Genomic DNA, 136,095 nt, shown 5'->3' with positions numbered 1-136,095 from the left:
AGATCATAAGAAACTACTGCAAACAACTATTAAAGTGGACATTAAAATGGACAATCTAGAAGAAGTATGCAAATTCTTAGGAATGTACAGTCTCCCAAGACTGAACCAGGAAGAAATTATCAGTAGTGAAATTGAATCAGTAATTTTAAAACTCCCAACAAACAAAAGTCCAGGAACAGATTGCTTCACAGGTGATTCTACCAAACATTTAGAGAAGACTTAACACTCATCCTTCTCAAACTATTCCAAAACCTGCAGAGGAAAGAAGACTTCCTAACTCATTTTATGAGGCCACCATCACCCTGATGCCAAAACCAGACTAAGATATCACAAGAAAATTACAGGCAAATATCACTGATGAACATAGACGCAAAAATCCTTAATAAAATATTAGCAAACTGAATCCAACAATACATTAAAGGGTTCACACACCATGATCAAGTGGGATTTATTCCAGGGATGCAAGGATTTTTCAATATCCACAAATCAATCAATGTGATACACCATATTAACAAATAGAAGATTAAAAAAACATATGGTCCTCTCAATTAATGCAGAAAAAGCTTTTGACAAAATTCAACATCCATTTATGATAAAAACTCTCCAGAAAGTGAACTTAGAGGGAACATACCTCAACATAATAAAGGCCATATATGACAAACCCACAGCTAACGTCATACTCAATGGTGAAAAGCTGAAGACATTTCCTCTAAGATCAGGAACAAGACAAAACCACCCACTCTCACCACTTTTATTTAACATAGTATTGGAAGTCATTCTGGTTTTGATTACATTTCTCTAAAGGTTAGTGATTTTGAGTATCTTTTCATGTACCTATTGGCCATGTGTATTTCTTCTTTGGAAAAATGTCTATTGAGGTCTTTGGCCCATTTTTTAATCAGATTGTTTGTTTTTTTAGTATTGTACAAGCTGTTTATATATTATGGATATTAACTGCTTATCAGTCATATCATTTGCAAATATTTTCTCCCATTCAGTATGTTATATTTTTGTTTTTTTGTCATTTTGCTTTGTCGATGATTTCCTTTGCTGTGCAAATGCTTTTAAGTTTAATTAGGTCCAATTTGTTTATTTTTGCTTTTACTTCCATTGCCTTAGGAGACATATGCAAAAAATTATTGCTACTATTTATGTCAAAGAGTGTTCTGCCTATGTTTTGTTCTAGGATTTTTATGGTCTGTAGTCTTATGTTTAATTATTTAATTTGTTTTGGATTTATTGTATATGGTGTGAGAAAAAGTTCTGATTTCATTCTTTTATATGTAGATGTCTAGTTTTACAAGCGCCACTTATTGAAGAGACTGTCTCTTCTCCATTAAATATTCTTGCCTCCTCTATCATTGATTAATTGACCACAAGTATGTGGATTTATTTCTGGGCTTCCTATTCTGTTCCATTGATCTCTGTGACTGTTTTTGTGCCAGTACCATGCTCTTTTGATTACTGTAGCTTTATAGCATATTCAGAAGTCAGGGAGTGTGATAACTCCAGCTGTGTTCTTCTTTCTCAAGATTGTTTTGGCTATTTAGAGGTCTGTTGTGTTTTCATACAAATTTTTAAATTATTTGTTCTAGTTTTGTGAAAAATTTCATTGTTACTTTGATAGGGATTGCATTGAATCTGTAGATTGCCTTGGATAGTATGGTCATTGTCACAATATTAATTTTTCCAATCCATGAACATGATATATCTTTCCATTTGTTTGTGTCATCTTCTATTTCTTTCATTAGTATCTCATAGTTTTCCAAGCACAGGTCTTTTACATACTTAGGTAGTTTTATTTCTAGGTACTTTTTTGTTTTTGATGTGATTGTAAATGGGATTGTTTCCTTAATTTCCCTTTCTGATATCAACAGATATCAACAGATTTCTGTATATTAATTTTGTATTCTGCAACTTTACTGAATTCATTGATGAGCTCTAGTAGTTTTTTCATGATGCCTTTAGGATTTTCTATGTATATTATCATGTTATCTGCAAACAGTGACAGGTTTACTTCTTCTTTTCCAATTTGGATTCCTTTTATTTCTTTCTTTTTTCTGATTGCTGTGGCTAGATCTTCTAATACTATGTTGAATAAAAGTGGCAAGAGTGGGCGTTTTTGTCTTGTTCCTGATCTTAGAGGAAAAGCTTTCAGGTTTTCACCATTGAGTATGACGTTAGCTGTGGGTTTGTCATATATGACCTGTATTATGTTGAGGTGTGTTCCCTCTAAGTTCACTTTCTGAAGTTTTAATCATAAATGGATGCTGAATTTTGTCAAAAGCTTTTTCTGCATTAACTGAGATAACCATATGTTTTTTACTATTCAATTTTTTAATATGGTGCATCATATTGATTTATTTTCAGATATTGAACCATCCTTGTATCCCTGGGATAAATTCCACTTGGCCATGGTGTATTATCCTTTTAATGTATCATTGGATTTGGTTTGCTAAAATTTTATTAAGGATCTTTGCATCTATGTTCATCAGTGATATTGGCCTGTAATTTTCTTTTTTTGTGATATCTTTCTCCGGTTTTGTTATCAGGGTGATGCTGGCTTCCTAACATGAGTTTGGAAGCCTTTCTTCCTCCTCAGGTTTTGGAATAGTTTGAGAAAAGTAAGTGTTAACTCTTCTCTAAATGTTTGGTAGAATTTGCCTGTGAGCCATCTGTTCCTGGACTTTTGTTTGTGGGAGTTTTAAAATTACTGATTCAATTTCATTACTGGTAATTTGTCTGTTTATGTTTTCAAGGAGATTACACATTTCTAGGAATTTGTCTATTTCTTCTAGGTTGTCCATTTTATTGGACAAATACATATTTGTAGTAATTGCTTAAGATTCTTTTTATTTCTGTGGTGTTGGTTATAACTTCTTTTTCATTTCTAATTTTATTGATTTGTGCCCTCTCTTTTTCTTGATGAGTTTGAGTAAAGGTTTATCAATTTTGTTTATGTTTTCAAAGAACCGGTTCTTAGTTTCATTGTTTCATTTTCTGTTTTATTAGTTTCATTTTCTGTTTCATTTTCTGTTTTATTAGTTTCATTGTTTCATTTTATTAGTTTTCTGTTTTCTTAGTTTCTTTGTTTCATTTTCTGTTTTATTAGTTTCATTTTCTGTTTCATTTTCCGTTTTATTAGTTTCATTGTTTCATTATATTAGTTTTCTGTTTTATTAGTTTCATTGTTTCATTTTATTAGTTTTCTGTTTTATTAATTTCATTGTTTTATTTTCAGTTTCATTTTCTGTTTCATTAGTTTCTATACCACTTATTTCTGCCTTGATCTTCTACTACATTTGGGTTTTGTTTGTTCTTCTTGTCCTGGTTCCTTTAGGTGTAAGGTTAGGTTGTTTATTTGAGATTTTTCTTGTTTCCCAAGGTAAGCTTGTGTCATTCTAAACTTCCCTCTTAGAAGTGCTTTTGCTGTGTCCCATTGATTTTGGATCGTTGTGTTTTTGTTTTCATTTGTCTCCAGGTGTTTTTAAAACTTTCTTCTTTGATTTGTTCAGTGATCCATTGGTTGTTTAGTAGCATATCATTTAGCCTTCACATGTTTGCATTTTTTGCAGTTCTTTTCTTATAGTTGATTTTTAGTGCCATAGCCTTATGGTGTGAAAAGATGCTTGATATGATTTCAATTTTCTTAAATGTACCAAGACTTGTTTTGTGGTCCAGCATGTGATCTACCCTGAAGAATGTTCCATGTGCACTTGAAAAGGATGTGTATCCTGATGCTTTGGGTTGGAATGTTCTGTATATATCCATTAAATCTATCTAGTCTAATGTGTCATATAAGGCCTGGAGGCCTGGTTTTTCATACTGATTTTCTGTCTGGATGATCTGTTGATGTAAGTGAGGAGTTAATGTCCCCTAATATTATTGCGTTACTGTCAATTTCTCCTTTTATATCTGTTAATACTTGCTTTAGTTAATTAGATTGTCTCATATTGGGTGCATATATATTTACAATTGTTATTCTTTTTGGATTGCTCCCTTGATCGTTATGAAATGTCCTTTTTTGTCTCTTGTAACAATCTTTGATTTAAAGTCTATTTTGTCTGATATAAGTATTGCTACCCCATCTTTCTTTAGGTTTCCATTGGCCTGGAATACTTTTTTACATCCTTTCATTTTCAGTCTGTGTGTCTTTAAATCTGAAGTGAGTTTCTTGTAGGTAGCATGTACGTGGGTATTGTTTTTATATCCATTCAGTTACTCTATATATTTTGATTAAAGCATTTAGTCCATTTATGTTTAAAGTAATTATTGATATGTATGCACTTATGGCCATTTTGTTAATTGTTTTGGGTTGTTTTGTGGTTCTTTTTTGTTTTTTTTTCTTATTTTCTCTCTGCTCATGTTATCTGATGACTGTCTTTAGTGTTCTATTTTGATTCCTTTCCTTTTTCTGGGCATGTGTCAATTATAGAATTTTGTTTTATGGTTACCACAAGTTTTGTATATAGAACTCTATATGTATAAATGATTTTTAAAATTTGTTGATCTCTTAATTTCAAACACTTTTAAATTACTCTGCATTTTTACCCTCTTCTCACGATAACTGTTTTTGACATCATATTTTACATCTAATTTTTTGTGTATCCCTTAAGTTCTTATTGTTGGTCTAGCCTTTCATAATTTCATGTTTCTAGTGTCGCCTTTTCTTTTTTGTTTAGAGAAATCCTTTAAACATTTCTTGTAAAGCTGGTTTAGTGGTGCTGAACTCTTAGGTTTTGCTTGTCTGTAAAACTTTTTCAATCTCTCCATCAAATCTGAATGAGAGTCTTGCTGGGTAGAGTATTCTTGGTTGTAGGTTTTTCCCTTCATCACTTTAAATATATCATGTCACTCCCCTTGAGGTCTGCAGAGTTTCTGCTGAAGTCAGCTGATAGCTTTATGAATGTTTCCTTGTATGTAACTCGTTGCTTTTCCCTTGCTGCTTTTAATATTCTCTCTTTATCTTTACTTTTTTGCCATTTTAGTTACAATTTGTCTTGGTGTGGTCCTCTTTGGGTTGATCCTGTTTGGGACTCTGATTCCTGGACTTGAAAGTCTGTTTCCTTTCCCAGGTTAGAGAAGTTTTCAGCAGTTATGTCTTCAAATACATTCTCTGCCGCTTTCTCTCTTCTCCATCTGGGACCTCTATAATGTGAATGCTGGTACATTTGATGTTGTTCTAGAGGTCTCTTAGACCATCTAATTTTTTTTTCTCCTTTTTCGTTTCTCTGTTCAGCATCAGTGATTTCCACTACTCTGTCTTCCAGCTCACTGATCCATTCCTCTGTATCATTTATTCTACTGCTGATTCCTTCTAGGGTATTTATCATTTTAGTTACTGTATTCTTCATCTCTCTTTGATTGTTATGTTTTCTCTTTGTTAAAAATGTCTATTTCTTCTCACTCTGTTCATCCGTTTTTCTCTTCTCTTCTTCGATCATCTTTACGATTGTTACCTTGAACTCTTTCTTGGGTAGATTACTTTTCTCCACTTGGTTTTTCTTCTGGGTTTTTAATCTTGTGCCTTCATTTGGAATATGTTCCTCTGTCACCTCATTTTGCCTAACTTCCTGTTTTTATTTCTGTTTATCTGTTAAGTTGGTTACATTTCCCAACTTTGGAGAAGTGGCCTTTTGTAGGAGACATGCTATGCATCCCAGCGGTGTGCTCCCCTCTGGTCACCAAAGCTATATGCTCTAGGGCTGCTGCCTATGTGGGCTGCATAGGTCCTTCTGTTGTGTTGGGCTGACTACTAATGGGCAGTCTAGTAGGCTTGGCTGGCCCCCGGTATGGTTGGTTGCCAAGCCCTACCTTGTGTGGAGGCTGCCAGCTTCTGGTTGGCAGGGCCAGGTCATGAGGCAGCTAGTTGCTGAACCCTGGGGGATTCTAGGGCTAGTGCTGGCTTCCTGGCGGGTGGAGTCAGTGTCCAGGTGATCCTGAGCCTGTGCTTACCCTCTGATGGATGAAGCCAGGTCCTAGGGTTAATGCTGGGACATGGAGTTTGGCTGCAGGGCCCAGGGTTCCCAGAGCTGGTGTTGGACTGCTGGTGGGTTGAGCTGGTTCCTGACACAGCTGATTTCAGGGTTTGGGGTGTCCTGAAGCTTGTGGTGGCTGGAAGCTGGATGCAGCTGGGGCCCAGCCAGTCTGAGGGCCGGTGCAGGCCTGCTGGTATGTGAGCTGGGTCCATAGGCTGCAGGAGTACAGTTGCCGTGGGGTCAGTGTCCACCTGCTGGTGGGTGAGGTTGGTCCCAAAGCTAAAGCAGGCTTGCTGACGGCCAGGGCTGTAGATTCTCTGGCTGGTGCCTGCATTCTGGTGCACACAGCTCGGTCCCAGGGTCTCTGACTGCAGGGCATTGGGGGTCCTAGGTTTAGTGTCTGTGCACTTGTGTGGGAAGCCAGGTTCTGGGCCCTCTGGAGGGTGGGTCCATGTCCAGGGGTAGCTATGGGCTATGGGGTTCTTAAAGCAGCCTGTCTGCTGGTGGGTGGGGCTGTGTCCTGCCCAGTTAATACTTTGCCTGAGGCATCCCAGTGCTGGTGCCTACAGGCTGTTAGATGGGCAGGGGGTGGAGTTGGAGGTTGGTTCTTGAGGCTAATAAGCTAGAGGGAGTATTCCATAATGGTGCTTATCAGTACTGGTGTCCATGTAGTAGAATGAGCTCTCAAAAGTAGTTTCTGTCAATGTTTGTATTCCCAGGGTGAGTTCCACTTGCCTCCTGCCTCTCTAGGAGACTCTCCAAGATCAGCAGGTAGGTCTGACCCAGGCTCCTTTCAAATTACTGCTTCTGCCTTGGATCTTGTAGCATGTGATTTTGTGTGTGCCCTTTAGTAATGGAGTCTCTATTTCCCACAGCCCTCTGGGTCTCCCAAAGTTAAGTCCTGCTGGCCTTCAAAGCCAAATGTTCTGGGACCCCCGGGTGGAGGAGTCTGATGTGGGGCTCAGACCACTCACTCTTTGGAGATAACCTCTTCAATTATAATTATGCTCCAGTTTGTGGGTCACCCACCCATGGGTATGGGTCTTGACTATACCACCACTTAACCCCTTCTACCCACCTAGTTGTGGTTCCTTCTTCATATCTTTCTTTGTAGAAGCTCTTTTCTGGTAGGTTCTGGTCTTTTTGATAGGTGTTCTGTAAATAATTTAAATTTTGGTGTGCCTTTGAGAATGGGTGAACTCAGAGTCTTTATACTCTACCATCATGGCTGATCCTTTTCAGATTGTTCTTTTTGTGTGTGATGTAGTCTTGGTAGGTTTTGTTTTTCTAGGGATTTGTCCATTTTATGTGTGTTATCCAATTGGTTCACATAAAATTGTTCATAGTTCTCTCTTGTAATCCTTTTTATTTCTGTAGATTTAGGAGTATTGTCCCCACTTTCAGTTTTGATTTTAGCAATCTGAGTCTTCTATTTTTTAGTCCATCTAGCTAAAGATTTGTCAATTTTGTTGACGTTTTGCAAAGAATCAACTTTTGGTTTCATTGATTATCTCCATTTTTCTATTCTCTATTTCATTTACCTATGCTCTAATCTTTAGTATTTCCTTCCTTCTGCTAGGTTTGGATTTAATTCATTCTTTTTATAGTTCCTTAAAGTTGTAAAGTTAGATTGTTGATTCAAGAAATTTCTTTTTTAATTTAACAAATTTCCCTCTTACCACCACTTTTGCTGCATCCATAGGTTTTGGTATGTTGTGTTTTGTTTTCATTTATCTCTAAGTATTTTCTAATTTCCTTGTGATTTCTTCTTTGATTCACTGATTACTTAAAAGTGTATTATTTAATGTCCACAGTTTTGTGAATTTTCCAGTGTTCTTTATGTTATTGATTTCTAACTTCATTCCATTGTGGTCAGAGAAGATATTTTGTACGATACTTATCTTTTTAAAATCTTGAGAATTGATTTGTTGCCTGTCATATGGTCTACCCTGGCATATGTCCTATGTGCACTTGAGAAAAACGTGTGTGCAGTTGTTGTTGGAAGGAGTGTTCTGTATATGTCTATTAGATATAAATGGTTTATTGTGTTAAGTTCTCTATTTCCTTACTTGTCTTCTGTCTGGCTGTTCTATCCTTTATTTAAGAGCAGGATTAATATTGCCAACTATTACAGCAGAATTGTCTATTTCTCCCTTCTATTCAGTCAGTTTTTGCTTCATGTATTTCAATGGTCTGTCATTAGGTGCATAATTGTTTATAATTGTTACATCTTGCTGCATTGGGCCTTTATTAATATATAGTAGCCTTCATTATTTCTTGTAAACTTTTTTGATTAAAGTATATTTAGTTTGATATAAGTATAGCCACTCCTGCATTCTTTTAGTTACTGTTTGCATGGAATATCATTTTCCATCCTTTTATTTTCAAACTGTTTGTGTTTTTGGATATCAAGTGAGTCTTTTGTAGACAGCATATAGGTGGGTAATGTATTTTTATCTCTTCTGCCAATCTCTATCTTTTGATTGGAGAATTTAATCCATTTACCTTTAAAGTAATTACTGGTAAGCAGGGACTTACTTCTGTAATTGTACTAATGTTTTCTATATGCCCTACAGCTTTTTCATTCCTCATTGACTACATTCCTGACTTCTTTTGCGTTTAGTTGGGTTTTCTCACAGTGAGATGTTTAAATTCCTTGTAAATTTTCTTTTGTTTATAATCTGTAGTTATTTTCTTTGTGGTTGCCATGGGGATTACATTTAATCATAAAGTTATAACATGCAAATTTGAATTTATAGCAGCTGAACTTCAATAACATATAAAAACTCTGCTCCTTTACAACTCCATTCCCATCCCTTTTGGTTGTAGATATCACAAAATTACATCTTTATACATTGTGTGCTCCCAAACAAATGATTTAAATGCATTAGTCTCCTGAGTTATATAGAAAATAAGGTACAGTAATAATAGCTTTTATGTTAATTTTTTTAAACATATTAATTTTTGTTTTTTGGGGTTTTTTTTAGCAAACAAAAAATACAGTTATAGACCATTGTTAAAAGACTACTGGCTCTTGGGACCTCCCTGGAAGTCCAGTGGTTAATACTCTATGCTTCCACTGCAGGGGCCATAGGTTCAAACCCTGGTCAGGGAACTAAGATCCCGCATACTGCGTGACACAGCCAAGAAATTTTTAAAAAGTATACTACTGGCTCTTATAATTGCCCATGTATTTACCTTTATAGATATCTTTATTTCTGTATATGGTTTCAAATTATTGTCCAATGTCCTTTTGTTTCACCTTGCAGACTCCCTTGAGCATTTTTTTCAGGCAGATCTAATGGTCACAGACTCACTCAGCTTTTGTTTATCTGGGAAAATCTTGATTTATCCCTCACTATTCAAAGACAGTTTTGCCTAAATTGGATTCTGCCTGAATTTAGGATTCTGAATTGACAGGTTTTTTTTTTCTTTTAGCACTTTAAATACAAGCCCACTGTCTTCTGGACTCCAAAGTTTCTGATGAGAAATTTGCCACTAATCTTGTTGAGGATCCCTAGTATGTGATCCCTAGTATTCACTTCTCTCTTGCTCCCCTCATGATTTGCTCTTTGTGTTTGTCTTCCAAATATTTGATTATAATGTGTCTCGATGGGGGTCTTATTTTATTTCATTGTGGGTCTCTTGGAGTTCATTGAATTTCTTGACTGTTTATATTCATGACTTTCATCAAATTAGGAAGTTTTCAGCCACTATTTCGTCACATATTCTCTCTGCCCCTTTTTCTCTCTTCTCCTTCTGGGGCTTGCATGATGTGTATGTTGGTCTTTCTGTTGGTGTCCCATAGTTCTCTTAGGGTTCTCTTAGGGTCTCCTAGGTTATTCCTAGGGTCTGTTTGCTTTTTAAAATCTTTTTTCTTTCTGTTCCTCAACCTCAATAATTTCCATTGTCTTATATTCAATTTCACTGATTTTTTCTTCTGCCTACTCAAATCTGCCTTTGAATCCCTCTAGTGAATTTTTCATCTAATTTATTGTACTTTTCAGCTCCAGAATTTAGTGTTTGGTCTCTTTTTAGGTTTCATTTCTCTATATTTATGTTTCCATTTTGTTAACACATTATTTTCTTGACTTTCCCCATGTCTTCCTTTAGTTCTTTGAACACCTTTAAGACAGTTTTTTAAAAGTCTTAGTCTAGTAGGTCTGCCATCAGGTCATTTTCAGGGACAGTTTCTGTTAACGTATTTTTTCCTTTGAATTAGCCATACTTTCCTGTCTCTTTGTATGCTCTTTGATTTTTTATTGAATACTGGCTATTTGAATCTAATGAGGTTGTAACTCAGAATATCAGATTCTCTCCCTCCCCCATGGTTTGCTTTTTTGTTATTGTCTTGTTTGTTTATTTTATTGTTGTAGACTGTCTCTGTGGCAAGGATCAGCCTGAGGTGTAAACTTTAGTTCTTCTCAGGCCTTTTCTTAGTCTGCAACTTTTCCTGGGCATTTCTAGTTTTCCCCATATTTGAAGTTGTTTTTGAGTGTCTTAATGTCTCCTAAAAGGGGAAAAGTAGAAAAATGAAGAGGGGGAAAGAAAAGGTACTGGCCCTTTATATCCCATGGAAGTTACTTTAGCTGGAGGGGGAGGGGTTTGTAACAGTTACGGTAGGTACAACAAAAATGGCCACTGACTTCTTTGACTGCACCTCTGTGATCAGAAGCAGCAATCAGAAATCAGAGCATAGGTCCCTAATATTTGGAGCATAGGATCCTTTTTTCCCACCCTGACTCCCACAAGCTGTGTACAAGCTGCTTCAGGAGATGTGCACAGTTGCCTGCCATGTGGCTGGGGGTGGGGGATGGATAATTGCTACTATGCTAAGAGCTGAAATTGACTGAAGTTAAGCACAATTTCCCATCCAAGCCTTCCCAGAATTCTTCATCACCAGATCTTGATAAAGTTTATTCCTGGGTCCACCTTCATAATTCTCAATTAGCACTTCTGGGGTGGGGCCTTAAAATGTGCACTTCTTTTTAGCTCTTTGCTGATGCTTATGTTGCTGTGATTTGCCCAAACTTTGAGAGGCACTGTTCTAGAACACTTCATTCTCTCTTTGGTGGTATCTAATCTGAAGTGAAACTCAGTTAATGAGTTTGTAATTTAAGTTATATTTTTCAAGCCTGGGAATTCTGCTGGATTCTCTGCCCTAGATTATAATCTTACTTTTTTTTTTTTACTTTTTCATGTAAATTTTATTTTATTGATTTTTTAAAACTTTTTATTTTATATAGGAGTATAGCCAATTAACAATGTTGTGATAGTTTCAGATGCACAGCAAAGCGACTCAGCCATACATATACATGTATCCATTCTCCTCCAAACTCCCCTCCCATCCAGGCTGCTACATAACATTGAGCAGAGTTCCCTGTGCTATACAGTATGTCCCTGTTGGTTATCTGTTTTAAATATAGCAGTGTGTACATGTCAATCCCAAACTACCTAATTATCCCTTTCCCCCACCCTTCCACCCTGGTAACCATAAGTTCGTTCTCTAAGTTAGTGAGTCTGTTTCTGTTTTGTAAGTAAGTTCATCTGTATCGTTTCTTTTTAGATTCCGCATATAAGGGATATCATACGATATTTCTCTTTCTCTATCTGACTTACTTCACTCAATATGACAATCTCTAGGTCCTTCCATGTTGCTGCAAATGACATTATTTCATTCTTTTTAATGACTGAGTAATATTCCATTGTATATATATCCAGAGAAAAATATGGTCCAAAAGGATATGTGCACCCAAATGTTCACTGAAGCACTGTTTACAATAACCAAGACATGGAATCAACCTAAATGTCCATAGACAGAGGAATGGGTAAAAGAAGATGTGGTACATATATACAATGGAATATTACAATCTTATGTTTTAATTATTCAAATAATATTAAGGACATTTACTTTATATACATGCATAGTTATTTCATTATCTGTATCTCTGATTTTGTTTCAAAGGTCTTTTTGTTTGTTTTGGGTTATTTGGATATTGTCTTTTCTTATATCTGGTTATTTTTGTTTGAATACTAGAAATTGGTTTTGGAAAGTTGAATAGGGAATTTGGATTTATAGTTGATTCTGGAAGGATACTCAGGCACTAGTAACCTCCAATCTTCTTAGTCCAATAAGAGATTGAGATGATTAAAAGCTGGGTTTTAATCTCTGTGTAAGCTGGGTTGTTTTCCACTTATCCTAACCCATGGTGTATAGCCATTCCATGGTTTACAAGGGCCTTCTCCTTTGTGAGGATTTTAACATCAGTTTTTATATGTTAGTTCCATTAATATATCAGTTCCTCAGGTTTCTCCTCAGGTTTTTTTGCTGCCATTTATAGAATTGGTAAATTCTTTTTTTTCTACAGGTAAAAAAAAAAGTTAGGCTCTTGGAATATACCTCTAGAACATTCTTTTCCTTCACAACAGATTTTAAAATATTCTGAAAAAAAAATATTCTGTATCATTTTGTAGTCATTTTCAGTGTGTTTATTGTTTAAAATTACCTGTTACTTCACCATTCTTAGAAGTTGAACCCTTGGCCTCTGTGTTCACTTTTGAAAATCGTCTCTTTGGCTGAATAACTGCATTAAATTTTTCATATAACATAAACCTTCAGTCTTTTCCCTATTTCAAGGTCTGTGATTTTGAGCTGAGGCCCGGAAATTATTTTATAAACTCCCCAGTTGAATTAAATGCATAGCCAGTGTTTAAAACCCCTAACATATCCATTCTTTTTTTTTTTTTCCTTAGAAAATTATAGTGGTTTATTAGAAAAAGTAATCTCCAGTTAAGGAGTATTATAAAAAAAAACAGATATAATTCAAATGAGAAAAGGATCAATACAGGGAATTCCCTGGTGGAGCAGTGGTTAAGAATCCACCAGCCAGTGCAGGGGACATGGGATTGAGCCCTGGTCTGGGAAGATCCCACATGCCGTGCAGCAACTATGCCTGTGTGCTGCAATTACTGAGCCTGCGCTCTAGAGCCCACGAGCCACAACTGCTGAGCCTGTGTGCCAAAACAACTGAAGCCCACGTGCCTAGAGCCAGTGCTCCGCAATAAGAGAAGCCACCACAATGAGAAGCCTGTGCCCCACAACAAAGAGTAGCCCCCACTCACCACAACTAGAGAAGGCCCACACACATCAACGAAGACCCAACACAGCCAAAAATTTTAAAAAATAATAATAATAAATTTATTTTAAAAAAACCTTATTAAACAAAAAAGGATCAATTCATCAGGAAGACATAATTCCAAATATAGCATATCCATTCTTTTTTTTTTTAAACTTTTTATTGGAGTATAATTACTTTACAGTGTTGTGTTAATTTCTGCTGTGTAACAAAGTGAATCAGCTATATGCATACGCATATCCCCATGTCCCCTCCCTCTTACGACTCCCTCCCACCCTCCTTATCCCACCACTCTAGGTGGTCGCAAAGAACCAAGCTGATCTCCCTGTGCCATGCAGCTGCTTCCCACTAGCTATCTATTTTACATTTGGTAGTGTATATATGTCAATGCTACTCTCTAACTTTGTCCCAGCTTAACCTTCCCCCTCCCCATGTCCTCAAGTCCATTTTCTATGTCTGTGTCTTTATTCCGGTCCTGCCCCTAGGTTCATCAGAACCATATTTTTTTTTTTTAGATTCCATATATATGTGTTACCATACAGTATTTGTTTTTCTTTTTCAGACTTACTCCACTCTGTATGACAGACTCTAGGTCCATCCACCTCACTATAACTCAATTTCGTTTCTTTTTATGGCTGAGCAATATTCCATTGTGTATATGTGTCACATCTTCTTTATCCATTCATCTGTCGATGGACACTTAGGTTGCTTCCATGTCCTGGCTATTGTAAATAGTGCTGCAGTGAACATTGTGGTACATGACTCTTTTTGAATTATGGTTTTCACATGGTATATGCCCAGTAGTGGGATTGCTGGGTCATATGGTAGTTCTATTTTTAGTTTTTTTTTTTTTTAAAGGATATAAGGGTAAATTTTTGTTTTAATTTTTTTTAAATTTTTAAAAAATTTTATTTTTTATTTATTATTTTTTTTTGGCTGTGTTGGGTCTTCGTTTCTATGCAAGGGCTTTCTCTAGTTGCGGCAAGTGGGGGCCACTTTTCAGCGCGATGCACGGGCCTCTCACTGTCGTGGCCTCTCTTGTTGTGGAGCACAGGCTCCAGACGCGCAAGCTCAGTAGTTGTGGCTTACGGGCCTAGTTGCTCCGCGGCATGTGGGATCTTCCCAGACCAGGGCTCGAACCCGTGTCCCCTGCATTGGCAGGCAGATTCTCGACCACTGCGCCACCAGGGAAGCCCCTATTTTTAGTTTTTAAAGAAACGTCCATACTGTTCTCTATAGTGGCTGTACCAATTTACATTCCCACCAACAGTGCAAAAGGGTTCCCTTTTCTCCACACCCTCTCCATCATTTATTGTTTGTAGATATTTTGATGATGGCCATTCTAACCTGTGTGAGGTGATACCTCATTGTAGTTTTGATTTGCATTTCTCTAATGATTAGTGATGTTGAGCATCTTTTCATGTGTTTGTTGCCAATCTGTATATCTTCTTTGGAGAAATGTCTATTTAGGTCCTCACCCCATTTTTACATTGGGTTGTTTGTTTTTTTTTGATATTGAGCTGCATGAGCTGCTTGTATATTTTGGAGATTAATCCTTTGTCAGTTGCTTCATTTGCAAATATCTTGTCCCATTCCGAGGGTTACCTTTTCATCTTATTTATGCTTTCCTTTGCTGTGCAAAAGCTTTTAAGTTTCATTAGGTCTCATTTGTTTATTTTTGTTTTCATTTCCATTCCTTTTGCTGTGATATATGTCATAGAGTGTTCTGCCTATGTTTTCCTCTAAGAGTTTGATGGTGTCTGGCCTTACATTTAGGTCTTTAATCCATCTTGAGTTTATTTTTGTGTATGGTGTTAGGAAGTGTTCCAATTTCATTCTTTTACATCTAGCTGTCCAGTTTTCCCAGCAACACTTATTAAAGAGGCTGTCTTTTCTCCATTGTATAATCTTGCCTCCTTTATCAAAGATAAGGTGACCGTATGTGCGTGGGTTTATCTCTGGGCTTTCTATCCTGTTCCATTGATCTTTATTTCTGTTTCTGTGCCAGTTGCATACTGTCTTGATTACTGTAGCTTTGTAGTATAGTCTGAGGTCTGGGAGCCTGATTCCTCCAGCTCCGTTTTTCTTTCTGAAGATTGTTTTGGCTCTTTGGGGTCTTTTCTGTTTCCATAGAAATTGTGGAATTTTTTGTTCTAGTTCTGTGAAAAATGCCATTGGTTGTTTAATAGGGACTGCATTGAACCTGTAGATTGCTTGGGGTAGTAGAGTCATTTTCACAATGTTGAATCTTCCAATCCAAGAACATGGTATATCTCTCCATCTGTTTGTATCATCTTTAATTTCTTTCATCGGTGTCTTATAGTTTTCTGCGTACAGGTCTTTTGTCTCCTTAGGTAGTTTTATTCCTAGGTATTTTATTCTTTTTGTTACAATGGTAAATGGGAGTGTTTCCTTAATTTCTCTTTCAGATTTTTCATTATTAGTGTATAGGAATGCAGAAAATTTCTGTGCATTAATTTTGTATCCTGCTACTTTACCAAATTCATTGATTAGCTCTGGTAGTTTTCTGGTGGCATCTTTAGGATTCTCTATGTATAGTATCATGTTATCTGCAAACAGTGACAGTTTTACTTCTTTTTCCGATTTGGATTCCTTTTATTTCTTTTTCTTCTCTCATTGCTGTCGCTTAAAGTTCCAAAACTATGTTGAATAATAGTGGTGAGAGGGGACAACCTTGTCTTGTTCCTGATCTTAGAGGAAATGGTTTCAGTTTTTCACCATTGAGGACAATGTTGGCTGTGGGTTTGTCATATATGGCCTTTATTATGTTGAGGTAAGTTCCCTCTAGGCCTACTTTCTGAAGGGTTTTTAATCATAAATGGGTGTTGAATTTTGTCAAAAGATTTTTCTGCATCTACTTAGATTATCATATGGATTTTCTCCTTCAATTTGTTAATATGGTGCATCACATTAATTGATTTGCGTATATTGAAGAATCCTTCCATTCCTGGGATAAACCCTACTTGATCATGGTGTATGATCCTTTTAATGTGCTCTTGGCTTCTCTTTGCTAGTATTTTGTTGAGGATTTTTGCATCTATGTTCATCAGAGATATTGGCCTGTAGTTTTCTTTTTTTGTGGCATCTTTGTTTGGTTTTGGTATCAGGGTGATAGTGGCCTCGTAGAATGAGTTTGGGAGTGTTCCTCCCTCTGCTATATTTTGGAAGAGTTTGAGAAGGATAGGTGTTAGCTCTTCTCTAAATGTTTGATAGAATTCGCCTGTGAAGCCATCTGGTCCTGGGCTTTTGTTTGTTGGAAGATTTTTAATCACAGTTTCAATTTCAGTGCTTGGTCTGTTCATATTTTCTATTTCTTCCTGGTTCAGTCTCGGAAGGTTGTGCATTTCTAAGAATTTGTCCATTTCTTCCAGGTTGTCCATTTTATTGGCATAGAGTTGCTTGTAGTAATCTCTCATGATCCTTTGTATTTCTGCAGTGTCAGTTGTTACTTCTCCTTTTTCATTTCTAATTCTATTGATTTGAGTCTTCTCCCTTTTTTTTCGTGATGAGTCTGGCTAATGGTTTATCAACTTTTTTTATCTTCTCAAAGATCCAGCTTTTAGTTTTATTGATCTTTGCTATCGTTTCCTTCATTTCTTTTTCATTTATTTCTGATTTGATCTCTATGATTTCTTTCCTTCTGCTAACTTTGGGGTTTTCTTGTTCTTCTTTCTCTAATTGCTTTAGTTGTAAGGTTTCATTGTTTATTTGAGATGTTTCTTGTTTCTTGAGGTAGGATTGTATTGCTATAAACTTCCCTCTTAGATCGGCTTTTGCTGCATCCCATAGGTTTTGGCCCGTCGTGTTTTCATTGTCATTTGTTTCTAGGTATTTTTTGATTTCCTCTTTGACTTCTTCGGTGATCTCTTGGTTATTAAGTAGTGTATTGTTTAGCTTCCTTGTGTTTGTATTTTTTATAATTTTTTCCCTGTAATTGGTGTCTAGTCTCATGGCATTGTGATCAGAAAAGATACTTGATAAGATTTCAATTTTCTCAAATTTACCAAGGCTTGATATGTCACCCAAATATGGTCTATCCTGGAGAATGTTCCATGAGCACTTGAGAAGTGTATTTGCTTGGTTTTGGATGGAATGCCCTATAAATATCTATTAAGTCCATCTTGTTTAATGTATCCTTTAAAGCTTGTATTTCCTTATTTATTTTAATTTTGGATGACCTGTCCTTTTGTGAAAGTGGGGTGTTAAAGTTCCCTACTATGATTGTGTTCCTGATGTTTTCCACTTTTATGGCTGTTACCATTTGCCTTATGTATTGAGGTGCTCTTATATTGGGTGCATAAATATTTACAATTGTTATATCTTCTTCTTGGATTGATCCGTTGATCATTATGTAGTGTCCTTCTTTGTCTCATGTAATAGTCTTTATTTTAAAGTCTATTTTGTGTGATATGAGAATTGCTACTCTAGCTTGCTTTTTAAAAAAATATTATATTTTTAAATTAATTAATTTATTTTCCTATTTTTGGCTGAGTTGGGTCTCTGTTGCTGTGCGTGGGCTTTCTCTAGTTGTGGCGAGCGGGGGCTACTCTTCATTGCAGTGCTCGGACTTCTCATTGCGGTGGCTTCTCTTGTTGTAGAGCACAGGCTCTAGGCACGTGGGCTTCAGTAGATGTGGCTCACGGGCTCTAGCGTGCAGGCTAAGTAGTTGTGGCACACAGCCTTAGTTGCTCCGTGGCATGTGAGATCTTCCCAGCCCAGGGCTTGAACCTGTTTTCCCTGCATTGCCAGGTGGATTCTTAGCCACTGTGCCACCAGGGAAGCCCTAAATATTTTAAATGTTACAATGTCAAATACTCTTTTTTTAAAAAATTAGTTTATTTATTTTTGGCTGCTTTAGGTCTTCCTTGCTGTGCAGAGGCTTTTTCTATTTGCAGCGAGCATGGGCTACTCTTCCTTGTGGTGCACAGGCTTCTCATTGCAGTGGCTTCTCTTGTTGCGGAGCACGGCCTCTAGGTGTGTGGGCTTCAGTAGTTGTAGCACGTGAGCTCAGTGGTTGTGACTCATGGGCTCTAGAGCGCAGGCTCAGTAGTTGTGGCGCACAGGCTTAGTTGCTCTGTGGCATGTGGGATCTTCCCGGACTAGGGATCGAATCTGTGTCCCCTGCGTTGGCAGGTGGATTCTTAACTGCTGACCCACCAGGGAAGCCCCCAGCTTTCTTATGATTTCCATTTGCATGGAATATCTTTTTCCATCCCCTCACTTTCAGTCTGTATGTGTTCCTAGGTCTGAAGTGGGTCTCTTGTAGACAGCATATGTACAGGTCTTGTTTTTGTATCCATTCAGCCAGTCTGTGTCTTTTGGTTGGAGCATTGAATCCATTTACATTTGAAGTAATTATCGATATGTATGTTCCTATGACCATTTTCTTAATTGTTTCGGGTTTTTTTTTGTAGGTCTTTTCCTTCTCTTGTGTTTTTCTTGCCTAGAGAAGTTCCTTTAGCATTTGTTGTAAAGCTGGTTTGGTGATGCTGAATTCTCTTAACTTTTGCTTATCTGTAAAGGTTTTAATTTCTCTATCAAATTGAAATGAGATCCTCGCTAGGTAGAGTAATCTTGGTTGTAGGTTTTTCCCTTTCATCACTTTAAATATGTCCTGCCACTCCCTTCTGGCTTGCAGAGTTTTTGCTGGAAGATCAGCTGTTAACCTTATGGGGATTCCCTTGTATATTATTTGTTGCTTTTCCCTTGCTGCTTTTAATATTTCTTCTTTGAAAATAATTTTTGATAATTTGACTAATATGTGTCTTGGTGGGTTTCTCTTTGGGTTTATCCTGTATGGTACTCTCTGTGCTTCCTGGACTTGATTGACTATTTCCTTTCCCATGTTAGGGAAGTTTTCTATAACTATAATCTCTTCAAATATTTTCTCAGACCGTTTATTTTTCTCTTCTTCTTCTGGGACCCCTATCATTCGAATGTTGGTGCATTTATTGTTGTCCCAGAGGTCTCTGAGACTCTCCTCAATTCTTTTCATTCTGTTTTCTTTATTCTGCTCCCTGGCAGTTATTTCCACCATTTTATCTTCCAGCTCACTTATCCGTTCTTCTGCCTCAGTTATTCTGTTATTGATTCCTACTAGAGTATTTTTAATTTCAGTGATTGTGTTGGTCATCACTATTTGTTTGCTCTTTAGTTCTTCTAGATCCTTGTTAAATGTTTCTTTTATTTTCTCCATTCTTTTTCTGAGATTTTGGATCATGTTTACTGTCATTACTCTGAATTCTTTTTCAGGTAGGTTGCCTACTTCGTCTTCACTTATTTGGTCTTGTAAGTTTTTACCTTGCTCCTTTGTCTGTAAGAAATTTTTTTGTCATTTCTTTTTTTGGGGGGGGTGATGCTGTATTCCTGTCTTACTGGTTGTTTGGCCTGAGCTGTCCAGCACTAGAGTTTACAGACAGTTGGATAGAGCTGTGTCTTGGTCCTGAGATGAGGACCTCTGGGAGGCCTCACCCCATTTGATATTCTCTGGGGTCTGAGGTTCTCTGTTAGTCCAGCAGTTTGGACTCAGAGCTCCCACCTCAGGAGCTTGAGCCTCACCTCCAGCCTGGAAATCAAGATTCTGCAACCTTCATGGTGAGGGGAAAAAAAAAAAAGAAGAAAAAAAGAATAAAAAGAGCAGTACAATATCAAAGAATAAAAAACAAAATAAAATTAGAAAGATAAAAAATATATTAGGAAAAATAAAACTACATTTGAAACAACTGCAACAAGGTAAAATAAAACCACAACAGAAAAAAGAAAAAAAAAGGGGGGGGTGGCAAGCCAAAAGGAGAGAACACTAACAAAGTATAAAGAATAAAATAAAATTAGAAAAATAAAAGATGTATTAGGAAAAATAAAAATATAAAAGAATCAACAATGAATCAACAAGGTAAAATAGGACCCCAATCTAAAAGAGGGGGGAAAAAAAAAAAGCCTTGGCTATGGGGGCGGAGTTTAAGCAGGGGTGGAAGTTAGGCAGGGGCGTGGTTTTTGGTGGGGCAGGACCTAGGCAGGTGGGGGGGTTACGTTTGAGCATTGGATGGGGCCTAGGTGGGGCGACCTTCAAGCATGGGGCCGGGCCTCTGCTTAGGACCTGCACAGAAGGTGAGAGGGCCTCTGGAGTGTGGTGTTCTGGAGTTTGGAGGTAGGTCCCTGAGTGAGAGTGTGTGTGTGGGGTTTAGGCCCAGCTCGTTGGAGGGGTTCTCCAAGTGTAGAAGTAGGGCCCTGGGTGGGGATGTAGGGGTGGGGCTTGTGCTCTGCGTGGCAGGAGGGAGGCTCTGAGGGTATAGCATTAGGCCTGGGAACCCAACAGGGTTCCTGGTGCCTAAGTGGACAGGGAAAGCACTGGCTGCATTCCCTTCCGTTCCTTTGTGCCCCTCCCCTACGGTCTCCCCTGTCACCGCTGGACCCCTAAGTGTAGGTGAGTCCCGCTGGGTGTAGAAACTACAGCCACCACTCAGAGTGCCAGTCCTGGAGCTCCAGCCTTTACTTTTTCTCCCCCTTCCCTCCCTCCCACTCCCTCAGGGCCTGCGTGGCTGGAGGGGGTCTAGGTGGGCAGAGGATCAGGCCCAGGATCCCAACAGGTTCCTGGGGGTCCAAGTGGGCAGGGGAAACCTGGCCATACTCCCTTTTGATCCTCTGCACTCCCAATGGTTCCCCAATTTCCCCCTTCGGGCATGGGATCCCTTCCCCTCCCCGAGCCACCCCTCAGGGGTGCCAGTCCTGTCCCGCCTCCACTTCTCCCCCTTCACTCCCCCCGTTCCCCGTGTCCTACTCGGTCGTTGGGGGTTCCTCCCTTCCCTTTAGGTGTCTGTGGTCCCCCACCGGTGCCTGGTAGGTACCCTGGTTGTGAGGAGACGTGAATTCCGTGTCCTCCTAGTACGCCGTCTTGACCCTAGCATATCCATTCTTTCGCCAAATTATCTTCAGTGTCACCTTAGTCATATATCAAATTTCCATATGATTGTGATTATGTTCCGTATTTTTTATTCTCTTTTCTTATCTCACCCCTATCTTTGCTACATTATTGCCTATCAAAACTTATTAAACTTTAAAACATGCCCCTTCTACACTGAATTTTGCCTTGTTCTTCTTCAAAACTGTCTTGGCTATGTTTGGCTTCTTTATCTTTCATAAGAAATTTAATATGTGCTTTGGAATTTTCATAAAAATCCTTGTCATTATTTTTATTGAAATTGCATTGCATATATGGTTATATTTGGGAGTTGACATCTTTATGACATTTTCTTCCCATCCATAGTTATATATATATATATATATATATATATATATATATATATATATATATATATATATATATATATATATACACACACATACATGTTATATGTTAATTATATATATATATATACATACATACATATATATAATTAACAGTTATCTAATTTTTATTTAACATGTCTCACTGAAGTTTTGTTTATTTTTTCACAAGTTTTATTAAATTTATTCTGTGTCATGTATATAATTAATATATTGATAGTATTTGTCATTATAAATATTATCTTTTTAAAAATCTGTTTAGTTTTTTTGCTGTATATAAGAATGCAATTGATTACTACTCATATGCTTTCTTCTATTTTTAAAAATTCTCCTTTGCCTTTGGTGCTCTGAATCTTAAAAGATGTACAATTTTTATTTCACATTTTTGATAGTTTTTGTGCTCTTTCTCAAGGATTCATGTATTTTCATACAGTCTGAAAAATTCTCAGTCATCACTTCTCACCTGGAGTTACACTGCTTTCCCAGGCTCTTTACTGTCTTTCCCAAAGTCCGTCTTTTTCCATTGCCATCTATCCTTTCTGTAGGGCCCAGAGTGAGGTTTTTAAAGTGCAATTCAAATCATTTCACACCCCTGCTTAAAAGCCCAAGAAGGATCTCCTTTGCATTTAAGATTCTTTAAAAATCCTTATAATGGCTGATGAGGCCCAGCCAACGTCTACAGCCTTGTTCTTTGGTATCTTCGTCTGTGCTTCAGTCACACTGACCTCCCTCCAGTTCCTTCAAGAACATGATGTTCCCATCAGACCCTTCACATCTCTGGTCCCTGCTTGGACTACTGCTCCTGACCACTGTGCTGGTCTCACTTTTCCTTATTCTTCATGCTGTAGCTTAGTTATGACTTTCTTAGAAGACTTTCTCCATGGCACCCACAATTATAATTCACTGTCCTTGTTATGATCTCACATAGCATGCTATGTTTTGCCTTTATAGAACCAATCACATATTGTAATTATGTGTGTTTGTGATTATTTGTTTCTTTCTCCTTTACCACAAGCCTCATAAAGACAAAACTAAGACTTTCGTGTGGAACCCCAGCACCTAGCTTAGTACCATACTAGTCATTCAAAAGTTCTACAAGAAATAAAGTACTTATTTAATATTTTAACTGAGCCTCAGATGGAAATCATTTGTCTGAAGTCACTCAGCAAGTGAGTGCTAGAGCCAGGATTCACACTCTAGCTCTCACCACCACTTGCCAGTTGGCAGTCAGCAGTTGGCAGGTCTGTCACTTACCTTCAGGGCCAGTGTATCATACTGAGAAGTGCTGTGATCATACCTCGTTAATGTTAAAGCGCCAAGGGGAAATGTTTTAAAATAATACAACAGACCTAATGTTAGGCCTGTACATCCATGAGACCCAAGGAAGGCATATTTGATCAGCCTGACTTTATGAAGTGTAATTTGCATCTAACTGCTGTTCCTTAAATATTGCTTAAAATTCCACAATTGTGTATATTTGGCCTACATTTTTGTTTGGGTCCTAGATACCTGTTAATGTATATTTTTAAAGGATTAAAAAAATAATTTTCTTGTGTTATACTCTATACCTTAGTTATAAATATTTAGGAAAATATACAAATTTAAAAATGAAAACCAATCTTGGATAACAAAAATAGTTCGGTTTTAGTTGTTCCACTTATCTGTCAATTGAGTAGTTTTGGAAAATAGATAATTATAACATTCTCTGAATAGCCTTGACACAAACAGAAAGCCATTTTTGGTGAAAATCCTCTTTCATAATTGATGAACCAGAGAACCTTTCAAATCAGACAGAACTCAAGACTCCGGGAAGAGTTATAACTTGGGTGCCTTTATTATCTCAGTCCCTCCTGAGATTAAAAATGCAGTGATACCCTCTCAGATAATTCATGTATTCAAATCCAAATCCAAGAGTGAGCCAATTAATCATAGGCTTGTCAGGTTTTTCCAACGTTAGCTATATCTCTGTCCAACCTTTGCTTTATATGTTTGGTAATAGAACCAGCTGCATGCCTGTTTCCCCATTGGTGATGATGTCCTTTCTGTCTGCAGCTACATATCCAAAGCCAGACATGATGATGTGAGCATAGAGTGTGCTATGTCAAGAAAAAACTGGACACAATTTTCTGGTGATGTACTCTTTGAAAATGTGTTATGGTAAAAAATGAAGTAAATTTTGTCTCATCATTCTAGGTGTAGTAGATTTTGATTGGCAAGCCCAGAATAATTATGTTAACTGTATTAGGAAAAAACTGCCTTCTATGGATCAGAAAAAGACACTTCAGCTGGCATTGTGGAGTAAGAGTAGTAAGAAACATTTGCTCTAATCCTGGGCAGAGTATTAATTAGATGGAGGTAAAGGTAGCAAACAAACATACCATAATAGAATTTCAATCTAAGGAATATGAGAGTATATGGGGGAGGGGGGTTAGTATTGTGAATTCAGACTGGGGCTGGTTTGAGAGGAAAATCATCTGAATCCTTCAGAGTTAATTACTGCAAGTAATCAAAGTCACCTGTGATTATGAATCCATGAAAATAAGCAAAAACTAAAGCATTTTACTTTAGAACCCCACAGCTGAACTTTAAAAGACTGCAGTACAAAAAGACACAGTACAAACATTGAGACCTATGTGAAATTGGGAGGCCAAGACAGAGACATACATAGACTTTCCATACATGGAAAGCTGTCATCCCTTATAGGTGAATTGAGAAAATATTCTCTCCTGAGAATTTCCAACCACTGGGACATGTCCCACCAAGGTCCTAGCAGAGTACAGATGGGATACTTCAGGCAACTTATGAGGGTTTAATACAGGAACTTTTAAATGTGTGAGCAGGAGGTAGGGAAACAAACAAGAGATAGTGATACACCCAGAACTTGTACCTGTGGAGCTATTGCTAACTCCAAGACCAAAGTGAGGAGGAGCACTGAGGGTTGCTGGAACACAGAAGGTGAAATTCGTGTGCAGAAGGTTGCCTTGAGAGAAGCAGTGACCTCAGCTGAGAGACAGAGTCAGCCTAAGGCAGCCCTACTGATCAGCTAAACTCAAATGTAAATTACTAGGGCATCTGAGTTGTTTGTCACTCTTGTTCACCAGGTCCAATCAAGATTTTGATATTATTGTGGACTGTTGTGGTATTTCTGCATAAAGTCAAGGTCCCTGTGAACTATATGTGACAAAGAGCAAGAATGTTAAAATGGGCCCCTGGCAAGACAATGAATGTATACTTCTGTTTTCCCATGAAAAAGCCAACTGCTCATGAGCCTCTTTTTTTTAAAATAAATTTATTTATTTATTTATTTATTTATTTTTGGCTGCATTGGGTCTTCATTGCTGCACGCGGGCTTTCTCTAGTTGCGGTGAGCGGGGGCTCCTCTTCATTGCAGTGCATGGGCTTCTCACTGTGATGGCTTCTCTTTGTTGCGGAGCATGGGCTCTAGGCGCGTGGGCTTCAATAGTTGCAGCATGCGGGCTCAGTAGTTGTGGCACACGGGTTTAGTTGCTCCGCAGCATGTGGGATCTTCCCAGACCAGGGCTCGAACCCGTGTCCCCTGCATTGGCAGGCGAATTCTTAACCACTGCGCTACCAGGGAAGCCCAGCCTCTTCATTAATGAGAATGGAAAGTAATGTGATCACCAGGTCAACACCACATACTAAGTGTCTGAATTTGGTAGATGTCTTTTAGCAACGATTCAACACTCAGCATAGAAGTTATAAATTGAGACTACCATACTTTGTTATAGCAGACTACTGTTATCCATTATGATTCTTCTGGTTTTGCAAGGGTCATAAATGGAAAAGGAATATGATGGAGACTACTACCACTACATCTTTTATGACTCTTCTGGCATTAATCTCAGTAAATCCTCCTGAAGTGCATTATTCTTTCTGAGTTGTTGTTTTGGCTAAAATGTCAGTTTCCAGGGTTTCCACTTGGCTCTTTCTATTGAAATAGCTCTTACTCTACAAGTTTGAAGATCAGTGTGAGGATTCTGCAGCCTCTATTCCCACATCTATCCCACTTATACATTGTGGAGCTGGGGCTATACACAGATTGGGTTTATGGAGGCTTTGAAGAGTCTTCATATTCCCCATCCCCACAGTTACTCTGAATAATAACTTCAACAACCTTTGGGAAATAGGAGAATACACACACACACACACGCACACACTGGTATTACCATGTTTTCCTTCAGATAGGAAAACCGGTCAACAGTCCCCTCATTGATTGGTTTGTGTGTCTGTGAACTGACACGAATTCTGTATACTAGGGGAGGAGCCAGTATCATGCAATTAAAGAAATGCTAGTGTGCTCTACATTTACCTTGCCCCTAGGGACACTATGACAAAGTAGCCACTGTTATACAATCCAAAGGTCAAGGTACTTGGTAACCACTCTTGCACTGCTGTATTATGTAATTATATCCACCTTCCCACTGATAATTAAGTGCTGCCTCTTGGTTTCTGCCATTCTGGAATCTCTACATCCTCATTGGTAATGCCATGGTAGTATCTCCCACTGTCAATTCAGGCCAATAGCAAAGGGTCACCATCAAATTTGTCAAAGATGCTGGGTCTCCTTTACCAGGGTGTTCCTTAACTGCTTTAGGGAAAGGAGAGACATCTGCTTGCTTAGGCTGACAGAATGCAACAGAAGAGTGATGGTCAGTTCTGAATCCAGGTCTCAAGAAGCCCCATGTGATTTGTTCTCTCTCCTGGAACCTACCCAACTACCATATGAACACTCAGGCTAGCCTCCCAGAGGATGAGAGACTGACTACCTGGAAGATGAGTGGAGATGAGTCATCACAGCTGAGACCATCCTAAACCAGCCAACTTTTGGCCCACTGGATGGCTGATGCAGAAGCACCAGCAGCCTATCCAAAATTAGCTGGACCTGGCCCAGATCAACAGAGCCACTCAGGAGCTAAATAAGTGGTTGTTGCTTTGGCCATCAAGTGTTTGTAGTACTTTATTACACAGCAGTAGCTAATTCATTTAAACAGTAGAAAGTCTTAGTAAATATATGCTACTGCAGGCCAGGAGCTATTGCCACTCTCCTAATCTTCAGTGAGTTCATGTTCCCATGGCAGTGATGGGTATTGCATGTTTGTTTCTCTGAGAAACCCACCTCCTCCTCGGACTAGGATTACACAGGTAAACTAACTTAGTCCAGGGAACATGTCAGTGATGTCCAAAACTCTATAGGCCTTGATGCTTACAGAGTTTTAAGGGAAACCCTTTAAATAAAAGAAGACAAAATAGGTACAAAATTACCTCTGCTTATGAATGTCTATAACAAGAAAATAAATCACAATGAATTAAATTTTTTTTTTTGAAATTTCATGTAATGTCTGAAACATTTATATTAACATATTTCCATACAAATAACCCAATGAAAGTTTAGTATTAGTTGTTTTCTTTGTTTGTTTTATACTGCATATTCTTATTAGTCTTCAATTTTATACACATCAGTGTATACATGTCAATCCCAATCGCCCAATTCAGCACACCACCATCCCCACCCCACAGCAGTTTTCCCCCCTTGGTGTCCATATGTCCATTCTCTACATCTGTGTCTCAACGTCTACCCTGCAAACTGGCTCATCTGTACCATTTTTCTAGGTTCCACATACATGCATTAATATATGATATTTGTTTTTCTCTTTCTGACTTACTTCACTCTGTATGACAGTCTCTAGATCTATCCACGGCTCAGCAAATGACTCAATTTCGTTCCTTTTTATGGCTGAGTAATATTCCATTGTATATATGTACCACAACTTCTTTAACCATTTGTCTGTCGATGGGCATTTAGGTTGCTTCCATGACCTGGCTATTGTAAATAGTGCTGCAATGAACATTGGGGTGCATGTGTCTTTTTGAATTATGGTTTTCTCTGGGTATATGCCCAGTAGTGGGATTGCTGGATCATATGGTAAATCTATTTTTAGATTCTTAAGGAACCTCCATACTGTTCTCCATAGTGGCTGTATCAATTTACATTCCCACCAACAGTGCTAGAGGGTTCCCTTTTCTCCACACCCTCTCCAGCATTTGTTTGTAGATTTTCTGATGATGCCCATTCTAACTGGTGTGAGGTGATACCTCATTGTAGTTTTGATTTGCATTTCTCTAATAATTAGTGATGTTGAGCAGCTTTTCATGTGCTTCTTGGCCATCTGTATGTCTTCTTTGGAGAAATGTCTATTTAGGTCTTCTGCCCATTTTTGGATTGGGTTGTTTGTTTCTTTAATATTGAGCTGAATGAGCTGTTTATATATTTTGGAGATTAATCCTTTGTTGATTCGTTTGCAAATATTTTCTCCCATTCTGAAGGTTGTCTTTTCGTCTTGTTTATGGTTTCCTTTGCTGTGCAAAAGCTTTGAAGTTTCATTAGGGCCCATTTGTTTATTTTTGTTTTTATGTCCATTACTCTAGGAGGTGGATCAAAAAAGATCTTGCTGTGATTGATGTCAAAGAATGTTCTTCCTATGTTTTCCTCTAAGAGTTTTATAGTGTCCAGTCTTACATTTAGGTCTCAAATCCATTTTGAGTTTATTTTTGTGTATGGTGTTAGGGAGTGTTCTAATTTCATTCTTTTACATGTAGCTGTCCAGTTTTCCCAGCACCACTCCTTGAAGAGACTGTGTTTTCTCCATTGTATATCTTTGCCTCCTTTGTCATAGATTAGTTGACCATAGGTGCGTGGGTTTATCTCTGGGCTTTCTATCTTGTTCCATTGATCTATGTTTCTGTTTTTGTGCCAGTACCATATTGTCTTGATTACTGTAGCTTTGTAGTATAGTCTGAAGTCAGGGAGTCTGATTCCTCCAGCTCCGTTTTTTTCCCTCAAGACTGCTTTGGTTATTCGGGGTCTTTTGTGTCTCCATACAAATTTTAAGATGATTTGTTCTAGTTCCGTAAAAAATGCCATTGGTAATTTGATAAGGATTGCATTGAATCTGTAGATTGCTTTGGGTAGTATAGTCATTTTCACAATATTGATTCTTCCAATCCAAGAACATGGTATATCTCTCCATCTGTTGGTATCATCTTTAATTTCTTTCATCAGTGTCTTATAGTTTTCTGCATACAGGTCTTTTGTCTCCCTAGGTAGGTTTATTCCTAGGTATTTTATTCTTTTTGTTGCAGTGGTAAATAGGAGTGTTTCCTTAATTTCTCTTTCAGATTTTTCATCATTATTGTATAGGAATGCAAGAGATTTCTGTGCATTAATTTTGTATCCTGCAACTTTACCAAATTCATTAATTAGCTCTAGTAATTTTCTGGTGTCATTTTTAGGGTTCTCTATGTATGGTATCATGTCATCTGCAAACAGTGACAGTTTTACTTATTCTTTTACAATTTGTATTCCTTTTATTTCTTTTTCTTCTCTGATTGCTGTGGCTAGGACTTCCAAAACTATGTTGAATAATAGTGGTGAGAGTGGATATCCTTGTCTCGTTCCTGATCTTAGAGGACATGCTTCCAGTTTTTCACCATTGAGAATGATGTTTGCTGTGGGTTTGTCGTATATGGCCATTATTATGTTGAGGTAGGTTCCTTGTATGCCCACTTTCTGGAGAGTTTTTATCATAAATGGTGTTGAATTTTGTCATAAGCCTTTTCTGCATCTATTGAGATGATCATATGGTTTTTATTCTTCAATTTGTTAATATGGTGTATCACATTGATTGATTTGCGTATATTGAAGAATCCTTGCATCCCTGGGATAAATCCCACTTGATCGTGGTGTATGATCCTTTTAATGTGTTGTTGGATTCTGTTTGCTAGTATTTTGTTGAGGATTTTTGCATCTATATTACATAAGTGATATTGGTCTGTAATTTTCTTTCTTTGTAGTATCTTTGTCTGGTTTTGGTATCAGGATGATGGTGGCCCCATAGAATGAGTTTGGGAGTGTTTCTTCCTCTGCAATTTTTTGGAAGAGTTTGAGAAGGATAGGTGTTAACTCTTCTCTAAATGTTTGATAGAATTCCCTGTGAAGCCATCTGGTCCTGGACTTTTGTTTGTTGGAAGATGTTTAATCACAGTTTCAATTTCATTACTTGTGATTGGTCTGTTCATATTTTCTGTTTCTTCCTGGTTCAGTCTCGGAAGGTTATACGTTTCTGAGAATGTGTCCATTTCTTCCAGGTTGTCTATTTTTTTTGGCATAGAATTTCCTGTAGTAGTCTCTTAGGATGCTTGGTTTTTTTTGTGGTGTCTGCTGTAACCTCTCCTTTTTCATTTCTAATTTTATTGATTTGAGTCCTCTCCCTCTTTTTCTTGATGAGTCTGGCTAATGGCTTATCAATTTTCTTTATCTTCTCAAAGAACCAGCTTTTAGTTTTATTGATCTTTGCTCTTGTTTTTTTTGTTTCTATTTCATTTATTTCCGCTCTGATCTTTATGATTTCTTTCCTTCTGCTAACTTTGGGTTTTGTTTGTTCTTCTTTCTTTAGTTCCTTTAGGTGTAAGGTTAGATTGTTTACTTGAGATTTTTCTTGTTTCTTTAGGTAGGCTTGTATAGCTATAAACTTCCCTCTTAGAACTGCTTTTGCTGCATCCTATAGGTTTTGGATCATCGTGTGTTCATTGTCATTTATCTCTAGGTATTTTTTGATTTCCTCTTTGATCTTCAGTGATCTCTTGGTTATTTAGTAACGTATTGTTTAGCCTCCATGTGTTTGTGTTTTTTACGTCTTTTTCCCTGTAATTGATTTCTAATCTCATAGCATTATGGTCAGAAAAGATGCTTGATATGATTTCAATTTTCTTAAATTTACTGAGGCTTGATTTGTGACCCAAGATGTGATCTATCCTGGAGAATGTTCCGTGCACACTTGAGAAGAAAGTGTAATCTGCTGTTTTTGGATGGCATGTCGTATAAATATCAATTAAATCTATCTGGTCTATTGTGTCATTTAAAGCTTCTGTTTCCTTATTTATTTTCATTTTGGATGATCTGTCCATTGGTGTAAGTGAGGTGTTAAAGTCCACCACTATTATCGTGTTACTGTCAATTTCCTCTTTTATAGCTGTTAGCAGTTGCCTTATGTATTGTGGTGCTCCTATGTTGGGTGCATATATATTTATAATTGTTATATCTTCTTCTTGGATTGATCCCTTGATCATTATGTAGTGTCCTTCCTTGTCTCTTGTAACATTCTTTATTTTAAAGTCTATTTTATCTGATATGAGTATAGCTACTCCAGCTTTCTTTTGATTTCCATTTGCATGGAATATCTTTTTCCATCCCCTCACTTTCACTCTGTATGTGTCCCTAGGTCTGAAGTGGGTCTCTTGTAGACAGCATATATATGGGTCTTGTCTTTGTATCCATTCAGCAAGCCTGTGTCTTTTGGCTGGAGCATTTAATCCATTCACGTTTAAGGTAATTATCGATATGTATGTTCCTATGACCATTTTCTTAATTGTTTTGGGTTTGTTTTTGTAGGTCCTTTTCTTCTCTTGTGTTTCCCACTTAGAGAAGTTCCTTTAGCATTTGTTGTAGAGCTGGTTTGGTGGTGCTGAATTCTCTTGGCTTTTGCTTGTCTGTAAAGCTTTTGATTTCTCCATCAAATCTGAATGAGATCCTTGCTGGGTAGAGTAATCTTGGTTGTAGGTTCTTCCCTTTCATCATTTTAAGTATATCATGCCACTCCCTTCTGGCTTGTATAGTTTCTGCTGAGAAATCAGCTGTTAACCTTATGGGAGTTCCCTTGTATGTTATTTGTCATTTTTCCCTTGCTGCTTTCAATAATTTTTCTTTGTCTTTAATTTTTGCCAATTTGATTACTATGTGTCTCGGCGTATTTCTCCTTGGGTTTATCCTGTATGGGACTCTCTGCGCTTTCTGGACTTGGGTGGCTCTTTCCTTTCCCATGTTAGGGAAGTTTTCGATTATAATCTCTTCAAATATTTTCTCTGGTCCTTTCTCTCCCTCTTCTCCCTCTGGGACCCCTATAATGTGAATGTTGTTGCGTTTAATGTTGTCCCAGAGGTCTCTTAGGCTGTCTTCATTTCTTTTCATTCTTTTTTCTTTAGTCTGTTCCACAGCAGTGAATTCCACCATTCTGTTTTCCAGGTCACTTATCCATTCTTCTGCCTCAGTTATTCTGCTATTGATTCCTTCTAGTGTAGTTTTCATTTCAGTTATTGTCTTGTTCATATCTGTTTGTTTGTTCTTTAATTCTTCTAGGTCTTTGTTAAACATTTCTTGCATCTTCTCGATCTTTGCCTCCATTCTTTTTCTGAGGTCCTGGATCATCTTCATTATCATTATACTGAATTCTTTTTCCTGAAGGTTGCCTATCTCCACTTCATTTAGTTGTTTTTCTGGGGTTTTATCTTGTTCCTTCATCTGATATATAGCCCTCTGACTTTTCATCTTGTCTATCTTTCTGTGAATCTGGTTTTTGTTCCACAGGCTGCAAGATTATAGTTTATCTTGCTTCTGCTGTCTGCCCTCTGGTGGTTGAGGCTATCTAAGAGGCTTGATGGGAGGCTCTGGTGGTGGGTAGAGCTGACTGTTGCTGTGGCGGACAGAGCTCCGTAAAACTTTAATCCACTTGACTGTTGATGGGTGGGGCTGGGTTCCCTCCCTGTTGGTTGTTTTGCCTGAGGCAACCCAATGCTGGAGCCTACCTGGGCTCTTTGGTGGCGCTAATGGCAGACTCTGGGAGGGCTCACACCAAGGAGTACTTCCCAGAACCTCTGCTGCCAGTGTCCTTGTCCCCACGGTGAAACAGAGCCAGCCCCCGCCCCTGCAGGAGACCCTCCAACACTAGCAGGTAGGTCTGGTTCAGTCTCCCCCAGGGTCACTGCTCCTTCCCCTGGGTCCCAATGCGCACGCTATTCTGTGTGCGCCCTCCACGAGTGGGGTCTCTGTTTCCCCCAGTCCTGTCAAAGTCCTGCAATCAATTCCCACTAGGCTTCAAAGTCTGATTCTCTATGAATTCCTCCTCCCATTGTCGGACCGCCAGGTTGGGAAGCCTGAGGTGAGGCTCAGAACCTTCACTCCAGTGGGCGGACTTCTGTGGTATAAGTGTTCACCAGTCTGTGAGTCACCCACCCACCAGTTATGGGACTTGATTTTAATCTGATTGCGCCCCTCCTACCATCTCATTGTGGCTTCTCCTTTGTCTTTCGATGTGGGGTATCTTTTTTGGTGAGTTCCAGTGTCTTCCTGTCAATGATTGTCCAGCAGCTAGTTGTGATTCTGGTGTTCTCGCAAGAGGGAGTGAGAGCACGTCCTTCTACTCTGCCATCTTGGTTCCTCTTTTCATGAATTACATATTTAAGAAAGTTTTGAAAACTACAGAAATATCACAAAGTATATAAAATACCATAATGTTTATATTAATTGTCTAGTGTATTCTGTAATATATTTTTCTATACTTCAATGGCTGCTTATTCTTTGATTGGTTCTCATTTGAAAGTAAGTTTGCAGGGTTTTTTTTTTTCTATAGAGAAAATAGATTCTGATGTCATGCTTGACTGTGTTTATTATAGGTGGCATAGAAAATTCATTAGCTTCACAAATCATTAGTGGTAAAGTTATGGAAAATTTTGGGATTGTTGTCAAATTTAAGAAAAACCCTATCAAAATTATTTCATTTATTAGCTATAGGATTTCAGCTAATTTCAGATAAGTGGTCAATTTTCTGTTCTTTTATATGAAACTGTTAGACTTCATTATGATAGCAAATATCAGATACCCTAAGATAGAGCCCATTATGTTGGGCTTATAAAATGTGTGACTTCATACAAAAATGGAATCACTGTAGTACTGCCAGAAGTCTTTATCCTACAAACATAGGCATTCTGATTTTCAAAAAGTAAGTGTGTGTGTGTGTGTGTGTGTGTGTGTGTGTGTGTGTTTATTGCATTAATAAGTACAGGTTAAAACTTCTGTTTTGACTGGGAAGATATTCAAACCAAATATGCAGCTTACAGATTTACACATCTGATGACCTAATACTTGGGAGAATTTTCCACAAATAAGCTTTTTTGCTCCTTAGATTTCAAACTTTTTTTCCTTTAATACCAACATACTTTCAGGCCCATTTAAGAAAACAATATAAATATCCACAAATTGTCCCTGAAAAATCTTGAAAATAACTGTCTTAAATATTCTCAAAGAGCAAAAAGGAGAACATGGATAAAGAACTAAAGGAAATCAGGGGAACAGTATATAAACAAAATGAGAACATTGACAAAGAGAAATTATAAAGAAAACCAAATTCTGGATCTAAAAATTCAGCAGCTGAATTGAAAAACTCACTAAAGGAGTTCAAAAACAGATGCCAACAGGCAGAAGAAAGAATCAGTGAACTTGAATACAGGTCACTTGAAATTATTGAATCTGAGAAATAAGAAAATAAAGGTGAACAGAGTCTAAGGGATGTATGGGATACCATCAAACAGACTAATATATACATTATGGGGATCTTAAAGGAGAAGAGCAAGAGAAAGAAAAAGGGTCAGAGAGATTATTTGAAGAAATAATCACCCCAAACTTCCTAAACTTGAGGAAATGCATGGATATAGAAATACAAGAGGCTCAACCAACTCCAAGTAGGACAAAGAGGGACTCACAGTGAGACACTTTATAATCAAACTGTCAAAAGACAAAGGCAACAAGAGAATCTTGAAAGCAGCAGGAGAAAAGTGACTCAGCACATACAAGGGATCCTCAATAGAATATTAGCAGATTTCTTGGCAGGACTCTTACACAGTCCATATAGTAGTGGGATTATATATTTAATAAAATGCTGATAAAATGCAGAAAGAAAAATTGTGAACCAAAAGTTCTATATCTGGCAAAACTATCCTTCAGAAATGAGGGAGAAATTAAGACATTCCAGATAAAACCTGAGGGAATACATTACCACTAGCCCTGCCCTAAAAAAAATTCTAAAGTCATTCAAGATCAAATTAAAGGATTCTAGACAATAACTAGAAGCCATATGAAAATATAAAGTTCTCCCGTAAAGGTAAATATATGGGCAAATATAAAAATCATTACTTTGTCATTTGAGCCTGTAACTCCACTTTTTATTCTACAGGATTTAAAAGACAAAAGCATAAAATATATTTATAAATATGTTAGTAGGTACACAGTATATAAAGATGCAACTTACAACATCAATAAAATAAAGGGGGGGCAGAGATGTAAAGGAGTAAAGTTTTTTTATGTGATCAAAATTTGTTTGGTATGAATTTTAAATAGTTATAACTTTAGAATGTTATAACATCCCCAATGTTAACCACAAAGATAATATCTATAGAATATACACAAAAGGGAATGAGAAGAGAATCCAAACGTGTCACTACAAAAATTAACTGAACACAAGGGGAGGCATTAATGGAGGAAATAAGGGACAAAATATTCTATAAGACTTAAGGACAACAAATAAAATGGCAACAGTTAAGTCCTTCACTAACACTAATTACTATAAATGTAAATGTGTTAAACTCTCCAATCAAAAGACATAGACTGGCGGAGTGGATTTAAAAAAACAAAACAGGATATAACTGCATGCTCTCTACAAGAGACTCACCTACCTAAAGACACAAATAGGTTCAAAGGATGGAAAAAGATATTCCATGCAAATATCAAAAGAGAGCAGAGGTGGTTATACTAATATCAGACAAAATAGACTTTAGTTAAAAAAAAATTGTAACAAGAGACAAGAAGGGGGCTTCCCTGGTGGCACAGTGGTTGAGAACCTGCCTGCCAATGCAGGGGACACGGGTTCGAGCCCTGGTCTGGGAAGATCCCACATGCTGTGGAGCATCTGGGCCCGTGAGCCACAATTACTGAACCTGCGCATCTGGAGCCTGTGCTCCACAACAAGAGAGGCCGTGATAGTGAGAGGCCCACGCACCACAATGAAGAGTGGCCCCCACTTGCCACAGCTAGAGAAAGCCCTCACAAAGAAACAAAGACCCAACACAGCCATAAATAAATAAATTAATTAATTAAAATTAAAAATTAAAAATAAAAAAGAGGCAAGAAGGACATTATATAATGATAAAAGTCAATCCAACAGGAAGATATTACAATTATATGTGCAACAAACAGCAAAGCTCCCATATATATGAAGCAAACATTGTCATAATTGAAGGGAGAAATAGACAGCTCTACAATGTGAGTAGACTTCAACACTGCACTTTCAGTAATGGTTAGAAGCTCAATAAGGATATAGAGCACTTGAACAACACTCAGCCCAAACATTCACCTCCCCAGATGTGAAGCCACAAATCTGTTATGAAACAACCCACACGTGACAATGTGGCCTTAATCATACATTGGCCTTTACACACCTAAACACCTTTGCCCTCAGCTTCCTCATACTCCTTAGCGAAATACACACACAGCAAAGGAACACGCTCTGAACAGACACAATGTGGTAGACTGTATCATTAAGAAGAATATGTACTGCCCCTTTCTGTGGTGTTTCTGTCTAAGAGAGTATACATACCACCCAGTTGAACTCAGGTGTAGCCATGTAACTTACTCCGGCCAATAAAATGTGAGTGAAAATGCCATGTATAACGTCTGATAAGACACATTCCCCTCTGTTGCTGTTCCAGATGGGGCTGCTTCATCCATCTGGATCCAAGGTGAAGAGGACAGGGAACCAATCTAAAACTAACCAATGGAGGATAGGAAACATAAATGAGAAACAAACCTTTGTTGTTGGAAGTCACTGAATTATTTGTTACATTGGATACTCCAGCATACCCCACATACCAAAGCATAGAAAACACTACATTCCACACATACACATGCTCACACACACATACATTCACACACACCTCCAAACTCCACCCATATAAACATACAATATATTAATACTCTGGAAAAATGCCTATCACACCCAGCTGGACTCAGAATAGATACAACCATTCAGCCCCCAAAATACACACACACACCCACATCCCCTCAAAACTCCCAAAATATGCATCCCCAACTCCCTATAGTTAAAAATACACACATCTAGAACCTTACATGACCCAAATACACATAGACACACCAATCCCCATCCCCAAATGCATATATATGTCATCCTAGCCTTCTCAAATACATGCATAAAACCTTCACAAGCTATGAATTCACACATACCCTATCCCAGCAGGATTCAACATGTATTTCACATAGCCTCACCCTCCTCAGATACACATGCACTCTCCCTACAGTCTGAATATTCACATAAACCACCCAAACTCTAGCTTGCAACATAACCCACAAGAACCTTCACATATACCTTCATACATACCCTCAACCCCACCACAAACAGTAGATTTCAAGCTTCCTTAATGTATACATAGCCCCTCAAATCCCATTTTCACACACTGCCAACCTGAAGTGTGCACACAGACACACTATCTTGAACACACACACACACAACTCCCACAACCTGAACATGCACATTTTTCTCCCACCCTCAGGATGAAAATTAAAATGGATGGAACTAGAGATTATCATACTAAGTTAAGTAAGACAGAGAAAGACAAATACCATATAATATCGCTTATTTGCAGAATCTAAAAGAATGACAAAAATGAACTTATTTACAGAACAGAAACAGACTCACAGACTTAGAGAATGAACTTATGGTTACCAGGGGGAAGAGTGGGGGGGAGGGATAGATTGGAAGCTTGGGATTGACATGTATACACTGTTATATTTAAAATAAAATACCTTTCCATGAATAAATAAAGAGTAATTCATAACTATTTTTAAAAAAAAGGATTCAAGGTGTATGGGGTGGACTCTGTAGAATACTGGCACCTGCAACCTAGATCCTGTCTCAGCAAAGTACCTACTTTACTGGTTGCTGATGTGCTGTTGGAAGACAGCTTTGGCTGCTGGTCCCTTAGGGTTGCTTTAGCTATACCCAGTGCCCTGCCAATTTTTATCTCTCCCTGGATAGACTTCATATCCAGTGGCCAAATCAAGCAAGGGACAAATCAGCCTGAAGACAATTCTATCAAGAATTAATTTTTAGCCCTATGACTGCACATTAGATCCAGTGAAACTGTTTGGGAACCTGAGTGTGATTTCTACTCAGCCCAATGATGCTCCCTTTTTTTTTTTCCCAGTTCTTTTTTTAAGAAAACATCCTGCTCACAAAACTCTGACGCAAAGACAATTCCAGGGAACCAAACTGAGGTAACATTTATTGTTTTTTTACAAACAAAAATTTTTAGAATGGCTTGTACCTTAGGTGTGTAGAATTTTTTCTATCTTTTTTCTTCTCATTTTGGTCTCCTTTCTGTCCCCAGCCATTTTTCCCTTTTTTTCTTTCTTTAGGTGTCCTAGTGGTCCTGAGTGACCCCTGCTGCAAGCGGTGGCCTCCCTTTCTAGGGTGTCCCAGTCAACTTTAGAGGGCCCAGGGTCCACATCCAAGAGAGCAGTGGTTGTGGCATCCTGATTTTGTGACAGTGTGGTTTTGATTAGGAGACTCTTAGCATGCTAATGGGCAGCAGCACTTAGGAGATTCCAAGCAGGAGATCTGTAATCGCAAATCAGTTGATAAACCTCCTCAGATATCTTAGGGGGAATGAGAATGAAGTGCTCCTTCTCTTTGACAAAGCTTCTTACCTTGACCAAACTCTATTAGGCTCCCCTAAACTTTCCAACTAGGCTTTCTTCTATATTCCTATCTGCATTGTCTGATTTTAGCAAGAATCTTGCCACATCAGTGTGGCCAGAATCCCCCAGCCTTGATATCTGATCACCCTGGATATCTAATTAGGTTCCTCATTCTCCACCACTCTCCTGGTGATGTCTGATTACCCAAGCCTGCCATTAGCAAGAATCCTGTTAGGTAAGCTTAGCCAGAAACCCCTTACCACTGATGTTCCTCTTAGTAGTTTTCCATCCACTGACCCACACGCTGCTCCTTGGGTATAAATCCCTACTTGCCCATGCTATATTCAAAATTAAGCCCAGTCTCTCCACCTGCCACTTCAAGACCCTATTGCAGTGGTCCCTACAACCATCGTGATGGCCCCCCTTGAATAAAGTCTTACCCTTCTTTAACAAGCGTCATGAATAATTTTCTTGTTTAAAAGTTAGAATATTATTTTTTCTTTAACACCCTTTCCCTTTTTCATTAAACACTGAGCCACCAGTCTTCATCAGTGGGATACCTTATACTCTACTGTATTGAAGTATGAAATGCAACAGAAGCAACTTAAGCAACAACAGAAAAATTTGCCTTCAAGCAACATTTAAGCTCTTTTGTGTGCCATGGCTTCCATGAGAGCACCCCATGATGAACCCAGTGGGTTCCTATAGTGCACCTGAGACAAACACCTGGACTCTTTGCCAGGGACACCCTCTAAAAGGACAGGCCAATGCAATCTCTTACAGAATGGGGAGACTCAGTTGAGCAGTGACAAAGATTCTTTTTTTTTCTTTATTTTTTTTTTTTATTAAAGTATAGTTGATTTACAATGTTGTATTAATTTCTGTGGTACAGCAAAATGATTCAGTCATATATATATATATATATATATATATATATATATATATATATATATATACATTCTTTTTTTATATTCTTTTCCATTATGGTTTATCATAGGATATTGAATATAGTTCTCTGTGCTATACAGTAGGACCTTGTTGTTTATCCATTCTATACATAATAGCTTACATCTGCTAACCCCAACCTTCCACTCCATCCCTCCCCCAACCCCCTCCCCCTCGGCAACCATAATTCTGTTCTCTATGTCTGTGAGTCTATTTCTGTTTTGTAGATAGGTTCATTTGTGTCATATTTTAGATTCCACATATAAGTGATATCATATGGTATTTGTCTTTCTGACTTACATCACTTATTATGATAATCTCTAGTTGCAAAGATTCCTTTTTTAACCAAACTTTAGTCAGGCTCCTCTGAACCCTCTTCTCAACTAGGTCCTGACTTTGGGATTCTGTGTCCATCTTTGCATTGCCTAGTTTTATCAAGAATCCTGTCAGATCAGTTTAGCCAGAATCCTCCATATCTGATCACCCTTGATATATGACCAATTTCTTCCTCCCCCACCATCCTCCAAGTGATGTCTGATCACTCTGGCCTCCCTTCATCAAAAATTCTGCTAGATTAGTTTAGCAAAAAGTACTCTACCTTCCCAGTAATTTCTACCCACTGACCCCTCAACCTGCTCCTTGGCTATAAATCTCCACTTTTCCTTTTTGTGTTCATAGATGATCCCAGTCACTTTCCCCTATTGAAATAATATTGACGTCCATTCCAACAGTCCTGAATAAGGAGTTCCTTACTATCTATAATAAAAATCAGAATACTTTTTTTCTTTAACAGCAGCCGACAAGAAGTGACATCAACAAGAAGGTCGAATAAGTTGTCCCTCATCATATCCCACTCTCAATAACAATTGGGCATCTGTCCATAGACAAAAGTGTTTTTGTGGGAGCTGTGGAATCCAGCACCAAACAACAAGTGGCCAGAGAGGAGTCTCACATACTTGTGTATCCAGTAATGGGCATACAGACCTTGGTCCAGCTGTGGACCCTGAAGTGGCCTGTGTTCCAGCTCCAGCTCCTCTTGGCCATGGTCCAAGAGCCCCTGGAGAACAGTGGCTTAGATAATCACCCACAATAAAAGAGTCTTTGTGAGAATCCAGGTTTCCAGTGAAGAAGCTCTGGCACACTGTTGAAGCAAAATAATCCAAGATTGAATACATTGGGGAAGATAAGAGGAACAATTAAGGCTTTACCTGTGTCACCCTCCTCCAAAGAATCACAGCTTAAGGCAAAGAGAGAGCCCTTCTTGGCCCATGATTTCTCCCTTGGGGGAGAGTGAGGGTGTGTAAGTGAGCACTCAGCTTACCCTGCTGTGCAGGAAGCTCCCAAAGAAGAACATTATTTCTCTTGCCCCATCCAGAGTAACTGAGTCATGAGCTGCGTGACGGGGGGGTGGTGAGTAGGTAGCACATCAGCCAGGGCTCAGATGGTATCAAAGGGATGTGGATTCTACTAACCACACCACAGACTCCATTGGGAGACCCACCAACAAGCTGCTGGACCACTCACCCATGTATTACCCCAATTGCCCCATGGGTATTTACAGTGCTACACACACATCACCCCCACACACTTCCACTCCTTGGTTGGCTCTCTGTGCAGTCTCCTAACAGTTTAGAGAACAGGGTTTTGCAGATGACTAATGAGCATATGTAGAAAGCCAGCCTGAGTCTGCAGACCTGAGAGAGACCCAGGTCTCTCTTAAGCATTTAGCACTGCTCTTGGGAAAGTAAAAGCCCAGCCTGGTGCATTGCAGGATTGAGGGAAGGCATACAAGCTTAATAATGTCACAAGGAGGAATAAGTGTGAAGCATACCCACAGAGTGTCTAAGGAAGCCACAGAATCCCTAGCAGGGCTAACGGAAGGCATTTCTCCAAGACCAAAAGAAGTGACTGATAGTTCTGATGTGAAGACAGCAACACAAGTCTCCAAGGAACATGAAAACCCAAGGAAACATGATGCCACAAAAGGATCACAATAATCTTCCAATAACAAATCCCAAAGACATGGAGATATGTGATTTAGTTCATAAAGAATTCAAATTAGCTTTTTAAGGAAGCTCAGTGAGCTACAAGAAAACACAAAAAGACAATTCAAAAAATCAAGAAAACGAGATAGAAATCATAAAAAGAATCAAAATAAATTAAGGAGCTGAAGAATGCAATGAATGAAATGAAAAATACAATAGAGCATCAACATCAGAATGGATCAAGCAGAGGATTATATGAAGTAGAAGACAGGACCATTGAAATTATCCAGTCAGAGGAGAAAAAAAACGAATATAGAATAAAGAAGAGTGAAGAAAGCCTACATGTATTTTGTGATACCATCAAGAGAAGTAACCTAATAATTATTATAGTCCCAGAGGAGAAGAGTGAGAAGGGGGCAGAAAGTTTATTTAAAGATATAATAGTAGATAACTTCCCAAATGTGGGAAGAAATTTGGCCATCCAAGTCCATGAAGCCCATAGGTACCCAAAGAAATTCGACTCTAAAAAGATCTCCTCCAAGACACATTATAATAAAACTGTCAAAACATCAGTTTTATTTTGTAGGTTGGGTTAGATTATTTTTAGAGAGAATCTTAAAAGCAGCAAGAGAAAAGAAGCGTATCACCTACAAGGGAACACCCAAAGGGCTATCATCAGATTTCTCAGCAGAAACAGACTAGGAGAGAGTGAGATGATAAATTCAAAGTGAAGAAAGAAAAAACTGCCAACAAAGAATACTTTATCCAGCAAAGATGTCCTTTAAAAATGAAGGAGATAAAGACTTCCCCAAACACACAAAAGCTGAGAAAACTCATCACCACTAGATCTGCCTTACAAGAAATGCTGAAAGGAGTTCTTCAAGCTGAAATGAAAGGATGCTAGTGAGTCACATGAAAACATATGAAAATATACAACACACTGGTAGAGATAAATATGTAGTCAAATTCAGGCCATTCTAACACTATAATATGGTAGCGTATTAATGACTTTAACTCTAGTAAAAACACTATAATAATTTGTTAATGAACAAACAATATAAAAAGAGGTAAATTGTGACATTGAAAATATAAGAGAGGAAAAAGTAAAAGGATAGGATTTTATGAGATCAAACTTAAGTTTTTATCAGCTCAAAATAAACTTTTTATCTATAAGATGCTTTATGTAAGCCTCATTGTAACTGCAAAGCAAACACCTACAGTAGATACACAAAAGATAAAGAGAATCACAGCATATATTATGGAAAATCATTTCACAAAGGAAGACAGCAAGAGAGGAAGAAAGGAACAAGGGAACTACAAAAGAGCAAGAAAATGTTAATAATATGGCATACCCAGACAACCCTCAGAATGGGAGAAAATATTTGCAAATGAAGCAACTGACAAAGGATTAATCTCCAAAATATACAAGCAGCTCATGCAGCTCAATATCAAAAAACAAACAACCCAATCCAAAAATGGGCAGAAGACCTAAATAGACATTTCTCCAAAGGAGACATACAGATTACCAACAAACACATGAAAAGATGCTCAACATCACTAATCATTAGAGATATGCAAATCAAAACTACAATGAGGTATCACTTCGCACCAGTCAGAATGGACATCACCAAAAAATCTAGAAACAATAAATGCTGGAGAGGGTGTGGAGAAAAGGGAATCCTCCTGCACTGTCGGTGAGAATGTAAATTGATACAGCCACGATGGAGAACAGTATGGAGGTTCCTTAAAAAACTAAAAATAGAGCTACCATATGACCCAGCAATCCCACTACTGGGCATATACCCTGAGAAAACCATAATTCAAAAAGACACATGTACCACAGTGTTCATTGCAGCACTATTTACAATAGCCAGGACATCGAAGCCATCTAAATGTCCATTGACAGATGAATGAAGAAAGAAGATGTGGCACATATATACAATGGAATATTACTCAGCCGTAAAAAGGAACGAAATTGAGTTATTTGTAATGAGGTGGATGGACCTAGAGTCTGTCATACAGAGTGAAGTAAGTCAGAAGGAGAAAAACAAATACCATATGCTAACGCATATATATGGAATCTAATAAAATGGTACTGCTAAACCTAGTGGCAGGGCAGGAATAAAGACGCAGATGTAGAGAACAGACTTGAGGACATGGGTGGGGAGGAGAAGCTGGGATGAAGTGAGAGAGTAGCATTGACATATATACACTACTAAATGTAAAATGGATGGCTAGTGGAAAGTTGCTGCATAGCACAGGGAGATCAGCTCGATGCTTTGTGACCACCCAGAGGGGTGGGATAGGGAGGGTGGGAGGGAGGCTCAAGAGGGAGGAGGGGATATGGGGATATATGTATATATATATATATAGCTGATTCACTTTGTTGTACAGCAGAAACTAACACAACATTGTAAAGCAATTATACTTCAGTAAAGATGTTAAAAAAATGGCATATCCATCAAAATTACTCTAAATGTAAATGGATTAAATTATCCAATCAAAGACATATGCTGCTATAAGAGAATCACTTCAGCTTCAAGGATACATATAGACTGAAATTGAAGAGATGGAAAAAAGATATTTCATGCAAATGGAAAACAAAAGAAAGCAGGATAGCTATACTTATATTAGACAAAATAGACTGTAACATGAGACAAAGAAAAGTTTAAAAGCTGTAACAAGAAACAACAAAGACTTACTGTATAGCACACGGAACTATATTCAATATCTTGTAGTAATCTATAATGGAAAATAATAAAATAAAAGAATATATATATATATATATATCCAAATTACTTTGCTGTACACCTGAAACTAACACAATATTGTAAATCATTATTGTAAATCAACTATACTTCAATAAGAAAAAAAGCTGTAACAAGAGAAAAAGAAGGTCATTGTATAAAGATAGAGACCAACTCACCAAGAGGATATAACAATCACAAATATATATGTGCCCAACTTAAATATATTAAGCAAATAATACAGATCAGAAGGGAGAAATAGACAATATAATTATAGTAGAGTGTGTCAATACACCACTTTCAACAAAGGATAGACTGTCCAGACAGAGAATCAGTAAGGAAATATACTTTATTTGATGGTCTATACTTTAGACCAAATGGACTTAATAGACATATATAGAACATTCCATCCAACAGCAGGAAATATACTTGCTTCTCAAACAAAAAAATGTCAACTTTACAGCTCAAGGAATTACAAAAAGAAGAACAAGCCAAATCTAAAGTTAGCAAAAGGAAGGACATAACAAGGTTCAGAGCAGAAATAAATGGCATATAGACCAGTAAAACAATAGGAAGATCAGTAAAACTAAGAAATGTTTTTAAAAGAATAAAATTGACAAACTTTTAGCTAGACTAAGAAAACGAAAAAGACTCAAATAGTTAGAAACGAAAGAGGAGACATTATAACACAATACAACAGAAAATCAGATAACACAGAACAGATATCACAGAAAATCAAAGGATCAAAAGAGATTACTATGGATAATTATATGCCAGTGTTTTGTATAACCTAGAAGAAATAAATTCCTAGAAACATACAACCAACCAAGATGAAGGCATCTTGAATGAATGATGAAGACTTAGAAAATCTGAACAGACCAATTAATAAGTAGGGAGATTAAATCAGTAATCCAAAACCTCTCCAAAAGAAAAGCCCAGATTCCCCTGGTGAATTCTACCAATAATTTAAAGAATTAATGCCAATACTTCTCAAACTCTTACAAAAAAATTAAAGTGGAGGGAACAACCCAAACTCATTTTACAAGCCCACCATAACCCTGATACCAAAGCTAGTCATAGATACTACAAGAAAAGAAAACTACAGGACAATTTCCCTGATGAATATAGATACAAAAATTCTCAAAATAAAATAGCAAATCAAATTCAACAATACAATAAAAGGATCATGCCCTATGATCAAGTGTGATTTATGTATGCCTGGGATGCAAGGATGGTTCAACATATGCAAATGAATAAATGTAATACATCACCTTACTAGAATGAAAGATAAAGTCAATGACCATATCAATAGATACAGACAAAGCATTTGAGAAAATTCAACATCTTTTCATGATTAAAAAAAAATACTCTTCACAAATTGAGTATAGAAGTAATAAAAATCATATATGAAAAGCTCACAGCTAACATCATCCTCAATGGTGAAAGTTTAAAAGCTCTTCCTCTAAGATTGGGAACAAGACAAGGACATCCACTCTCATCATTCCTATTTAACATAGTACTAGAAGTCCTCACCAGAGCAATTAAGCATGAAAAAGAAATAAAAGACATCCAAATTGGACAGGAAGAAGTAAGATTGTCTCTGTTTGTACATGATATGATCTTGTATATAGAAAAATCCTAAAGACTCCACCAAATAAGCTTGTTAGAACTAATAAACAAAGTTGCAGGATACAAAATCAACATACAAAAATTAGCTTTGTTTCTATACACAAGCAACCAAATATCTGAAAAAGCTACAAAGAAAACAATCCTCTTTACAACAATATCAAAAACAATGAAATAATTTGGCAAAATTTACCAAGGGGGTGAAAGTTCTGTGCAGTGAAAATTACATGACATTGATAAAGGAAATTGAAGATGACACAAAATAAATGTGAAGAGATCCTATTTTCATGGGAAGGAAGAATAAAACTGTTAAAATTTCTGTGCTACCCAAAGCCATTTATAGATTCAGTGCCAGCCCTCTCAAAATTCCAATGGCATTTTTCACATAATTAGAAAAAATAATCCTAAAATTTGTTTGGAACCACAAAAGGCCCTGAATAGCCAAAGCAGTCCTGAGGAAGAAGAACAAAGTTGGAGGACTCACACGTCCTGATTTCAAACTTTATCACAAACCTATAGTAACCAAAACAGTATGGTACTGGCATCAACACAGATACCTATACCAATGGAACAAAATAGAGAGCCCAGAAATAAACCCACCCATATGTAGTCAATTAATTTATGACAAAGGAGATAAGCATATACAATGGGGAAAGGACAGTCTCTTCAATAAATGGTGTTGGATAACTGAACAGCCTCATGCAAAAAAAAAAACAAAAAATGAAACTGGACCGCTATCTTACACCATACATAAGTTTAACTCAAAATGGATTAAAGACTTGAAGTAAGACCTGAAACCATAACAACTCCTAGGAAAAAACATAGGCAGTAAGCTCCTTGACATTGGTCTTGGCGGTGATTTTTTGGATTTGACACCAAAAGCAAAGGCAACAAAAACAAAAATAAATAAGTGGGACTACATCAAACTAAAAAGCTTTTGCACAGCCAAATAAACAATCAACAAAATGCAAAGGCAGCCTACACAATGGGAGAAAATATATGCCAACCATCTATCTGATAAGGAGTTAATATCCAAAATATATAAGGAACTCATACAACTAGCAAAAAAAGAAGTAATCTGATTAAAAAATGTGCAGATACCTGAATAGACAGTTTTCCATTTTGACAGTTTTCCAAAGAAGGCATACAAGTAGCCAACAGATACATGAAAGGTACTTAGTATCATTAATTAGTAGGGAGATACAAAAAAAAAAAAAAGCCCACAGGGTATCACCTCATACCTACTAGAATGGCTATTATGGAAAAAAAAAAGAATGGCTATTATGAAGAATGTGGAGAAAAGGAAACCTTTGTGCACTGTTGGTGGGAATGTAAATTGGTACAACAACTATGGAAAACAGTATGGAGGTTCCTCAAAATAATTAAATATAGAACTATCATATGATACAGCAGTTCCACTTCTGGGTATTTTTCTGAAGAAAACAAACATTAATTCAAAAAGACATAGGCACCCTATGTTCATTGCTGCATTATTTATAATAGCCAAGATATGGGAACAACCAAAGTGTCCATCAACAGATGAATAGATAAAGAAGATGTGTTATATATACACAATGGAATGTTACTCACCATTAAAAAAAGAATGAAATCTTGCCATTTGTGACAACATAGATGGACCTAGAGGGTATAGGTGAAATAAGTGAAAATAAGTGAAATAAGTCAGACAGAGGAAGACATACTGTATGATTACACTTATATGTGGAATCTAAAAAATAAAACAAATGAACAAACAGAAAACAGAAACAGAGTTATAGATACAGAGAACAAACAGGTGGTTGCCAGAAGGGGATGTGGTGGGGGGGTTGAGTGAAATAGGTGAGGGAGATTAAGAGGTACAAACTTTCAGTTATGAAATAAATGAGTCATGGTGATGAAACGTACAGCATGGGGAATATAGTTAGTATGTTGTAATATCTTTGTATGGTGACAAACAGTAGCTAGATTTATCCTGGTAATCATTTTGTAATGTATAGAAATATTGAATCACTGTGTTGTGCATCTGGAACTAACATGGTGTTGTAAGTCAATTATAATTCAATTTAAAATTTTTTAATTAAAAAATTAAAGTAACAAGTGTTGGCAAGGATGTGGAGAAAAGGGAACCCTTATGCACTGTTGCTGGGAACATAAATTGGTATAACCACTATAGAAAACAATACGGAGGTTCCTCAAAAAATTAAAAATAGAACTACCATATGATTCAGCAATCCTACTTCAGGGTATTTATTGAAAGAAAATTAAATCACTATCTCAAAGAGATATCTGCACCCCTATGTTCATTGCAGCATTATTCACAATTGCCAGGACATGGAAACAAGTGTCCATCAACAGATGGATGGATAAAGAAAATGTGGTATGTATATACAATGAAATATTATTCAGCCATGAAAATGAAGGAAATCCTGCCATTTGAGACAACTAGATGGACCTTAAAGGCATTATGCTAAGTGAAATAAGTCAGAGAAAGACAAATACTATATAATGTCACTTATATGTGGAATCTAAAAACAGGACAAAATGACATAAAAAACAACAACAAAACTGAGCTCATAAATACAGAGAGCAGATTGATGGTTGGCAGAGGCAGAGGTTTTGGGTGGGTGAAATTGATGAAGGGGGTCAGAAGGTACAAACTTCCAGTTATTAAATAAATAAATCATGGGGATGTAATGTACAGCATGGTGACTATAGTTAATAATACTGTATTGCATATTTGAAAGTTGACAAGAGAGTAGATCTTAAAAGTCCTCATCACAAGAAAAAAGTATTGTAACTGTGTATGGGGATGGATATTAACTAGACTTATTGTGGTTATCATTTCACAATATATACAAATATGGAATCATTATGTTGTACATCTGAAACTAATATAATGTAATAGCCAATTATAACTCAATTTAAAAAAGAAAATTAGTAAAATTCTCCTGTTACGAAAAAAATGTGCTACTTAGGAACATTCCACATTGTTCAGGTTTTCTGCTCCCGACTAAAGTGGTCTGGAAGAATTATATATGTGTTGTTCATAATGAGGTTAAAAGGAATAAAATAACATAATCGAGGCTTAGGTGAAAATAATAGCTAAAACCGAAAGAGGGGGACATTAAACCTGTTATCTACGAATTCCAGAATTTTGAGGCTAGGAGTAAATGGGGCTCAAGTCACGTTGGGGAAAGTCACAAAGTCCCCAGTCTCTAAGGCATGTTTGGAGACCAGAGTTTCTAGTGAGCCATTCTTCATATGAATTCATACTGATTCTTAGAACCATGGATTCATCTGATTCATCAAATCATGAATGCATACTGATTCACAGAACCATGGATTCATCTGATTCATAGAACCATAAATTCACACTGATTGATAGAACCATAATTTCATACTGCTATCTCTAATTCTAATCCAGCACCACAGAGTACATTATAGCCTTCTTCTTTTATTTGTAGTTTCTTTCTCCAACAGAGAGAACGTGGGTCTCATTATCCATAATATATTCACTCCTTACTCAATCCTAGAATACACATTAAAAAGTGTGGGGTACCACACCCTAATCCTTTTTTATTTTAATTATTTTTGAACACATAAAAATTAACATATTTCTAACTGTAAGAACAGTTAAACATTATACTCAAAGAAGTGTCCCTCTTCCTATTCCTATTCCTCTATTCCCATTTCCCCATCCTTTCCACTTGCCCCTTCCCATCTCCGTCATCTCATTAGTTTTTAGTTTATATTTTCTGTGGGGTTTTTTTGGCACACGTGTATATTTTCCTGTTTCCTGTCCTCTCTTGTATGAAAAGTAGACACTTCATGAGGAAGTTCTTATCCTTAAGTCTAATCTAATACCTAGACAAATGACAAAATCTCAATTATTTGGCAACTTCAACTGGATATGTAAAGAAATGACAAATAGCTTCAAAAACTAAACTGAACTATTGAATCTACTTTCTCTTTTTCTTTGTCCATAAACATTGTGGTCCTGATTTTGAGCCCCTAAAGTCACTTACCATTAGACATAAGTGTAAGCACAGAATGGCAGCAGTCATCCTGATGCCATTCTGGTCTATTGAAATATTCATTCCTATTTCTAAACTAAGAATACATGCAAGCTTAAAAACTTCTTCTTATCAATAAATATAAGGGTTTGAGCTAAGTGGATCTCTGATGCCATTCAGCTCCAAGATTCTGTGAGTCTCTGTTCCCATGGTGCCATGGTTCTAATATTCCAAACCACAGGAGAATCATTTTACTGAGACATTTACAGGCAGTCCCACTCTCCTGGCTTGAACCTCCTCTGCCAGAGTGTGAACATGGGTGGAATGAGTTACACAATGAAGAAGAGCACCATAAAAACAGGAGATCCTGTATACCTGCAGAAGGCCCTTGTGTACAACCTTGGAGAGGAGAAGAGGACCAAGCTCCACATTCAAAAACTCCAGAAGGCTTTAAATATCCGGTTCAGGGAGATCGATAAAGAGAAAGCAGCCTTGAGGAAATTTTGGGGAAAGCTTCAGAAGACAACTGGCTATTTTCCTCAAATGTCCTTCTGGTGACCAGTGCCACTGTAGATGAGGAGCTCCTGGAAAAGTTTCAATACAAAACACATCTGTGTCTCCTTCTGGTATCTCTGTGTGACCCAAGAAAGCATTATTTAAAAACCACTGGGACAAGTCAAAAAAGAAAAAAGACTATAGAATTGAAGATAAAAATGGAATGTCTAGAAGAGAATCAACAGGTATCTCCTACAAAAGAGACACTAAGTCGTCGTTATTTCCAGATGATTCCGTATCTTTACAACTTGAAGTGGTAATATGCAGTGCATACATTATTTCCATTCAAACTTTCCTTGAGATCAGAATAAAGCTTAGCCATTGTAGAACTCTTTCTGATATTGATGGTGGAATATACATATTTGTCTTAATCCTGTTCTTTTCTCATTGATGTCATTTTCAATTATTTTCCTATAGTTTTAATAGCATGAATAAAAGTTGAGGCAAAAGCTAGTTTGAAAATAATGTTATAGTAGGAAAAACTTAGAATCTTGATTCTATAAGGGACCTTGATTCAGATCTAGGTTTTATCATGTATTACCTATGTGATCCTGGATTTAAAAACTCTTTTCTTTTAATCAAGATAAAGATAAAAATACCTATATCAAAAGACTGCTTTAAGGATTAAATAAGACAGTATATGTACAGGGCATATTGCAGGTACCCCCAAATGGTAATAGTTAGTATTATAATTAATTTTGTTATAATTATTATTTTTATTACTATATAATGGAGCTCAGATTCTATGTCTAGCTCTTCTACTAACATCCTGGGTCACTAGACAAGTCTATTTCCATTCCTAGGCCTTGGTTTGTGCAAAGCTATCATGTGAGAACTGGACTAGATCATGTCTAAGGCCCCTTCCAGCTTTAAATTCTTTGAAACTAAAACTCCATAGTTCTACTTTGAAATGTGCTTACAGGACAAAGAAAGGATCCAGCAATCAGAACGCATGTCAAGGTGACTTATGGGTTTGGATATATATTCCTGTTTAGCCATGACTAATCTACCAATCTCATGTTTAAAGATACATGCTATTCAAATATATATTCTTAGCAGTCCCTCATGATATATTTGCTGGGTGACTGCAGACCAAATGCGACTCACTTCTTGAAAGTCCTTGGATTAAGTTCCATGTCTTTATTACTTGTTTAGGCTCTGCAGTCAAACAGACATGGATTCTACCAGATATTGCTGTTTAATACTAGGCAAGTTAGCTAATATTTGTATACCTTCATGTATACCTTAAGTTGCTTAGATTTTTTAATTGTACAGTGGAAATAATAGTACTTGACTCAGAAGGCTGTTGTGATGTCTTCTTGTGATATCACATATAAATCTGTTAGCACAATATCTAATATATTGTAAGCATTCATTACATGCAATTGCTGTGGTTACTATTACTGGGAATAGGCAACAAGTGGAGCTTCTGGGCTGAGAAATGACTTTATGGACGATCTCAACACTCATAGAGTGAGTCATTACTCTTGGATCTCAGGTATAATGATCTGCTTAGCTAGATTTAAACCACCTGCAGTAGAAATGTATACACGTGTATCCAAAAAAGCTGATACAGAGATAGAGATAGATAGAGATAGAGATAAACTCAAAGATTTAGAGGCTGATAAAAGACATGACCACAAGATAGCAGTAGCACACAATGAGCTTTATTTGGGCAGTGCTTGATGGGTTGCATGAGAAGGGACGTCCCTCACAGCAGGAGGCCTGCTGGAGGCCGTGGCATGGGACCACCACCCAGAAGAGAAACAGGGCAAAGGAACTCCTGCGTGAGAGGGGAATTGGAGAGGGGGCTTAAGTGTCTAGGTGATGTTGCTCAGCAGCAAGATGGGGAGTGTACTCGTTTGCTTGGGCTACTGTGGCAAAATACTACAGGCTGGGTGGCTCGAGCAACAGACATTCATTCTCTCAGTTTTAGAGAGCGGGAGGTTCAGGTGTGTCAGCAGGCTGGTTTCTCCTGAGGCCTCTCTCCTTGGCTTGCAGGTGGATATCTCCCTGTGTCCTCGCATGGGCTTTCCTCTGTGCATGTCTGTGTTTGTGTCCTTATCTCCTCTTCTTGTAAGGATACCAGTCAGATTGGATTAGGTCTACCCTAATGACCTCATTTTACTTTAATAACCTCACTGAAGACCATATCTCCAAATATAGTTACATTCTGAGGTGCTGAGGGTTAGGACTTCAACATATAAATCTGGGGGGACACGACTGAGCTCATAACAGGGAGTTTCTGGATCAAAGAGCTCTGAAGAACAGCAGCAGCTTGGGGTCTTTTACAGCCCCAAGACTAGTCTTATCTATGGCTAGCACATGTTGGGTATAGTTTCACAGATTTTATGAAGAAGACAGGCTATAAGTAGCTAAGAATGAGCTTATTTGGACTATATTTAAAGTAATTGGGGGCATTCCCTGGTTAGGACTCAGCGCTTTCACTGCTGAGGGCCCAGGTTAGATCCCTGGTAGGGAAACTAAGATACCGCAAGATGCATGGTGGCGCGGCCAAAAAAAAAAAAGCAATTCAATTTGTAAAAATTTGAGTTTGATACCATCACCCTTTGAGCTAGAGGTCTCAGCCTGCTGTTAAGAAGTAAACAGCATGGGACTTCCCTGGTGGCACAGTGGTTAAGAATCCGCCTGCCAATGCAGGGGACACGGTTTCGAGCTCTGGTCCGGGAAGATCCCACATGCCGCGGAGCAACTAAGCCTGTGAGCCACAACTACTGAGCCCAAGAGCCACAACTACTGAAGCCTGAGCACCTAGAGCCTGTGCTCTGCAACGAAGAGTAGCCTCCCGCTCACCGCAACTAGAGAAAGCCCACGCACAGCAACAACTCAAGACCCAACGCAGCCAAATAAATAGATAAAAAGAAAATATTAATAAATAAATACATAAATAAAAAGAAAGAAAAAAAAGTAAACAGCATAGGGACCAATATACAGGGACATCTTTGGCTCATTTATACAATAATATATCCCCTGGCTCCATGTTGTTTTATAATCTAAGTTGTGTATAACTTTGTAATGTCTGAGTCTGCAGCCAGCAATAAAGCATTCTAAATGCCCAAAATCCTACAAGGGCATAAAGCCCATTTCAAAGCCCATTTTCAGCCAGTTGACCCACTTAGTGGGGGGAAGTCAGGAGAATAGATCAGAAAAGGAGAAGATTTTGACTTGTTCAATCAATTTAGTTAATAGAGTGACATTATGACTCCTTTGATACATGTCCCTGGCTATCTTTAAAACGTGGTAAGTGTTATGACTCACATGCAGCAAGATATGTGAGGAAGTGCACAGACACAAACACACCCCCATTTTAACAGCTAATAAATAATCTAGAGCTATGCAGTTGTCTAATGCCGTGGTCCCTAAAGTACACTGAGATTCAGCCAAGAGTTCTAATCCCTGGGCCATTTGTTTCATTTCTGTGGATAATTCCTTGGACATGGTTATCTGTGTTTCTTTGTGAAGTGTCCCACACATATGCTGTTCTATTTCCAGAGTTAGTGAACCTAGAGTGATTAGTGCCAGGGGGACTATTAGCAGAGCTCGTTTGTGTCCTTGGAGAGCTGTGGCTAGTGTGGTTTGTGAAAACAAGGACTTGGGGTGTTCTGCTGCTGAGTAAAAATCTACTGGAATTTTCAGCCAAATTCAAGTGCAGGGAAAACTTTGCAGTGTTGGGTGGGAGGAAGCTTGTGATAGGGGAGACTATTTGATTCTCTTTCAGGTCCTCCAGCCTCCCTCTGCTGCCTATATGCTCTGTGTTTGTAGGAAAGGTATATTTGCACAGCTTAGTGCAATTCCAAGTGGTGTGAATAGGAGCATACAATGTCATGGTCGAACAGACTTGAATGTTCTCTACCTCACACTCAGCACCTGGGTCAACTAATGGGTTATGTGCTTAGCCCACCACTGTCTACACATTTATGTGGCAAGCCTCACATAAATTCGTTGGATGTTGATGCTGTTGTTGGATGTTAATGGTGAAGGGAAGAGGCTCATCTTGATGGGTGAGGTTTATAGGAGAGTTTGGCCATTATGCTGTGTACTAAAATCAGGTTGTAGGAATCTAACCCAGCATGCAGTTAGATCTGCATACATATGTATTGCTGTGGCTAAGGCTGTATGCAGATTTGGTTTGGTGGGCAATTGTATATTCCTTCTCGTTCAGATTGGTGAGCATTAGTGATTGAGTTTCCTGCTGACTGCCATAATAAGTAGCATCAGTGTGTGCCCATGGACATGGGATAGGTTTCACAGATACTCTCAGCAGTCTGATAAAATGTTAATTTAGACATGCACCAAATTAGTTCCTGAACCATGGGGCACTCACATATGGGATCCCCCCAAGTGGGCCAAATTATTTCTAAAAGCAGACATCAATTGTATTATACATTTGTCCCAATTCTATCCCTATTTATTACAAGTTTGCTGTGTTTCACTGTGGGACCCTCTGCTCCATGGTATCCAAACCTTCCTAGGGCAGACGTTAGAACAGCTTTCATAGTGGCCCCTTGGGAGGTGGTGTTGTGACTACACCAATAAATTTCCTCCCAGGTTAGCTTTGCTACTTGTCTTTTCATTATTGTTTCTATATTCTGTAAGGTGGGATTTTTAGGTTTTTTAAAAATTGAGATATAATTGACATATAATATTGTATTCACTTTAGGTGTACAGCATAATGATTTGATATATGTATATATTACAAAATGATAACCGCAATAAGTTTAGTTAACATCCATCACCACACATAGTTTACAATTCTTTTTCTTGTGATGAGAACTTCTAAGATCTACTGTCTTTACAACTTTCAAATATACAATATTGTTAGCTAAGTCATCATGCTGTAAATTACATTTCTAGGGCTTATTTATCTTATAACTTTCCAGTTTGTACTTTTTGACCACCTTCACCCAATTCCCCCACTCCCACCCCAACCCCCCACCTCAGGCAACCACGAATCTGTTTCCTGTTATCTATGAGTTCTGGGGTTTTTTTGGTTTTGGATTTTGTTTTAGATTCCACATATAATTGAGATTATATAGCATTTGTCTTTCTCTGACTTATTTCATTTAGCATAATGCCCTTGAGGTCCATCCATGTTGTCGCAGATAGCAGAATTTCCTTCTTTTTTATGGCTGAATAATATTCCATTATACATATATTTATATTATATTATACTTCATATATATGTATGTATGTGTGTATGTATGTATGTGTGTGTGTATATATATATATACACACACATACATACATATACATATATATCACATTTTCTTTATCCATTCATCCATGAATAGACACTTAGGTTGTTTTCATGTCCTGGCTATTGTGAATAATGCTGCAATGAACGTGGGGATGCAGATATCTCTTTGATATAGTGATTTCATTTCCTTCAGATAAATACCCTGAAGTGAGATTGCTGGATCATATGGTAGTTCTATTTTTAATTTTTTGAGGAACCTTCATACTTTTTTTCCACAGAGGCTGTACCAATTTACATTCCCATCAACAGTACACAAGTTTTCCTTTTTCTTCACATCCTCACCAACATTTGTTATTTCTTGTCTTTTTGAGAAGAGCCATTCTAACAGGTGTCAGGTGCTATCTCTTTGTGGTTTTTATTTGCATTCTCCTGATGATTAATGATGTTGAGCACCTTTTCATATATCTGTTGGACAGTTGTATGTATTCTTTGGAAAACTGTGTATTCAGGTCCTCTGCCCATTTTAAAAATCAGATTATTTTTTATTTTGTTCTTGTTTCATATTACTTCATAGTGTTGTATGTATTCTTTATGTATTTTGAATATTAATCCCTTTTTAGATATGATTTGCAAGTATTTTCTCCCATCTTTTAGGTTGCCTTTTGATTTTGTTGATGGTTTCCTTTACTGTGCAGAAGCTTTTTAGTTTGATGTAGTCCCATTTGTTTATTTTTACTTTTAGTTCCCTTGCCTTTGTATTCAGATCCACAAAAACATTGCTAAGAGCTATGTGAAGGAAGTTACCTCCCATCTACGCTTTTTTCTAGGATTTTTATGGTTTCAGGTCTGATAGTCAAGTCTTTAATCCATTTTGAGTTAATTTTTGTGTATGGTGTAAGATAGTGTGGTCGAGCTTCATTCTTTTGCCTGTGGCTGTCCAGTTTTCCTGACACCATTACTGAAGAGACTATATTATCCCATTGTATATTCTTGATTCCTCTATCATCAGTTAACTGACAATATACGTGTGGGTTTATTTCTAGGCTCTCTATTCTGTTCAGTTGGTGCATGGGTCTATTTTTTTGCCAGTATCATACAGTCTTGATTATTAGAGCTTTGTACTATAGTTTGAAATCAGAAAAGCCTCTACCTTTGTTCTTTTCTCAAGATTGCTTTGGATACTCAGAGTCTTTTTGGTTTCATATAAATTTTAGGATTGTTTGTTCTATTTCTGTGAAAAAATAAACCATTGGATTTTGATTGTGTTGCACTGAATCTATAGATTTCTTTGGGTAGTAGGGACATTTTAACAATGTTAATTCTTCCAATCCATGAGTATGATATACACTCCTATTTATTTGTGTCTTCTTTAATGTCTTTCATCAATTTCTTATAGTTTTCAGTGTACACATCTTTCATCTTCTTGGATAAATTTATTCCTAGGTATTTTATTCTTTTTGATGCAATTGTAAATGGGATTGTTTTCTTAATTTCTCTTTCTTTTTGTTAAAAATTTATTTATTTATTTATTTATTTATTTATTTATTTATTTATTTTTGGCTGTGTTGGGTCTTTGTTTCTGTGCGAAGACTTTCTCTAGTTGCAGTGAGCGGGGGCCACTCTTCATCGTGGTGCGCGGGCCTCTCACTGTCGCGGCCTCTCCTGTTGCGGAGCACAAGCTCCAGACGCACAGGCTCAGTAGTTGTGGCTCACGGGCCTAGTTGCTCCACGGCATATGGGATCTTCCCAGACCAGGGCTTGAACCCGTGTCCCCTGCATTGGCAGGCAGATTCTCAACCACTGCGCCACCAGGGAAGCGCTTAATTTCTCTTTCTGATAGCTAATTATTAGTGTATGGAAATGCAATGATTTTTGTATAATGATTTTGTATCCTGCAACTTTATTGAATTTGTTTATTCTAACAGTGTTTTGGTGGAGTCTTTAAGGTTTTCTAAATATAATATCATGTCATCTGCAAATAGAGACAGTTTTACTTCTTCTCTTCTGATTGGATGCCTTTATGTAGGTTTCTAAAATAAGGTCCCAGAACAATAACATTGGGCAGAAATTACCCTCAAATATTTCCCAAGTACTTATTAATGGTGGTTTTGATAGGTCTAGAAAATTCTGTAATAGCTGAAGCAAGTAGTTGGATAGAAAATAGTTGGGTAGAGAAACTCCCATGCAGAGAGCAGTTAGATTTCTCTATCAATATGATCAAATATGCTTTTCATGAGGATTGTCTGCTATAATACCCAAGAGATATGATTATTCACTGTGGGCAGCCAGTATTGCAATTATTGTAGAGCCCACCCCTACTGAGTGGTACATAAAATTTGCAGCTGGTATGTGAGGAGGTTAGGTTATGGAGCATTCTCAAGCCAGTTTCTAATTTCCTAGACATGCCTTAGCTTAGGTAACATTGTATTGTACACATTGCCTTCCTTGAATATATTGATCAGTATCCAGGGAAGAGGTCCACGGTAACGTGCCCATGGCCACTTGGTTAGCGCAATTTCTTTCCACCTCAATAAATGAGGCTCATACTGGCGAAGGAGAGAGATCATTGTAAAGAATAGAAAGAGAGGCCAGGGCTTCCCTGGTGACGCAGTGGTTGAGACTCTGCCTGCTAATGCAGGGAACACGGGTTCGAGCCCTGGTCTGGGAGGATCCCACATGCCGTGGAGCAACTGGGCCCGTGAGCCACAACTACTGAGCCTGCGTGTCTGGAGCCTGTGCTCCGCAACAAGAGAGGCCATGATAGTGAGAGGCCCGCGCACCACGATGAGGAGTGGCCCCCGCTTGCCGCAACTGGAGAAGGCCCTCGCACAGAAACGAAGACCCAACACAGCCAAAAATAAATAATTTTTTAAAAAAACACCTGAAAAAAACCTGTCTATTGATCTTACCACTCCTTGCAATTATCACTTTAAAGGAAAAAAATAAAAGAAAGAGAGGCCAATAACTGTAAGGGTATACATTGTTGTCAGGGTTTATATTTATCATCATCTCAGGGATTAGCAGGAGGTATACTTTTCTCTCCATAATCCCATAAGGTTCGTTGGTATAGTCTCTGAATTACAGAGTTTTTCATTTGATTGTACCAATCCCGAGCATCCTGGTTGTAATTTGAGTACACACTATATCTGGGCATTTTTTAGATGAGACTCGATAGGTAATGGCCATTGCTCTATTTTTTAATGGCACTAGTTAATAATAGTGGGTTTCATCTGATTTGAAGTTAAAGTTGGTCTATAGGGCTTAGAAGGCACCTATAAGTCACAAGTGGTATCACAGAGTCCAGCTTATCCAGAGGACTATTGCCAGCGGTAGTAGAGATAGGAGGAGTGGCAGCCTCACTGCTGATTGACCAACCCAAAGAGCCAATGGTGTGGTTCCCCCAGTCTAACCCATATTGTGTTTCTTTCTGTGATGTGAATGCCAAGGACATGGAGTGGGTGTGGGTAGGAACTTCTCAGGTAAGGAAGGGACACAGCAATAGAGTAGAGATTAAAGTCTGAGGTTGTCTGCAGCCAGCTATAGGATAGTGATGGTCCCCTGAGTGTCATCCAAGTGCTAGTACCCAGTCTGAGGGTGATTAGTTACACCTCCTGGGTGTCAGGATCAGGTCCATGTTGGTTCCACAAAGTATGTGGGCAGCCTATCCAAGTGGTGTGGGTAGTTTGCTTGGCTCTCGCTGACGATGAGCAAACTCAGGCTGAGAATGGCCCCAGAGCCAGTGGTCCACATCAGGCTCTTATCAGGATCAAGGGGGAAGTGGTCAGGCTCTGTATTTTCTATGAGGGAGAAGAGAACGGTGCAGGTACTGAGCGGGATGTTCCTTTGCTGTGGGCAGCAATGTTAGAGCTACCATATCTGTGAAAACTGGTCATTGTGTTGTTTCTGATGCAGGTGTATACACCATTAGAGGTTGCAGCGTCTCTGTTGGTGGTTCCCTCAGTTGCTGTGAATTTAAATATGGTATAGTTATGCTATAGATTCCATGAATTTAATGTAACCAGGGAGTGTGGATTTAATGTAATCAGGAGAATGGGTAGCTTTTTTGACCACTTGGGAGACAGTTGTCCTCCAAGTTCTCTCAACAGCCCTTGTTTTAAAAGCCCTTTATGTATTTATGTGATACCTATCACTGTTATTTTGTAATGTCATTCCATAATGCTCATTATTGCATTTGCTTCGTGGTGAAGTGGGAGCCTTGATCTGACTTTTTAGCTTGTGGCACTCCGCAAGGTTGTAAAAGCTGCTTTGTTTACACCTCAGTGACATTAGCAGAGGTTGATGCCTTGCATGGGTAAGGCAATAGAAGGCCTGTGTAGGTAACTACCATTGTTAAGGCAAATTCAGTGGCCCCTGATGCTGCTGAGAGAGGCACAATGAAATTGATTTGCAAGTTCTGATGTGGCCCTTCTCTGCAAACTTTTCCTTGGATGTGGTAGGCCCAGTATCTAAATTTCTGGCATATGGCACAATACCCAGTGGCTTTTTGTAAATGCCTCTCTTTTGGGTCAGCTCATCTATTAACAATCCATTTTTGTCACTCCATGATGCCCAAATGCCCTGATCTCTCATGTGCCCACTGGTAGAAGGGACAAAATTCTGGGACTTTCCTTCCTGTTTTGGTGGATTGGTTAGTTTGTCAGCTTTGTTGTTGTATTAGGCCTCTTACATGTCTTGCTTAGTATGAGCCAAGATATGGTGCACCCAGCTTGGTAGAATGGGAACCAGTGTAGCTATTTTTCCCTCATATCTCTTTACCCCAAATGTCTTGGCCTTGTATTTTCCAGCCCTGATTTTGTCAAAGTCCCAGTCAAGTACTTAGCCTGTTAGCCACCAACCAGGAACATATCTGTGAAAATACAAACCTTAAGAAAGTTTTTGTCAAGGGAATACTCCATTGCTAGGAGTATTGCATATATGGAAATTGGAGTATTTGAATAGGGGAGATAGGCTGCAGCTGCCATTGTGTGGCTCCCTTAAACCCACTGTTCACTCCATTGGTAAAGAATGACTATTGGTTTTCTTGTTTTAAGAGTGCTGACCAACTTCCCTTTAGCCCCCCTTGGGCAAAGGGTGGAGGCATTTCTGCAGTTTCATCAAGTTAACCTGAGTGGCAGGATATGTGGCTGTTTCCTCGTAGAGCATAACACTACAGTAGGTATGAGTTCTGCCCAATGCTGTAGATACCATTTCCATTTTAACAAGGAGACTTCTGATTCAGATCCACTTCTACAGGGAGCTTTTACCATTACCCAGGTCATAACAGAAACCTTGGTTCATAGGGTAATTTTCTCTGCCCCAGTAAGAACTTCAGCTTTGATCACTGAAAAGTGAAAAACTTACAGGTAACTTGATAAGACAGGGGACAGTGACTACTGGGGGAAATAATGCGTTGGTGCCAGAATGAACGTTCCTACCAAATGTTAGTTGGATCCCTTTAGCAATGTGAGAAATTAAAGTGCTAGGAGCTTGTCTCTTACTGGATTGGGGATAGTTCACTCTTCTGAATTGTAAATGTAACCTAACATTTTAATAGACTAGGAGGGGCCTTGTACTTTAGGGGGATACTTGTCCATCCCGTCAGTGAGTTGTTCACTCATGGCTGTACTGGCCTATGAGACATAGTCTTGGGCAAGTCCAATGAGGAGGATGTCATCCATATAACGCCAAAGCTGAGTTTCTGATGGAAGTGTCGGGCAGGCATCCAAGCCCTGGCTGCAAAGCCCTTGTGTAATTGCAGGGCTATTTAAGAACTCAATAGGTAATCAGGTAAAGGTATATTCTTGAGCCTCAAAGGAGAAGGTGAATTGTGGTTGACTGCAAAATTTTTACTGAATAGATCATGTTACCCAAGTCGATAATTCCAAACAATTTACCCATGTTGTTATGAATGTCATCCATCAAGGCAAGGATGGTAGAGGTACCCTAATAAAGAAAATAGCCTTGTTCAACTTTCTATAATCTATACTTCACCTCCAGTCATCAGTAGTGGCTTTAAGCACAGGAAATACAAGGTAACTGAAAAGTGAGATGGTGGGAATCAATATCCCTTCTTACCTAGGTCAGCTCTGATAGCCCCTTATCCTTCAGTGCCTTACCTTAGCTAGCTAGTACTGTGACATATTTATCACCTGTACTGGTAGGGAAGATTAATTTGTTCCCACTGAATGATACCAACCAACAGCATAAAAGCCTTAGGCTTGTTTCCTGAGGTTACCTGCTGCTGAGTGATAAATGGAATGGAATATTTATAAACGGAATATTTCCTGCCATATCAATAAACAAAGGATGTCACAGTGATCAAAGACTGCAACCCTCCAATGTGAGCCGGTGAGCCCTGAGGAAACTCAGGGCTGAAAAGAATACCTGCCATCTAGCAGCCATCAGACTGCAGCCACTCCCTGCGATGAGCCCTGAGGAAACTCAGGATGTGAAAATACAGGATACTGGCCCCAGATAGCTGAGGTGCATGTCAAAGGAATGATTTCAGTGAGCCCAGATTCTTGCATCTTCCCATACGTAGAAAAGCGCTAAATTCCTTAACTTGAGATATCTGGTTTTCTTTAATTAACAATAATCTTTTGATGTTCCTGACTACCTGCCCTTTGTTGCCAAACTCCTATTTATCCTGGCTCCTCCCCTCGCCTCCTTGGAGCAGTTTCTCAGAGTTATCTGAAACACTGTCTCCCGAGCTGCAGTCCTCATTTTCCCCCAAATAAAACTTAACTCGCAACTCTCACGTTGTGCATTTTTTAAAGTCAGCATGAGGGAGGTGTATTCTAATAATGGAAAAATAGGGCGTCTTGTAGGAAACAAGAATAGAAACATCTTTTTAGCAAAACTGGGCCAATTTTAATAAAGTTGGTAATTAACCATTATCAATCCTCCTCCCAAGGCTGTCACCTCCTCGAGGTGTCCCTGTACGGAAAGAGTGCTTCCTGGGATTAGGGAGATTTGGGCATCTGTGTCCAACAGACCCACCAGCATTGTTCATTTTTGAGCCCAAACCACGGTTAATGTAGGTGGTTGTTTGCCAGAAGGGGACTGCTTCCATGATGGTGGGATCCCTATGTGGGGTAGGTCCCTGCCACTGGTAGAGATCAGGGTTAGGCACAGAAGGTGGGGATGACCCCAAAGGTGATGCCTGTCATCAACTGTAACTTAACCTTAGTATTGTAACTGCTTACTGATTTTCTAGAGACCATCCAAACTGGCACCCCCTGTCCCTTAGGTTCCAACACAATATCTCTTGTCATCTTGGGGTTCATATTTAGGTATGGTTGTAGGTGGCTTGTTTGGCCTAGAATGGGGGCAGCCTCACTGTTGGTGTAATTCTTAGGCCGGGCAGGATATTGCTGTAGAATTAACAGGAACTTGACTCTGAGTTTGTCTCTCAAAAGAGCTTCTTTTAAGTGTAGGGCTGGTACGGCCTCTTGAATTGTTTCAGCATTCACCGTCATTGTCAGTAAAGAGGACTTTTATTTGTGAGGGGGCACCCCTGAGAAACAACTGGGTGGACTCAGGACTCAATTCAGCCTCCTTCAACTTGCCAAGTCATCATGATGCACATCATCTGTTGCCTGACAGGCCCACTCCAATGTCCCCAACTGGCAGAGGCGATCTTTGGCCTCAGCTAACATTTTCCATGGACAATCTGCCAGGCTGTTATGAGGCCTAATGTAGGGCAGGTGGCCTTACAAGCCATGAAACTCCACACCCACAAAATACATATGGACCAGGGTCCAAAGCCACCTCTGGGGGTCATTCCCACCTTCCACACTAATTGTGTGGGATCCTTTACTGGGATACCATTTTACATCCCATACTATGGCAGCCCCTGTTAGGTGAATCTTGCTCCCCGCCAGATACATTCTAGACAGCCAGGAAGCCCTTTTTCATTTGGTTCCTGGGCAGGGTCTTTCAAAGGAGAGACTGGGCCTCAGGACAAGGGAGTGAATGTGTCTCCTCCTTCAAACAAGGGAAGGCCCCCCTTGGCCCTTCCCTTTTGTCTTCTCTGTCTGTATTACTTTGCAGGTGATTACCAACAAAGCAGAGGGTAAATTATCCCAGTCACTATCAGGAGGACACTGTGCTGCATCTTCCTCTCCAGGGCTCCAGTCAGTCTCCCCAGGGTCCTCCCCTCCATTGGGTCTGCCCTGGGACTTTGGGATCTTGCCTCCTCTCCAGGCAGTGCCTGGGTGAGAAGCAGCGGTGAGCAAGCCCTAACACATATCTTGTGGTTTGGATCATCTGCTCAGCAAGGTGTCCACCTCCTTCAGGGTCCTGGGAAGGGCTGGGCTATAAACTTCCTTGACTTTGGTCCTTTGAGTAATGCTTTAGCCAGCTCAGCCCAAGCACTGGGGAGGGGCTAGAATGACAACATCCATAACAGCATGATAGATTATCACAAGAGAAGAGGCATGCTAGCTGCTTGCAAAGGTGTCTCCCCACCTGACATCCAGCATCCACCTCTGCCTTATCAGTTTCTTTACCTGCCATAGCAGTCACCAGGGATGAAGACATTCTCTTATCTCAGAGTACTCCAAACTACCAACACACTATGGGAAGCTTCTACTGTGATGGGGCCAGGGTTAGGGGAGCCCACCCTCAGTCCAGAGGGGTGCATCCCTCCCCTTTTTTCTATCCAAGCCTATAGGTCTTACAGTGTCCCCTGCCTGCCCAGTGGGGGACCCAGGCAGATGGGCTAACCATCTGTCTCTGGATGACTCAGTGTTTCTAACCCCAAAAGTCAGTTCTAATAGTGTGGGTGCACTCAGATACTGGTGCTACCTCTTGGCCAGGCTAATGAGACAGAGGAGGAGACTGTGAAAAATGTAGAGAGCAGTACACAGGAGTGATTCCAACCAAATTGTTGCAGAGGCATTCCAAATTTTGAGTCCCAACCACTTAAGACTATTCAGGATCAAATTGCCAATTGATTGTCCTACTGACTGGGTAGACCCCATACCAATTCCTTGATCATAACCAAATTTTTGTATTCAGTGCCACTTGTTACGAGTTCGAAGTTTGGTGGGGGGAGTGGTGATCAAGGAAAAGACAAAACCATGGGATGGCAGTAGCACATGGCAAGCTTTATTTGGGCATTACTTTGAGAGGTTGCCCGAGAGAGAAAGTCCCTCGCAACAGGAGACCTTCCAGAGACAGCACCACCAGCACCCAGAAGGGGAAGAGGGCAAGGAAACTCGTGGGGGAGAGAGAAATTAGAGAGGTGTTTAGGTGATGTTGCTTAGCAGCAAGATGGAGAGTCTCTGGTTCAGAGAGCTCCAAAGAGCAGCAGCAGCTTGGGGCTTTTTATATCCCAGGATTCATCTTATCTATGGCTAGCTAATGTTGGGTGCAGTTTCATGGGGCATGCAAAGCAGGCAGTCTCTAAAAGGTGAAAGTAAACTTATTTTGGCTATATTTAAGGCAATTGTATATGTAAAAATTTGAGTGTGGTGCTGCTGGACTTTCAGCTAAAAGTCAGCCTGCTATGTTGAAAAAGACTATTGAAGGACCAATATACAGGGGTATCTTTAGCTAATTTATATTTTGTGTGTGTGTGTTTTAATAATAGGAACAAAGCCTCCTTGGAATAGTGGCTGATTCCATACTGGGGGAGTTCAAGTAAAAAATGAGCTGGAACATCCTATAGTGCCAGAAAGTAATGAAATGATTATTGATGGGAACATAGTGAAAGGACACAGGAGAATGAGTGATATCAATGAAAACGGCAGAGTAAGAATGTCAGAAAACTCCCTTTTCTATAAAAGAACAGAGAAAACTGGCCCCCAAATTTGTCACAATCATGTTTTCTCAGAACTCTGGAAATTAAGCAAAGATCTGCAGAAAGCCAAGGACTGTCTATTCAAGGAAGATTACTGAATCTCAGTAAAAATACTTTGTTATCTTTTTTTCATTCCAACAGTTTATTTTTTTTCTCTTCCATTATAGTTTATTACAAGATATTGCATATAGTTCCCTGTGCTATACAGTAGGACCTTGTTATTTATCTATTTTACATATAGTAGTTTGTATCTGCTAATCCCAAACTCCTAATTTATCCCTCCCCACCCCCCACTTTCACCTTTGGTAACCATAAGTTTGTTTTCTATGTCTGTGAGTCTATTTCTGTTTTGTAAATAAGTTCATTTGTATCATATTTTAGACTACACATATAAGTGATTGCATATGATATTTGTCTTTCTCTTGTCTGACTTATTTCACTTAGTATGATAATCTCTAGGCCCATACATGTTGATGCAAATGGTATTATTTCACTCTTTTTTATGGCTGAGTGATATTCCATTATAGGTATGTATATGTATATATATATATATATATATACACACACATACATATACATACATACCACATCTTTATCCATTCATCTGTCGATGGGCCTTTAGGTCGCTCCCATGTCTCGGCTATTGTAAATAGTACTGGTATGAACATTGAGGTGCATGCATCTTTTCAAATTAGAGTTTTCTCTGTATATATGCCCAAGAATGGGATTGCTGGATCATATGGTAACTCTATTTTTAGTATTTTAAGGAACCTCCATATTGTTTTACGTAGTGGCTGTACCAATTTACATTCCCACCAGCAGCGTAGGAGGTTTCCCTTTTCTTCAAAACCTTTGCAGCATTTATATTGGTAGACTTTTTAATGATGGCTATTCTGACTGGTGTGAGGTGATTGTAGTTTTGATTTGCATTTCTCTAATAATTAATGATGTTGAGCATCTTTTCATGTGCCTGTTGGCCATCTGTATGTCTTCTTTGGAGAAATATCTAGTTAGATCTTCTGCCCAGTTTATGATTGGGTTGCTTGTTTTTTTGTTATTGACTTGTAGGAGCTGTTTGTGTATTTTGGAAATTAAGCCCTTGTCAGTCTCATCATTTGCAAATATTTTCTCCCAGTCCATAGCTTGTCTTTTTGTTCTGTTTATGTTTTCCTTTGCTGTGCAAAAACTTTTAAGTTTGTTTTGTTGTGTTTTAACTTGCACGAGTTCCATCCTCCACTCTCCAGATCCATGGTAGCTTTGAAAACTAACAGCCCCCAATCACAGTGAAAACCAGCAGCCTGCCAGCCACTGGAAGGATCAGAACAAGTTTGGAGATTTTTCAAAGCTCCATTACCAGAGAATTATCATGACTGGATCTGACCAGTGGTTCCCTGGAAACCCTGCTTTGAGGACTAAATTCATTTGACCTTAGAGCTCAGTGTGAAAAGCCTTCTTTGGGGGTGTTTGTCAAGAACAATTACAGGCAATTGTTTACATTTGCAGAGACCTGAGGCAGTGAATAATAGTGGGGGCAAACAATAGACCAGCCAAATAGTGTAAAAGGAAAAACTGGGTAATGAGATGTTCATAAGGGTTTGAAAAGTTGCTAGGAAGCTAAAAGTCCCTAATGCCTAAGAATAAAAAAAGGAAAATAAAAACTTCTCCCAGTTTTCTCAGATTGATTCCGTGTTTAGGCACTCCTTTATTGCATAGCCAGGCCAATTACAACTCTGCCTTCACCTTCACTTCCTGTTTGTGCTGAGCCTAGAGATCAGCCAGAGATGAAAGCTCAGAATCTTCTCAGGTCTTTTCTGAGCATGTGTCACGCCTATGTTATATGCATGTCTTTCCAAATTACCCACTATACACAGGCACTTTTGAAAGCCCTAATTTCCCAAAGGAAGTCTTTCTCTAGCTTTTCTTCCCAGGCTTTTGCATATTTATTATTTTCCTCAACTGTAATCCTTTGCCCTGGGCTGAAGAAGTTTGTTCATTTGCCTTACAATGTTTCTGAGGAATGCCATCTGTGTAGTCAATTTTTTGGCCTGAGAGAATTCCAAATTAGATGAAACAGACAGGCACCTTCTACCAGTCTTTCAGGTAGTATCCAAGACAGGACAAAGCAGACAAACACAATTCTTTGCAAATAAGGTCTTCTCTGCTCCCTCTAGAACCAGGGACCAGGGTCCCATGCTGGGAATGAAAGCTTCTTTTCTCAAGACCGCTGCCAAGCTGATGAAGGGTGTACGTCAAGTCCAAGTAAAAATGTTGCAATGCTTTCCTACCATTTTAAAGTTGACTTTTTCTTGATTCAGCCTTCTCTTGGTTGCTATAAACCTGTTTTCAACAATTCTGACTAAGTTGATTCTTATCACTTTTACTCGGTTTTTCAGTGTTTCTATTGAGGGGTAGGCCCCTGGAACTATCTACTCTGACATTTTTGCTAATGTCACCCCTTTAGTGAGGTAGGTCTGTTACCAATGAATTCTTTGTTTTTGTATAGCTCAAAATATGTTAATTTTTCTTCATCTTTGAAGGATAGTTTTGTTGGATATAGAATACTTCATTTGACAAGCTTTTTTTCCTCTCAGTACTTGAATATATCCTCATACTGAGACAAGATGGAAGGAGGCAGGGCACAACCATTAAAAGAATGACATAGCCATTGAGAAGAATGGGATACGACAAAAAATGGTTAGAACTGATTAGGTCCAAGATGGCAGAAGGTTCAACTTCCAGTAGACCTTGAGCCTCATTATATGCTCATTGTAATACATTAGCATGCTAAGTGACACACCCACAGGTGCCATGACAGTTCCAAGGCTGACCATAAAAGGCCAAAAAGTGGGCAGTGGCCCATGTCATGGAAATCCCTGCCTCTTCCCCAAAACAGTTGGAATAATCCTCCCACTTGTTAGTCTATGAAATTACCCAGCCCATAAAACTAACAACCCCATACCTCGGGGCCACTCTCACTTTCTTAGATGGCCTGCGTTCTGTCTGTTGAAGGTGTATCACTTTAGATAAACTCACTTTCACTTTACTATGGCTTGCTCTTGAATTGTTTCCTGCGTGAAGCCAGGGACCCTTTCTTGGCAGTCCATCCCAGGAACTCACCTGAGACCTGAGACATGACCATCCTCTTATGCCCCATTTTCCTGCAATACTACTGCATCTGGCCTCCATGGTTTCTGATGAGAAATTAGCTGTTAATATTATTGAGGATGAAAAAATTGAACTTCATCAAAATTAAAAACTTTTGTGCACCAAATGAGATTATCAAAAGGTGAAAAGATAACCTTATAGAATAGAAGAAAATATTTGCAAATCACATACCTGATAAGTGTTTGGTATCCAGAATATATAAATAACTTTCATAACTCAACAACAAAAAGCAACTCTATTAAAAAATGGGCAAAAGACTTGAATAGACATTTCTCCAACATGAAAACTGTTCAACATCATTAGTCATTAGGAAAATGAAAATCAAAACCACAATGAGATACCACTTCACACCCACTAGGATGGCTAAAATTTTAAAAAAAAGAAAGAAAAAAATAACAAGTGTTGGTAAGGATGTGCAGAAATTGGAACCTTTGTACATTGCTGTAGGGAGTATAAAATGGTTCAGTCATTGTGTAAAAACAGTTTGACAGTTCCTTGAAAAGTTAAAAACAGAACTCCATACAACCCAGCAATTCCATTCCTAACTGTAGACTCAAACTAATTGTAGACAGGGGTTCAAACCAAAACCTGAGCACAGATCTTTACAGCAGTATTATTTATAATAGCCAAAAGATGGAAACAACCCAAATGTCCATCAACAGATAAGTGGATAAACAAATTGTAATATATACATACAATGAAATGTTATTCAGCCATAAAAAGGAATGAAGTACTCATAAACGCTACAATGTGGGTGAATAGTTAAAAGCTAGCTAGGGCCTTCCCTGGTGGTGCAGTGGTTAAGAATCCACCTGCCGATGCAGGGACACGGGTTCGAGCCCTGGTGCAGGAAGATCCCACATGCCATGGATGCAACTAAGCCTGTGCACCACAACTACTGAAGCCCGCATGCCTAGAGCCCATGCTCCACAACAAGAGAAGCCACCACAATGAGAAGCCCGTGCATTGCAACGAAGAGTAGCCCCCACTCGCCACAACTAGAGAAAAGCCCATGCACAACAACAAAGACCCAATGCAGCCAAAAATAAAAATAAACAAAATAAATAAATAAATAAAAATAAAAGCTATGCTAAATGAAAGAAGTCATACACAAAAGATGATGTAGTTTACAATTCCATTTATATGAAATAGCCATAGGTAAACATATAGACACAGAAGACAGATGGTTATGAGGAGGTAGAATAGGGGAGAATGGAAGTGACTGTGCAGTGGATATGTGGTGTTTTTTGAGGTGATGAAAATGTTTTGGAACTTATAGGTACTGGTTGCACAATATTGTGAATGTACTAAAGGAAACTGACACATGAGACCACATAGACTTAATTGATATTTATAGAGCATTCCATCCAAAAGCAGCAGGATACACATTCTTTTCAAGTGCACATGAAACATTCTCCAGGATAGATCACATGCTGGGCCACCAAGCAAGCCTTGGTAAATTTAAGAAAACTGAAATCATATCAAGCATCTTTACTGACCACAACACTATGAGGCTAGAAATCAACTATAAGCAAAAAAACTGCAAAAAACACAAACATGTGAAGGCTAAATGACATGCTAATAAACAACCAATGGATCACTGAAGAAATCAAAGAGGAAGTCAAAAATACCTAGAGACAAATGAAAATGAAAACATGATGATCCAAAACCTATGGGACACAAAAAAGCAGTTCTAAGAGGGAAGCTTATAGTGATACAAACTTACCACAGGAAACAAGAAAAATGTCAAATGAACAACCTTATGTTACAACTAAAGCAACTAGAGAAAGAACAAACAAAACCCAAAGTTAGTACAAAGAAAGAAATCATAAAGGTCAGAGCAGATATAAATGAGACTAAAAAAACAATAGAAAAGATTAATAAAACTAAAAGCTGGTTCTTTGAAAAGTTAAACACACTGACAAATCTTTAGCCAGACCTATCAGGAAAAAAAAGGGAGAGGGCCCAAATCCTTAAAATTAGAAATGAAAAACACACAGAAGTACAAAGGACCATAAGACACTACTACAGGCAACTATTCAATATATGCCAATAAAATGGACAACCTAGAAGAAATGGACACATTCTTAGAAAGGTACAATCTCCCAAGACTGAACCAGGAAGAAATAGAAAATATGAACAGAGCAATCACCAGTAATAAAATTAAATCAGTAATTTAAAAACTCCCACCAAGCAAAAGTTCAGGACTAGATGGCTTCACAGGTGAATTTTACCAAACATTTAGAGAAGACTTCACAGATATCCTTCTGAAACTATTCCAAAAAATTGCAGAGGAAGAAACACTTCCTAACTCATTGTATGAGGCTACCATCACCCTGATTGCAAAACCAGACAACGATATCACAAAAAAAGAAAATTACAAGCCCATATCACTGATGAACATAGATGCAAAAATCCTCAATGGAATACTAGCAAACCAACTCCAGCAACACATTAAAATGATCATACATCATGATCAAGTGGGATTTATCCCAGAGATTCAAAGATTTTTCAATATCCACAAATCAATCAGTGTGATACACCACATTAACAAATTCAAGAATAAAACCCATATGATCATCTCAAAAGATGCAGAAAAAAATTGACAAAATTCAACAACCATTTATGATAAAAAAACTCTTCAGAAAGTGGGCATAGAGGGAATATACATCAACATAATAAAGGTCATATATGACAAACCCACAGCTACCATCATACTCACAGTGAAAAACTGAAAGCATTCCCTCTAAGTTCAGGAACAAGACAAGGATGCCCACTCTCGCCAATTTTATTCAATATAGTATTGGAAGTCCTAGTCACAGCAATCAGAGAAGACAAAGAAATAAAAGGAATCCAAATGGGAAAAGAAAAAGTAAAACTGTCACTGTTTGCAGATGACATGATGCTATACATAAAAAATCCTAAAGATGCTGCCAGAAAACTCCTAGACCTCAGCGATAAAGTGCTGGATACAAAATTAATATACAAAAATCTGTTGCATTCCTATACACTAACAATAAAATACCAGAAAGAGAAATTAAGGAAACAATCCCATTTACTATTGCATCAAAAAGAATAAAATACCTAGGAATAAACCTACCTAAGGAGGCAAAAGACCTGTACTCCCAAAACTATAAGATGCTGATGAAAGAAATTGAAGATGACACAAACAAATGGAAAGATCTACTCTTCTTGGATTGGAAGAATCAATATTGTTAAAATGACCATACTACCCAAGGAAAGCTACAGATTCAATGCAATCCCTATCACATTACCAATGGCATTTTTCACACAACTAGAACCAAAAAAATTTTAACTTCTATGGAAACACAAAAGATCCTGAATAGCCAAAGCAATCTTGAGAAAGAAGAACAGAGCTGGAGGAATGACACTACCTGACTTCACAAAAGCTACAGCAATCAAAACAGTATGGTACTGGCACAAAAAAACAAACATATAGATCAATGGAACAGGATAGAAAGCCCGGAAATAAACCCATGCACTTATGATCAATTAATCTATGACATGGGAGGCAAGAATATACAGTGGAGAAAAGGCAGTCTGTTCAACAAGAGGTGCTGGGAAAACTGGACAGCTACATGTAAAAGAATGAAATTAGAACATTCTCTAACACCATATACAAAAATAAGCTCAAAACAGATCAAAAACCTAAACATAAGACTGGATACTATAAAAGTCCTAGAGGAAAACAGAGGCAGAACACTCTTTGACATAAATCACAGCAATAATTTTTTAGATCCCTCTCCTAGAGGAATGGAAATAAAAGCAAAAAGAAATAAATGGGACCTAATTAAACTTCAAAGTTTTGCACAGCAAAGGAAACCATTAAATAAGTTCAGTGGAGTTGCAGGATAAAAAATCAACACAAAAATCAGATTTCTCTACACTAACAATGAACAATTTGAAAGATAATTGAGAAACAATTCCACTTACAATAAATAGCACCAAAAATAGTAAAATATTTAGAAATACACCTAATTAAGGAGGTGAAGGACTAGTACACTGAAAACTATAAAATATTGATGAAAGAAATTAAAGAAGACACAAATAAAAGGAAAGACATGCTATGTTCATGAATTGAAAAATTTAATGTTGTTAATAGGTAAATGCTTGCCAAAGAGATCTATAGATTTTATGCAATCCCTGTCAAAAACCCAACAGAGGTTTTTGCAGAAACAAAATTCATATGAAATCTCAAGGGACCCCAAATAGCCAAAAAAATCTTGAAAAAGAAGACCAAAACTAGAGAAATCACCATCCCTGATTTCAAAATATACTAAAAAGTTACAATAATCAAAACAGTGTGGTACTGGCATAAAGATATATATATATATATGGAACAGAATAGACAACCCAGAAATAAGCCCTCACATATAGGATCAAATGATTTTTGACAAGAGTGCTGAGACCATTCAGTGAGGAAGGGCCAGTCTCAAGGACCCAAAAAGTTGGAGGACTCCACATTACCACATTTCAAAATATACCATAAAGCTACAGTAATGAAGATTCTGTGGTACTGGCATAAGAATAGACATAGAGATAAATGAAATAGAATTAAATGTCCAGAAAAAATTCATACATTTATGGTCAATTGGTTTTCAACAAGGGTGCCAAGAAAATTCAATGGGCAAATAGTGCTAAGAACAATTGAATAGCCACATGCAAAAGAATGAAGTTGGACCCTTATCTCACAGCATACACACAAATTAATAGATCATAGGCATAAATGTAAGAAGTAAAACTATAAAGCTTTGAGAAAACAGATGTAAATCTTCAGATTGGGCAATGTTTTCTTAAATAGGACAACTAAAGCACAAGCAACCAAAGAAAAAAATTGATAAATTGTACTTCATCAAACAAAAGTAAAAGCTTTGGGTTTCAAAAGACACTATCAAGAAAGATAAAAGAAAATGCACACAATAGGAATTTTTTTCAAATCCTGTATCTTAGGGATGTGTATCTGGAATATATAAAGAACTCTCTTACAAATCAATAACAAATAAATAATCCAATTTAAAATGGGCTAAGGATCTGAGTAGACCTTTCTCCAAAGAAGGTATATAAATGGCCAATAAGCACATGAAAAGACTCTCAACAACAGCAGACATTAAGGAAATACAAATTTTATTCACATATTATTTATTTTTGGCTGCATTGGGTCTTCGTTGCTGTGTGCAGGCTTTCTCTAGTTGCGGCGAGCGGGGGCTACACTTCGCTGAGGTGCACGGGCTTCTCATTGTGGTGGCTTCTCGTTGCAGAGCACAGGCTCTAGGCGCGCAGGCTTCAGTAGTTGTGGCATTCAGGCTCAGTAATTGTGGCTCACAGGCTCCAGAGTGCACGTTCAGTAGTTGTGGTGCACAGGCTTAGTTGCTCTGCGGCATGTGGGATCTTCCCAGACCAGGGCTCGAACCCGCGTCCCCTGCATTGGCAGGCAGATTCTTAACCACTGTGCCACCAGGGAAGTCCCAAGGAAATAAAAAATTTAAAAACCAATATGACACTGATGAACATAGATGCAAAAATCCTCAACAAAATACTAGCAAACAGGGCTTCCATGGTGGCACAGTGGTTGAGAATCTGCCTGCCAGTGCAGGAGACATGGGTTCGAGCCATGGTCCGGGAAGATCCCACATGATGGAGAGCAACTAAGCCCATGTGCCACAACTAGTGAGCCTGCACTCTAGAGCACTCAAGCCACAACTACTGAAGCCCGCACACCTAGAGCCTGTGCTCCACAACAAGAGAAGCCACCACACTGAGAAGCCCGCACACCACAACGAAAAGTAGACCCCCTCGCCACAACTAGAGAAAAGCCTGAGCACAGCAACAAAGACCCAATGCATCCAAAAATAATAAATAAATTTATTTTTAAAAAAAATACTAGCAAACAGAATCCAACAGCACATTAAAAGGATCATACACCATGATCAAGTGGGGTTTATCCCAGGAATGCAAGGATTCTTCAATATATGCAAATCAATCAATGTGATAAACCATATTAACAAATTGAAGGAGAAAAACCATATGATCACCTCAATAGATGCAGAAAAAGCTTTTGACAAAATTCAACACCCATTTATGATAAAAACCCTCCAGAAAGTAGGCATACAGGGAACTGACTTCAACATAATAAAGGCCATATATGACAAACCCACAGCCAACATCATTCTCAATGGTGAAAAACTGAAACCATTTCCTCTAAGATCAGGAACAAGACAAGGTTGTCCACTCTCACGACTATTATTCAACATAGTTTTGGAAGATTTAGCCACAGCAATCAGATACGAAAAAGAAATAAAAAGAATCCAAATCGGAAAAGAAGTAAAGCTGTCACTGTTTGCAGATGACATGATACTATACACAGAGAATCCTAAAGATGCTACCAGAAAACTACTAGAGCTAATCAATGAATTTGGTAAAGTAGCAGGATACAAAATTAATGCACAGAAATCTCTTGCATTCCTATACACTAATGATGAAAAATCTGAAAGACAAATTAAGGAAACATCCCCATTTACCATTGCAACAAAAAGAATAAAATACCTAGTAATAAACCTACCTAAGGAGACAAAAGACCTGTATGCAGAAAACTATAAGACACTGATTAAAGATGATACAAACAGATGGAGAGATATAGCATGTTCTTGAAATGGAAGAATCAACATTGTGAAAATGACTATAATAACCAAAGCAATCTACAGATGCAAAGCAATCCCTATGAAACTACCAATGGCATTTTTCACAGAACTAGAACAAAAAATTGCACAATTTGTATAAAAACACAAAAGACCCCAAATAGCCAAAGCAATCTTGAGAAAGAAAAACGGAGCTGGAGGAATCAGGCTCCTGGACTTCAGACTATACTACAAAGCTACAGTAATCAAGACAGTATGATACTGGAACAAAAACAGAAATATAGATCATTGGAACAGGATAAAAAGCCCAGAGATAAACCCACACACCTATGGTCACCTTATTTTTGATAAAGGAGGCAAGAATATACAATGGAGAAAAGACAGCCTCTTCAATAAGTGGTGCTGGGAAAAATGGACAGCTACATGGAAAAGAATGAAATTAGAACACTCCCTAACACCATACACAAAAATAAACTCAAAATGGATTAAAGACCTAAATGTAAGGCCAGACACTATCAAACTCTTAGAGGAAAACATAGGCAGAACACTCTATGACATAAATCACAGCAAGATCCTTTTTGACCCACCTCCTAGAGAAATGGAAATAAAAACCAAAATAAACAAATGGGACCTAATGAAACTTAAAAACTTTTGCACAGCAAAGGAGACCATAAAGAAGACGAAAAGACAACCCTCAGAATGGCAGAAAATATTTGCAAATGAAGCAACTGACAAAGGATTAATCTCCAAAATACACAAGCAGCTCATGCAGCTCAATAACAAAAAAACAAACAACCCAATCCAAAAATGGGCAGAAGACCTAAATAGACATTTCTCCAAAGAAGATATACAGATTGCCAACAAACACATGAAAGGATGCTCAACATCACTAATCATTAGAGAAATGCAAATCAAAACTACAGTGAGGTATCTATCACCTCACACTGGTCAGAATGGCCATCATCAAAATATCTACAAACAATAAATGCTGGAGAGGGTGTGGAGACAAGGGAACCCTCTTGCACTGTTGGTGGGAATGTAAATTGATACAGCCACTATGGAAAACAATATGGAGGTTCCTTAAAAAACTAACAATAGAACTACCATATGACTCAGCAATCCCACTACTGGGCATATACCCTGAGAAAACTATAATTCAAAAAGAGTCATGTACCACAATATTCATTGCAGCTCCATTTACAATAGCCAGGACATGCAAGCAACCTAAGTGTCCATCAACAGATGAATGGATAAAGATGTGGCACATATATACAATGGAATATTACTCAGCCATAAAAAGAAACAAAACTGAGTTATTTGTAGTGAGGTGGATGTACCTAGAGTCTGTCATACAGAGTGAAGTAAGAAAGAGAAAAACAAATACTGTATGCTAACACATATATATGGAATCTAAAAAAAAAAAAAAGGTTCTGAAGAACCTAGAGGCAGGACAGGCATAAAGACGCAGACGTAGAGAATGGACTTCAGGACAAGGGGAGGGGGAAAGGTAAGCTGGGACGAAGTCAGAGAGTGGCATGGACTTACATATACTACCAAATGTAAAATAGATAGCTAGTGGGAAGCAGCCGCACAGCACAGGGAGATCAGCTCAGTGCTTTGTGACCACCTAGAGGGGTGGGAGAGGGAGTGTGGGAGGCAGACGCAAGAGGGAGGAGATATGGGGATATATGTTTATGTATAGCTGATTCACTTTGTTATAAAGCAGAAACTAACACACCATTGTGAAGCAATTATACTCCAATAAAGATGTTAAAATAAAAAACCAATGTGATAGCACTTTACACCTATATGGATGGATATATTAAAAAGGCAGACAGTATCGAGTGTTGGCAAAAATGTGGAGAAATTGGAATCCTCATTCATTGGTAGTGGAAATGTAGAATAGTGCAGCCAACTTGGAAAGCATGAAGTTACCACATGACCCTGCAATTCCACTCTTATGTGTATACCCAAGATTATTTAAAACATCTGTCTACACAAAAACTTATTGAATGTTCATAGCAGCACTATTCACAATAATCAAAAAGTTAACCCAAATGTCCATCAACACATGAATGGATAAACAAATTGTGGTGTATACATACAATGGAATATTATTCAGCCCTAACAATAAGGGGGGTGGGGAGTAACTCCTCAGTGAGTATGGGGTTTTCTTTTGGGGCAATGAATATGTGATGAATGTTTTGATAGAGACAGTGTTTGCACAACATTGTGAAAATACTAAATGCCCCTGAATTGTTTGCTTTAAAATGGTTTGTTTTGTGTGAATTTTATGTAATGTTGTATGAATTTTACCTCAACTTTAAAAGTAAGAAAATGAAATAAAATTGTAATGTGTCACCAAAACAATGAATAAATAGCCCTAAGCTTTAAAGAGAATATTGATGTTTAGGAACTTAAAATGGAATACTTTGTTTATCATAAACCACCACAAAAAAAGTGATCAGCAGTTTACACTGTAAGTATCAAACAGCTCATTGAAAGAACATATAAACAACTCTTGCAAATTAATGAAAAATAGGCAACATGGCAGAAAAATGGGAGAGTTGGACAAAAGTACAGATGAGTAACTCCTATCATGACATGGAGACTTACAATCTCAGATTCATAGCTCTAAAGGTATAGTAAAACATTCACAAGGGCAGTATAATTGCTATCATAAGGAAGATAATGTTTAACCTGAAGTATTTTTAATACTGAGGTTCAGTAGCATGGAAATAACAAATAAAAATATAATCTTACCTCACTAACCTGTTCTTCACCTCTTTATTTTTTTTATCTTCTCAAGTTCAGCAAGAAAAGCAGTTGTCATCATCACTCTCCTTCAGTACACTAATCATCCCTCAAAATAAAATGGTTATGGTTCAGGTAACTGTGGAAATAAAAAAAGAAAGATGTGTATTAACTTTTCTCTTTGAAAAAATCTCATGCAGTTTTACATATCTATGGTGGGCTGGATAAATTTGTATATGGCAGGAAGAAAAGTGGCTTCCCATTTGCACAGCCCAACCGAAGAAAGAATGTAAATTCCTAAAGAATTTCATGAATAATAATGACAATAAGACATAGAGTACATTTCCAAAATCATGACAAAGGCAGTATACAAATGAAATGGTTTGATTCAGGAAAATTATTAACAACCCTAAATTAAGGAAATTAAATAACAAACCTCATACCACATACCTATCCTATACTGTACTCTATACTTCAGCACTTTCCAAAGTAAAAATAATTATATTTTTTAGGAATTCCAAGCAAGTATCATTAGAAACATAAAAGGCACGATACTCAGAAACAAGAGAATTCTTTCAAATGACCAATACTTAAAGCTTGTATAAACTGTTCACTTACTTTAGGTCAGCAAAATTCAAATTGCTTTACTAGAGCAGCCAATGAAGGGTCACATGGCGAGTTTTTCTATTTGGGAGAATGAAAACTAGTGATCTATATCAGAGTCCTGTGAACTGTTGACATTACTCCACCTGCAATTTCCTGAAACCCTAAGCCTGGGAAATATCCTTTCAGCTTAGTTCCTTAATGTCAGGGCTTCAGAAATGTGGCATCCACCAACTCTTGTGATTATTTCAAGTATGAAAAAAGAATTTAATAAATTATATGCTGGAATTCAAAGCTCTGCATTTGTGGGGAAATCTAATTTCTTAAAGGATGACTTGAAGAAATACTTTGATATTGAGCAATTTTTAAACCTGTTAACGTGAAAAGAATGTTTGTTTGGTAAAACAGCATCATCCTGATCGCAGGTGGCCTTGGCCTGTAGCGGCTTGAAGCAGGATTTTGGTTTCCAGGCAGAGATTGAGGTCGGGCAATGGCAGTGAGAGCGCTGAATCCTAGCCACCACACTGCCAGGGACCAGTGGCCGGTGACAAGTCCCTGGCCCGTCAGCTGTGTGGAAATGAATTTCCACATAGAGACGGAAAGTAGTGAAACAAGTAAAGTGTTTATTAGGAGGAAAAGAGTACAGTACATGTGGATAGACACACAGGTGGGCTCAGAGAGAGAGTCGCACCCTCGTGGTAGTTTGTATCACTTTTATGGGGCATTTCTTCTGGGTTTCCTTAGACCAATCATCTTGCCCTGCCTGGTTCTGAGTCTGTATTTGGTTTATCTCAGGGTCCTCCCATGTGTGCGTGCGCATCTCTTAGCCAAGTTGGATTCTGGTGAAGAGGCCTATAGGTAGTTGGCATCACTTACTATGGGGTGGCCCCCCCTCCCTTTTTGACCTCCATGGAGCCTTTCTGTGCATGTATAGTCGAGAAGGTCTCCTTGACTTCAAGAATGAGGAACATGTGGTCTTTTATCTCTTATCTGAGCAGGGCCCAACCTCCTCCATCATCCTGCTTTTATGGGGTTCCTGCTATTATGGAGTTCCTGTCCACAGGGGAGAGACCGTTCAGCCTGGGACCCATCTACCTCCTGCCTCAATCCCTGAAACAACTTGAAGCCTCAAAACCAACACCATCATTTTATTTTTACTTTAAAATGAAGTAAAATATTAATAATGGCTTAGAGTTGTATAATACAAAATGAGAATAAAAACAAATTTAGGTCACTTCTGAAAGTTGAAAGCCAACCTCTCTGTCTCTATACACACACACACTTTGTATATAAATATAAAATGTGACAAAATTTTTCATAATAGAAGAAAAATTGGTGAGAATACATCTGTTAGAGGAGTATCAGTATTGAGTATTTCCATAAGAATCTAATCAAACCAAGGCTTCTTTGACACAGAATTAATTTTTTGTTCTGGTAGGAAAGAATATCACTAGGATTAGAAAGCAAATATGATGTCCCATAAATTAGTAATAGTTCATGAGTAAATAAATATATGTAATAAATTTCATGAAGACACCATTAACAATACCATACAATCAGCCTAGTATGGTGTTCGTCATAAAGTTCCTTGCAAAAACATTGTTAAAGTTTATTAGCCATTATAGTCAAACAACCACAGTGTGTGAAATTTGGCATTTCTGAAAATATCCACAGGGTACCCATATCCTCAGTCATTAACCTCAGTGCAGGTTATGTCCTAATTGGGAGTGGCTTCCAGCATGAACTGAGAGCAGAGGTTCACCCCATGGAGCCAGCTTGGGGCTTGCCAGCTTGGCATCTGTAAACCCAGCACACCTCCATCAGCCCCGAAATGGCTGCTGGCTTCCTTTATGATCTCTGGTCAGGGAGAATAAAAACCTTGAGATGCAATGGACTTCAGAGCTCCTCTAGCTCAGCACCTTGTTCAGGAAACTAAAAACAGGCCAAGATATTTTGGCAATTCGAAATTCACCTCTTCCAATTTCCCCTTGAGGATAGCCATCGTAATTTCAAAAAGTGGCGCATATGATCATTTATTTATGGTATTATATACCTGGAGAGGAACCTGTCCTTTTGTTTCTTCTGCAGTAGTGGACTCTCACTTTTCCAACTCCATCCTGAAATCACATCTGTGAAACCCTTCAGAGAAAAATTTGTAAAATGTTAGCCAACAAAAAAGGTATTACAGTAATTCACTTCTCACTGTAGTAATACTTCCAATCTGAAATCAGTTCTAAGAGGTTTCACAGGAGAACCATTAAACTGCTACCAGTCAGTTGTTCATTGGGCATTTCTATGAAGTCGAATTTCTAGGAATTGGAGAGGCGGTGAAATGAACTATGGTACTACAGCTATCATTATCTCATGACCGTTATAAATAAAATCAACTTAAATGTGCCTTTACTAGTGTGAAACGTAGAAAAGTTGGCATTTTAAACGAAAGTATGTAACTTTCTGACAACAGTAATATCTGACTAAACAAAGTGCTCTATTTCCAGACCATACCAAATGCAAGGTTTACATCTTATTGCTGGAGTAGAAGGAATGAGCATCTGTATTATCATCTCTCATTCTTATGGGAGAAGGCAGGTCTCCAGTCGACCTTTTCTCCTCCCCCCTATCTCAGGATCAAAAATTAAGTTTCCCTGTAGTTGTCACTGTCAATGCTGGAGAGAGTCATTTCAGTAAAATATAATCTTATTTTATTAAATGTTGAAAAAAGTAGCCCTGTGAAGAGAGCCAGAATCCATTCCACAAAATTTCTGCTTCTTCTGGTCTACTCATGAATTTCTTCCCTTGCCCAAGTAAATAAAGAAATTCTTATGAAATTGCCCTGACACTAACAGAAGGAAAACTGGAAAATTCACAAATATGTGCACACTAACAACACACTCTTAAACAACGAATGGGCCAAAGAAAAGATCGCAAGAGAAGTTAGAAAATACCTTAAGACAAATGAAAACAAAAACATAAACATGCTATACCAAAACTTAATGGGATGCAGTGAGATAAGTTCAGAGGGAAATTTATAGCTTTAAATGCCTACATTAAAAAATATCTCAAATCAGTCACCTAACTTTGCACCGTAAAGCACTAGAAAAAGAAGAGCAAACTAAACACAGAACTAGTAGAAGGAAGGAAATAATAAATATTAGAGTGGAGATAAATAGAGAATAGAAAAACAAGAGGGAAAATAAATGAACCAAATTTATTTTAAAAGAGCAACAGAATTGACAAACCTTTAGCTAGAGTGACCAAAAAAGAGAAAAACTCAAATTACTAAAATCAGAAATGAAAGTGAGGAAATTACTACAGACCTTAGTACTAACGATAGCACTGAATTGTACTCTTAAAAATGGTTAACATGATGAATTTCATTTCATGTAAATTTTACCTTAGTAAAAAAGCCTGTATTTGTGTGGATTCATACCTGGACTCTCTGTTCTGTTCCATTGATCTACGTGTCTATCATCTCACCATTACCACACTGTCTTAATAACTGTGACTTTACAGTAAGTCTTAAAGTCAAATATTTTTCTTTTCAAATTTATTTTGGCTACTCTCATTCCTATGACTTTCTATAAAGAGTTTAAAGTTAACTTGTCAATATATACAGTGAGTGATGCTGGGATTTTTATTGGAATTGTGTTAGTCTATAGATCATTTTTTAAAGAATTGACATTTTAACTATATAGAGTCTTTCAATCCATGAGCATGATATACCTCTCTATTTATTTAGATTTTTTAGACATCCTTTGATTTCTTTCATTAGCTTTTTTTAGTTTTAAGTGTACAGCTCCTGCACGTTTGTTAGATTTATATCAAAGTATTTCCTTTTTTTAAAAGAAGCTATTGTAAATGGTATTTAAAAAACAGATTTGGTTTCCTATTTTTCATTAATATTATATAAATTACATTTTAATTTTTGTGCATTGACTTTTTATTATGCAACTTTGCTACAGTCACTTATTCATTCCAGTAGCTTTTAAAATAGATTCTGGAGATTTCTACTTTAACAATCATGTCATCCTTTCCAATCTCTATGTTTTTTTCCCCTTGCTTTATTGCACTGGCTTGTCAACCAACCTATGGTGTTGAATAGGAGTGGAAAAAATATATATCTTTGCTTTGTTCTTGATCCTGGGGTAAAACATTAAATCTTTCACTACTAAGTATGATGTTAGCTATAGAATTTTTTTGTAGATGCTTTCTATTCCTAATTTACTAGAGTTTTAATGTTGAATGGATGTTGAATTTTTCAAGTTCTTTTTCTGTATCAATTGATATAATCATGTGGTTTTAATTATTTTAGTCCAGGGGTCAGCATACTGTGACTCACAGGCCAAACCCTGCCCTTTGACTATTTCTTTAGAGGCCACAAGCCAAAAAATGATTTTTTCATATGTTTAAAGTATTGTAAAAAGAAGAAGAATATGCTATAAAAACTGTATGTCACTCACAAAGCCTAAACTATTTACTATCTGGTTCTTTACTGAAAAACAATTGCCAAATCATCCTTTAGTTGATTAATATAGTGGATTGCATCAATGATCTCTGTCTGTTTAACTAGCTTTGCATCACAAGAAAACCCCCACTTGGTTGTGATGTATTATTCCTTTTATAAATTTCTGGATTTAATTTGCTATAATTTTATTAGAAAATTTTATGTCTATTTTCATAAGGGATATTGATTTGTAACTTTCTTACAAGGCCTTTTAAGGCTAATACTAGCCTCAGAAATGAGTTAGGAATCTCTCCTTTTCTATTTTTTAAATTGAAAATATTTTCTTAAGAAGCTCTATTTATTTTATATTCATAGAAAAATTGAGGAGACAGTATAAAAGTTACCCCCTGCCCCAACATACACACAGCTTCCCCCACTACCAATGTCTCATACCAGAGAGTACATTTGCAGGTTATTTGATAATCAACCTACATTGACACATCATTATCACCAAAAGTTCATCAAGGTTCACCCTGTGGGTTTTGACAAATGTATAACGACATGTATCACCTAATTATAGTGTCATACAGAACAGCTACACTGCCCTAGAAATCCTCTGTGCTCCACAAATTTATTTATTCCTCCCTCCTTCTGAACCCCTGGAAACCACTGTTCTTTTTTACTGTCTGCATAATTTTACCTTATCTAGAATTTCATATATTGGAACCATACAGTGCGTAGCTATTTCAGATTGTCTTCTTTCACTTAGTAATAGGCATTTAAGTTTCTTCTATGTCTTTTCATGGCTTGAAAGCTCATTTCTTTTTAGTGCTGAATAATATTCCATTGCCTGGATGTTTCACAGTTTATTTATTTATTCACCTAATGAAGGACAACTTGGTTGCTTTTAAGTTTTTGCAATTATGAATAAAGATGCTATAAACATCCACGTGCAGGTTCATAACTTTTCAATTCCTTTGGGTAAATGCCAAGTAGTGCAATTGCTGGATCATATGGTAGGAGTATGTTTAGTTTTGTAAGAAAAGTGCTTAACTGTCTTCCAAAGTGGTGGTAACATTTTGCATTCCCACTAGCAATGAATGAGAGTTCCTCTTGCTCCACATCCTTGTCAGCATTTGGTGTTGTCAGTGTTACAGATTTTGGCCATTCTGATAGGTGTGTAGTGGTATCTTACTATTGTTTTAATTTGCAATTTCCTAATGACATATAATGTTGAGCATTTTTTGCATGCTATTTTGTCATCTGTTTATCTTCCTCAATGATGTATCTGTCCAGGTTTTTTGCCCATGTTTAAATCAGGATGTTCATTCTCTTATTATTTAATTTTAAGAGTTCTTTGTATATTGTGAATTACAGTCCTTCATTGGCTAAATCTTTTGCAAATATTTTCTCGCAGTCTGTGGCTGTTTTCTTATTCTCTTGACAGTGTCTTTCACAGAGCAGAAGGTTTTTCTTTTTTTTAATTTTTATGAGTCCACCTTATCAATTATTTCTTTCACAGACCATACCTTTGGTGTTGTATCTAAAAAGTTATCACCATACCAAAAGCCATCTAGAATTTTTCTGTGTTAACTCCTAGGAGTTTTATAATTTTGCATTTTATATTAAGGTCTATCTATCTTCCATTTTCAGTTAATATTTTTGAAAGGTCTGTCTGTAGATTCTTATGTTTTTTAATATGTGGCTGTCTAGTTGTTCCAGCACCATTTGTTGAAGAGAGTGTCTTTTCTCCATTTTACCGTTGTATTTCATCAAGATCAGTGATAATTTCACAGAAATATAGTGATATTTATGTGAGTCTCTTTCTGGGCTCTTTATTCTGTTCCAATGGTCTATTTAACTGTTCTATCACCAACACCACACTTGGTTACTATAGCTTTATTGTAAGTCTTGAAGTCAGGCAGTGTCAGTCCTTCTGCTTTGTTCTTCTCCTTCAATACTGGCTATTCTGGGTCTTTTGCCACTCCAGATATACTATAGAATCACTTAGTTGACATCCACAAAATAACATGCTGGCATTTTAATAGGGATTGCGTTGAATCTATAAATCAAGTTACGAAGAACCAACATCTTGACAAAATTGAGTTTTCCCATCCATGAACATGAAATATCTCTATACTTATTTAGTTCTTTTTTAAATTTGTTTCATCAGAATTTTGTAGTTTTCCTCATATAGATCTTGTACGTATTTTGTTAGATTTACACCTAAGTATTTGTGTTAATGTAAATGGCAATATGTTTTTAATTTAAAATTCTACTTGTTTATTGCTGGGATAAGGAAAGTGTTAACCTTTTGTACATTAACCTTACATCTTTCAAATTTGCTGTAATAACTTATTAGTTCCAGAAATTTTTTTGTTAATTCTTTTGAGTTTTCTATATAGACAATCATGTCACCCATGAACAAAGATAGTTTTATTTCTTCTTTTACACTCTGTATAACTTTTATTTCCCTTTTTTGGTATTATTGAGTTATCTAGAACTTCTGGTATGATGTTGAAAAGGAGTGGTGAGAGAGGACATCTGCCTTGCTCCTGCTTTTAGTGGAAAAGCTTAGTTTCTCATCATTAAGTATAATGTTAGCTATCGATTTTGTATAGATGGTCTTTATCAATTTGAGAGAGTTCCCCTCTATTCCTAGTTTGCTAAGAGTTTTCATCAAGAATGAGTATTGGATTTTGTCAAATACTTTTTCTGTATCTATTGATATGATCATGTGATTTTTCTTCTTTAGACTGTTGATGTGATAGATTACATTAATGGATTTCCAAATGATAAACCAGCCTTGCACACCTGGGATAAATCTCACATGGTCATGGTGTATAATTCTTTTCATACATTTTTGGTTTTGATTTGCTAATATTTTGTTGAGGATTTTTGCATTTGTGTTCATGAGAGATATTGGTCTGTAGTTTTCTTTTAAAGACTATCTAGTTTTGGTTTTAGGGTAATGCTGCCCTCATATAATGAGTTAGGAGGTTTCCCCTCTGTGTCTATCTTCTGGAAGAGATTGTATAAAATTGGCATAATTTCTTCCTTAAATGTTTGAATTCACCAGTGAACCTATCTGAGCCTGCTGCTTTCTGTTTTGGAAGGTTATTAATTGTTGATTCAATTTATTTAATAGATACAGGCCTATTCAGCATCTCTTTCTTCTTGTGTGAGTTTTGGCAGATGTGTCTTTCAAGGAATTACTCCATTTAATCTCGGTTATCAAATTTGTGGCCATAGTGTTGTTCATAGTATTCCTTGATTATCCTTCTACTATCCATGGCATCTGTAGTAATGTCCCTCCTTTATTTTGGATGTTACTAATTTGTATTTTCTCTCTTTTTTTCTTAGTTAGCCTGGCTAGAGGCTCATCAGCTCTATTGATCTTTTCAAAGAACTAGTTTTTTTTTTTTAATTGAAGTATAATTGACCTACAACACTATGTTAGTTCCAGGTGTACAACATAGTGATTCAATATTTCTATACGTTAGAAAATGTTACTATGATAAATCTAGTTACAACACATTACTATACAAAGAGATTACAATATTACTGATTATATTCCACATGCTGTACATTTCATCCTCACAACTCATTTATATTGTAACTGGAAGAAGTTTACACCTCTTAATCTCCTTCACCTATTTCACTCAACCCCCCACCCCCTACCTTATGGCAACCACTATTTCTTCTCTGTATCTAAGAGACTGTTTCTATTTTGTTCATTTGTTCATTTGCTTTGTTTTTTACATTCCACATATAAGTTAAAATTATACATCATTTTTCTTTCTCTGCCTGACTTATTTCACTTAGCATAATAACCTCTAGGTCAATCCATGTTGTCACATCGAAATCACAAAAGATCTCATTCTTTTTTATGGCTGAGTAATATTCCACTGTGTATAATATACCACATCTTTATCCATTTATCTATCGATGGACACTTAGGTTGTTTCCATATCTTGCCTCTTGTAAGTAGTGCTGCAATAAACATAGGGATGCATATATTTTTTCTAATTAATGTTTTTGTTTTCTTTGGAAAAATACGCAAAGTGGAATTGCTGGATCATATAGTAGTTCTATTTTTAACTTTTTGAGGAACCTCCATATTGTTTTCCATAGTGGCTACACCAATTTGTACCACCAACAGTGCACAAGGGTTCCCTTTTCTCTACATCCTTACCAACACTTGTTATTTCTTGTCTTTTTGTAATAGCCATTCTGACAGGTGTGAGGTGATATCTCATTGTGGTTTTGATTTGCATTCCCCAGATATTTAGTAATGCTGAACATCTTTTCATGTGTCTGTTGGCCATATGTATGTCTTTGGAAAAATGTCTATTTAGGTCCTCTGCAAATTTTTCAATTGGTATTGGGTTATATGAGTTCTTTTGGGTTATATGAGTTCTTTGTATATTTTGGATATTAACCCCTTATTGGATATCATTTGCAAATACCTTCTCCTATTCAGCATGCTGTTTTTTCATTTTGTTAAAAGTTTCCTTTGCTATACAAAAGCTTTTTGGTTTGATGTAGTCCCATTTGTTTATTTTTGCTTTTGTTTCCCTTGCCTGAAGACACATATCCAAAAAAATATTGCTAAGACCAATGTCAAAGAGTGTACTGACTATGTTTTTCTAGATGTTTTATGTTTTCAGGTCTTACATTTAAGGCTTTAATCCATTTTGAGTTTTTTGGTTTTTTTTTTTTATGGTGTGAGAAAGTACTCCAGTTTGATTCTTTTTCATGGAGCTGTCCAGTTTACCCAACACCAATAAGTGAAGACACTATCTTTTCCCCATTGTATATTCTTGCCTACTTTGGCATAGAGGAATTGCCCATATAAGTGTGGGTTTAATTCTGGGCTCTCTATTCTGTTCTAACGATTTATGTGTCTATTTTTGTGCCACTACCACACTGTTTTGATGACTGTAGCTTTGTAGTATAGTTTAAGATCAGGGAGCATGATACCTCCAGCTTTGTTCTTCTTTGTCAAGATTGTTTTGATTATTCTGTGTCTTCTGTGTTTTCATACACATTTTAGAATAATTTATTGCAGTTCTGTGAAAAATGCTGTTGGTATTTTGAAAGGGATTGCACTGAATCTGCAGATTGCCTTGGGTAGTATGGTCATTTTTACCAATATTAATTCTTCCAATTCATGAACACAGTGTGTCTTTCCACACAAAAGACCCAAATAGTCAAAACAACCTTGATAAAGAAAACAAAGTTGGAGGTATCATGGTCCCTGATTTCAAACTATACTAAAAAGCTATCATCATCAAAATAGCATGGTAAAGATGGATCTTTTCAATAAGTGGTGCTGGGTCAATTGAATATCCATATGAAAAAATAAATGTGACCTGACACTTACCTCATACCATACATAAAAATCAATTCCATATGGATTGCATACCTAAACGTGAAGAAAAAACAATTAGGCTTCTAGAAGAAAATCTATGAGAACCACTTCATGACACACATCCAAACGCTTAAATCTAAAACATGGAATAAGCAAGTGTTGGTATGAATGTGGAACAACAGCAAATCTCATACACTCTTACTGGGAGCATAAATTGGTCCAACCACTTTGGAATACTGTTTGGCAGAGTCTACCAAAGCCAAACACATGCATATCCTATGACCCAGCAATTCTGCTCCTAGGTATATATCTATCAGAAATATACACATTTATTTACCAAAAGACATGTACTAGAATATTCATAGCACTAATCGTAATAGTCCCAAGCTGGAAACTAAATACCTGTTAAAACTGTTGTGGATAAATAAGTTGAGACACAATAAAGTACTATGCAGCAATGAGAATCAATTACCTGTAACTACATGTAGTATGGATGAATCTGACAAACACAATACAAAGGAAAATAAAACTACAGTTGACCCTTGAACAACATGGGAGTTAACCCATGTATAACTTATAGTCAACTCTCCATATCCCTGGTTCCTCTGCATCTGCAGATTCAACCAACCACCGACTGTGTAGTACTATACTATTTACTATTGAAAAACAGCCACATATAAGTGAACCCACAGTTCAAAGCAGTGCAGTGCTGTTCAAGAATCAACTATATAATATACCACATAACATACTATATGATTTCACGCATGCAAAGTACCAAAAAAAGCAACATTAATCTATGTTCTCAGATGTCAGGATAGTGGTTACTCAGAGAAGTTTGAGACTACAAGGAAGCTGAGAGGGCTTTGGGGGTCCTGGCATTGTTCTCTTTCTTGATTAGAATGCTGATATCATGAGTATGACCAGATAGTGATATTTCTTTGGGCTTTATGCATGCAATATTGCACTTTTCTGTATGTACACTATTTGTCAATAGAAAGTTTAAAAAATGTTTTCACATCATGGATGTGTCATAATGTATTCAAACATTTCCGTACTTATTGGTCATTCAATTTGTTTCAGCTTTTTTCTTCTACAAATAATGTAAAATAAACATCTCCATACATATTTTATACATATTGGTCCCTTTTTTTTTTAAACATCTTTATTGGAGTATAATTGCTTTACAGTGGTGTGTCAGTTTCTGCTTTATAACAAAGTGAATCAGTTATACATATATATATGTCCCCATATCTCTTCCCTCTTGCATCTCCCTCCCTCCAACCTTCCCTATCCCACCCCTCTAGGTGGTCACAAAGCACCGAGCTGATCTCCCTGTGCTATGCGGCTGCTTCCCACTAGCTATCTATTTTACGTTTGGTAGTGTATATATGTCCATGCCACTCTCTCACTTTGTCCCAGCTTACCCTCCCCCCTCCCCGTATCCTCAAGTCCATTCTCTAGTAGGTCTGTGTCTTTATTCCCTTTTAAAGAAATAAATTCTTCGTATATTAAGTGGTTTAAGTCTCCACAATAATATACAATATATGTGACATTTCTTCCAGAAAAGCTGTAAAAACTCAGATTTTCATTTTCACTAGCAATGTTTATATTTTTCCTCTTATATGCTCATTAGAATTTTTTCATGTCTTTTTTCAGTGTGTATATTGAGTTCTTATCCTCATTTATAATAGATTAAGTCATTTTGCTTTCCTATATGTTGCAAATACTTTTCCTAATATAGGTACTCTACATTGAATTTGTTTATAGTAGACTTCTGATAAAATTTATGGTGATTTAAAATATGTCCACAAATACTCTGATACCATTCCCTTGAAGAGATGGAGTTTAATTCCTCTATCTTCATCATGGACTGGACTTTAATGACTTCCTTTTAATGAATAGAATGTGGCAAAGTGACAATGTTTGACTTCTGATACTAGGTTATGAAAGGCATTGCTCTCTTCTCTTTCTCTCTTGAATCATTCACTCTGGAGGAAGTCAGCTGTCATGTGGTAAGGATACTCAAGCAGCCCTGTGAAGTGGCCCACATGGTAAGGAGCTGAGGCCCCCAACCAACAGACATGTGTGTGAACTTTCATGGAAGTGGATCCTCCGGCCCCAGTCAAGCCATATGACTACAGCCCTGGCCAATGGCTTGACCCCAAGGCCACCCGGCTAAGATACTCACAAAGGCCTGGCCTTCAGAAAATATGTGAGATAATAAGTATTTGCCTACTTAAACTGTTGAATTTTGTGGTAAATCTTTTTACAACATATAAGTAATATATAATTTAAAAATTTTTATTGTTAAACACAATGTATGTGCAAAAGCAAACAAAACATAGATGTACAATTTAACAAAGTATTATAAAGCAAACACTAATGTAATTACTACCCAGCTTAAGAAATTAAAAATTGCAGGTCCCCAAAAAGAATATGAGTGTTCTTTCGTGATCAAAACCCTCTTGCTCCAGTTTATGTGCAATCACAATCTTGATTGTCATAGTGATCATTTCTCTGCTTTGCTTTATGATTTTATCTCCTATGTTTACATCTCTAAACAATACAAGTTAGTTTTGCTTATTTCTGAGTTGCATATAAATGGAATCTATGGAATCATAGATATACTTTTTTATGCCTTCTTCTGTTCAACCTTTTGTAAGATTCATCAATGTTGTTGTATGGAGCTCTAGTTTGTTTACTTGCATTTCTGTAGAATATTTCCATTGTATGACTCTCCTGCAGCATATTTATCCATTTTACTATTTATGAATACTTGGGTTGTTTCTAATTTGGGACTACTATGCTTGCTTTTATGAACAATCTTGTTCATACTGTCATGGTTCATGTGCTCATGAGCTTCTCAAAGTTATATATTCCTAGGGGTGGTGATAGGAATATCACCACTTTACCATTTAATAACAACTTGTTTTCCAAAGGGACGGATTAATATGCACTGCCTCCAATGCTGAATGAGTTCTTGTTGTGACATATCCTCAACAACACTCATAACTCTAAAGGTTTTTAATGTTTGCCAGTCTGAGGGGATAGAGTGGTATCTCACCATAGTTTAATATGTACTTCCTTGAATAATAATGATTTTAAGTAAATTTTCATATCTTTTTGGCCATTTTTATTTTCTCTATTATGAAGCACCACCTATTTTCTATACGTTGCCTGCCTTCCTATTGAATCAAAGAGATTTAAAATTATATGTTTAAATTTAAAAATATATATATCTATATACATTTTAATCCTTTATTGTTTATATCTTTAGAAAATATTCTCAGACACTCATTACTTTATCTTTCAACTTTTAAATAGTGTTTTAATGTACAGAACTTTTACATTTTAATGTAGTTCAATTATAAATCTATTCCTTATGGGTAGTTATTTTCTGACTGATTTAACCAATTTTATACCACAAAGTATATATATTTTTATATATATAAAAAATATATATTATATAATATATATTTATAAATATATAATTATAATATAAATGTATTTATTTTATATTTATTATATAAATAACATAATTATAATATATAATATATTAATAAATATATCTAACTCTAATATATTATATATATAATACATATATATATATATATATATATATATATATATATATATAATTATATTACTCTAGATATATCATGTTCTTGGACTGGAAGAATCAACATTGTGAAAATGACTCTACTACCCAAAGCAATCTACAGAGTCAATGCAATCCCTATCAAACTACCACAGGCATTTTTCACAGAACTAGAACAAAAAAATCTCACAATTCATATGGAAACACAAAAGACCCTGAATAGCCAAAGCAATCTTGAGAAAGAAAAACGGAGCTAGAGGAATCAGGCTCCCTGACTTCAGACTATACTACAAAGCTACAGTAATCAAGACAGTATGGTACTGGCACAAAAACAGAAATATAGATCAATGGAACAGGATAGAAAGCCCAGAGATAAACCCACGCACATATGGTCACCTTATCTTTGATAAAGGAGGCAAGAATATACAGTGGAGGAAAGACAGCCTCTTCAATAAGTGGTGCTGTGAAAACTGGACAGCTACATGTAAAAGAATGAAATTAGAATGCTGCCTAACACCATACATGAAAATAAACTCAAAATGGATTAAAGACCTAAATGTAAGGCCAGATATTATGAAACTCTTAGAGGAAAACATAGGCAGAACACTCCATGACATATATCACAGCAAGATCCTTTTTGACCCACCTCCTAGAGAAATGGAAATAAAAACAAAAATAAACAAATGGGACCTAATGAAACTTAAAAGCTTTTGCACAGCAAAGGAAGCCATAAACAAGATGAAAAGACAACCCTCAGAATGGGAGAAAATATTTTCAAATGAAGCAACTGACAAAGGATTGATTAATCTCCAAAATTTACAAGCAGCTCATGCAGCTCAATATCAAAAAAACAAACAACCCAATCCAAGAATGGTCAGAAGACCTAAATAGACATTTCTCCAAAGAAGATACAAGATTGTCAACAAACACATGAAAGAATGCTCAACATCATTAATTATTAGAGGAATGCAAATCAAAACTACAATGAGATATCATCTCACACTGGTCACAATGGCCATCATCAAAAAGTCTACAAACAATAAATGCTGGAGAGGGCGTGGAGAAAAGGGAACACTCTTGCACTGTTTGTGGGAATGTAAATTGATACAGCCACTATGGAGAACAGTATGAAGGTTCCTTAAAAAACTAAAAATAGAACTACCATACGACCCAACAATCCCACTACTGGGCATATACCCTGAGAAAACCATAATTCAAAAAGAGTCATGTACCACAATGTTCATTGCAGCTTTATTTACAATAGCCAGGACATGGAAGCAACCTAAGTGTCCATCAACAGATGAATGGATAAAGAAGATGTGGCACATATATACAATGGAATATTACTCAGCCATAAAAAGAAAGAAAACTGAGTTATTTGTAGTGAGGTGGATGGACCTAGAGCCTGTCATACAGAATGAAGTCAGAAAGAGAAAAACAAATACCATATGGTAATACATATATATGGAATCTAAAAAAAAAAAAAAAAAGGTTCTGAAGAAGCTAGGGGCAGGACAGGAATAAAGACGCAGATGTAGAGAATGGACTTGAGGACATGGGGAGGGGGAAGGGTAAGCTGGGACGAAGTGAGAGAGTGGCATGGACATATATACACTACCTAATGTAAAACAGATAGCTAGTGGGAAGCAGCTGGATTACACGGGGAGATCAGCTCGGTGCTTTGTGACCACCTAGAGCGGTGGGATGGGGAGGGTGGGAGGGAGATGCAAGAGGGAGGGGAAATGGGGATATATGTATACATATAGCTGATTCACTTTGTTATACAGCAGAAACTAACACCTTGTAATTATGCTCCAATAAAGATGTTTATTAAAAAAAAGAAATTAGATTTACTCTAAGTGCTCAAAACACACACACACACACATGCACACACACACACAAAGAATTAATATGTAAATTTAGCAAGGCAGTTGAATACGGGTCAATATACAAAAATCGAATGCATTTCTATTTATATTTATACACAAATGATTTCTATGTATGCTACATATAGTATGCACAGAAATTTTTTTGTAAATTCCAAACTATACAAAGCCCTATGTATTACTGTTGCGTTGCACCCTACAGGCCTGCAAGCCCTGCACTTGCCCAGCCTCGACACCGAAGAAAGAGCCTGGAGTCAGCGACATAGACATCAATGGTTTAATGGATGGAGGAGCTTACACGTCCTGGAGCAACACTCCACGGCGTGCGGCAGACAGCGGGCAGGACATGGTAGTAGTCTTTGCTCCCAGGGCTCGGGGAGGTTACCGGTTATAGGGGGAATTGACATCAGGTTGGCTCATCGGTTACCAGGGAAACAAGCAGAGGGGCACGTCCCTCACCGTCCCTTTGATAAGCTATCACGGTGGAGGTGCTCTGATCTAAAGATTAGAACAATCACTAGCTGGGGCCGGGGGCTAGTATGTATTAGGAGGGAAGCTTGGTGATGTGAGTAGTGTGTAGATGAAGGAGGACTGGTCGGGCAGGGGTTGTACAGCGAGCAAGAGAAGAGCCATCTTGGGTGGCTTGATCATACAATTATTTATGTATTTCTATATATGCTGTATACTAGCAATGAAAATATTGGAAAATCAAATTTTAAAATAACATTTAAATCGTATAAAAATACTTATGAATAATTTTAACAAAATATGTGCAAGCCCTGTTCACTTAAACCTACAAAACTTTGTTGAGAGAAATAAATGAAGGCCTATATAAATGGGGTCATATATGCCATGTTCATGGCTTAGAAGACTAAACATTAAGATGTCAGTTATCCCCAAATCAATCTATAGATTCAAAGTAATCAAAATCCCAGTAAGCAGTTTTGTAGAAATTTCCAAGCTGACTTGACAAATTTTATGGAAATGGATATATTTTCCAAAAAAGAAAATGCTGGAGGTCACGACTTAACTGTAATCTACGGGAAACAAGACCCTGTGTTACTGTCATGAGGACAGACAAACAGATCAGTGGAGACTGACCCACATGTTCAACATATAACACATATAACACATACAGTCATTTGATATTTTGACAAACGAAGGTGATGATATAATTTGATGAAGAAAGGATGGTCTTTCCTACAAATTCTGGATACCCATTTGTAAATAAAAATGAACCCTGACGCTGACCATGCACACAAATATAACTTAACTTGAAATGAGCCACAGACCTATATGTAGATCATCTTCCCAATAACCCGTGAGACGAAGTCACACAAAGCTAAGCCAAGGCGTCAAGGTGCTGGGTTCTCATTGGGGCCCCATTCAGGTTGTTGGCAGTCCAGGACATTGTGGCTACAGAACTAAGGTTTCCCTGCCTGCTGGCTGGTGGCAGAGACTATTCTTGTTCTCAGGCCCACCGACAGCCTGGCAGCCAGCACGTGAGGCCCCCGCACCCGTGAGTCTCTGACATCCTCTTCTGTGACCAGTCAGAGAAAACTCTCTGCCTTTGAAGCACTCATGGAATTAAAGTGGGCCCGCCCAGATCATCTCTCTTTAGCCAGGTAACAGAAATTTCTCGTGATGCTTGTAACTTTAACCATTTCTCCTTGAAATTCCACACATTTTTGTTCCATATATATTTTAGGCCATACTTTAAAGTGCATTCAAAATTAGCCTCGCTGTATCTTTCTGGGAGGCTGATCAAATTATTATTTTGAAATGACCCCTAAGATCTAGTAAAAACTTTGATCTTCCGGTCTTCTCGTCTAACATTACCAGCTGTGTGAGCTTGCTTCTGGTTAGCATCTCCAACGCCTGTCATTTTCCCATCCTTTTAATTCCATCCTCCTTAAGTGTTCTGTTTTAGATGAGTCTTGTATTAATTTCCTAGGGCTGAAGTAACAAAACAGGGTGGCTTAAAAAAACAAAAATTTACTCCCTCACAGTTCTGGAGGCTAGAGGCCCAAAGTCAAGGTACCAGCAGGGCTCTGCTTCCTCTGAAGGTTCTAGGGCTTTCCTTGGCGTGTAACAGCACACTCCAATGTCTGCGGCATCTGCACATGGCTTCTCTGTGTGTGTCTCTGTGCCCTCTCCTCTTCTTAGCAAGATACCGTTAGATTAAGAGCCCAGACTAAATCCAGGATGATTTCATCTTGAGATCCTTAACTAAATACGTCGCAGAATAGGGAGGGTGGCAGGGAGATGCAAGAGGGAGGAGATATGGGGGTATATGTGTATGTATAGCTGATTCACTTTGTTATAAAGCAGAAACTAACACACCATTGTAAAGCAATTATACTCCAATAGAGATGTTAAATAAATAAATAAATACATAAATAAATAAATAAATAAATAAATAAATAAATGCATCGCAGCAGCACCATTTCCAAAGAAGGTCACGTTCTGAGGCTCTGGGTAGACCTGAATTCTGGGGGGATACCCTTTTCCGTAGCCCACTGGTGCATGTGTAACGTCAGCAGTCTCCAAATCTGAGCCAAATTTTGTGTAGGGGGTTGATCCTGCCCCATCCTCCGACAGGGCAACCTCAAGAAAACCAGTGCTTCTGATACAAAACCTACCGACCTCAGCCCCGCACAACGCACCATCAAAGTGAAAGCTGCAGGCTACATCTGGGCCCTAGCGGTGACAGAGGTGATCACAGGTTCAGGTTCAGATCACAGGTGACTCTCTGTTCCCAGGTACGTATTATGCCTTGGGACGTGGAGGTAGCATCCTGCAGGCTCCGCACAGCCACTGGAGCCTCCTTGCTAAGACAGAAATGACATCTTCAGGATGAAGGCAGGCCTGGCCATCTGGTGCAGGAGGAAGTAGCTTCCTGTTGTCCTCAGACCCTTGCCACAGGCAATGACACTGGAGCAGGCCACCCTCTGAGTAGACAAGAAAGGGAATTCTCTCGTGGTGTAGACAGCACTGCCACTGTCCCATGCCACACGGCCCGCCAGAGCACTGCTGCTGCCCGTACCTTACCGGGTGTCCCTGATAAAGGACAGACACAACAGTCCACACAAATGGTTGACCTTCAGGCTGTCATCTCAGTCACCTTAGCCCTTGATGCCCCAGCAAACAACCAGCATGTTTACACTCTTCGGCCATTGCCAGTGGCATGGCCATGTGGCCAGCCAACGCAGAAACTAAATTCTCATCCAAGCTTTCCCGTTTGGGAGGAAGACCTCAGGACCTCTTGCCCCCCAAACACCCCAAATATAAATGATAGTCACACATGTCTGCACATAGCAGGCACTCCTATCCCCTTTGGAGACCCAGACATTACCAACAGTGACCAAGACTCTCATTTCACTTTAAAAAACACCCAACACCAAGCTCTTGAGCAAGTCATTCAAGAGAACTTCCCTTCATCTGCCAATTTAGAACGCAGGCCTCACAGAGGACCATATGGCCTACTTATACAAGTTCAGGTTCAGGGAAATGAAACATGCACCTGTCAGTCATCAAACATCCGAAATGCATCATAATAACTTACTCCATTTTTGATGTTTGACAGCTGATAGCCTTTAAGGACCACCCCCCTCTCTTACCCCAGGGCAAGCTGATAAGAAAGGGGCACCTGCAGAGAATTCACAGCAGTAAACCCTGGCCCAGGGTAAGAACCCCACCTCCCAAACCACAGGGAAAGCCAGAGTCAGTAACTCCTCCCTGCTTCCTCAAGCCGTTTCCAGAGCTGCCTCCTGGGAGCCCACCCTGCTCTCCCAACAAAGTCTCATTATGTGAAAAATGGACCTTTTCACTCCCACTCGCTGCATGTGTGGCATCATCAGTCTTGATAATGAGAACTAACATGTTGCCTGCCATATCAGTAAACAAAGGATGTTGCAGCCATCAAGCCATCATATTACAGCCACCGGAGGGTGAGCCCTAAGGGAACCCAGGACGTAGACAAACGGGCTGCTCACTGCCACACTCTCAGCCACTGCCGCACCCCCTGGTTCTGCCAGTGTACCCTGAGGAAACACAGGATGAGAAAACACAGGATACTGGCCCCAGATATTTAAGGTGCATATCAAAGGAATGATTTCAGTGAGCCCAGGCTCTTGCATCTTCCCCAACATAGAAAAGTGCTAAATTCCATAACTTGAGAAATCTGGTTTTCTTTTATTAACAGTAATCTTTTGATGTTCTGACTACCTGGTCTTTTGTTGAGAATCTCCTATATATCCTGGCTCCCCACCCTTGCCTCTTCGGAACAGTTTCTGCAATGTCATCTGAGATGCCATGTCCCGGGCCTGAAGTCCTCAGAAAGTCCACCCAATAAAACATAACTCTCAACTTTTAGGTTGTGCATTTTTTTTTCAGTCAACAATAACCAAGCCACATTTTGGGTCAGGTTGATCCTGCCCCCTATGGTGCAACCACAAAACGCATTCATCTTCCTCTTATGATTTAGAAGCTATATGCTGTATACTATTCTTCTAGGAGTTAGACGAGAGATTACTATTTGCAGCCTGCCTTATAAAGTATACTGCTAATTGGTACATTTAGTCTTCTCCGACAATTCAAGGAGCTTAGACCTTTTAGTTCCTCATAAACCTCCCCTAGCCTAAATGCTAAAGTCATGCATTTTATTTCTACATATAGTTTAAAGTCCACAAGGCATTGTTGTTGCTGTTTTATACAGTCAATATTTAGATTTCCTCATATTTACCACTGTTGCTGCTCATCGATCTTTCCTGCTTCTCTGACATTTCATCTGTGATCATTTTCCCTCTGCCTGAAGAAGTCTCATTAGTATTACACCGAAGGTCATTTTACTTCCTCTCGCTGCTATTAAATACATTTTTCTTAGCCTTCAGTTATCTCAGTTCACTCTGATGGGTCTATATGCAGATTTATTTTTATTTACCCTGCTTGGGGTTTGCAGGGCCTTCTTGATTCCATGGAGTACTGTCCTTAGTCTATTTTGGAAAAATATCTACCATCATCTCTTCAAATGTTTCCTATGCGCCCCTGCCTCACCTACTCCTAGCATATAAAATAAACAAATACTAAAATTTTTTCATGGATCCTTTATGGCCTCGCCATTCAAAGTGTGGTCTATGACCTGACAGCATCAATATTCTCAAGAAGCTTCTAAAAACTCAGCATCTCAGGCATCCCCAGGGATCCACTGAATCAGAATCTTCATTTAAACAAGATCCACAGGTGAGTCACATCCCATTCAAGTCTGAGAAGCACTGGTCTCCATCTCTCAGCCTCTCTTCCACATTTACCACTCCTCGTCTCCCCATTCCATTGTAGATAATTACTTTTATCTTCCAGTTCACTAATTCTTTCATACTCTTAACTTCTTAATTGATGTATATAATACACATAGAACATTGCACAAGACATAAACATAAGAGCTCAGTACATTTTTACAAAGTAAATATTCATGTCACCACCGAAGTTAAGAACACTGCCAGTGGCCCACAAGCTCCCCCCACCCACCCCAGACTTTTGTGGGATTCAACTGTCCACTCTGCTATTAAATTCATCCACTGAGTCCTAACGTTTGTTATTCAGTTTTGCTACTCCAGAATTTCTTTCTACTTGGTTCTTTTCCAAATCTGTATGTCATTTTTCACGGCTTTAAGGTCTCTGTTGAAATTTATCTCCTTGAGCAGGGCAACCACAGGTGTGCTAGTGTTTGTGTCTATTAACTACAATATCCAAATCCCCTGGGACTCTACTGACATTGTCAGCTGTTTATCCTGCAGTTTCTAGTTCATGTTATCTTTTTTTCTTTTTTATGGAGTATAGTTGACTTACAACATTGTGTTAGTTTCAGCTGTACAGCAAAGTGATTCAGTTATACATATACATATATTCATTCTTTTTTACATTCTTTTCTCATACAGGTTATCACAGAATATTGGGTAGAGTTCCCTGTGCTATACAGTAGGTCCTTGTTATCTATCTTATATATAGTAGTGTGTGTATTCGTCCCAAGCTCCTGATTTATCCCTCCCCACCACGTTTCCCCTTAGGTAACCATAAGTTTGTTTTTGATATCTATTAAGTCTGCTTCTGTTTTGTAAATGGGTTCATTTGTATCTTTTTTTTTAAATTAGATTCCACATATCATATGATATTTGCTTTGTCTGACTTACTTGACTTAGTATGATAATCTTTAGGTTTTAGCATCCATTTTGCTGCAAATGGCATTATTTCATTCTTTTTTTATGGCTGAGTAATATCCCATTGTATATATGTACCACATCTTCTTTATCCATTCCTCTGTTGATGGACATTTAGGTTGCTTCCATGTCCTGGCCATTGTAAATAGTGCTGCAATGAACACAGGGGCATATGTATCCTTTCGGATTATGGTTTTCTCCAGCTATATGCCCAGGAGTGGGATTGGTGGATCATATGGTAGCTCTATTTTAAGTTTTTTAAGGAACCTCCATATTGTTCTCCATAGTGGTTGTACCAGTTTACATTCCCACCAACAGTGTAGGAGGGTTCCCTTTTCTCCACACCCTCTCTAGCACTTACTGTTTGTAGACTTTTTGATGATGGCCATTCTGACAGGTGCAAGGTGATACCTCATTGTAGTTTTGATTTGCATTTCTCTGATAATTAGTGATGCTGAGCATCTTTTCATATGCTTTTTGGCTATCTGTATATGTTCTTTGGAGAACTGTCTGTTTAGATCTTCTGCCCATTTTTTGATTGGGTTGTTTGTTTTTTTGACATAGAGCTCCATGAGCTGTTTGTATATTTTGGAGATTAACCCCTTGTCAGTTGCATTATTTGCAAGTATTTTCTCCCATTCTATGGGTATCTTTTTGTTTTGTTGATGGTTTCCTTTGCTGTCCAGAAGCTTTTAAGTTTAATTAGGTCACATTTGTTTATTTTTGTTTTTATTTTCATTACTCCAGGAGGTGGATCAAAAACGATATTGCTTCAGTCTATGTCAAAGAATGTTCTGCCTATGTTTTTCTCTAAGAGTTTTATAGTGTCTGGCCTTACATTTAGGTCTTTGATCCATTTCCAGTTTATTTTTGTGTATGGTGTTAGAGAATGTTCTAATTTCATTCTTTTACATATAGCTGTCCAGTTTTCCCAGCACCACACATCAAAGAGACTGCTTTTTCTCCACTGTGTATTCTTTCCTCCCTTGTCATAGATTAATTGATCATAGGAGCGTGAGTTTATTTCTGGGCTTTCTAACTTATTCCATTGATATATATTTCTGTTTTTGTGCCAGTACCATACTGTTTTGATTACTGTAGCTTTGTAGTATAGTCTGCAGTCAGGGAGTCTGATTCCTCCAGCTCCATTTTTCTTTCTCAAGATTGCTTTGGCTATTCGGGGTCTTTTGTGTTTCCATGTAATTTTAAAAAAACTTTGCTCTAATTCTGTGAAAAATGCCAATGGTAGTTTGATAGGGATTGCACTGAATCTGTAGATTGCCTTGGGTAGTTCATATCATCTTACCTCATGTGCCTACTTATCTCTAAGTGAGTGCTGAACACTGTATTTGAAAAGAGAGGCCTTGGGAGTTGTTAACTTTCTCCAGAAAGGATTTTCATTTACTCCCAGCCAGTAACTGGGCAGCTGCAGCCAGTTCAGGGACTGCTTACTTTCAGACCACCCTCACTCTTAGGTTGAAACTTGATAACCCACCCAACGTAAGAGGATTCACAGGGCTCCATTCCTTGCTGGCCCTGCAGTCCAACTTTTGTCTACTTGGCTATTAAGCTCTGCTCAGCCCCTTAGCTTTGTAGTAAACATCTCCAGGGCAAAAGCAGCCCCATTGTTAGGCTCAGCACTTTGATTTCTGCCATCTTCTGAATCTTGGCCTAGAAACCGTTTGCTCTTTTTAGCTCTCTGACTTGATATATATTCTAATATTTCTAATTGTCCTTCACTGACAAGTATGTGTGAATCATGTGCTCTACCATTCCCAGGAGAGAAACTTAGTGGCATCCTCTTCATCTAAACAATATATTCTCAAATTGCTCTGGAGATGTTAATTACACTTATTCCAAAGTCTTCTTTAAACAGCTAGAGTTGTTTATGTGAAATCTGTTTCATCAGGTCTTACTTTTTTTGTTTACGAGCTTAGTTCTTTTACAGAGTTAGTTCTGTTTACATATGAAACTGTTCCTGGATGTCTGCTCATCTTGATATTTGGGATGCCAGTTTGCCCACACTTTCAAAGACCTCCTTCCCTCCAGGAGGAGGACACTGCCCCCAGGTGAGAGCTACTTCCTCAATCTGCCAGCTAACACCCACTTTTGCCATTTCTCTCTGGCCAAATGCTCCCTCCCAATGCCCAAGAATCACCTCTAAAACAAATGTCCTGGCAACAGAAGGCCTTCATCATCTGAGGCAAATGCTTGCATTCTGTCGAACATGCCTCAGTTTTCCTTTGAGTTGGGCCCTCGTGGAGACTTGAAAAGGGGGAAAGAAGGGTGAGAATGCAGTAGTGAGAAGGAACTGCAAGGGGAAGAAAGACTATGAGTAGGACCAGGAGACAGGAAAGCAGGGGCCCGTGGACAAGAAAACACAGGCAGCCCACAGGGCTGGACCTCACTCTGAAAGGGTGAGAGGCTGCAGAGATGGGGCCAGGGAACAGGCTGTGGCACACTAGAGCCGAAGGGGGATGAGGAGTCTGCCCTCCACGTGGCAGGCAAGGAGGAGCTTGGGGGACCGAGCAGAATTATGTGGTCACTTGCTCTGCCATGTGGAGGGCCTGGCTTGAAGTGCCACCTGGCACAGTGGTCTGGTGCCAGGTCCACAGACCCTGGGAAACAGCAGAGGTTCCTGAGAGCTGGGTCACTCACCAGCAGGAGGGGGCCTTCTGGAAAGTCACAGTATGTAGGCAGGCAGGAGGCTTGCTCACACCCGTTCTCTGCTTTCCATACTTTGATCAGTCCCCGCTCGTCCACGGTGACAATCAGTTGCGGCCGAGGGTAAGTCACCAAATTCACCAGAGCTGCAGGCTGTAGAGGACTCGACAGATCTCCGTGCCCTAGGCAACAACAAAATTAATGTAACAACTCACATAGGGCCCATTTATTTCCTAAACACTTATTATTTTCATTCATTCGACCATCACCCAGTGCACACTGGGGACATGTAGGTGTAAAGGATATGATCCCCATCCTCACAGGCTGCACAGCATGGTAGGGAACACAACACAGAAGCAATGTGCCACCATAGAGGAGACAGGTGTGTCCTGGAGGAGAGCAGTGGCTGAGCGTGGGTGTTGAGACTGCCTGGGGTTGGTGCCATTGCAGGGGGATTGAGGGTGGGGTCCTTCATGTGCACTGGGCACAGGATGTCTGAAGCACTCCCAGTGGTTACCTATGGCTCAACTGAAGAAGGCTGGGCAGGGAGGCAGGACCCAACACTACCCACCCTGCCCGGGATCTGGGCTGTGCTTGGGACCTAGGCTGTGCTGGGGACCTGGGCTGTACTCAGGACCTGGGCTTTGCAGGGCTGCATAAAGTGAACTTCCACGTGGAACGTCTCACTTGGTCCCCAAGGAACCCAGGTTTACAGATAAGCTAATTCAGCCTTGTGGTTGTAAACAGTTTCTGTTGCATATCTGCAACTGCCCTGCTCAGAACATGCCCTTCCCAGTGGTGTACCCAGCAGTGCCACCGCGGGCCAGGCCTGGCAAAGGCCCATGCCCTGTCATGGCCATTAGCACAGAGGAAAATGACTGGTCCGAGATGGGCTGATTCCCAGATACATGGTCTCTCCCAGGATTCTGAAAGCTAGAACAGCGAGGTAAAGAGCCCGGGTCCAGCAGGCCCACGGCACATTAGGACAGGGCGTCAGAGAACCAATCCTCTAATTGCTGTTTCTGAGTTTCTCAGAGTTGCCACATGGGGTTTCTCTCCAATTTGGAGTTATTACGGTTCTTTTTCTATCAGGTGTTATCATGTTAGCATGATCTTTTTCCAATCATGATATCCCAGTATTCTTCCATTCTTTTCTTTCTTCCCCCTCACATCAACAAATCAACAGTTGATTTCTGTTGCTTAAACAGCTAACAAGACTATTACTAGTAGGAACTCGGCACCGGTGACTGGGTCATGTCAACTAGGTCTCGGAGAATACACATTATTCACCAGTGGCTAGTAGTATGGAAGTGGGCAAAGAAGCAGTGAAACTCCCCTTCCCATTTCAGAATAGAAAGTAGCAACCAGGGGAACAGAGCGCAGAAACAGGCTACATACTGCATGACTCCAACAAAATGATTGAGCTTTCTAAAAATAAAATAAGATTGGAGATGTGTTCACAAAGAGGATTAAGGTTGGCAAGCCAGGCAGAATGGGTGCAGAGGGGTCTAGCCCTGTCTAACAGTCCCACACTGTGACCAACGGACCACACTAGAGTTCAACAAACCACAGCCTGCAGCCAAACCCAGCCCACTAACCATTTTTGTATTTTCGTTAAAAAAAAAAAAATCAAAGAATATTTCATGACACATGAAAAAAACAAGAAACTCACATGTGAGTGTCCACAAGTACAGTTTTATTGGAACACAGCCACTCCCTTTTTGTTTACTTGTTGTCTACAGCTGCTTCTGCATTTCAGCCACATAGTTAAGTAGTTGCAACAGGACCATGTGGTCTACAAAGCCTAAAATATTTGCTCTCTGGCCCTTTACAGAAAAGGTCTGCCACCCCAGCACCAAAGCTCTTTATGTTCAAGTCAAGACCTTTTTGTTTTGGCAACTATGGAACCTCCCAGCCTTCAGGTCTTCTTCCAGCCCAAGAGCCCCTCATCTAAGCCTGTGTGGTCTCATGTCCACAGCCTAAGGGGGGTCTCTTTCAGGGCAACACAACTGCAATGAAACAGAAACCAGACACCTGCACCCATCAGTCACCAGGGACCTTCACTCGAAATTATAATGTCAAACATCACTGTATATGAGGAAAATAAAGCACGTGGAAGAGAAAAAAAAACATGATAAACAAATGAAAAACTGACCATGGAGGAAAGACATATGATGCAAATAACTGTATCCTTTAAACAACAAAAAAGAGCAATCAGAGAATATGAAAATGGATAGGAAAGCTTTTTAACAATTAGTACCAACCAAGTCCAAAATACTAATCAAGTTATCGAGGTTGTAACACTTAAGTTTGCAAGTGGGGTGAGTAAAAGCTGCATTATCTGGGCAAAACCACCCAGAGGCTGGCATTGGCTCCAATGTGGACATCACAGAACTGGGCATGGCAGCTGTCATCCCCTTGCATAAACAGCCTCCATCAGGCACTGCAAAAATGCCCATCTCCCTGAGGCAGGACAGCAGAGAGTCAAGGGCATTTGCGATCAATCAGACTCAAGTCTGAAGTGTGACCTGGCACAGCGACTGAGCCTCCTGCAGCTCAGATTTCTCATCTGTACAATGGGGCTCCCACTCCTCACCTCACAAGTTGGCTGTGATGGTTAAAGAGAATAAAGGCAAAGGGCCTCGCTAAGACTGAGGACATAGCAGCATCTGGTCACTTCTCATCCTGACCCCCTCCTGGACAGCTCACCTCTTGCAGATCCCAGGCACACACGGTGCCATCTGACGACACAGTGCACACCACGGACTTCTCCCGCCCATCAAACCAGTACTCTTTGGTTGAGATGCAGGCCAGCTCATCTATCTCTCCTGAAAGAGAACACAGACTTGCCTTAAGCACACACATGGATGCCTGGGATGTGAACATTCAACTTGGTGAAGGGGAGGCAGGCAAGTCATTCCTCTTCTCTCTCAGGAGCATGACAGGTGCTGATTCTGGGGACAGTGGTGGACAGAAAGAGCTGGGACTTCAGACTTACAATTTGGGTATCATGCCCAGGACTGCCTACCACCCACCAGCCATGTTACTGTGAACAACAGTTACAACATCCTTATCTCTTAGTTTCTGTTTCTTTCTACTCTGAAATAGATGTAATGATCTCTGTGAGGATCAAATGATAACACAGGTATAGAACATAGCAGGGTACGTCCTCATTATGTGGCATTTTCCAACTAATTGGCTGAAAAACCAAATCCCTAGAGATCTGACCAGGGAAAGAGTGGGAATGCACAGAGTTACCACCTTCCCCACCCCGTACCTTTGTGCCCAGCAATGGCTTTGCAGATAAAAGTCCTTCTCTGGCCACCCAGATTCCATTCGGAACTCCAGCTCGGATCAGCAGAGATAGTACTGTTTCCATGTCTGTGTGCCCAGGGTCGTCTGGGAGGCTTTACAGGAGGACCAGCGTCTCAGACACAGCTGCCTGAAACAAAGACCCACAGTCCCAGGCAGAACAGGAGTGTTTTGGCATCAATAGGCCTAGGTTTGATTCCCAGCTTCACCATCTACTAGCTTGGACAACTCACTTTGCCTATGTAGGCCTCAGTTTCCTCCACAGTTAAATGGGGATAATGATATGACACTGAACGAGTGCTCACCACATGTCAGGAATAGGTGCTTTTTGTGTTTCCAGTCAATCTATATAACAGCCCCATAAGGTCGGTCCTCATCTCCATTTTAGACATGAGAGAGAGGTTAAACAACTAACCCAGGGTCATGCAGCCTTGGTCATGCAACTGGAACTCAAGGGTCTGCATTTTTTTGAAGCCGCCAACTATTGTTGAACTGTCTATTTCTCCCTTCAATTTTGTCAGCCCTTCATGCATTTTGTTGCTTTGTTATTAGGTCCATATACATTTATAATTTTTACATCTTCTTGATGGATTGATCTGTTTATTATAAAATACCCTTCTTTGTCCCTAGTAACACTTTTTGTCTTAAAGTCTGTTTTGTCTGATATTAGCATAGTCATTCTAGCTCTCTCTTGGTTGCTGTTTGCATGGTATATGTTTCCATTCTATTATTTTCAACCTGTATCTTTGAATCTAAAGTGTGTCTATTGTAGACAGCGTATACTTGGATATTTTTAATCCCTTCTGCCAATCTCTGCCTTTTCATTGGAATGTTTAATCCATATATATTTAATACAACTACTGATAAGATAGGATTTACATATGTCATTTTGCTTATTTCTATGCATTTTTCCTTCTATTCCTCTATTACTGCCTTCTTTTGTATTAAGTATTTTCTTGTGTCCTATTGCTTTGTCATTTCTTCAACTGTATATTCTTTTAGTTCTTAGTGGTTGCCTTGGGGTTAATGGATAAAAATCTTAATTTTTGACAATCTAGTTTTGATTAATAGCAACTTAATAGTATCAAAAAACTTAGCTCCTGTGTAGCTCCATTTTATGCCCCTCTCATTCATGCTGTTATTGTCACACAGATTACCTCTTCATACATTATGTACCCAATGGAGAGTCACAATTATTGTTTTATGCAGTTGTCCTTTAAATCACATAGGAAAAAAGGAGTTACAAACAAAAGAATTCATTTATGTTGCCTTTTATATACACCCATATGGTTACTTTACTGGTGCTACTTCTTCACGTGGATTCAAGTTCCTGTCTAATGTCCTTTCATATCAATCTGAAAGACTCTCTTTAGTATTTTTTGTAGGGCAAGTCTACTAGCAACAAATTCTCAGAGCTTTTGTTAACCTGGGAATGTCTTAATTTTCTCCTTCATTTTGCTAGATATAGAATTCTTTCTTTCTTTCTTCTTTCTTTCTTATCAGTCATCAATTTTATACACATCAGTGTATACATGTCAATCCCAATCGCCCAATTCAGCACACCACCATCCCCACCCCACAGCGGTTTTCCCCCCTTGGTGTCCATACGTTTGTTCTCTACATCTGTGTCTCAACTTCTGCCCTGCAAACCCGTTCATCTGTACCATTTTTCTAGGTTCCACATACACGCGTTAATATACGATATTTGTTTTTCTCTTTCTGACTTACTTCACTCTGTATGACAGTCTCTAGATCCATCTACGTCTCAACAAATGACTCAGTTTCGTTCCTTTTTATGGCTGATATTGTATTCCATTGTATATATGTATACATATATTCCATTGTATATATGTACCACATCTTCTTATCCATTCGTCTGTCGATGGGCATTTAGGTTGGTTCCATGACCTGGCTATAGTAAATAGTGCTGCAATGAACATTGGGGTGCATGTGTCTTTTTGAATTACGGTTTTCTCTGCGTATATGCCCAGTAGTGGGATTGCTGGATCATATGGTAATTCTATTTTTAGTTTTTTAAGGAACCTCCATATTGTTCTCCATAGTGGCTGCATCAATTTACATTCCCACCAACAGTGCAAGAGGGTTCCCTTTTCTCCACACCCTCTCCAGCATTTGTTGTTTGTAGATTTTCTGATGATGCCCATTCTAACTGGTGTGAGGTGATACCTCATTGTAGTTTTGATTTGCATTTCTCTAATAATTAGTGATGTTGAGCAGCTTTTCATGTGCTTCCTGGCCATCTGTATGTCTTCTTTGGAGAAATGTCTATTTAGGTCTTCTGCCCATTTTTCGATTGGGTTGTTTCTTTAATATTGAGCTGAATGAGCTGTTTATATATTTTGGAGATTAATCCTTTGTCCGTTGATTCGTTTGCAAATATTTTCTCCCATTCTGAGGGTTGCCTTTTCGTCTTGTTTATGGTTTCCTTTGCTGTGCAAAAAAAAAAAAGAAACAGAGCTGGAGGAATCAGACTCCCTGACTTCAGACTATACTATAAAGCTACAGTAATCAAGACAATATGGTACTGGCACAAAAACAGAAACATAGATCAATGGAACAAGATAGAAAGCCCAGAGATTAACCCATGCACCTATGGACAACTAATCTATGACAAAGGAGGCAAAGATATACAATGGAGAAAAGACAGTCTCTTCAATAAGTGGTGCTAGGAAAACTGGACAGCTACATGTAAAAGAAGGAAATTAGAATACTCCCTAACACCATACACAAAAATAAACTCAAAATGGATTTGAGACCTAAATGTAAGACCAGACACTATAAAACTCTTAGAGGAAAACATAGGAAGAAAACTCTTTGACATAAATCACAGAAAGATCTTTTTTGATCCACCTCCTAGAGTAATGGAAATAAAAACAAAATTAAACAAATGGGACCTAATGAAACTTCAAATCTTTTGCACAGCAAAGGATATAGAATTCTTGATGACAATCTTTTTCTTCCCACACCTTCAATATATCAGCCCACTCCTTTTTGGGCTCCATGGTTTTTTATGAGAAATCAACTGTTAATCTCATTGGGGTTGTCCCATACATGATGAGTTGATTCTCTCTTGATGCTTTCAAGATTCTGTCTTTGGCTTTCAAGTTGGATTATAATGTGTCTCGACATGGAACTCTTTTGACTTTATCCTACTTGCAGCTCACTGAGCTTCTGGATGTGTAAATTAACATTTTTCATCAAATTTGGGAAGTTTTCAGCCATATCTTTAAATACTTTCTACTTTCTTTCTCCTCTCATCTGGAACTCCCTATTATCTGTTGCTTGCATGCTTGATGGTGTCCCACAGTTCTCTTAGGTACTATTCATTTTTCTTCATCTTTAGCTTCATTGCATTCCTCAGACTGGATAATCTCAACTGACCTATATTCCAGTTTACTGATTCTTTCTTCTGCCTGCTCAAATCAGCTCTTGAATTTTTAATTTGATATTGTACTTTCCTACTCCATAATTTCTGTTTAGTTATTTTTTTATACTTTCTCTTTATTAATATTCTCTATTAAATGAGACACTGTTCTCATACTTCCCTTTAGTTCTTTTCACGTGGTTTCCTCTAGTTCTTTGCACATACTAAAATAGTTGATTTAAAGTCTTTGTCTAGTAGGTCTGATGCCTGGGCTTCCTTGGGGACAGTGTTTATTGTTTGCTTTGTTTCCTGCATATTAGCGACACTTTATTTCTTTGCATGACATAACTTCTGTTGAAAACTGAACATTTTAAATAACATAATGTAGAACTCTGGAAATCTGATTCCACCCCACCCCCGGGTTGTTATTATTGCCGTTATTATTTTTTGTTTGTTTAGTGAAGTAACTCTGAAAAGTTTCTGAAGTAACTCTGAAAGTCTGTATTCTTTGTTATGTAGGGCCACTTATGTCTCTGCTCAGTTAAATTAATGTGCAGTAATGAGAGGACAGAGATTTCCTAAATTTCTGGAACCACTAAGTTTCCTAGTCATTGCCAAAGACTCTATGTGCAGGTTGGGGCATGTGTTCAACACTCAGCCAGGCAGTTGACTTCTCTGCCTTAGTCTTCACTTCCTGCTTCCACAGAACCTCAAGGTTAACCAGAGGTAAAAGTTTAGAGCCCTTTTATATCTTCCCTGAGTTAGCACACAGCCCTGCACAAGCACTTGGCCTTCTAGATTCCTAGGAATGTATTGGAGCTTTCCAAAACCCCTAAGGACATCACATTCCCAGCTTTTCCTTTTAAACTCTTTGGTTAGCCTATTGTTTCCTTAACTATCATTCATCAACTCTGATTAAAGACTAATTAAAAAGTTAATCAATTCTCTTTAGTTGTTTTGACAAATGCCCCAAGGTAAAGGTTTTTCACATTGGGTGAACTCCAAGCAAGGTAAAATAAAGACAGCTTACACGTGAGCTCTTCCAGGAAACACCAGACAGGTCGAACAATGACAATTCTCTGGGAATAAGGCTTTGAAGAATCTCTCATCCCATTCTTACCCTTCCAGTGACTGCGGCTCCTGCTTTCACTGTGATTGTGAACTGTTGGTATTCAAGGCTAACACAAAGCTGGAAGGTTGTTATGGGAACAGGGCAAGTGAACACTTGCTGCTCTTACTGAGAATAAGCCATTTTTTTCTTGAATAAACATTTCCCAGACTACTGTAAGTCTCTGGTTAATTTCCAGAGTTCTGTAAAAGTTGATTTTGACAATTTATGCCAGTTTTCTCATTGCTTTTATGGAGGAGAAAATTTTCAGAAGTCATTAATCCACCATTTTCCAAGAGTCTGCATCCTTAACTTGTATGTATCAATAACTACTGTGAATTCTATGATAGCAACTCGCTTATAAGGTTGTTGAAGATAAAACATTAGCTCACCCACACTATGGAGAATACTGAATCCCCACCTAGTCTGTGGACCCCAAAGTGAGTAAGACATGGTCCTTGCCCTATGAGTACTCTCAGCTGGTGGTTAGGAGGAAAAGTAAAACTAAAATTCTGGAGAGAAATGCTAAGTTTCAGAAGGGGCAGCCTATGGTGCCATGGGAGTAAAACACAAGGAGAGTGAACATCTGGGAGAGGATTAGGGAGGCCCCATGGACAAAGGCTTTCAAAATTTACAGTCATCAGAGTTGATACAGCATCAGAGGACTCCAGTCATATCTCACAGAGGAGAAAAATGAGGCTGGGTGGGAAATAAGTAGCTGACAGCCCATGGTCCCAATAAGTACAACGCAAAGAGTTTCTCTCCATTCAAAGCCTGTACATTCACCGAGCACCTATGTGTCAGGCTCTGCACTAGGCACCAGTGACCTTCTAACACACTGTGAAGGATCAGTGCTTATGTTGGATATGGGTTTTCCTGTACCCTCTGAAACCCTGTTCCTTCTACCAGAAGTAGCATACTCACAGCCTGCAGGCAGAATGGGCATCCAGATTACCTTGTCTGGCCTGCATAGGATTGGCCTATGTGAACTAGCTGCCAATACTTAAAAATCGAGAGATTTCACATACTAATTAGGTAGAAGAAGAAGATCTAACTATACTGAAATCAAATTCTCACCTGGAAAAATTTATCTGGGGCCACACAGAATGGTACTCTTCAGACAAGAATGAGCTTTCAGGGAATTCCCTGGTGGTCCAGTGGTTAGGACTCTGCGCTTTCACTGCTGAGGGCCTGGGTTCTATCCCTGGTCGGGGAGCTAGGATCCTGCAAGCTGCATGGCACAGCCAAAAAAAAAAAAAAAAAAAAAAAGAATGAGCTTTCAGCTCCACCACGGCCTTCACCATCCCTTTTATCTCTTGGACTAAGAGGCTGAGTATCAGCTGCCTCACATCATCATTCTTATGTTGTTGATTTTCTTTTAGTTGAAATAATCGGAAAGGGAAATTTCTTGTACCCATATCTCAACCTAAACAGTGTGAAAATAAAAGCTAGACTAAGAAGATAATGTGGTTTAAGAAAAAGGGGGGATAACATTTCTTTGTGGAAGTGAAGTCTATTTCTACATATTTAAGGCCATTATACATCAAACCATAAGTAGGAACCATGACCAATATTCAGAAGAAATAACACCAAGTGATTTGACCAAAAAAAGGGCAGACTGTCAACAAGGCTAAAGTGTGCACATGAGTAAAGTATGAGAAATACAAGCCTCTGAAATACAAGGATGTATCAAGTGAAAAAACACCATGGCACCAAAACCTTTCAGATAGCAATTAACAGCAAAACAATCTACTGTACACAAACAAAAAAAAATATTTGTACCTTAAACAAAAGCAAATATTTGCAATTTTACTTTTAACCAAAAATCTAACACATAGTGTGTTAAAGAGATGGCAGAATTTAAAAGGTCATGAAGCATTTTAAAGAAGTAACTTGCAGTGTTTTAAATTAGAATTGTAGAGTACATATTAAAAACGTATGACCGGTTAACCATGTTCATTTACTGTGTCCGTAAGAGTTCCTATGGGCCTGGAGAGATTTGGGGCCTAGTACCCATGACAGGTACAACATTAGAAATGACACGTGCATGTCACGATGCTCCTGGAATGCTGTTGCAGTTGTCCCAGTTCCAGAAACATAAACCCAGTGTTTTTTATATGAACATAGGTCAAGGATACCATCCCAAAGAATGACTGTATGCTAAAAAGAGTTTAGCACCAAAAACTATAAAATAGTAGTGAACCGAAAACCCATTCGTGACTTGGCTTGCAGACAGCTGAAGAATCTGCTTGAGGAACCTGGAGGTACACACAATATGGTAACACATGCATACATGTGGGGGTTAGGTGATAAGCTGCACAAGAGATTTTTTGAACTGCTGAAAGAAATATATTACTTATGTTACTCAAAGGGAAATTCCTACCCCAGCTTATCAGTAAAGATGAGAACAAAGACTAGGGTTCAGGGTTGGCATCCTACCCATTCCAACTGTGAGAATTGCCCTCCAAGGGCTTCCACAAATAGTTACACCAATCTATGAGTCAACTCATTTATTTCTTGTGACACAGTGTCTTTGAGAATCACATTTGGCAAGACATTCTCTTGCCCACTTATCTACAGAGAAATCAATTTCCAGAATTGAATGTTCTATCTAGAGTACATCCCCCAAATTGTAGAGATAAAGACTGAAATCCAATAAAAGTTCCCTTACTTCAAAATTGACTAGAGATTAACATCATTTTTCTAATTAATATTATTAGCAATAAAAAAAATGAATAAAAAGCAACAAACAGAACAGTGCTGTATGATACTGAAAAATAAATATGGCAAGATTGGCATTCCACAGTTCTCAAATATATCAATTCACAGTTATTCTAAAAATAAAAACCATCAAGCAAAGATTCCCTCCATGTTTGGAGGAAACTTCATGTGAACAGTTGTTTTCCATCAGGAAAGACTAAAACTAAATATAGCTCCTAGTTGATAGTCAAGGCTATATAGTCTGTCCTATATTCTGCAAGAGGCAGAAGATCTGACACTTACCTCTTGGGACAAAAGAAAAGATGTCAGGTTCCAAAGGAGGAATGAACAGAAAAGAAAAATTTAATAATTTAATGATTAAAATATTTTTTATTTTCTACTTTTAATTTTTTGAATTTTATTTAAGTTCTAATATCAAACATGCTTATATAACTATGTTGTTACACCAAAGTTGAAATCAAATAAAAGTGGTTTATTTGTCTATTGATTTGTCTATCAGCCAGCTGCATTCAATTTGCTGTACATTTCTGCCCCTGAGTTTGGTACCCCCACCTACATCAACCTCCACTTGATTAACAAAATCGCTTATATTTCAATATACTATAAAAAAAGTCTCACACCCCCAACTAGGGAGGAGTTTCCTGCTGGTAAGGGCTGTGGATTGTCCCTTCTTGTCTACTTAACAGAAACGCAGTGAGTGCTGAAAAGTACACCCCTCTCTCCTTTGAGGGATACTCTCCTGAGCAGGCCTGGCTCTTCCTCCACTCACCTCCACAGTTCCTTGGTCCTTGAAGCCTCATTCCAGACCTAGAAGAGTAGCTGGTCAGTCAACATGCAATTAGTGCCTAGCCTGCCAGGCCCTGTGGAGGGGACAGAGAGCTAAATGAGACCCAGTGCTTGCACTCAAGAACAGTCACCCTGGGGAGTTAGAGACAAATTCAGACCATCAAATAAAACACACCAAATAATGAATGACAAAGGAGAGAATGACCAACTCAGTTGGAGCCAAGGGGTTCAGAAGTAACTACTCATCAACTCCTGAAGGATGAGTAGTTATCCTCTAAGCAAACGGCTGAAGCATGTCAGGGAGAGAAAGATCCGCTTGGGCAAAGATTCAGAAGTATGAAAAAGATGACGAGTAAGTTGCCTTAATCAGAACATAGAGAAAGGAGCTGGAGACAGGCTTAGATCAACTCTTGGAAGTCAGAAGGGCAAAAACAGTGAGAAGTCACTTGAGAACTGTGAATGGAAGAGTGGCAAGCCAAACTGTGTTTTAGGCTGCTATGAGAAGGAAGGACTTGGAGACTTCCCTGGTGGTCCAATGGTTAAGAATCCGCCTTCCAATGCAGGGAGCATGGGTTGGATACCTGGTCGAGGAACTAAGATCCCACATGCGGGGGCAACTAAGCCCATGCAGGCTCTAGAGCCCATGCACCACAACTAGAGAGCCCGTGCACCGCAACGAAAGATCCCACGTGCCACAACAAAGATCCCGTGTGCCGCAACTAAGACCCGATGCAGCAAAATAAATAAATAAATATTAAAAAAAAAAAAAAAAAGACTCTGAGCTTCCACTGTAGGGGGCACGGGTTGGATCCCTGGTTGGGGAACTAAGATCCTGTAAGCCACGTGGTAGGGCCAATTAAAAAAAAAGAGAGAGAAGGAAGGACTGGAAATGAGGGCAGAGCAGCAGGACCCATAAGAAGGCTGCTGCAATGGAGTAAATTAAGGCTCTGGCTAAAGGGATGTCCCAGAGATGCCAAGGTGGAGGAACAGAACTACTACCTGGAGAGGGCACACAGGCCGTATTCCCACAAACTGCTCTCTCCAGAAGTATCTGGAAGAGGCTCAGGTGGCCCTGGGAAGGGATCACAATACCCTGCCTCCCCCTCCCTCAGGTCCACACCTGCATCCTGGAACTTCTTGGCCTCTCCAGCTGGGCCACCCTGGGTTCTGGAGCCTATACAGCTTCAGTAGAAACCACTCTGGAGCTTTCTGTGGCCCAGACCTACTGAGGGTCCCAGCCAGATACGTGGCTTTCCAGGCCCGGGCAGAAATAACAACCACCCTGTCTGAGCCCAGGTTCCTACTTCCACAGCCCTCACTCACCCGAGATCAAAGTTTCTCAGTCCTTAAGAAATCTTTTTGGCTAGTAGGAATGTAAAGTTGATATTTTGCAATAATCAAACCAGGTAAGAAGATTTCCGCATTCTTCTTTTCTATAGTTCCCAGTTCAAAACCCAACTGAGATGTTCTTACTTCCCTAACATAAAATTATAATATGTAATATAACCTGCAAAATGGGTGTTACCCACCTTGGAGAATGCCTCTGTTAGATGCTGATCTTCATGATGACACTGTGAGGCAGGGTTTATTGACCTCATTTTACCTAACAGGGAAACCAGAACCTGGAGAAGTTGCTGCTATCAAAGGGTAAAAGGCACCTCCCTTTCAAAATCTGCTGGGAGACTACCTGGGTGACCTCAGCCAATGCACTCTCGGCACGATACTCACTTTCCCTATTGGTAAAAATGGGGATAACAACCCAGTATTTTACTTGATATATTTAAGTTATAATTACACAATTCAGGTAAGGGTCTGTTTATTAATCTTTTTGTAAAATGATATAATAATGTATTTTAAAAGTAAAGAAATTCATTTACTCAACAAACATTTACTTAGAGTACACTAAATATCAAGCCATACGCTGAGTGTATACACACAGTGATCATACAGTGGTTATACACACAGTGATGCAAGAGACAAAAGAATGAGTCTAGCGGGGGTGGGGGGGAAGCAAACATTTAACAAGCACAGTATGTGATCATTTAGTCACAGTTGTGCTGAGTAAGAGCACAGAGGAGGAAGAGCTCACAACAGGGGCAGAAGCGCAAGTCAGACTAACGCACTAAACAGGCATTTAGGGAGCACAGCCAGTACAGGAACTCAACTGGCTGGGAAGGGACAGGCGGAGCCCGCAGGAGGAGGTGCCACTCACAGGGAGGGCACGGCTTTCCAGGCAGGCCCCAGAAGGGAAATTCCAGAATATTCCAGAAGAGGTGGGATCCCTAGGCCAATCTTAGGGGTGAACCCTGTTCACAGGTGCCCAGTGCAAGCCAACCGCGCAGGGGCTCTGGACACACCGACAGACGGAGGAACAGAGGGATAAGAGGTTTCCACAGCAACCCCTTCATAGGTCGCCGAGGTCGCCACCCCGGGGGCCAAGAGCGTCCTCTGCAGATCGCGGATTCAGGGCCGTCCGACGCCCCCTCCCAGATTTGGGAAACGGAGGCTCTGAGGGGACGGGCCGACCATGGACACGCCAGTGACCAGGAGCCCAGCCCTGCCTCCCGCGTGGGACAGGACGCGCTACCTTATCCACCTGGGCGACGCAGAGCATGTCTCGGGCCTCCAAGGAGAAGACGTGCAGCAGCTCGGGCAAACCCATCTGCGGCTCCACGGCGCCAGCCCCCGTGGTTGCCTGGGTCGGGCTACGCCTTCGCTGCGCTTCCGCCCCCGCAGGCCGAGCCCCGCCCGCTCGCTTCATCCTAGCCCAGCCTCCGCGCTTCTGTTCGGAACACCCACTTCTACTAATCCGCTCACCGGCCCCGCTTCTACTTGGCCTTAGACTGGCTTCTAACCAACCCTTGTCCTGACATTCGCTGAGACCCTCGCCCACCCCCTTATACTGACATTCATCCTTGTTCTGACCTTCACACTGACCCTCACGCGGGACCTTGTGGTGCCCCTGAACCCCGCACCTCTCGAGCCCTTGCCCTGGTGCTGGCCCTTATCCAGACCTTGACCCTCTTCCTCAACCTCGCCCTAATCATCACCCTTGATTTCATTAGCATCTGACATCTACCATACTCCTGTCCCTACCCTCACCTGACCCTGACTCACCCTAATGCACACCTTCATCCTGAGCTTTGCCCTAACCCCGACCCTGGCCTTCACAATCACCTTCAGAATGACCCTCAGCCTCCGTCTTACACTGGCACTGGCCCTTGCCCAAGCCCTGGCTCTAACCTGGTACTTCCCTCATCATGGCCCCTGCCCGGGCTCTCACCCTACCTAGCCTTAGCCCCAACCCTGGACCTCACCCTGGTTTTGGTCGTGGTGCTGGCCGAGATCAGATCAGAGTTAGTGTAAGGGTGAAGGTCATGATCAAGCTCAATGTCAGAGCAGCCAGGGTCACAGTCAGGATGAGGGTAAGATCAGAGACAGAGTGATGAAGATCAGAATCAGCGTGAGGGTGAGTGTCCAGTTCAAGGTAAAATTCTATGTCAGGTTAAGGATCAAGATAAGACAATGGTCAGGGTCATGGTGTCAGAATCAGGTTCAAGGACAAGATCACTATGAGGGAAATTTTAGATCCAGGGTTAGGTTCAAGATCAAGTTCAAGATCAGTGTGAGAGCCAAGGTTAGGATCAGGTTGAGGCTCCATTAGAGAGGATCAGTGAGAGGATGAATCTCAGGATTAGGATGATGGTTATTGTCAGGGTGAAAGTAAGATTGAAAGTTGGATTCAAGTTGACAGTGGATGTCCAGTTCCGTGTAGGATTCAGGGTCAAGGTGAGGGTGAGGTTGATGTTCAGGATTAGAGTCAGTGTCAGGTTCAGGGTCAACATCAATGTGAGGTAATGTCAGGGTCAGGGTGAGCATGATGTTCATTGTGAAGGTCAAGGTCAATTAAAAGTCAAGGTGGGTCCCTTTTCCATTGCTGCTGGAAGGAATTAAGTCCTCCTCCTCCAACTCACCCTCCTCCCAACCCCCATTACATTGGCCCAATCTGCATAATCCAGGATACTCTTTCCATCTCAAAGTCTGTACCCTTTAATCACATTTGCAAAGTCCCTTTTGTGTGTAAGGCAATGTATTCATAGGTTAGGACATGGGCATCTTTGGTGGGGGCGGGGGGACATTATTCTGCTTACCACAGAGGGTCAGAGTTTGGTTTATAGTCAAAATCAAGTTCAAGGTTAAGTTTCAAAGTGAGGATGGGTCAAGATGAAGGTGACGATCAGGCTGAGGACGAGTCATCATAATAATGAAAGCCAGTGTCAGTGTGAAGTTCAATTTCAGGGTCAGGGTCTAGATCAGGTTCAAGGTCATGATGGGATTAGGGTGTCAATGGTGACAGCCAAGTGTGAGTCCATGTTCTGTGTGAGGCTCAGCATTAGGATGAGGACCCAGGTCAGGATGAAATTGAGGTCTAGGTCAAGATGAGGGTCAGGATCAGGATCATGGTCAGGCTTGGGGTGCAGACTAGTTTCAGCTTGAGTGTACAGTGTAGTTCAGCATCAAGGCGCAAGTTCAAGGGCAGGGTGTGTCAGTATGATGGTCCTTGTCAAGGTGAGGATTCAGTCTAGGGGCAGAGTGAGGTTGAGGGTCAGAATCACATTGAAGGTGGTGAGTATCTCATTTATCACAGTATTCACAATCAGTGTGAGAGAAGCTGTCATTGTCAAAGATAAGTCAAGTTCAGGGCAAGTGTAAGGGACATGTTAACGGTCAGGATCAGGATCATAATGAGCATCAAGGTAAGAGGAATGTCAATTAGAGACTCAGGGTTAAGGTTAAGATAAGAGCCAAGTTCATGGACAAGGTTTAGTTCTAGGTCAAACGGGGTCAGAGTTTGGGTGAGGGTCAGAGTCAATGCCAAGATCAAAGCCAGGCATGGGTGGGGAAGGGGCTGGCAAAGAATTGAGTGAGGGTGAGAGTCAGTGTATATGTCAGGGTCAGGGTGATAGGGTCAGGTTAAGTGTAAGGTTTAAGGTAAAGGTGAGGGTCAATGTCAGGGTGGAGTAAGCTTTAGAGTCTTTGTGAGCGGAACTGGCTGAGGGTCAGTGGTCAGGGTTTGGGTACAGACTTGCATTCATACGAAGGTGAGGGACACCAGAAACTGAGCTAGACTGAAGCTTAGACTCTACAAATGTGCCTGACAAACAGGCAGAGGCCAGATCCTTAAAACATCTTTAAAGACATGTGGGACACTCAGACTCTTCCCTGAAAGCAACAACTGGAGTTTACTGTGCTTTGCCCTCTAAGAGATTGGAGGGCAGTGACTGTGGCACTGTTAGTCACCTCTGTGACTGCAGTGCTTACAGAATTTTATCCACATGAGCACAAAATGAATATTTTAAGAATACAAGATTGCTAAGAATACGTTTCTCTGACTTATCTGTTGTTATCTGTGAACCAATACCACGTTGCTTATTTATTACAGCCCTATGATAGTCTTGCTATCTGATAGGGTAAGTCCTTTCATCATTTTTTGCCTTTTCTTCTGCTTCTGCCTCCTCTTAACCCTTTCATTTCTGCATATACTTTAGAATTGGCTTACCAAATTATTTAATAAGAAAAACAAGAGCCAGTTCAGATTGTATTGGGATTTACTGAATTAACAAATGAGTTCCAGGAATGTCTGTCTTCTTATTTGCCCAGTATCTCTGAGTAAAGAGGAGGCCCATGTGGTCCAGGCTCACCCGTATCCTGAGGGTGATGTTGGTAAACCAGCTCAAGGTGTGGAGGGTCACTTATTGGGTCCCCAACTTGAGCCATTCCTGGGTCCTGATTGCTGCCAACTCACCTCCAAAAGGGAGCTCTGTCACATGAAGCAGCTAGCAATCCCCCAAGACTAAAGTCGCCATGAATGGGGCCACTTTCCCAGTGACCACAGAGAAGCAAGGGCCAGGGGATGATGCTACCTCAGCCACTTCCCTCAACTGGAAAGGAAGAGGGGCAAACGTCACGCAGAACTACCGGGCGTTTTCATAATAAATCTCAAAAGTGAACTAGTGTCTAATGTCTCTGAGAACAAAATCAAATCACACTTTCCTTCCCGCTTGGATTTCCGACATGAGGACATCCTACACTCAGCGCTCCCCCAAATGGCTCTACCAGGACTGTCCCTGACCAGGAAGGCAGCAACTAGAGAACCAGCCCCATGGCAGGCATGGCAGCGGAACTCACTGCCTCCTTCTGATGGATCTGTTACCAGCAACAGATGGGAGGCCGACAGCACAGGCCGAGGGTCCCCTCTGCTGAGGCTGGATGGCCTGGCCAGGAGCAGGACCACTGTGGTCGAATCAGGCCGGAGCAGAAGAACAAGAGGTCTGGCTTGTCCTGGGGAGGGAAGGGGGGGACACGCCGGTGGGGCCTGGCCCAACGTCTCAGCCCTCCAGGATGAAGGGCCAAATCAGCTCCGGGTTCAACAGCGACTCCTCGAGAGGCCGGTCCACGTGGAGGTCATGGACGTGGGGGGGGGGGGGGTCCTGGGGGGCCTTGAGGGCAGGTCCCCCTGGGCGCTGAGGAATCGGCAGCTCCGAGGGGTGGGCAGGCAGGGGAGCTGTGAAGAAGTACTGGTGCAGGAGGGCCTGAGGGCAGCAAGCGAGGGGCAGCAAAAGGAAACTGGTCACCTCCCCGTCCCAGTTTCAGCCACTTCCCTCCGAGGAGGAGATATGAACATTGCCCTCGAGAGGATTTTTCCTTCATCTGCTCATCGTTCAGGTGACTCCAACACCTCGGAGCGCTCACTGTTTGTGCACTGCTCCAGAGACAGGAGATGCAGCGGTAAACAGAACAAAGAGCTCTGCCTTCAAGTTTTCCACATAGTGAGGGGTGGGGGTAATAAACACGATAAAGAAGTAAGACAAACAGTGCATCAAATGATTAGTGCTGTGGGAAAGAGAAAGTATGAGGGGGGGATGAGGAATACTGGAGGGACTGCAGGCCTGAAGAATGGTGAAGGGAGGCCCCTGGGAGGTGGCGCTCAAGCAGAGACCTGAAAGGTGAATGAGTGAGGCCTAGGGACAGAAATGCACAGACCCCCAGGACATGGAGAAGCCCTGGGGCCCGAGGGGAGTGAGCAAGGGGAATGGGAGCTGGCAGAGTCACAGAGGTGATGGCCCCAAATGTGTGATGGCTGTGGGCCACTAGGACCTGGCTTCTCCTCTGAGGGAGCCCCAGGAGGGCCCTGCAGGCGAGGATGCGACAGCCTACCTGGACAAGGTCCCTCTCTCTGCCACGTGGAGGAAAGACTAAATGGGTAGGAGAAGCAGATTCTGGGAGGCAATGGGGGGTGGCGCTTAGAATGGGGACAGCAGCAGGGGGCTGAGAGGTGGTCAGTTGGCCTCAGTACACTCTGAAGGTGCTGCTGACATGGGAACTCGCCAGGGGCATGTGTAAACACACACTGCTAGTGCCGAGGGCAGGGAGGGGAGGCTGCCATGAGGCCAGATGGACAGATACACCCGACAGAGGCCCTCACACCATCAGCCATCAGCCCATGGTCCTCCCCTCCTCCCCTGCCTTCCAGCCACGACCCACCCCTCCTGGGTCCTCCTCTCCAGGCCTCTGCTCATCATTTCTCTTGGAAAAACAGCTCCCCATGCTTAAACCTGCCCTTCTCCAGGAAGCCTTGCATGACCCCAAAGTCAGTCCCAACATCCCTCCCCTCAGCTCCCACAGACTGACGGCCCTGCCTCACCACAGGGTGGAGACCCCACAGGCACAAGCCACGTCTGTTCACTCTGGATCAGGGTCCAGGACAATGCTCAGCACGTGCCAGATGCTAGTAAATTCTTGTTGAAGGAATGAAGGGACGAAGAAGTGAGTCACCAATAACCCAAGACTCGCTCTTCTGCGACGTGTGCATGCCCTTCTAATGGGCCACCCCTGGCCACCTGCCCTCTAGGGTCCGCTCTAGGGTCCACTCAGGAGAGGCACACCTGCCCTGCACCCTCCTAACCCTGGCTCCAGGGGTTCTGGTCCCAGCCCATCACAGGTTCTGAGAATCTCAACCTGCCTGGTCAAAAGGACACGGACGAGGAGGGTCAGGGCAACGGGTGTCACCTTACCTGGGAGGCTGCAATGCGCTGGCGTGGAGGGTAGAGGAGGAAATGCCCCAGCAGGTCCAAGGCCTGGGGAGAGGCATCGGGCAGCACCTCCTCCAGGGGCACGGGAGCCTGCTCCTTGAAGGAGGTCTTGTAGTCAGGCAGGTCCTTGATCTCCTGGAGGAGAAGGGGGTCCATCAGGGCCGGCAGCCAACCCGCCAGCCCCCTTAGGTGTCAGTTCTCGCTCCCTGTCACCTACCTGCTCCCATTCACTCATCACTCCCCCATCCATGCACCCCTGCTCACATGTCACTCATGACATCACGTGCTCACTCAGTCCTTCAGTGCTTCCTCCACATCTCAGGCGCCTGCTCCATGCCCAGCTCGGTTTGGATGCGTGTGTGCTGGGGACGGGTGGGAAGGGATAGGGCTTGGGCCCTGGCCCTCGCACCTCCAGCAGGGCAGGGGAGGAGGAGACCCCACGCTGGGCCAGGACCGAGGTCCGGGAAGTCAAGGAGGCATGGGGCCACGAGATAGAAGGTGCGGGGCAGGGGAGTCACTAGCTATTGGGGTAATAGAAGCCACCCGCCCCCACCCCTTCCCACTGTAGGCCCCTGCAAACCGGCCAGACTTCAGGACTGGGGGTGCCCAAGATTCGAAGCACACAGCAAAGCTGTTCAATGTCATTCTCCCCTGGGAAAAGGGGGAGCCTGTTCAACAGCTCCCCCAGGATGCAGCCCACAGCCCTGCAGATACAGAACCCAAACAACTCAGAGATCTCACACCATGGAAATAGATCTCCCCACACCAGCACCCACAGCTCACACTGTGGTCAAGATACCCACAAAGTAGCCTTCAGGCTTCATAGCTAAGGATACAGATCCCCAAACAGTCAAAGACTTCAAGCCTAGAACACAGAGCATATCCCCCTCTCTAAACAGCTCTCAGGCCTCAACTCTGGAACACACATCAACCCCTCAACAGTTCTGAGACTTCTCAGAGCCTCACATTCTGGGACACACTGCCACCTCCTCCCATTCTGGGGCAGACTCCAAAACGGCCCCCAAATCTCAAACTCTTAGGCATATACAAACCATCCTACCCCAAATAAAGGTTCAGGGCCTTCATATCCAGGGACCCAGGCCTCTAGATAGCTCAGGAACTTTGCATCCTGGGATATCACCCCCTGCATAGCAGCTTAGACGCCCCATGCCTCGGACCACCTCCCCGACCTCAGCCCAGAAGCTTCCTACTGGGACAACCACTCTGATCCCACTTGACCCCTCCCAGCTCAAAACTGTCATGGGGAGGAACACTGATCCCAAACTCCGCAGAGATACTCTAACCAGGGGAGACACCCCCATGGCAACCTAGAGCTCACAGCAGGAAAACCCCCAAATGGCTTAGAGATCTCAATGCCCAGGAGGAAAAGGTGACCCAACGACCCACACTCCCCCTTGCCCAGCCCATAGGCGTCTCACCACAGGTCGACACCCTGATCATACTGGCGGGCACCATACAGGAGTTCAAGGGCTCGGTACCACCTGTGAGAGGAGGGCAGGTGGTCACAGCCAGGTCACCGGTCTGTCAGGAAGCTGCCTCGGAAGTTCATCCTGGCCCCCACACCAGCCCCAAGAGCACTGTTTGGACAGAAGGTCCAGAAGCATCTCTTCCCAGCAGGAGGGTTGGGGCCTGTCTATTGCCAGGTCCTGCTTGGGAACTGGTCCTCCCTACCTGGTGGCCACCTGGTGCGTGTAGAGACGGCTGCCATCTGGGGAAAAGACCCGGGCCAGGCCAAAGTCCGCTATCTTGAGCTGGCCCGAGGCACTGATAAGCAGGTTGGCTGGTTTCAGGTCCTGAGAGCACCCAAAGAGGCATCAGTTCCTCCAGAGCCCCCACAGGACCTCGGGACAGGAGGGCTTGGCAGGCTGGGCACACAGGTCAGCGCAAGACCCGACCTCCTCCAGGGCCCCAGCCCTGGCCTCCTACCCATAGGCCCTGCCCCCTCTGTCCCTTTTCTAACCATGCCTTTCATCAAGGGCTGGCCTACCCACAGCCCAGCCACCCCCCTGGTCCCACCCCAGCCCATGCTGGAACTGACCCGATGTACAATGTTGTTGGCATGGCAGAAAGCGACCCCCTTGAGCAGCATCTGCAGGTAGCTCTTGACCTGCACCTGGGTCAGCGGCCTCTGGGCGTGGCGTACCACCTCAGCCAGATCTGACAGCATGAACTCGAAGGCCAGCACAAAGCCTGCGCCATGCGGGAACACGGCCTTCAGCTGTACCACCTGCAAGCGGGGCATCCCGTCAGCCTCCAGACTCACATGGCTCAGACTCTCTCTGGGACCCTCAGCCCTTGCACCAACAGAGGACCAGGCAGGCAGAGATGGTGGCATGAGATCTGAGCTCAGAATCAGGGAGCTTGGTGATCTCTTGCTTCCCTCTCCCAGGAGAAGGCAAGTCCCTACTCTAATGCTCCAGTAAACACTCAGGGAAAAGGAGGTCTAAGAAAGGCGACTTAGGGCAGTGTCTGGTCCCCCACCCAGCCCACGAACTGGAAAATCACCTGGAAACACACACACACACACAGGTGATCACAACTCCCAGCACTGGGAGAGCAGGAGACATGTCACATATACTTCCTGAGGGCCCACGAGGTCACAAGGGCAGGCTGCACAGTAGTGAACAGGAGCAAGGGCTGGTGGGTCCCAAAGGACTTGAAGGAGCTCAGGGGACAAATGACTGACAAATGACCAAACAACAAACGTATAGGGTATTTTGATGAAGATTCTGATGAAGAAAGAAGAGAAGGCATCTGGGAAGGAGCTCTGGGCCAGGGGACAGCAAACACAAGGCCCGGAGGCAAGAACAGGAAGGAGGCTGCTCTGTTCTGCACTCCTGGAGCCTAGACAGTGCTTATCACGGGCGAGACACTTAAGAAGTTGTGAATGAAAAAAGAGGCTGGAGTGGGGTGGAAGCAGATGGTGACAGTTCTTTCAGAGTGAAGAGAAGCCTCTGGAGCTTTTCTAGCCAGGGAGTGGATGATTTCATGTACATTTTTTGACTGTGGAGTGGAGGCAGTGGTGGGGGGGCGGGGGGGCAGGGGAGAATGCTGTAGTTGTTCTGATGAGAGGTGAGGATGGCCTGGGCCAGGGTAAGATCTGGAGTGTTTTGAACGTAGACTCTTCAGGCCTGCTGATGCACAGGACATGGGACCGTATCACCAGCTTCCTATGGGCCCTCCACCTCTCCCACACACAAGCTGTCAGCAAAGCCCTTTTACTTTCCTCAAAAAACAAGAATGGCCATATTGCTGTTTTTCTGATGTTGAGGGTAGTAGACACTCATTTTACAGATTGGGACAAACAAATACATTCAGATAATACCCAAAATTATAATGAAAAAAACAGCAAGAGAAAAATCCTATCACCTACAGTCAACCTTAGGAGTCTATTCCACCAGACTTTACAAGAGACATGGCACACACAGGCATGTATTCGTATATATATACAAAATATTTTCATACAAAACCAAGATGACACACACAGTTTTATAACACGCTTGTGTCACCCAATATATCAAGGACGTCTCCAGAGAATAAGAAACAAGTCAGAGTATCACCCACCCTTAGGTGGGTGGACCTACCCTTGTCACTCCCTGGGAAGTTAAGCACATCCTCTACTCAGGACATGGACAAGAGAGAATACCACAAAGAGAATGAAACTGGGTGTGTGAGGTGTCTCTCCTCGTGTGCCCACAGCCCCTCCCAGGCCTGTCACAGCACAAACCACGCCAGATGGGCGCTGTAGCCTTTGGCCATCTCCCCTACCACACTTCAGTTCTCAAGAGCAGGGTAGGGGCTGGTTTCTGTGTTGCCAGTAGCCAGTAGAGGGTAGAGTCTATGGGAGGCCCCAGTGTTAAACCGTCCTGATTCTGCGATCAGACCTGGGCCAAAGCCTCCACAGACAAGCGGAACAAGCTGAGCACCCGTAAGCTGGTGGCTGCGCCTCCTCCCCTGGCCTGAGATAGGGAGAGCCTGAACGTGCCTTGCGGAGCAGAGGACGAAACTCAGAAGGACAATATACATAAAGCAGTTAACCTGGCATGCAGAACATAACAGGAGCTCAATAGGTGGCAATTATCATTATCATCAGAAATCACCAAGTGTTTTGAGAAAAAAGGAATAAGTTAGTGAATGAGCGAACGAGTACGCGAAGAAATAAGCGAGTGAACGAGGGGGAATGAATGAGTGAAGTAACTGAGTGAATGAGGGTGAACAACAAGTGGAGAAAAAAGGGAGTGAGTGAGGGGTGAGGAAGCAAATGAGTGAACAGAGTGACTGCAGGACCTCAGAGTGGGAGTGAGTGGAGGAGGGCGGGAACCAGCACCTCAGAACACCAGCCCCACTCACATACTGACTGTCCTCGATCTCCTGCAAGGCCTTGATCTCCCGCAGGGCCTGGTTGGGGATGCCATCCTCCAGCCGCCGCAGGGCCACCTTCTTGAGGGCAACGATCTCTCCAGTCTGTTTGGGACAGGACGCAGACACTGCAGGCCCATCCCCGGCTGGAAAAGGGGATGCGACGCCGAGGCCTGAGGCCCTCGTGGGGGTGGGACGCGCCCCCCACCCCGGGCTGGAGGGAAATCAGGGCCAGCAGGCGCAGCGCTGAGCAAGCAGCTCAGAGACATCCACGCCACGCTCCTAGGGGGCACTCGCCCGAAGAAAGCACCGCTGGTTGCTGGACGCCCTCCACTCAAGAGAGCAAAGGAGGCGGGAGCACGCCACGAAAAGCTGCGGGGAGGCAGGAGCCCAAGCGTGGGTCGGGACAACGGGTAGATCTCAATGGAACCGAAGGAGGAAGGGCTGGGTGCTCACCTCCACGTGCTTGGCCTTGAAGACGATGCCGTGCGCGCCCTCCCCAATGCGGCCCAGGATGCACTACTGCTCCATAGCCCTCTGCCAGACACCCGGACCCTCTGCAATCACAGCCCCTCCCCGGCACCCGTACCTTTCCGCATTAGCCCGCCCTGCCTCCCGCGCCCAGATGCGGCTGCCTAGCAACGGCGCAGGAAAGAGCGCAGAGGCCGGGAGGCCGAAGGCAGCTACAGGCGGCGTCCAGGCCTGTCTGCGCCTTCCCCTAGGCCCTCGCCATCACGCCTCAGTGCGCTTCATTCGGCGGGAATCACCCGTGCGCAGACCGTGCCAGCGGGAGCGAGAGCCACCGCCGACCCCTCGCGGCACTGCCGGGCGTCACGTGACGAGTGACGCCAGGTTACGCAGAGGGGCGGGGGCATGTAGCCAAGGAGCAAGGCGGAACAGCCTTGGGAGCGGGCTACATAGGCGGGAGGGTGGAGCCGCTCTCCGGGGTGGAGGCGGGGCACTCAGCGAGGCGGGCGGGGCACTCAGCGGGGCGAGCGGGGCACGCGGCGGAGCCGCACAGCCGGGGGCGGGACCGCGGCGCCGAGGGCGTGGCCGAAAGGTGACGGGGCGGGGCCGGCTACTCTGGCAGGCCAGGGTACCCTCGCCCCCATACCTAGAGGTGCAAGCTTCCACCTCTGAGAACCTACAGGTGCCATTTCCACCTATGAGCCCCAAAGCCAATGATGATTGAAACGAGACGGGTTCGGGTCTGCATTGTGGAGGGAGCGTCAGTTGGCAACATGTAAAGACAACGTTTAAAGAGTAAAAACTCTGACCCGGAAAGTCCATGTCTAAGGGCTTCTCATGAGGAAACATTTGGAGGAATTTGCAGCCTGAGTGATTTTTAAGAAGTTCATGCCATGAAGGGATGTTGACAAAAAACACAATTAGCTTTTTAAACTTCTGAAAAGGTGCTGAATCTCATACACAATGAGAAAAATGTAAAATAATCTACAATTTTCCATCTTTGGGATAGCTAAAGATCTCAGATCTAACAGTCCATTTCATCTTGGAGAGGCAGCAGTGAGTGGTGGCGTGAAGCAAGATCTTAATTCCGTGCCAGGAGTTGAACCTGGGTAGCCTGGATGAAAACCAGGAATCCTAACCACCACCCCTTGGCTCTTGCCCCCTGTGAAAAATGCATTTCTCATGGAGGCAAAACTATAAAAACAGGTACAAAGTTTATTATTAGAGACACAGCACAACAACAACAAGTGGGAGAGCACACAGAGAAACAGTTTGTTTAGTTAAGATAGAAGCAAGGCAGAGATGCACACCTGGAAACAAAGGGTGTGGGTGTCCTCCCTAATGAGGAGGAGCACAGTAAAGAGGAGGTTAAGTCATTTATATAGGGCAGTTCTTCTAGGTCTTTGTGTACCTTTGGCCAATTATCTGGTTTCCTTTTCCACACCTGACCTGCCCTAGGACCCTCCCCAACGTGCATGTGCAACTTTTTTCCAAGATGGATTACAGCCCAGAGGCCTATGGGATGACCTTAGCATCACATATTATGGGGTGGTGCCCCCTCCCTTTTGACTCCCAACGAGCCTTTCTGCACATGTGCCCCAAGCGTGGGAAATGTATGACCCCTTGATCTTTTCACAGGGTTTAGTCCCACTCTGTCCCTGCCATAAAAATGTCCAGTGTCCAGTTATTTACCCTATTCCTGTTGCTGGTTTTTATACTGAGGTGCAGATCTCAAAATATAGACAGGCGTCCAGTCATAAATATGTAGTCCTGGAGCCCATTTATCTCTTGCTTCAGGAAATGTAAACAGGGGGCTGGTTATGAATGTCCGGCCTGGAGCACAACTTCTTCTCACCCCAGGAAGGGCAAACAGGAGGCCAGCTGTAAATGTCTAGCCTGGAGCCCATCTATCTCCTGCCTCACATTGGCCATGCTGTGGGAAAACAGGAGCTTGCATATATTGCTGAAGCATTGGCAATGCTAATTAAAGTACAACTGCATATCCCCTTGGACCCAGCAAGGTCTCTTCTAGAAGTACCTCCAACAGATATATTGCACACAGCGAAATGACATGTTTAAAGTTATTCATTGAAGCATAGTTTGAATAGCAAAAGATTAGAAACACCATAGATGCCAATCAATAGGAGACTGTCTAAATTCTGATATACCCATCAAACGAAAAATTATGCTCACTACCTTAAAAATGAACAAGGATGCTTTTTTATTACAATAATAGGAAGATTTCTAAGATGTATTGTTAAGTTAGAAAGGCAAGATGAAGAACAGAGCATATAGAGTACCACTAGCCGTGTAAAAAGAAAAGAAGAAAAGAATATAAAGAATGAATTTTTGTGCATTACAGGATATCTGGAAAATACTCAAGATTTCATGACTGTGCTTACCTGGGGAAGGGACTGGGAGGGTTGCGGACAGGGTAGGAGGCAGATGTTTCACTGGGGCTCTTCGTATTCTTTGAGATGTGAACTGTATAATTTATTAATTCTTTAAAAAAGTAAGAATTTTCAGGCTCAGAAATTCTACTCTGTTCTAACAACTTCAGAAGAAGGCCTTGATGTCCATACAAAGATGTTCACCCTGTTTGATGATGGCAGAGACCAGACAATAATCCAAATATCCCATGGAAGAGTGGCTGAATAAGTTATGAGAGTAACTTAGAATGACATGCTTTACAGCTATTATAAATGGTAAGGGTAGACACAGTGGTGGAATTGGAAAAGATGGTCTACAAAAAATAGTACGGGTCATTTGAAAAGTCATATGAGGAAGAAATGTCTATTGACCCAAATCTGAAATCATAAACGAAAACTGATTCCAGATGGACTGCATACCTAAATATAAAAGGTAAACAATGAAGCTCTTAGAAGAAAACATGATATCTTAATGACTTTGGGTTAGGTAAGCCTTTTCTAAATAAGGTTACAGAGAATACTAAAAGGGAAATAAAAATTAGAAGTCGGACTTCGTCATTAGTAAGAACATCTGTTCATCAAAAGAAACCATTTAGAGAGTGAAAAGCAAAGCCACAAAAAGGGACATGGTATCGTAACACATGTATCTGACAAAGCACTCATATCCAGAACTTATAAAGAACTCTTACAAAATCATAAAGAAGAAGCAAACCTTCAGAAAAATTGGCAAAACCTGTGATAGACACTTCACAAAAGGTGATACCCAAATGGCCCATAAGCATTTGAAAAGGTCTGTGCTAACTCCACTAGTCATCAGGAAATTTCAAATCAAAACTTTAATACAATATTACTATAATCACCAGAATCATTCCACTCCTAGGAATTTAACTTGGCAGAAATGTGTAAATATATATATATATATATATATATATATATGTATATATATATATATACACATATATACATATACATACATACATATATATATATATACATATATATTCACCAGAAACACACAAGAATATTCATAGCAACATTCTTTTTAATAGCCCAAACCTGGAAACAACCCCAAAGTCTATAGTAAAATAAATAAATAAATTGTGGGATTTTTACCTAATGGAGTGCTACACAGCAATGAGAATAAACAAAGCATAACTACTGGCAACAACATGGATGAATCCCAAACACAATGTTCAGCAAAGAAACTTGACACAAAATAATGTAAAATGGTGCATCTGCTATGGAAAACAATATAGCAGTTACTCACAAATTAAAAATAGAATTACTCTGTGATCCAGTAATTCCATTTCTGGGTATATATCAAAAGAATTAACAGCAGGATCTTGAAGAGATATTTGCACACCCATTTTCATAGTAGCACTGTTCACAATAGGCAAGAGGAGGAAGCAACCCAAGTGTCCATAGACAGAGAAATGAATAAACAAAATGCAGTATATACATGCAATGGAATACTATTCATTCTGAAAAAGGAAGAAAATTCTGACACGTTCTACAATGTGAATGAATCTTGAGGACATTATGCTAAGTGAAATAAGCAGTTCACAAAAAGAAAAATACTGTATGATTCCACTTATATGAAATATGTAGAGACGTCAAATTCATATCAACAGAAATTAGATTGATGGTTGCTGGGGCCTGGAGGGAGGACGAAATGGGGTGCTGTTTTTTAATGAGTATAGAGTTTCAGTTTTACAAGATGAAAACTTCTGGATATTGGTTGCACAATACTGTAAATATACTTAACACTATTGAAGTGTACACTTAGAAATAGTTCAAATGGTAAATTTTATATGTGTTCTTTTCCACAATTAAAACTATTTAAATAAAAAAAATTTAAAATAAACAGAATATGAAGGGCTGGTAGGAAAATAGCAGTAGATCTAACATCTAGGAGAGGAGGAAGAGGGGAAGGCTGAAAAATAATATTTGAATAAATAATGACTGAAAGCTTCACAAATTTGGGGAAAGGCATAACCTACAGATTCAAGAATTTGAGTAAGAATAAGCTCCAAAACATCATAATGCCCAGAAACAGCACAATCAAATTACTGAAAACTAAAGGAAAAAAAAGCAAAAAAAGAAAAAAAAACCTTCCTGAACGCATCCATAGAGAGATGACACATTGCCTCCTGGGGCAGATTGTCTTTAATTCCTGTGATTTCTCATTAGAAACCATGGAGGCCAGAAGGAAATAGCACAACATTTTTCAAGTGCGAAGAGAAAGGAACTGTGAACAGAATTCTATATCCAGTGAGAATATCCTTCAGAAATGAAAGTGAAATGAAGACACTCTCAGATGAAGGAAAACTGAGTGAATTCGTTGCCAGCAGACTTAATTTGAAAATTGCTAAAGGAAGTTCTTGAGACAGAAGGGGAATGATAACAGAAGGAAACAGGGAATGTCAAGAGTGAAAAAGAAGACTAGAAAGGGTTAATATTTTGTGAGGATACTAGATTATTCTCCACTGAGGTTTTAAAAATTGTTTGATATTGAAAAACAAAAAAAAATTATAGTGTTGTTTAAAGTAGTTCTCAGTGTATTCAGATAACATTTAACACAAACAATATTTAAAACAGAAAGCAAGAAACTGCTAAAAAAAATCAGGATACAAAATTAATGCACAGAAATCTCTTGCATTCCTATACACTAATGATGTAAACTCTAAAAGTGAAATTAAGGAAACATTCCCATTTACCATTGCAACAAAAAGAATAAAATACCTAGGAATGAACCTACCTAAGGAGACAAAAGACCTGTATGCAGAAAACTATAAGACACTGATGAAAGAAATTAAAGATGTTACCAACAGATGGAGAGATATACCATGTCCTTGGATTGGAAGAGTTAACATAGTGAAAATGACTATACTACCCAAAACAATCTACAGAGTCAATGCAATCCATATCAAACTACCAATGGCATTTTTCACAGAACTAGAACAAAAAATTTCACAATTTGTATGGAAACACAAAAGATCCCGAATAGCCAAAGCAATCTTGAGACAGAAAAATGGAGCTGTACCCGTCCCTCCCATCAGGAAACTTGCAAAAACCTCATAGATAACCTCAACCACCAGAGGGCAGACAGCAGAAGGAAGAAGAACTACAGTCCTGCAGCCTGTGGAACAAAAACCACATTCACAGAAAGATAGACAACATGAAAAGTCAGAGGGCTATATATCAGATGAAGGAATAAGATAAAATCCCAGAAAAACAATTAAATGAAGTGGAAATAGGCAACCTTCCAGAAAAAGAATTCAGAATAATGACAGTGAAGATAATCAAGGACCTCGGAAAAAGAATGGAGGCAAAGATCGAGAAGATGCAAGAAATGTTTAACAAAGACCTAGGAGAATTAAAGGACAAACAAACAGAGATGAACAATGCAATAACTAAAATGAAAAATACACTAGAAGTAATCAATAGCAGAAAAACTGAGGCAGAAAAACGGTGAGTGACCTGGAAGACAGAATGGTGGAATTCACTGCTGTGGAACAGAATAAAGAATAAAGAATGAAAAGAAATGAAGACAGCCTAAGAGACTCTGGGACAATATTAAATGCAACAACATTCGCATTATAGGGGTCCCTGAAAAAGAAGAGAGAGAGAAAGCACCAGAGAAAATATTTGAAGACGTTATAGTTGAAAACTTCCCTAATGTGGGAAAGGAAATAGTCACCCAAGTTCAGGAAGCACAGTGAGTCCCATACAGGATAAACCCAAGGAGAAACATGCCGAGACACATAGTAATCAAATTGGCAAAAATTAAAGACAAAGAAAAATTATTGAAAGCAGCAAGGGAAAAACGACAAATAACATACAAGTGTACTCCCATAAGGTTAACAGCTGATTCCTCAGCAGAAACTCTACAAGTCAGAAAGGAGTGGCATGACATATTTAAAGTGATGAAAGGGAAGAACCTACAACCAGGATTACTCTACCCAGCAAGGATCTCATTCAGATTCGATGGAGAAATCAAAAGCTTTACAGACAAGCAGAAGCTAAGAGAATTCAGCACCACCAAACCAGCTCTACAAGAAATGTTAAAAGAACTCCCTAAGTGGGAAACACAAGAGAATTATAGGACCTGCAAAAACAAACCCAAAACAAGTAAGAAAATGGTAATAGGAACATACATATTGATGATTACCTTAAATGTGAATGGATTAAATGCTCCGCCCAAAAGACACAGGCTTGCTGAATGGATACAAAAACAAGACCCATATATATGCTGTCTACAAGAGGCCCACTTCAGACCTAGGGACGCATACAGATTGAAAGTGAGGGGATGGAAAAAGATATTCCATACAACTGGAAATCAAAAGAAAGCTGGAGTAGCAATACTCATATCTGATAAAATATACTTTAAAATAAAGAACGTTACAAGAGACAAGGAAGGACACTACATAATGATCAAGGGATCAGTCCTAGAACAAGATATAACAATTATAAATATATATGCACCCAACATAGGAGGACCTCAATACATAAGGCAACTGCTAACAGCTCTAAAAGAGGAAATCAACAGTAACACAATAATAGTGGGGGACTTTAACACCACACTTACACCAATGGACAGATCATCCAAACAGAAAATTAATAAGGAAACACAATAGACCAGATAGGTATAATTGATATTTACAGGACATTCCATACAAAAACAGCAGAAAACACTTTCTTCTGAAGTGCGCACAGAACATTCTCCAGGATAGATCACATCTTGGGTCACAAATCAAGCCTCAGTAAATTTAAGAAAATTGAAATCATATCAAGCATCTTTTCTGACCCAAATGCTATAAGATTGGGAATCAAATACATGGGAAAAAATGTAAAAAACACAAACACATGGAGGATAAACAATACGTTACTAAATAACCAAGAGATCACTGAAGAAATCAAGGAGGAAATGAAAAAGTACCTAGAGACAAATGACAATGAAAACACGACGATCTAAAACCTATGGGATGCAGCAAAAGCAGTTCTAAGAGGGAAGTGTATAGCAATAGAAGCCTACCTCAAGAAAGAAGAAAAATCTCAAATTCACAATCCAAACTTACACCTAAAAGAACTATAGAAAGAAGAACAAACAAAACCCAAGGTTAGCAGAGGAAAGATATCATACAGATCAGAGCAGAAATAAATGAAATAGAAACAAATAAAACAATAGCAAAGATCAATAAAACTAAAAGCTGGTTCTTTGAGAAGATAAACAAAATTCATAAGCCATTAGCCAGACTCATCAAGAAAAAGAGGGAGAGGACTCAAATCAATAAAATTAGAAATGAAAAAGGAGAGGTTACAGCAGACACCACAAAAAAAACCCAAGCATCCTAAGAGACTACTACAGGAAATTCTATGCCAAAAAAAATAGACAACCTGGAAGAAATGGACACATTCTCAGAAAGGTATAACCTTCCGAGACTGAACCAGGAAGAAACAGAAAATATGAACAGACCAATCACAAGTAATGAAATTGAAACTGTGATGAAAAATCTTCCAAGAGACAAAAGTCCAGGACCAGATGGCTTCACAGGTTAATTCTATAAAACATTTAGAGAAGAGCTAACAACCATCCTTCTCAAATTCTTCCAAAAAATTGCAGAGGAAGGAACACTCCCAAACTCATTCTATGAGGACACCATCACCCTGATACCAAAACCAGACAAAGATACTACAAAAAAAGAAAATTACAAACCAAAATCACTGATGAATACAGATGCAAAAATCCTCAACAAAATTCTAGCAAACAGAATCCAACAACACATTAAAAGGATCATACACTATGATCAAGTGGGATTTGTCTCAGGGATGCAAGGATTCCTCAATATACTCAAAGCAATCAATGTGATACACCATATTAACAAACTGAAGAATAAAATCCATATGATCATTACAATAGATGCAGAAAAATCTTTTGAAAAAATTCAACACCTATTTATGATATAAAAGCTGCTGAAAGTGGGCATAGAGGGAACCTACCTCAACATAATAAAGGCGACAAACCCACAGCAAACATCATTCTCAATGGTGAAAACCTGAAACCATTTCCTGTAAGATCAGGAATGAGACAAGGATGTCCACTATCACCACTGTTATTCAACAGTTTTGGAAGTCCTAGCTACGGCAATCAGAGAAGAAAAAGAAGTACAAGGAATGCAAATTGTAAAAGAAGAAGTAAAACTGTCACTGTTTGAAGATGACATGATACTATGCATAGAGAATCCTAAAGATGCCACCAGAAATCTACTAGAGCCAATCAATGAATTTGGTAAAGTAGCAGGATACAAAATTAATGCACAGAACTCTCTTGCATTCCTATACAATAATGAGGAAAAATCTGAAAGAGAAATTAAGGAAACACTCCTATTTACCACTGCAACAAAAAGAATAAAATACCTAGGAATAAACCTACCTAGGGAGACAAAAGACCTGTATGCAGAAAACTATAAGACACTGATGAAAGAAATTAAAGATGATACCAACAGATGGAGAGATATACCATGTTCTTGGATTGGAAGAATCAGTATTGTGAAAATGACTATACTACACAAAGCAATCTACACATTCAATGCAATCCGTCTGAAAATACCAATGGCATTTTTTACAGAACTAAAACAATAAATCTTAAAATTTGTATGGAGACACAAAGGACCCTGAATAGCCAAAGCAGTCTTGAGGGAAAAAAACGGAGGTGGAGGAATCAGAATCCCTGACTTCAGACTACACTACAAACCGACACTAATCCAGACAATATGGTACTGGCACAAAAATATAAATATAGATCAATGGAACAGGATAGAAAGGCCAGAGGTAAACCCACTCACCTATGGTCAACTAATCTATGACAAAGGAGGAAAGATATACAATGGAGAAAAGACAGTCTCTTCAATAAGTGGTGCTGGGAAAACTGGACAGCTACATGTAAAAGAATGAAATTAGAACACTTCCTAACACCATACACAAAAGTAAACTCAAAATGGATTAGAGGGCTTCCCTGGTGGCGCAGTGGTTGAGAATCTGCCTGCCGATGCAGGGGACACGGGTTCGAGCCCTGGTCTGGGAAGATCCCACATGCCGCGGAGCAACTAGGCCCGTGAGCCACAACT

At 39.8% G+C, this 136,095-nt stretch overlaps 1 long non-coding RNA gene and 1 pseudogene across 1 annotated transcript; both read right to left on the bottom strand.

The window, feature by feature from the left end:
• Positions 1–39,228: 39,228 nt before the first annotated feature.
• On the bottom strand, positions 39,229–106,360 carry LOC137770206 (uncharacterized). Its single transcript, XR_011075136.1, has 6 exons — positions 105,564–106,360; positions 104,996–105,114; positions 102,281–102,468; positions 80,159–80,244; positions 77,512–77,641; positions 39,229–40,122 (listed from the first exon to the last, which is right to left on the bottom strand). It is a non-coding gene; the product is annotated as an uncharacterized lncRNA (long non-coding RNA).
• A 13,534-nt stretch (positions 106,361–119,894) lies between these two features.
• Positions 119,895–126,602, bottom strand: LOC137770204 (cyclin-dependent kinase 20-like; annotated as a pseudogene).
• Between the last annotated feature and the right edge of the window lie 9,493 nt (positions 126,603–136,095).

This window comes from Eschrichtius robustus, chromosome 10 (genome assembly GCF_028021215.1).
Source record: "Eschrichtius robustus isolate mEscRob2 chromosome 10, mEscRob2.pri, whole genome shotgun sequence".
In the NCBI taxonomy this organism is placed as follows: domain Eukaryota; kingdom Metazoa; phylum Chordata; class Mammalia; order Artiodactyla; family Eschrichtiidae; genus Eschrichtius; species Eschrichtius robustus.
Note: the sequence above shows the minus strand (reverse complement) of the source record. Positions and strands in the feature narration are given on the sequence as shown.